Below are 144,179 nucleotides of genomic sequence, written 5' to 3' on the forward strand. Positions count from 1 at the left end.
TAGTCCACCGAGTCTCTAATTGATGGGCTTGTCTTGTTGACAAATCAAGCAAGTTTGCACATATGTATCTACATCGTCGCGCATCTGCGGCCAATAGAACGCGTGTTCTAACAATGCCAAGGTCCTCTATTGCCTTGGGTGATCGACCCAGGTACTATCGTGGCACTCGTACATCAAGCGCCTCCTTAAGGTATCATGCCGCAGAATATATAGATGGTCGCCCGCAGCGCGGAGCAAATCGTCCTTCAGCCAAAATCTTCACGTCTTTTCTTCCTTCACCAATGCGATCAATTGTTGCGCCATCGGGTTACTTTTTGAAGCTTCTCGTACCTGTTCAAGAAGATCGCTCGTCAGTTGGCTCACACTGTCGTCCCAAGCAAGCAAAGCTGCAAGTTTCGCCTTCCGACTCAAGGCGTCGACAGCGACATTGGTCCTGCCGGACTTGTACTTGAGAACCATATCAAATTCTGCCAAGAAATCCTGCCAGCGCGCTTGCCTTGGACTCAGCTTCTTCTGAGTCTGAAAGTAGCTTGTCGCAACATTGTCAATGTGCACAACAAATTGCGACCCCAAAAGATAATGTTTCTATGTGCAGAGAGAGTGCACGATCGCCAACATCTCATGCTCGTACACAGTGTATCGACGCTCAGCGTCGTTCAACTTCTTGCTTTCAAATGTGATGGGATGTCTTTTTTGGAGCAACAACCCTCTGATAGCAAAGTCAGACACGTTAGTCTGCATTTCAAATGGTTGCCGACAGTCAGGCAACTTCAGCACTGGCTCCTCTGTTAGGGCATGATTCAAACCATCAAAAGCCTTCTGGCAGACATCAGACCATAGCCATGGTCTGTCTTTCTTTAGTAGATCTGTGAGTGCAGTAGCAATCTGCGAGTATCCCTTGATGAAGCGTCGATAATAATTTGCAAGCCCCAAGAATGAGCATAACTCAGGAACCTTAGAAGGCAACTCCCATGCTTGAATAGCCTCAATCTTCTTGTGGTCTATTTTCAGAGTGTCTCCCATAATATGGCCAAGAAAGTGAACTTCCTTCTGGCCGAATAGGCATTTTTTTTCGCTTGACATACAACTCACGGTCTTTCAAAGTCTGAAACACAATCTGAAGGTACTGAACATGCTTCTCGATAGAATCACTGTACACCACTATGTCATCTAGGTACACAATGATAAACTTATCAAGGTGCGAGTAGAAGATCTTATTCATTAGGGTCGAAAAGGTAGCGGGCGTGTTTGTCAAGCCGAAGGGCAGGACAAGGAATTTTAATGCCCAATACCGTGTTACGCAGGTAGTTTTTGGCTCATCCCCTTCCGCAACTCTGACCTGCCCGTAGCCAGATCTCAAATCCAACTTAGAGAAGACATTTGCCTTTCCAAGCTGATCAAACAAGTCCGCGATCAAAAGAAGCGGATACTTGTTCTTCATTATCATTTTGTTTAGTGCCCTATAGTTGATGCATAAACTCTTCGACCCATCGTGTTTTGCCTGAAACAACATGGGCACTCCAAAGGGAGCTTTGGATGGTTGGATGATCCCTGCTCTGAGCATCTCATCCAATTGTTTGTGTAATTCCTGCAGCTCAGGAATTGCCATGCGGTAAGGAGTCATTGCGGGTGGTCGTGCACTCGACACTAGTTCAATCTGATGGTTACGCCTCAAAGGTAGCTTCTTTGGTAGTTCAACGGGTATAACATCGCCGAACTTCTTTAATACTGGCGTTAAGGCCTCTAGGACATCTGCGACTTCTTCTACCTCGCCCATAGTGCATATTATGACAAGAAAAGTCTCGTCACCGCTTTTCATGTCTCTTTTCAACTGGAGCGCATACACCAAGCACTCACAGGGCTTCACTGGTATCGTAGTAACCATGCAGGGCTGATTCTCACTCTCAAAGCTGACAACATTAAGGTGGGGGCATCAACACTGCCTTGTTGCTTCTTAAGAACTTCATTTCGAAGATGACTTTGAAATCATCCATAGGCGCGACTGATAGCGTGATCCTTCTCGACCAGATGTGAATCTACATCAATGCATCACGAAAAATACCATAGATGACCTTGGCCTCCGAATTGACCACTTTTATGCGGCTCTCTTTTCTTTCCCACTACAATCCCAATCGTTCTGACTCTTCACATGAGATAAAATTATACGTGGCACATGTGTTTACCAATGCCTTTGTGAGTCTTCCGTTGAGCTGAAGTTTCAAGTACATCAGTTCTTTATATATAGTTGGTTCTGCAGCAGCTGTCACCTTCACTGCATTTATCATCTGCATTGCGCCAACTGTTGTCGCCTCTGCAGATTGACACTCCTCCTCACCCTAAACAACATTCGCAGCTCGGGGTGTATGGTTATCTTCATTCTCTTGACCGTTAGGACATGTATCCTGCCAATGATCTCTGTGGCAGATACGACAGTCGCGGCGATGATAGTTGTTACCCTGAAAGTTATTCTAATTCTGATTATTATTTTGGTCATCCTGTCGACCCTGATTCTGCTGGTTTCCACGACCAGTATTCTGCTACTGGTCATTCCTTCGATTGTCCCTTCGATTGTTGCGGTCATTTCCCTGTTGTCTGTCTTGAATCGCCGCATCATTCCTGTCAAGCTCGACAAGTTTTCCTATAATCACAAATGCCTTAGCTAGCGTTGCAGGGTCATGCCGAATGAGTTTTGTGTTTGCCCACCCTTGCAAACCGTTGTCGAAATAGAACAACCGATCATGATCATTCATTCTCTCGACTTCTAGCATTAGAGAATGCCTTGACATAGTCATGCACTGATCATGTATGTTTCAATGCCATCAACCTTTTATGGGTCATTTTCTCTTGATTTTGGCAAAAAGTAGTCTCGTAATTTCTTTTGGAGGTCCTCCCACGAGACTATCTCAACCAACCCACATCGAACATCACCCAAGCGACGTCTCCACCAAAGAGTCTCTTCATCTGCAAAGTACATTGTTCTAGTCCGCATCCTATCTGTGCCCTCCTCTATTCTCGCAGCTTCCAAAAACTGGCCAATCTCGTAGATAAAGTTCTCGAGATCATTTGAGTCCCGCGTGCCTTTATACTTTGCGGGTTCAGGTAGCCTGTAACATGGTCTATCCACGTATATCGCAGCACCGTCAGTTGGGACAATCCTCAACTGCCACTCAAACTGATCATTCTTCTGTCGAACATCCAATTCAGCAGCCATGATGTTGAACCGACCCAACAAATCATCAAATCATCAAATCTGGTGGAAATTCCTCCATCGAGTAGTTAAGTTTAGTGACAAGACTTTCTACTGAGTCTTCCACTCCCTCTACTGTTGTTTTGATCTCTGTATTAAGATCCTTAAAAGCAATACAAGTCTCATTAACCAACTTCTCCATGTTGGTCATTGTCTCAGTCAGCTCGACAACATCACGCGAGATGGCTGACACTCGATCATTGGTCATGAAATCTTCTTAAAGAAGAACCATACTGCCTGAAGGAGTCATGACATTATTCTTCAGTGTCATTGTCAATTCTAATGTCGACAAGGTTCTAGTACCAACTTGTCACGGACTTAGAAGCGAAGCCCCCTACGACGTAGCTTCAGGTAATCGCAAACACCAAAAACAGGCATTTTAAGCGCACAAGTAATGCACAACACATGCGCACAAGCGAAAGCAAGAGTACACGCATACACAATCACAAAGAAAGTAAAGAGGCAATGATGCAAAAAGCTTCTTTACCGATACTTGAAAGCAAAGTACATCAAAGAGAGGAAAAGAGGGTCCAAATACACGGAGTTCTTAAGCCATAAGGCCTCGTGGGACACTCGAGAGTGCCAAAGAACAAAAAGGTGAAAAAACATGGCGATCCGAAACACTTGCAATGGTGACTGATATACAAGTTTAAGGTACGAGTTCACAAATTGTTTCAAAGCTAGGATACAAACATACAGTTTTTAGTCAATTAATTAGAATTATTTTTAAATAAACACAGTATAATAAACTACTGTGGCCACTTTTTTTCTTTTACATGGAGAAACCACCCCATATGATCAGCTGGCTCTGTCTGCCGTACTTATGATCACTGTCGTGGCAGCGTAAACCTCAGTGGGCTTACCCCTTATTCCCAAGGAATCATACTGTGGCCGCTTACAAAACTCAAACTGGGTTTTCCATCAGGACATATAAGGCGCAAGAGATAGGATGGGTGATGGCCTTCGGATCGTCCAATTTCAACTGGCAACATCAAAGAGGCTGTAGTTAACCCCAAGGGGTTTGGTGTAGTGGAAGAGGCCTTGGCCACTAGACAGGTAGTCACGGTTTCACTCCCATGAGCATCAGACCCTTGCAATAATAAGGGCGAAGGATAAGCCCTTACTCAGCAAAAGTTTGATGACTCCCTAAGGGAAGGGGTGTGCCACAGGTTTACACCAGCGACCGTAAGTACAGTGAACTTAATCAGCACTACTAGGTTTCTAATTTCTTTGGTGATTTCCTGTCCATGAAAAACAAAGAGGTTGTAGTTGCTATCTCTGATGTCCATCTCCCTTCTGAATGCATTTCATACCTGACTTCCAAATATGCAAAGGATATGGCTTCTCTCAAGAACTGAATTTGCCATATCCAGGATTTGGCGTTTCATTGTCAACTTGAATCTCCCACACAAAACCTTAATCGAATAATTCTAACTAAATTTCAAATTAACCAGTCTTTAGATCCCAAATGCCCAGTTGGCCAATTTATTTCATATAATGCACCACTTTATTTTTTTTTTTGACAAATAAACCAACAGTAGTCGGCATTTTCCACACGGAATCCCCTGAGATAAATAATCTCTTATGTGCAGTTCCAAATATTTAAGCCTCTCTATCTTTCTTTTTTTTTGAAAGGCAAGCTAGGGTAGGCAGAACCCCACCACCAGTTAGACAACATACCATTGGGTTTTGAACTCGCAACGTCCCAACACATGGTAACGTGCACTGACAGCTCCTACCAAACAAACGGAGCCCGTTGGTAAGTCTATCTTATTGGTAAAACTAAATGCTTAGAATTCAACATAACCCCTTTATCTTATTGCAGAACGGAAGAATTCTTTACCATACAAATAAATTGTCATCTTTTTCTCTTTTTGTTCCCATGGATATGAATCTTCCCAATATAATAATACCATTTAGTTCTTACCTATGATTTTTTACTGACGCATGGATAACCTATAGATAAGTTAATGCAAACCCTCCCTTAAAAGGAGGAAGAGGATGCAACACCAACAAAATGGAATATCAGACTTTTCCCCCTGTTGCATATGCATACACAAAGAATTACAGAAAATAGATGCATAGAAAGCATCACAATTTAAACCAGAATGATAGTTTGAAAACAGGTAGAACCACGGTTATCAGAGCAAATAATGGGAGAGAGGAGCAATGCGCAAAGCAAAAAGAAAGAAGCTCTGTTCCAGAGACACCATGATGCTGAAGCAATTGGCATTTTAAAAGCATCAAGGGAAGCAAATAGGAAATGGCAGTGGAAGCGAGTAAGCAGTATCTGAAATGTGTTTTATTTAAATGCAATTTTTCAGTTTTTTTCTTGCCATAAATAACTCACATACATAGGTTTTGCAGGAAAACAAGAACTTTTGAAAGAGGTACTTTTTTCTCCCTAACAAGATGAGCACAATTTCAATTTTCTTGCCATCTTTTTAGAAGTGCCCTTTTCCTCTAGCTTCAGAAGCAAACAGTTTTTTGTTTCTAAGGCACACTAGAAAGCACATTTTCTGAGGCCTTGGGAAGCTCCTAGTAACTATAGATAAAATTCTATTTTTACAATATTTGTTCTTGGCTGGATAGGAAAGCAAGATCAAGGCAGCCAAAGAACAGATAATGGAGTTTACATAGCCTCAAACCCATCAAAAGTTCACTCTTCATTTCCTCACATTGCAATGCCACAACAGACAACAACAACAAAAAAGGATGGAGGACCCTAGAAAGCCAAGTAACCTTTTCTACTATCCAGCAGCAGTAAAAGAATCTATCTATTTAAGAGCAGACAGGGCCGACCTGATCCTTCTTTTCCTCAACCTATGAGCAATTGCAAATGCTAGTTCTAGAGACTGAGAAGCATTAAGTCTGGGATCACAATGGGTATGGTATCTGAAATTTAAGTCATCATAAGTTATGGTTTTTGATCCTCCAATACACTCAGTGACATTCTGTCCAGTCATTTCCAAATGCACTCCTCCAAGTTGACTGCCCTCTTGCTCATGCACATCAAAGAAAGCTCTAAGCTCAGCCTACACAGGAAAACAACAAAACCATTAGACTTTATCCATGGAGAGAAGAAACAGAATGACTGACGGAGCTTTTAAACAACAACAACTGCTAGATTCACTCTGATTAACATGATTCTTACTCTGATTGCATCAAAGGAACGTGTTTTCAAGCCACATGGTGCCTTAATTGTGTTTCCATGCATTGGATCACTGACCCAGGTCACAATGAGTCCTGCCTGTTGCACAGCTCGTATCAGATGTGGGAGAATAACACACATATTTTCAGCCCCCATCCGAGTGATTATGGTTAGCCTTCCTGGCTTGTTATGAGGGTTTAGAATCTCACAGAGTTTCACAAGATCCTTTGGGTCCATCTTATCACTTACCTGTACATCACATAGGAAGCGAACTGGTTAGATCATTTAGGAAAAGAAAATTTGGGGGAAGGTATAATGAAATCGAGCAAAAATCCTGACCAGTACTGCTGAAGTAGCAAACCTTCAAACTGGTAATGCGTTCTAAGAACCAAGGGTCCACAAAGAATAACAAAAGGGTTTTTGTATAATAATAGATTTTAACAGTCCACTATAAGCACATGAAAATTGGAATATAAAGATCATAACTAAAAGCAAATTGAGAAAAAAGGGAAAAAAGAAAGTGCAGGTTCAAGTTACAGATTATGATAATAAGAATCACCTTTATACCAAGAGGATTGGCTACACCACGCAGAAATTCCACGTGAGCCCCATCTAACTGCCTTGTCCTCTCCCCTACCCAAAGGAAATGAGCTGAACAATCATAGAAAAGTCCAGATGTGGAATCCTTCCTCGTCAATGCTTGCTCATAAGGCAGGAGAAGACACTCATGGGAAGTCCAGAACTCTGTAGTGGTCATTATGGGATGTTCCATGGTGAGACCAGCAGCTGCCATGAATCCCAAAGCATCATCCACTCTCTGGGCAAGCTCCATATATCTGGTGTAGATAGGACCATAGATCAGTTCCCAAAAATGCCAAACACCAGCTTTTATAAGGAGATTAGAATAAAATTAAAGTTTATTTAATTTCACTTAATTTCAAGACATGTTCACAAATTCTAAGTGGAATTATCCAGTATGATAACCGTAAGCATGACTATCAGATACCTTTCACCTTGCTCACTATGTTCAGTGAAGTCCAAGTTCCACTGGGTGACTCTCTGCATAGCAGCATATCCTCCAGTAGCAAATACTCGGAGAAGATTCACAGTGGCAGCAGACTGGGTATAGGCACTGATCAACCTTTGAGGATCTGGAGCTCTAGATTTCTCATCAAAGGCATCTCCATTGATATTATCTCCCTGGTAACTAGGAAGAGTCACCCCGTCCCTGGTCTCAGTCGACTCTGATCTGGGCTTAGCAAACTGACCAGCCATTCTTCCGACCTGTCATACAATAAATAAACTCAGTTAACACATCAATCCAAAGTCCAAGATTCCCTACAAATGAGCTGAATCAATCTAGCAAAAGTCAAACACTTATAGACCCAAGCAAATATAAATGCACACCACCAACTCCAAAAGCAATATGTAGAAAGCTTGAAATCACGGAGTGTGGTACCATTTGTGATAAGCAAGGAGACATCCAAGTCATCAATAGAGCTATCAAGTTTCAAACAGAAAAAAGGATTGCGGTTAAGTTCAGCATCCCGCTACAAGACATTAGCAGAAGAGCCGCTTATGCATAAAAGAAAAAGGGAAAGAGCAAATACACAACAGGGAGATATAGGTCCCAGTGGAAAAAGAAGGTAGACAATTTCAATCAAGGACGGGCCTTCCAAACGGAACAAGTCATTACAATCTGTAGATAAGCATCAAATGACGCTAGACTTTACTAGTTTAAGATCACACAATACAAAGAACTACTGGCAAAAATGGGTGCATTATGCAACCAAATTCCAAAAACATAGGAACCTGAACGCATACTAGCAAGTTAAGAAGATTCACCAGAAAACATGAATAGAGAATAGTGAGAGACCAAGACCAAATAAGTAAAAAGACCAAGATGAAATACCATTACGAAACAAAGCATCAAATGAATTGACTACTAGAATGCCCATGCATATTCATGAACAGTAGCAGCGAAGAAACCCAGGCCCTATGCAGAAAATCCAACCAAACTATTCCACATCTACAAATCTTCAAGAAATGTTGAAGGACATAAATGCAGAGGCCGATTTGGCACACTCGTCAATACCAAGTAAATCAAATTCAACCCATAACAAATACATAGACATCACAAAAACCTCTTCAACTCGAAAAGAAATGAAAATTTCAGAAACTAACAGAATAATAAAACGAGCACGCATAACCATATAAAGCACAGAAATTGAAAAGGAAAAAAGAACCACAGCCCCCATGAAAGTTGAAACCAAAATTTTACACTCGAACATCCGACTTTCATAGAAGAATACAGAAGCTCCATCAGAACCCAAAACAAAGAAACCCTCCAAAACATTCACAAACAAATCAGATGACACATAAACACATAAAAAATACGAAGAAAAGAAGAAACCCATCTCGATTTCAAAACCAGAGAGCAAGAAAAACAGAAAATGATCGAACCTTGATGATAGGCATCTGGCCTCCGAACATAAGGACGACCCCCATCTGCAGGATGACCCGGAACGTGTCTCGGATGTTATCGGCATTGAACTCCTTGAAGCTCTCGGCACAATCCCCTCCCTGAAGCAGGAACGCCCTCCCGACGGCAGCTTCCGCACTTCCCCGGAGAAGACGAGAGGCGGGAAGCTCTCGATTCGCTTGAGGGCGCCATCGAGCTCCTCATTGCTGGGGTACTGCGGGATCTGGAGTGCCTTCTTCGACTTCCAGCTATCTATCGCCCACCTCCCTCCCTTCGCTTCACCCAAATCGGCCGTCCCGGGCTTCAATGGCTCCGCCGAACGAACGGCGCGAACCTGAACGCCGTATTTCGGGTGGATTCTAGGATTTTGAGCCACGAGAGGGGTTTTGGGGAGGCACCCATTTGCAGAAATCGCCATTTTTGAGGGGTTTGCAGCTCAGAGGCAGCTCTCTTCTTACCATTTTGAGGATGACATTGCCATTCACTTTCACGAAAATCTGTGAGGGTGGCACTGGACCAAGGGAGCGCAAACGGTCCGGATCATGGTAAATTCATATTCAGATCCGAATATTGTAAAGCAAGTTCGAATCCCAACTGGACTCGTTTGCAGTAAAACTGAATCCGGATCTTATTTTTAACTTATGATAGGTGTGATCAACGAAGGGTTCAAAAGAAGGGTTTTACATGTAAAAAGTGCAAGGGGATCGAGTTTGCTCTATATATGGACATTGCTCCAACAGGAAATCCTGAAAAAGATCTTGTATATGATTCTCAAGTTCCAATTACGTAAGTCCGAATCCGGTTCAATAATATTCTGATCTTATTTTGAGGCCCATATCCAAAGATAATATGTTAAGAATTGAAGGTCGGATTGGATCCAATCCATTTTTTAGTAGGGAATTTTCGGTGTTCAGTGACTTTTTTTTTTAAAGGCAAACTGGGATTAGTCCGACCCCTACCTTCATATCTCTTAAGTCTCGTGTGCCCGGAGATTCAAACCTGGGCCTTCAGCTTGGCACAGGACCACTCTTACCACATGGGATACCACCTCGGTGGTACGGTGCCCCCGAGAGTTACATGAACAGGACTGTCATAGGGATATCTAACAAGGTATCCTTTTTATCAATTTCCTCTTCTGGGAGTTCACATCGAGTAAGACCCGATTTATTATTGATAGGGTCCAAATCAAATGCGAAAATTTTCATGCTTAAAAATTATTAAATAACGGTGATTTAGGTTCAAATCTCATGAGGGGCAAGCCAAAATGTGGTGACTCCATGTGACAAAGAGGTAAGCCGACGGAGTTTTATGCTGCAAGAACAATGACCATAAGTATGGCAGAGCCAACGTGACTAGGTCTTTGATCTAGGGATAGCAGTGGACCGGGGGAAAGCGGGGCCCACCCCGCCTTGCCCCGTTTGGACCGGGGATGAAGGGTATGAAACGGGGCCCGTCCCCCCCCCCCCCCCATCCCTGTCACTTTTCCCCGCCTCATCCCCGTTTGAACCGGGGATGGAGGACATGAAACGGGGATGAAGGCGAGGGCAGAGGTTAAAATCGATCCCCGGCGGGGATGGAGGTTCTAATCTTGAGGCGGGGTGGGGGTGGAGACCTTGTCCCCCGCCCCGCCCCTACTTTGATCCTTAGGGTGGTTTCTTTGTGTAAATATTAAAAAAAAATTAAATAAATGAGTTCACCCGAGCGGCAGTGGGCCTTGGAAGAAGGAGCAGACTCTTTCATCCTAAGTTTGACTTCCACAAGGTGTTTGTGTGGGTGCCTTTAATTGACGGCTTCGGTGTCAGTGATCCTACTCGAGGTTTATCTTAGAACGGACAGGGTAATTAAGTGACCCGGTTCTCAGCCAGAGTTCTTAATCAAAAAAATAAAACAAATGAAAAAAAAAAAGACTCTAAGCAGTTTGTTTTTTTAATAGTGCATATATTTAGGTAAATTGAACTTGATTTATAAAATTAAAGGTTTACCCTCTTTCTCAAAAAATTAAAATTAAATTAAAGCTTTATACTGATCTTATCATGTTGGTTGTATGGCTGCCTTATTCTAGGGTTGGGCAATGAGCAGGTTTTTTGTTTTGACCGAACTGGCCTCTCAATGGGCTGAAGCCTTGTCAAATGGCTGAAACCATGAGCCTAGGCTTGTGCCCAGGGTTATTTCGAGCTGGGCAATGGTCTGGGCTAGGCTGGGGTAAAAATGATGGACCAGACCCACGGGGACTCAGTGGTTGGTAGGAGCTGTCAGTGCAAGTCTCTTTGTGGTAGGACGTTGCAGGTTCAAACCCCAATGTGGGGGTCTGCCTAACCCCAGCTTGCCTTTCAAAAAAAAATGACATGCCATACTTGGCGTGAACAGGTCAGTCCACAAGCATTCCTCAACTCTTGCTCAATTTATTTTGAATAGGTAGAACAAGACCTGATCTCAAGTGAGTCCAGCCTACTTTTAGGCTCTGTTTGGGAGCCGTGATGAATTCTATGGAGTTGGCAACAACATTTTTATGATAACTTTTTTGAAATCCACATCTTCCCTTCCAACACTGATCTCATTTCCCGTTCTCCTCCCAAACAGAGATTCCAATTAATGGAGATGCTTGAGATTTGGCGAATCCCTCATCACTGCTCCCAACTACAGCTTCCCAAACAGATCCTTAGTCAATGGGCCCAAAGTATTGGATGTGCCTAGAGGATATTAACAGTAATCCTCTTTGAGGCATGGGCATCGAGTAGGATACCTGATCAGTGATTGAGTGCTCGACCAAGATAGGCTGGGTTCGCGTGCAAATGAAAAAACATGTCATAGCAGACCAGCTTACCCAATGTGATAGCAGTTATCTCTAAAGGAGCCCAACCTGAACTAGGGATGCAAATGGTTCGGATCCGGAACAGCCAAATACATATAAATTCGGTTCGAAACAGGATTCAAACGGCTAAAAATTGCAAAACCTCCATCCTGGATCCTATCCATTTGCATCCCTAACCAGGAACTTACCTGGAAAATCCCAAACCTGATATGGGCAGGGTTGGGTTTTTACTGGATGGGGCTGCAATCGGGTCTGGCTAGCTCTAACCGATATCAGGTCTTCCCCATATGTACTGGCAGGAACTCGGGTTGGCAAACGGGCCACGACAATCCACCCTGGAATACGGTTTCTTTTTTGAAAGGCAAGCTGGGGTTAGGCGGACCCCTACCAGAGGGATTCGATCCTGGGCCTTCAGCTTGACACAGGACCCCGCTTATCACATGAGATACCACCTCGGTGGTCCCAATACGGTTTCTTGTATGGGCCAGGCCCGGTAAGTTCGACCTGTCAACAGTTCGAGTCAAAATTATTCCTAAGCCAAAAGGATCCGGCCATGAACTGCAGAAGGCCCCCCCCAGCTTATTATTTATAAAGGTGGGCAATTTACCAGTAGAAACATATTCGGTTCTCGCCATTTTGTTTGGATTCCGCCATCCATTCTTGCATATGGGCGTGTCAATCGTGTCCTATTTGTATGTTTATGTATCAGTAGTGTCTTAATTAGGGGAGTCTGGGAGACAATGTTTCGGATTTGACCCAGACCCGACAAACCTTATAGGATCGGGGTTTGGTGATAAAGGAGGTCCATCTATAATCTGGGTCGGACCCAAAAGATTCAATTAGTATACGAAGCCAGGTATGGTTTGTGAAATTTCACACTAGATCTGGAACCGATCTAAGTTTCTGATTAAGATTCGTGAGTAGGGGTGTCAACGGAACGGGTTTACACAGACCCAACCTGCACCAAACCCTATAAGATTCGGGTATGGTGATAAATAAGAAGACCGGAGTCCGGACCCGAAGATCCGATTAATACATGGATCCGGAGTTTTTATCGGGTCCGGGTATGGTTTCCCTTGTAGTGGGTCTGATTAGACCTGGGTCCAAATCTGATATCATACAAAAAAATCAAGGCCAAGTCTAGTTCCACCTGGGTCCAAACCTGACCCATTGACACCCCTATTTGTGAGTTTTCAATGTAAATATATATATATATATATATATATATATATATATATATATATATATATATATATATATATATATATATATATATATATAGAGAGAGAGAGAGAGAGAGAGAGAGAGAGAGAGATTAAAACCTATAAAATGGGTGTAGTGCTAAATGAAGCATGCTACTGAATTTTTGTTTTTTGTTTTTTGAAATTTTGATCATAAGGATGTGATCTATATTGTTTTTACATGAATGAGTTTGAGATACATGGATAGGTTTTTATAAGGTTTCAAACAATGTTGTGAGAGGCTTACGCCTCAGTACCTGAAGCGTACGCCTCAGAGGCGAAGCACAAGCTCAAGGTATTGAGGCGCTGTATGAGGTATTTGTAGGCTTGAAGCTCACACTTCACATGGGTGAAGCACATGCCTCACATCGAGGCACACTTCACTTCTAAGGCATGCGCTTCAAGGTCGGACCACCACTGCGAGGTCATCCTGTCGGCGAAGACGTTGATGAGGCTGGCGAGGTCGAGCGTCTGCGAGAACACCTGAATCCGCCACAACAATGTCTGGTTGATGAGTTCTAGAGGGACCAACAATTGGGATAGGAGGATGTTCGGGTGGGGGCTGCACCGGTTCTTCTGGTACAGAGGGCTGCCTGTTGATGGGTTCATTGGGAGAAGCATTGTTGTTGTTGGTGGTTCTTGGAGTTGCAGCTCTTCAAGGAAGAATGGGGGTGGTGATGATCCTTTTGCAGGTGGTGGTGGGGCTAAGGGTCTTGAGGATGAGGTGGGTTTTGGTAGCCATTTTTTTTATGGTTTTGGTTGGTGGTGGTGTGAGGGGTTTTGGTTCAGGAGAGTTGTATAATTGGCAAATGGGGTGGGGCTGTTTGGATGGTGGGGATTAGGGTTTTGAGGTTTGCTTGGGGTATGGGTGAAAGGGGTTTTGGGGGGGTTTTGGTGTTTGGGGTTTTGACTCTTTGAGTGGTGGTTGGGGACTTGGGGGAGTATCAAGTTTGCGAATCAGGTAGTGAACTCTAGACATTTTGAGGGAACTCAGAGTTGGCTCAGTTGCCAAAGAAATTGCATTGTTTCAAGACTTTAAGCAATAGGATTTAAACTTGTTGGAATGTAAAATACATTTAAGATACAATCTTTATTATTCAAGTAGCATGTAAGAGCCGAATTGAGTTCAACACCTGTTGTTCGTGTTCGGCTCACCAAACCCATTTTACTAGTTCAAACAAACTCTTTAAGAACTGAACATAAGCCCAACCACCCGCCACTAGATGTGTTAATGGAAGTAGCTTCCTTCAGCTTTCATTTGGTGGCACTTGATCTTTACCACGAATTGCTGGATAAATGAGTATACATGTGTGTGCATGTTGAAATTACACAACATTCCATTAGGTTTTGATCTCTCAACATATTAACACATGGTAACGTGAACTAACAACTTCTACCATACAAGCGGAGCCCTCGTTGTATTCAATATGATTTCATGATTGTAGATGAACTTGTTTTATCTTGCACTGTGAGTCTAACTTAATTGTGGTTTATGTGTGCATGCATATAAGAAAATGAATAATACGAGTTAATTATAGGAAAGTAGTATTTATTTTATACTGTCGTTTATTAGTAGTTTTTATTTAAATTTTTTATTATTTTATTAATATTATATACTTTATTATTTTGATCATGAAGCTTACGCTTCAACGCCTCGAGGCTTACATCTCGCTTCATAACAAGCTCAATGCCTCGCTTCGCCTTATCTTATTTAACAACCTTGGATGCGTGCAGGCATGCATTTTTCCTCTTTGGTATATATAAATGGATACATGGACATGAATGCATGAACGGTGATAGACATAGATAGATGAATGGCATGAGTGTGTGGATGTGGATCATGGAATGGATCCATGTATTCTCTATGACTGGATGATGGACATTGATGACATTGATGCATGATAATAACTATGAGTGAGAAATTTAATAAGTCAGCCAGATTTAATTTTTAGCTTTGGAATCTGCCCCTACTAACACTCACGTCTACTCATTTAGTTGTCAGAGGTTACCAACAATTGAAAATCATCAAAATTAATGCCGCCTCCCTTCCTCGGTTTACTTTTTTTGAGATTAAAGATGACAAGCCATGCAAATTCTAACCTTTTTTAAACCGTTATGGTATAGGTGGTGGAGTATGTGCTCCGGAGGCACTTCATCACTACTAATATATATATATATATATATATATATATATATATATATATATATATATATATATATATATATATATATATATATATATATATGTGTGTGTGTGTGTGTGTGTGCACTCACTTCTGTGATTGTACATTTGTACTATACCACCATAGCTTATAAGCTGTAAAAGCAAAATCAAGCCCTTAGATCATGCTTAGCATATTCTATTCAGGAAAATTTTCAAAAACTCAACTAAAATTTGGGCATTAATAAAAAATACACCTAAGTTTTAGAAATTTTTTAAAAGGCACCTAAACGTTTGCACCATCCATTTAGCCTATGTTATCACTAACCCAATATGAGTTAATAGAGTTAATTTATTAGTTCAAAGACTCCTTTGCTGTTTTTTAGGTGCATTTTTTAAAACTTGATGTTGAAGGTAAAATGGTAATTTTGTATTATATTTAACAGCAACAATAACAATAGTAAACTCTTAGGCCTTTTTAATTAACCATGATATTTTTTAAGTGCATTTTTAAAATTTTCCAAACTTATGTTCCTTTTTTATTAATTCTCAAACTTTAGGTTTCTTTTTGAAAAAAATTCTTCTATTTATTATTTTCATGTGTTGAAGTTGACTCACGATGTTCAATACCATTTTTAAGCTACCCTTATTTTCATGAATGCTAAACTATAGATTTTCACTATCTCAACAAAAAAAGCTTTTGGTGTACTAAACATGATAAAACCTTCTAACATACTAAATAAATCATGCTAAACACATCTTAATGGTTAGATTTACCATTTGGTGATCATGGTACAAAACCATCATTAGAGATGGCAGGGGACACGGAGAAAACGGGGCCCACCCCGACTCACCCCGTTTGGACCGGTGATAGAGGACATGAAACGGGGATGAAGGCGGGAATGAAGATTAAAATAAAAAACCGTGTGGGGATGGAGGCGGGGATGAACTTACACTTCACCCGCCCAACCCCGTCCCTAATGCCCATTAGTAAAATAACTAAAATACCTTTAGGGATGACAGTGGACCGAAGAGAAATGGGGCTCCGCCTCACCTCATCTCGTTTGGATCGGGGATAGAGGACATGAAATGGGGATGGAGGTTAAAATCAAAACCTGTGCAGGTCTCGTTTGGACCGGGGATAGAGGACATGAAATGGGGATGGAGGTTAAAATCAAAACCTGTGCAGGGATGAAGGGCAGAATTTTGAGATGGGGTGAGGGTGACCTTGTCCCCCGCCTCTGCCCCGATCCACTGTCATCCCTAACCATTATATATATATATATATATATATATATATATATATATATATATATATATATATATATATATATATATATATATATATATAGTCACTAGAACATGAGAACTGAAAATATGAGAACTAATGTGTGACCACAATTTTTATGAATTTTTTATTCTTTTCTCTTGAATTAATCTAACCATACGAATGTGATCTACATGCTTGGTTTTATAAGAATAGATTCTTGAATCATCTGATTTGATGCATAAATGAGATTTTTTTAAGGTTTTAAAATTAATAGCTCATATTCTTCATAAATATTCAAGCATTCAAAAATCAAAATTTTTCATAAAAAAATACTTGAATGGTTGATTCCTAGCAAATTCATCATGTGAAACACATCCAGATGGTTGGATTTGCGAAAAAAAGTGTTGGAAATGCCCATATTTTCACTTCTCATATTTTGGTTCTCATATTCTAGTGATTATATATATATATATATATATATATATATATATATATATATATATATATATATATATATATATATATATATATATATATATATATATATATATATATGGTTCATGTAATCTTTGTAAAACCCAGGTTTGATTTTTCTTAGGGTGGACCTAATTGAGCCCAACTCTGGACCAGGTACCAGCACCTCAAAGTCAGATCAGGGTTCAGACCTACCTGGGTGCAAACCATGTCCGACCCAATGATACTAGTCTTAATGCACAGATCCACCTGGCTGGCATCCGCTAAATTGACAATGTAGGAGTTTTTTTTTCAAGAGATATATATTTTAGGAGGGCAGTCGTTTGAAAAGTTACGTGGATAACGTTTTGGATAAGAGCATGCAGGGTGTAACAGATATTTTCGTAGAACAATTGGTAGGGAAAAAACAGAATCTTAAATTTTATCAATATTTTTAGAATGTTTTGTTATTTTAAAGAGTTACCAAGGAAAGAACTTCTTGTAATATAACTACCCGTGCTTCTCTTTTTTACATAACGTGTGAACAACAACAGCCTCTGCCAAGTTTAAACCCAATCCAAGTTGTGAATTTCACTGGACCTGATCAAAATTCTTGAATGGTCTTTTGAGCAATACTTCAAGAGGGCAGCTCTTTCTCAGAACAAGGACCCAAGCTTGAGTGGTCTGAGCTCACTCAATTGCTTGAGGGTCAGATCTTGGTGTGAGACCCATGCCAAATCTTATCTGCAGTCAACAGATTCAAGGGTGTCCAATGCAATCAACCGCACCCTTATAGTGTGTTTGAGAGCTTCCAATCTCATGTAGTTAATTAGTATACCTGAATCTCAAATCCAAGGTTTTCTGGTCTGACACCAGAAAACCATGCATTTGGAGTATTTTGGGGATATGAGATCCTACATTTGCATGAAGATCAGATTTGTCATGGACCCCATGCTAGATCTGACCTCAAACATTGAATCTTAGGACCTTCGGAAAACATTCCAACAAAGACGTGTTCGGGCCGAGTACTTGTTAAGAACATAACTCTCAACTGATTAGAGTTCCGATTTTTCGGTAACATCAAAGAGTTTTGTACATCAAAGTGTTTTAGGTAACCTTGTAAAGTTATCTGTAACGTGTTTTATGTTTTTCTGTTCTCTACATGTATATATACCTATGCATGTTGTATGAAATTTAATGAAACAAGTTTTCCTCTATTCTCTCTCTCCACTGTGTGCCGAGATTCACATGGTATCAAAGCCTTAGATACCTGGACAGCAGTGAGGGTTGTGTGCCCTTGTTCTTCATTAGCTCGGGTGCATTCAGGCTCTTATCCGGTTTCAACATTGGTGTTTTCTGCATTGCCCATTCTCTTTGTTGCTTCTGCTTCATTATTGCGAGGAGCGACATCACCAAGCCTGAGTTTTTCTCATTATGTCAATGGCACAAGAAGAAAGAAGTTTGAAGGATATGTCTCTCAAGACAGAATCAGGTCAAGATACTTCTAGTCATTTCCTCATTCATCACTCTGATAATCATGGCAATGTTCTGGTCTCTCAATAGTTGACCGGGGATAACTATGACACATGGAGTAGAGTCATGATTATGGCACTTAGTGCAAAAAATAAACTTAGTTTTATTGACGGCTCTATTATCGAACCTGAAAAAGGAACGGTCAATCACCCATCTTGGGTCTGCATTAATAACATGATATTATCTTGAATTTTGAATTCGGTAAGGAGATTGTCAATAGTGTAATCTAGTCCACCACGACTCACGAGGTGTGAAAAGATTTCAGAAAAGGTACACTTAAAGTCTAACACCACGGATTTATCAGACCCAAACCTTTATTTGTCGCTTGCAACAAGAAACAATGTCAGTTGCTACTTATTTCACCAAAATAAAATATCTATGGGACGAACTTAGTTCGTACTCTCAAGTGCCAAAGTGCAAATGTGGCTCAATAAAAACATTTTTTGATCAAATACAGAGGAAATTGGTTATTCAATTCTTGATAGAGCTAAATGATTCCTATAATGCAATAAGAGAACAGATCCTCTTACTCGAACCTTTGCCCAATGTGACTAAGGTATATGCACTGGTGCTTCAAAAACAACAACAACGTGAAGGCAGATTCACGATGCTGGTTAATTGCCAGTCAGGCATGACCTTAGTCGTACCCTATGGTAATATCCCCAGTCATGAACCGTCAAATGGGGTCAGACGAGAACCGGCAACCCGATTTCAAAAATTCAGAAGTAGCCGACAAAACTGATCCGTGTGTAATTATTGCAATGGTGTCGATCATCTCAAAGAAAAGTGTTTCACGCTGATAGGCTATCCTACAGGTCATCGGCTATATGACCCAAATTTTAAACCTAGCACTGTTGCAACATCTTTTTGCAATGATCTCTAGGCCACTTCAATGGATACGCATAGCGTTACTGGTAAGGGTGATGGGTTAAGTAATATTGCTCATGCATTCACTATGGATGAGTATCATAAAATCCTATCACTTGTAAAAAATTAGCTCATGTTGGTCAACTTTGTAGGTATGACTTCTCCAATCACGGTTTCCTCTAATCATGTTTGGGTAATTGACTCTAGTGTCAGTCAACATATAGAAACCAAATCCCTTGATTTTCATAATCTGGCTCCATGAAATATACTCGTTTTATTACCTAACGATAAACATATTCTTGTGTCACATCAAAGTTCAATTTCTCTTCCCTAGTTTAGCATAGATTATGTTCTCTGTATTCCTTCATTCAAAATGAATCTACTATCAGTGAGTCAATTGACTAAATCTCTGAATTGTTTAATAACTTTCTATCCTAATTCTTGTGTTATTCAGGATATGAAATCAAAGACGATGATTGGACAAGGTGAAAAAAGAAACAGATTGTACTTCCTACAACCAAACAAAAATATCCAAGCCTACCTTACCCCTGAAACCGGTCATGTACTATAGAATGAATAATTCAGACATCCTTATCTTCAAGAATAAAATTAGTAAAATCACATTTGAATTTTGCTTTTGAATTTGATGAATCTCATTATTGTGATACCTATCATAAAGCCAAACAAACTAGATTGAAGTTTCATTTAAGTGAGATTAATACAGAGAGTGCTTTTGATATGATTCATTGTGATATATGGGGTCCCTATTCGAAGTTCATTTTTTCTGGTGCACACTAGAAGAACAACATGGGTTTTCCTTATAAGACACAAGTATGAAACTTTTGTCATTATAAAAGATTTTTTTAATCTTGTCAAGACCCAATTCCTTAAACAAATCATGGTCCTTCGTTCTGATAATGGGTCTGAATTTTTTCCCCATAAGATTCAAGATCTTATCAAACATAATGGTGTGGTACATCAACATAGTTGTGTTTACACTCCCCAACAGAATGGGGTAGTTGAAGTAAACATCGACATCTTGAAGTGGCCCGGGCTCTCCGTTTTCAATCAAATTTATCTATATGGTTTTAGGGTGAGTGTGTTCTAGCCGCAACCTATCTAATCAATCGAACACCAACACCTAAACTTGAGAAAAAAACTCTTTTTGAAAAACTGTTTCATAAAAAACCAAGTTACAAACACCATCGTGTGTTTGGTTCATTATGTTATGCAACGACACAAACCAAAATAAAAGCAAATTTGACTTGAGAGCCCGACATTGTGTATTTCTTGGATATTCAGAAGTACAAAAGGCATATAAGGTGTACGATTTAGAAAACCGTCAAAGTTTTACCAGTAGAGATGCAATTTTTCATGAAAACATATTTTCTTATAAATCTATTAAAGAAAAAGAGGATGAAATTGTGTTGTCTAAGCCTATAGATCATGCCGAAGATCAAGGAATCGTTACCATATCACATCCTTTACAGGATCTAGTACCTGAAGTACCAACCCATGAAACTCCAGATTCTTCCATGGAGCTTCAATAAAAAATCATGAATGAATATTTTAATAGCATTGAACTCTTTTCTTCCATACCTTCTTTCAAGAGTGGCCTTAGAAGATCATCTCGTCCGAGAAAACCCAATACGTGGTTAAAGGAATTCTATTGCTCATTGATTTCTTCACCAAGCCCGAACACATCTTCAATACAAGGGTCCAAGCTAAATACTCGGTTTCTATTGTCAATGTTTATCTCCTTCAAAAAAAATTTAAGTAAACATTTTTCTTTTCTAACCTCTATTGTTTCTACTCTTTTGAAGAAGCGGTTCAGTATAAAGTTTGGCAGGATGCCATGCACTCAGAAATATGTGCTTTGCAAGAGAATAATACTTGGATCATCACCGCTTTACCTGACAACGTGAAACCTATCGGTTGTAAGTGGATGTATAAAGTGAAACATAAATCTGACGGGTCGATCGAACAATATAAGGCGTAATTGGTGGCCAAAGGATACTCACAAGAAGGCCTTTACTATAATGAGACTTTTGTCCCGGCTGCGAAGATGGTCACAGTAAGAACTTTACTCATAGTTGCAGCTGCGCGCAATTGGGTACTTTGTCAAATGGATATTCAAAATGCATTTCTTCATAGAGATTTGCATGAGGAAGTATATATGGAGATCCCTCCGAGATATGCCCAACAGGGGGAGAATCATGTGTGTAAACTACATAAATCCTTATATGGTTTAAAACAGTCATCGTGGAACTGATACCACAAACTTTCTAATGCTCTTGAAAGTTTTGGGTTCAAACAGTCTCATGCAGATCATTCACTATTTATTTATGTTAAACGTCATATCTTTGTGGCAGTTTTAATGTACATGGATGATCTAGTCATTGCTGGCAACAATTCAAGAGAAATTGATAAGCTGAAGTTACATCTTTCACAGTTATTCCACATAAAAATTTAGAAGTTCTTAAAGTATTTTTTGAACATTGAGGTCACCCGCTCAAGTAAAGGAATCTATTTATCTCAATAGAAGTATGCCTTGGATATCATAACCGAGATGAACCTTCTTGGTGCCAAACCGGTTTCTTTTTCTATGGAGCAAAAACACAAGCTAAGTTTAGAACAAGGAGACCTTGTACATGTTCCTCATCACTATCATTGTCTAGTTGGACGATTAATATATTTAAGTGTTACACGACTGGATATCCAATTTGCAGTGCATGTCCTGAGTCAGATCATGCAACAACCTTGACTCTCATATTTTCAAGTTGCCCTTCGAGTAGTTTGATATTTGAAGCTACAACCCGAACAAGGAATATTGCTGCAAAGCAACGATCCTCTCCAACTTACCACATTTTGTGATTTAGATTGGGCAGCATGTCCCCAAATGCAGCGCTCAGTAACTGGGTATTGCATATTTTTGGACCTCTCTCCTATCTCTTGAAAAATAAAGAAGCAAGCTATGGTTTCTTATTCGTCAGCCGAGTCGGAATACCGAGTGATGGCAAATGTTGTATGTGAGGTTGTATGGCTTAAGTTATTATTAACTGACTTATATGTCGAGCACACACAGTCGGTCACTGTATTTTGTGATAATCAAGTGGCTTTGCCTATCGCTGTAAATTCAATATTTCATGAGCATACAAAACACATAGAATTGACTATCATGTTGTGCAGGAAAAATCGGCATAAGGTGTTTTTCGAACCTGTTATCTTCACAGTCAAGATCAAGTGGCAGACCTCTTTACCAAGGCATTGAGAAATGAAGCATTTTTTTATCTTCTCGACAAACTCGGTGTGTGCAATCTCCACGCACCAGTTTGAGGGGGAGTGTTAAGAAAAGAACTCTCATCCAGTTAGAGTTTCAATTTTCCGGTAACATCAAAGAGTTTTGTACATCAAAGTGTTTTAGATAACCTTGTTCAGTTATCAGTAACGTGTTTTACGTTTTTCTGTTCTCCACATATATATAACCATGCATGCTTTATGAAATTTAATGAAACAAGTTTTCCTCTATTCTCTCTCCAGTGGGACGAGTTTCACACTACTCACCCCTTCGTTTATAGGGGGGCAGCCATAGAGCATGTTTGCAATGCTCTGGATCACAGTAACACCTTTTGAAGGTTAGTGAAACATGAGAAAAAAAACTTGTGATTGTAATTGTTAACTGTGATTGTTTTTACCTTGAATCCTATGAAAGTTGGTCACAAGATCAGGGGCGACATGTTGTATCACAATGATTGTTTTTACCTTGAATCCCGAATCCGCCAGTCGTGCCCTGGGAAGGGGCTCCATCAGCAGCCAGGCTCAGCCGCAGGGGAAGAGAAGGGGTGGGAAGCAGAGGAAGGGGGAAAGGGAAAGAGAGAGAGAGGGAGGGGAAGGGGCTCCATTAGCGCTGTGGTCTGATACGAGGAAAAGAGGGAGTGGGAAGCGGAGACAGGGAGGGGAAAGGAGAAGAGAGCGAGGGAGGGGAAGGGTCGGGCAGGGGGAAAGGGCTCGTTCAATTTATATATCCGTCCGATTTCATTTAAAATCGGACAGCCAGAATGCATTAGATGAGAGCGTCCAACACTGCTCTCTCTCTCTCTCTCTCTCTCTCTCTCTCTCTCTCTCTCTCTATATATATATATATATATATATATATAGAGAGAGAGAGAGAGAGAGAGACGCTGGCTGAAACCACCCACACCGGTAAGAGTTTCTGGAAAAAGTACGAGCTACCGGAAAGAGCAGGGACAACACAACTGCAAAATGGGAACAGGGTTTTTGCCCAGAAGCAAAAGGGGCTTCACGCCCTTTCGTTACTAATCCGACGTCTGTTTCAAATTCTTGTGAAAATATCACGACTTTTAGTAAGAATCGGTAATATAGCAACACTTTGAAAAATACACGATAAACAGCCGTTTTTAACTCTCAACCAATTTATCGATTTTTTTGGTGGTTTTTTCAAAGAAAAAAAACGGCGATACTCAAACAATAAGAAACCAGGAGACCGCCAGATTCTTCAGCAATTTTAATCACCCAATAAAGAATGGCTTCCACAAATTACAATAGTGTTGGGAACTTGGCATCTAGAAAATCCCTGAGGGTCCGAGCTGCTCTCTGACCTCCCATGAGTTCCGCAAGCCTCTCTACCGGAAGAATAGCAACATCAGCCAGACTATTGCATCCATCCATAATAACCCTATAATTGGAATCAGTGACACCTGGGAGACGCCTTAGAAACTCCACCGCAGATGTGTTGTAATTTTCTGCTCTGAAAGAAGCAATAGAACAGGTAAACAACAAGCTTCGGATCAGAATCAGCAATGTCATGATCCTCGCAATTTAATTCTACAGGATTGGCGTCCTTGCAAACTACCCAACTAGTCTACCATTGTCTTTGTGTATCTAGCATAACATATTAGGAGCACAAATTGTATATGTAGCTAGCTTGAGAGAACTTTTAAGGTTTGCCCACCGTTCACATGCAGCTTACCTTACATCATCTAGGACTACACCATCTGAGGGGACACCTACTCGCATGGCAGTAGTTTCATCAGGTTCATCTTGGTTTGCCTTGAGAGAAGCAAAAATTTCAGCAGTTGCATGTAAGCTGCGAGACCAAACAAGCCGAAGGCGCGGGAAATGCAGGACTAGTAAGGAGAGCTTAGAAATTATACTGGTAGGCATAACATCCTCACCAATATCACTTGCTGACTGCACATGCAAAAGCAGATCAAACAGATAATGAGATTAGCGAAGATATGCAGACTAGAACATCCATGTGATTATACACACAAAAAAAGGTGCAACCATACAAATCTGCACATATAACATATTCAGCATAATCCAGTTGCAAGATCAATCAATCGACAAAATAACATTTAAAGCAACTTCCCATGGTTCCCCAAGCATCTCAAAGGCCCCATTCACACATATAGCTTAAAGTTGCCTTTCCAAGAAAATCAAGAACAGCGCCTAATGATGAATAAACTGACAACTGAAAAACTCTCCCTAGTCACCGAGTAACAACAGAAACAATCGATCAGAAGAAAAAGTCATCAGATGAGATCTAGATGCGGGGATAAACAACACCCAAGTCCACTAAAATTACAAGAATTGAAAGAGAACCTGGTAAGTCAACCTTCTCGTCCCTCTTATTATTTTTATTATTTCAGCCATAGAAAGCAAACCCATCACCAAGCATAAGAGTGCATTCCTCTTGCTTTTCGCAGCATGTTTGAGTACAATGGAACTCATAAAAGGAAGCTCAAGTTTCACAGAAACAAACTGTTTGGAAAGAATTGGAGAAGGTCAAAGCTAGCCACAGTTAAATTTAAGGGAAGAATTCAAATCAGTTTGTCCAATTTTGCCATTCAAAACACTGCCCATAGAAATGGAAGGGCATAAGCATAGCTACCGAGAAGCAAAATGGATACGGGAAGCAATGCACAAAGTGGAAGCAGGAAAGCAAAACTTAAAAAGTAGCATGAAGCGTGAAGCGAGAATTATTTTGGAAGCAATTGTGGAAGTGTGAGAAGCAAAAAAAGGAAATGTGAAGGAAACAAGGGGGAAACAATGGGGAAGCAAATGGGAAGCGAAAAAAATAAATAATATGAAAAAGACAAAAAACAAGAGGGAAGTGAGGGAGAAACAAGGGGGAAGTGACTGGGAAACAAAGAGGAAATGAGAGAGAAATGAAGATGAAGCGAATGTAAAGCTATAAGAAAGCGAGGGGGGAAGCGGAGTTTCCCCACGCTTCACCCTCTTTGGAGGAAGTGTGGCACTTCTCCACTTCTAAGGGCACTCCTGGTAACTATGGCCATAAGTATGCCATGAAAAGCACGGATGCACATTCACACACCAACAGGCACATGCATGCACATGCACAAGCACAAGCACATACACACAAATACATGTACACACATACAAATACACATGGAAGATTCAAAATGGATCTGGGACCTAGCATCCCTTAGACCCAGCCCAGATCAAAACCCCTGTTTACTCCTTGGTGGCTTATCAATAACATCACCAGGACAAAGTGTGAAAGAGCAGATGCAGTAAGAGTATCAAATAAACAAAGTGTATATCTGAATAAATCAAGGATATTTCACCATTCATGGTCAAGAAGATACATTACAAGCACACACCTGAAAAGAGAAGCTTTTATCCTGGGAGAACTCAATAAGCAGCACAGGTATTCGATAATACCGGACCATTGTTTCCACTTGATTGTAAAGGCGACCAGATGTGAAGCTTGAGAAAAGGTCAGATATACTTTTTCTTTCTACACATATTAGCGGTGAAAGTACATAATCCCCGACCTCCAGAATGACAGGCACAATCTTCATTCCTTTCTGATGGAGAACATTAGGAAGGCTGCTCATGAATTCCCTCATGTCCACTATGACCTGTAAAGCAAGTACAAATACTGCATAAATTTGGCAACTAAATGGATGATGATGGATTCACTTTGCCAGCCAAAAGCAGTAAACCTGCATTTCTTTCTCCGGCACCACTCTACTACCCGCCTTTCTAGTCATTGCATTCTGAGAAGCCAATGATTGTGGTTCACTAGGGGCAGACAATCCAAGACATCTTCCATCCTGAGAAAGCATCAAATGTACATGAGATAAAGGAAAAGTTTTCTGAAGCTCAAATAAACAACGTTTCAGAACCAGAAAATTTTTGAGTTCTCAATGAGCAGTCCCTCCCTCGCCCAGCCACCAGATGAGTAGATGACCATTTGACAAGGTGGCAGCTGTTCTCCCCCTTCCCCATCCTTCATGTATATGTTTCTCAACCACCATCTGATGGGGACCAAAATGTTAATGAGATGGAGAGTGAGGAGAGAACATTGAGAATGATTACGAGAAGGTTGATCCAGATAAAGAAGAAAGATCTTTCAATCAAGGGTTGGGGTTGGGGTTGGTTAGCTTATTGAGAAAACAGACTTGAAATGCCACCCAAATGACATTACAACCCAGCTGACCTGGCTTAATGGCACTAAACAATGCCAGCTGCACGTTCATGCATTCATGCTCATAATCAAAATGCAACCTATGAGAAGAATTAAGCAGCCCCAGTGCAAGTGGATGTGGATATCTTTGTGAAAATATCTTCAAGAATATCAAGTCCAAAGATGACTTGATTAGCCCACAAGAATCATAAAGAGAATAGGTGCACAAGGGCACAATGAAACACTCACAAAGGAGCACAAATGCATAAAAAAATTATCTTTTATTAAGAGAATAAGCACTCCAAAGCTTGAACATATAATGGGGAAACACCCCTTATTTATAGACTACAAGGGACCCAAGGAGGGGCTCCCATATAGACGTTGGAGCCCCTCCAACGGTCCGTCCAACGTCTATAATGTGAACCCCTCCCAACAATATAATAAAGAAATAAAAAAAAGAAAAAGAAAAGAAAAAAAGAAGAAAAAGAAAAAGCATATTCAAGTGAATATATGTGTTACGTGTGAAAAAACAAATTTACCCCTAGAGGGTATATATATATATATATATATATATATATATATATATATATATATATATATATATATATATATATATATATATATATATATATATATATATATATATATATGAGATACAATTTAACACCCCCCTCAAACTTACAGTGTAATGACCGAAAGTTTGCTAAGAAAAAAATTGAATCTAAGATAACAGAGCGCCTTAGTAAAGAAATTGGCCAGTTGATATTCTGATGTTAAGTAAGGTAGATCTATAACTTTCTTCAGATATTCTTCTCTAACATAGTGGCAGTCCATCTCGATATGCTTCGTGCGCTCATGAAAGGTGTTATTTTTGACAATATAGATTACACTCTTTCTGTCACAACACAACTTCGTGGGCTCTTGAATATAAACCCCCATGTCCTCCAACAACTGGCGAATCCAAACAATCTCCATGGTTGTAGTTGTCATGGCTCAGTATTCGGCTTCAGTAGATAACAGGGACACCTTTTGTTGCTTCTTGCATCTTCAAGAAATTAATGATTCACCTAAGAACATGCAAAAAACAGTGGTAGAGTGACAGTTATTTGGATAACCTCGTCAATCAGAATCAATATAAGCAATTCAATTTAACTCAGAAGATAAAGATAGAAATACTCCATTATTCAAAGAACCTTCTATATATCGGATGATTCGGAGAATTGCACTCATATCAACTGATATAGGCGTATGCTGGAATTGACTTGCAACATAAACGACATGTGAAATATTAGGTCCAGTGATGCTAAGATACATTAAAGAACCAACAAATTGCCTGTAAAGAGTGAAATCTTTTAGAATAACCCTATCATCGATTTTTAACTTTGTTCCTACCACTTCAGGAGTTTCACAAACTTTATCATCTGTAATTCCTGACCTGTCAATAATCTCAAACGCTAGTTTAGTCTGAGATAAAAAATAACCCTAGTGAGAGAACCTAAAAAATATGTCAGAAATCTCAAGTCTGACATTTTAAATTTATCTTTTAATATAGACTTTATACTCTTAATCCCTTTGGTATCGTCACCTGTAATTAGCATATCATCAACATATAATAATAAAATCACAATTTCTGCATTAGATTTCTTGACAAACAAGGCAATATCAGTAAAACATAAAGTAAATCAATTTTCTATCATTAAATTATTAAACTGATCATATCAAGCTTTGAGAACTTGTTTCAAACCATAAAGAGCTTTTCGTAGACGAAGAACTTTACCTTTAGGAATATTCGTACCTGGAAGAGCATCCATATAGACTTCATTTAGGTCACCATTTAAAAAGACATTTTTGACATCCATTTGATATGTGTTTTATTTTTTAATTGAAGCAATAGTAATAAGACACCTAACTGCAACCATATGCGTAACGAAGGCAAAAGTTTCATCGTAGTCTATACCATATTCTTGACTATACCCTTTGGCAACTAGACGAGCTTTATACCTTTCGAGAGACCCATCACTCCTGGTTTTAACCTTAAAAACTCATCTACATCCTATTGACTTCTTTCCACTGGGTAGATCTTGACATTCTCAAGTTTTAGCCTTTCTAAGAGCTCTAAGTTCATTATCCATGGCTTCCTTCCATTCTACAATTTTCTAGTCTACTTCAAAGTTTTTAGGTTCCACATATGAATGGATGACACTAAGGCAGGTTCTATACTTTAGGTTTCACATATGAATGGATGACACTAAGGCAGGTTCTATACTTAGGTGAGAAGCAATTCTTCTAGCTTTTTCGGTTCTTCGAGGGTTTACACTATTTGTGGAAGTAGGCTAACTAGATTCACTATATTTCTTAATTGCACTTCTAAAAGTGTTTTTATCTCTATGTGTATAGGTGATAGGGTCACTAGATGTTCTTTCTTCGATAGGTTGATCAATAGATTGATAAGAAGAGTTGTTATTATCTTCTATATTTTCATCATCACTAAGATTATATATGAGGTCATCGTCACTAGAAACATCACAAAAAGGAATAATCCACATTATCTTTATAAAGTTCACATTTTTCAAAACCACTAACATTTTCTAAAAAAATTATGTTCTTAGAAACATATAATTTATCAGTCTTAATATCATAGCATCTAAAACCTTTTTGAGTTTCAAAATATCCAAGAAATGCACAAAGAATAGCTTTTGGTGAGAATTTATCATTTTTATCGGTAAAAACAAACCAAGGTATCCAAAGACTCTCAACCTATTGTAGTCGGGTTCTTTTTTATAAAGAAGGTGAGATTTTATTTAAATTTTCTGAAGCAAGACGATTTATAAGATAAACAGATGCAAGAGCTGCTTCGGCCCAAAATCTTTTAGGAATGTTTTGAGAAATAAGCAAAGTTCTAGTGGTTTCAATAATATGCCTATGTTTTCTTTCGGCTAGACCATTTTATTGAGGCATTTTGGGACAAGATTTTTTATGAATAATTCCATAGTTTTCAAGATAATTTTTAAATTTATTTGAAAGATATTCACCTCCAGAATCGGTCCTAAGAATTTTTAAGTTACCATTAAATTGATTTGTAATCATCATGTGATATGTTTTAAATGATGCAAAAACCTTATGTTTATGCTTAATAAAATATATCCAACAACATCTAGAATAGTCATCAACAAAAATAACATAATATGCAAATCCTCCTTTAGATATAACGAGTGTCGTTCCCTATACATCCGAATGCACAAGTTCAAATGGTTTGATTGTGAACATAGATCTTTGTTTAAAAGACAAGCTTTTCATTTTTCCAAGAATGCAATCATTACAAGTGAAGTCACTTTTACAAAGATCTTTAACAAAATATAAATAAGAAAGCTTGATGACATTAGAATGCCCAAGTCTTTTATGCCAAACATTTATATCTTTATGTTGGACAATATTACAAAAAGAATGTTTTGAAATTTGTAGAAACTCAATGTAGTACAGATTTTCTTTTCTAGAGCCTTCCCCAAACAACTTCCCAGACCGATGATCCTGTACCCAATATTTATTTGATGAGAACTTAACATCACATCTACAGTCCGAGAGTTGAGAGACCAAAAGCAAATTTAAATTTAATTTTGATATAAATCTAACTTTGAAAATAAAAAAATATTGTTTTCAAAGTTACCAACTCCTTTGATTTAAAGAGAAGAGTCATTTACGGTTGAAACAAAAGAAGGTAAAACATTTTTTTTATATTAAGAAAGTGCAAAAATATTGGGAATCATATGAAAGGAGGCACCCGAATCCAAAAGCCAAGGAATCTTACCGGGAGGAGAAGAAAATGATATAGCGACACCGGAAATGGATCATTTGAAGCTATGTCACATGGGTGCGGGCGCGGGTGCGGGGATTCGATACTTCCAAAAAACCCGGGTGCGGGGGTGCGGCAGGGGCAAAAATGTAAATATATATATATATATATATATATATATATATATATATATATATATATATAAAGGGGAGAGAGAAAATCCTTTACGAAAACAAGGATTTGAAATGGCAGGAGCTGTCAGCAGAGAAAATCCTTTACGAAAAAAAGGATTTGAAAAGGCAGGAGCCGTCAGCAGCTGTCAGCAGAATTTTTTTTTTAAATTTCGCAGCCCATCAGCAGTTGTCAGCAGAATTTTTTTTTAAAAAAATTCGCAGCCCATTTCATAGGGCAAATTTAAAAAAACAACTACTACGCCTTCATCCCAAAACAATTGGGGTCGGCGATATGAACCAACAAAGAAAATCATTCTGGGTCTTCCACATGAATCCTTCTCCTCCATTCATTTTTATCCAATGCCATGTCATCGGTGAGGTTCAAAGCATTCATATCCTTTCCTATCACCTCCATCCATGTCTTCCTAGGCCTACCCCGATCTCTTTTAACTAATATATTTTCTCATTTCTCCATCCTTCTAACTGGAGCATCATTAGACCTTCGTCGAATATGTCCAAACCACCGTAAATGATTCTCTCTCATCTTATTTTCAATGGGTGCAACGCCTACCTTCTTACGTATCTCCTCGTTCCGAATCTTATCTTTTATTGTATTTCCACACATCCATCTCAGCATACGCATCTCAGCTACACTCATTTTTTGAATATGATGTCTCTTGGCAGCCCAACATTCCGTACCATATAGTAAAGCGGGCCTAATAGTCGTCATATAAAACTTTCCCTTCAACCGCAATGGCATTCTACGATCGCACAACACTCCAGTTGCACTTTTCCATTTCATCCACCCAACCTTTATCCTATGATTTACATCTCCATCAATTTCTCCATACTTTTGAATGATAGATCCCAAATATGGACCTAAATGATCTTGGGTGCGGTCAACGCACCCAGGATCGGGTTGACCGCACCCGCACCCATGTCGAGTCGCGTCGACGCGGGTGCGGCACCCTGCTAGCCGAATCCCTGTGACATAGCTTTGAAGAGAGGTTGAAGAGCCTCCATAACTTGGCTTAATGATAACACTCCATTGTTGGAAGTAGATGGATTCTCCTCCTTACGTGATTGAAACGTGGTAGACATATCCACCTTCTTTTTCCACTTTGGACAAACCGGCTTAATATGTTTCGGTTCTTTACAAAAATAACATAATTTTTTCATATTCTCTTGATTCCATCTTCCATTTTGGTCTCCTTCTTTCCTTACTCCTTGATTTTGATTTTAAAATTCATTGAAATGAGGAGGCTTATAGGTTTTCAAATTATTTCCCGACCTAGAGTCGTCGTAAACTCTTTCGTTCTCATCTTTGGTTGAAGGCATAGTTAAAACACTTTGATTGGTTTTACTCATTCCAATTCAAGTTTCTTCCCTACTAAGCTTAGTAAGAACATCTTCAAGAGGTGGATAAGTGAGAGAAGATAAAAGAGAAGATCTTATTTGATCGAATTCAAGTCTAAGCCTATTCAAGAAATTAAAAAATCGATCTTCTTCTAATTGTTTGTGTCGTAGTTCAATGGCTTTTCCACTCCATTTTGGTTCAAGAATAACAAGCTCATCCCAAATAGATAATAATTCGACGAAATATTCTCCAATGGTCATTTCGCCTTGTTGAAGGGCCAACGCCCTTTTTTTATAGGTATACGCCTTTTTAAACTTCAAAATGTTGGCATTAATTCTAGTCTCAACCGAAGAAAAAATCCATGAAAGAATTTTGTATTTTTCCATCTCTCATTCTTTATATTTTTTGTTATATTCTTCAAAAGCTTTTACTATTTTCTCTCCATCAACGACTTTTATTTTCCCATTTTCAACTATAGTAATTTTTGGCTCGGGTTCCAAAATCGTACCTTTGATGTAGCCCCAGAGCCCTTTTCCCTTAATGTGAGCTTTCATATTATCGGCCCAAACATGATAGTTTGACCCGTTGAGTTTGAATCTGAGATGAAAATGAGTCTTTTTCCGCCATTGAGAAACTTTTACGAGAAACAAAAGAGACTTTACAATTAGAACATTTACCACAACGAGTCTTCTTTTTGCTATTTCTTGAAGCATATCAAACAGAAAGAATCTTGCAAGAGACAAGAGAATGCACGATTTTCGAGACACCGATCACGATGGCTATAGCATACACTTACCACTTCTCATAAACCAAGCTCTAATACCATGCGAAAATATCTTCAAGAATATAAAGTCCAAAGATGACTTGATTAGCCCACAAGAATTCCAAAGAGAATAGGTGCATAAAGGCACAATGAAATACTCACAAAGGAGCACAAATGCACAAAGGCATAAAAAAAAAGTTATCTTTTATTGAGAGAGTAAGCACTCCAAAGCTTGAACATACAATGGGGAAACACCCCTTATTTATAGACTACATGGGACCCAAGGAGGGGCTCTCATATAGACGTTGGAGGGGTCCAACGTCTATAATGTTCAAGTGAATATGCGTGTTATATGTGAAAAGACAGAATTACCCCTAGAGGGTATTACAAAGAATATATATATAGATATATAGATACATAGACCTATATATAAAATATATGTGTATATGTATTTCTCTCTCTATATATATGAGATACAATTTAACAATCTTACTAAACTAAATTGAAATTTCCACTAAGATTAAGGAAGATAAAAGAATATGCATGGGGGATATATATTCTACATAGTGGATAGTATATAGTATCTAGTTAGAAACACCAAGGTTGTAAGTATCGTAACGTAGTATCGGCCGGGCCTAAAATAAGATATGTATCATATCGTATCGTAAAAAATCATAAACTTTGAAAAAAAATTAAAAAATCTTAAAAATCAGAAAAAATAGCAAAAACTCTAAAAATTCATCACACACGAAACAACGATGAAATGCACAAAATGCAACCATAAAATCACATATGAATCACTTATGTTTCTATGAGCTACATGAGACATCATCAATCATCAACTATCTCAAGAACAACGCAAAATATTAATAGCTTGCAATTAAGAACATGCCACAAGATTCATACTTTCATATTACAAAAACAAAAAAACAAAATAACCAAGCTTATGAATACTTAACGGTTACATAACCAAGTTTTTAGAAGTATACTAGGAGCAATATTATGAGGTGTTTTAAACTCAAAAATGCAAAATTACTTTTCGGCCCTTTTTAAAGTGCGTCGACATTGCATCGTATGATACGTCTTGTATCATATGATACGGTGTGATATAGGCATGTATCATACGATGTGTACGATACACACTCATATCATGATATCATATCATTTTTCTAAAAAGTAACGATACATATCATACGATATGGACAACACTCAGAAACACTATAATTTTTTCACTTTTTTTATCGGACCCTGCAGAAATGATCTACATAGTTTGTTTACCAGGAAACTGCTTATGGATCACAAGATTCTGATGTATGTGCAGGTTTGCCTTAAAAGTCAAGGGACCAAAATGTACCAAAATTTCAAGGTAAAAAAAAAACGTTCATGCTGGAAAAACGTAATCTGAGGTGTGATCCCTAGCAAACCATGTTGAAGGTATACCTTGGGTCAGATTGCATCTAGGACTTTCAAACTTCATAGTATGCAGTACAGTTTACTATACAATATATATATATATATATATATATATCACTGTCACCGATATTTTGAAAATATTGTGATATTATCAGCTATTTCAAGGTAGCTGATAATATCGGGAATATATCATGATATTTTCAAAATATCGTCAGAATCAAAATATCATGATAATAGCATGGTAATATTGCGATATTTTTTGAGAATTTTTTTATATAATTTGAGCTTGCATTTCTTATTTTTTTGTTTCTTTTATATTTTAAAACCTTTAAAACATGTTCCTTTATATTTTTGAAAGAAAAATAATGCAAAAATTATTATTTTCTTAGCTTTTTTTGCTGTTATTGATATTTTTTCAATTTTTTAAACTTCCAAGATTTTTCCAAGATTTATCAACTTTTGAAAATCTCTCCGAGAAATACCCTTGACGAGAAATTACCTTTAACGATACAAGTGACTATATATATATATATATATATATATATATATATATATATATATATATATATATATAAAATGCGTGCAAGTGTATGTATGGAAATGTAAAAAAACAAAAAAGTGGCATGCCCAACTGGTCTATTAATCAAAATAGTTTGTTAAGGAAGAATTCTTATCCCACCCAAGACACATAGGCAAGACCCCATCATCATCATCAACAACAACAACTACGCCTTCATCCCAAAAAAATGGGGTCGGCGATATGAACCAAAAAAGAAAATCATTTCGGGTCTTCCACATGAATCCTTCTCCTCCAATCATTTCTATCCAATGCCATGTCCTCGGTGAGGTTCAAAGCATTCATATCCTTTCTTATCATCTCCATCCAAGTCTTCTTAGGCCTACCCCAACCTCTTTTAACTAATATATTATTTCATTTTTCCATCCTTCTAACTAGAGCATCATTAGGCCTTCGCCGAATATGTCCAAACCACCGTAAACGATTCTCTCTCATCTTATTTTCAATGGATGCAACGCCTACCTTCTTACGTATCACCCGGTTTCGAATCTTATCTTTTATTGTATTTTCACACATCCATCTAAGCATACGCATCTTAGCTACACTCATTTTTTTGAATATGATGTCTCTTGGCAAGACCCCATCATCAACAAACCTAAATTGGATCGCTAAGTTCCTTTCTTCTTGCCATGGCCATGAGAAAGAAAAGAACATACTGTATTTCGCTCTCTGTCCTTTGTACTTTTTAATGACCTGTATTTGCACTAAACTCTTCCAAGATACAAGCTCATGACACACAAATGCAGGAAAAAAGACTCCTTTTGACTGAAACACTATTCTAAACAAAGAGCGGTTTATGTGGGGATGGTGATTTTGTGTAAATTAAAATAAAAAAAGATAAAGAGAATGATTAGGTGAACATAGAATAAAAATCAAGTTTTATATATATATATATATATGTGTGTGTGTGTGTGTGTGTTAATATTAACAGATAAACATGAGAATTCACATACTACAAACCAACATTGTCAAAGAAGGAAGCAAAATCAAGAAGTGGTGCTTGAAGCAAAAGAAAAAAGCAAGGATCATTTTAAGCCTATGTGAAGAAGGTAGTGAGATGCGTCTAGGAAGCATTTAACAAGTGAATAAGGAAGTTTTTCTAGCATTCAAAATTAAAAAGAGTTCGAGTTGTCACACTTTATGACATTACTATTACATCCAAGTATATGTATACTTTCAGTATTTTTTATTAAACATTTATAACATTAGCTGATTATCGTGTATACAAAGACAAACACGCTTAGCAGGACAAATATATGAATCATAGAGAAGAACAAAAGTGCACAAGTTTTTATGATGAGGAGACATTTTTGAACACTTGTTTTCTTAATGTTTTAAATGAGTTACCCTAAGGAGCTTTGAGGTTAATAAAAAATACATTTTAATCCTTTTTTTAGAAAAGACTGGCATTTCTAATTTATCTCTCAATCCAATTTAAATAGGTCGTCTATGGTTTCCTTCTTATAGGAATGACAATTCCTAATCAATGTAAAATTGTTATCCTTTAATAGAAATGCAATTCTTATGTTGAAAATTACAATATCCCTTATAAATGTGCTGCCCATGAGAGCTTCAGAAGCACCTAACTTCTAGATTCTAAAACAACTTCCTAGACAGTGAACTTGAGAGAGAGAGAGAGAGACCTGATCAACTGGGAACATCATCAAAGATTTTTGCCTAATAAGAGATTCAAATGCTCCATTTTCTCTATGCATGCTTGCCTCAAATTTCTGCACTTCAGTGGATTCATCATAGAACAGAAAATAAACTTTCAACCTCTTTGAAGGGTTCTCTGCTTTATAGATTTCGATTTCCCTAACAAATGTCATGTCTGGATGGTAGAGGACAATAACCGAGGGCCTCAGAACATCAAGTATATGCTGATCACTCTCCAGAGCATAGAAATGGACCAGTGGTAAAGGTACAGAGCACTTGCTTCCATCTGAATCTACATGACTCCAGTTCTCAAAAGCCAGCTTTTCCATATGCCCACTTGTTTCAGGGTTTGTCTGCATTTTATCTATGCCTACATGATCATATTTGCCTTGATCTTTGTTTTCTGTCTCGGAGACCTCAGCTTGATCCTCTCTATGTTCAATTTCTTCTTGAACCTTGTTTTCTGGTCCAGAACCCTCAGATTGCCTTTCTTTGTTATGTTTAACACTCTGAGGCTTGGCGCCTTTTGTTTTTCTACCTGTTCTTCCTCCTCTTCCCCGTCCACGCACAGCCTTGCCTACCTCAGGTGGTAAATCATACCCAGCAACAATTTCTTCCTTGGCTCGTTTCCCTACTTCAGCAGCAGCTGCCAGAAGAACATCATGCTCTAACTTATATGCGCTACTAGTTTCAGTACTTTTTGTTGGCCCAGTTGGAACAGTCCCGTTTAATATGCCAAACCCTGTGGGTTCTTTCTTCTTTTTCTTGTTGCACTGTGTCTGTAATCCATGCAACTCTATCCTTCCCAGTAAATACTTCTCCCATTCTTCCTGCATAACCTACAAATAAAATATAAGTTGAAAAAGTCACAGTTAGCAAAAAGTTAGCACATGAACTATTTATTTCAATATGGTAAAGAACAAACACTCAACAGCAGCTGGGAAAACCGGGCACACAGAAACAGCAGTTTAAAGTTAAATAACTACATTGTAGTTAGAGGAACACTCAGAAAATTTCATATTGCACAACCAACAATTTAAAGTTTGCTATTAGTTCCACAAACCACACACTGAAATAACAAACACGCGAGCAGCTAACCAGTAAGTTAACAATGGGTTGCCAGGTATAGGAGTTAACGTCGCTTGCACATTCAGAGGATTTTAAAAGCTCATTACTTAAAACAAAAGCTTGAAACCTGAAACTTAAAAGTGAGTACAAGAAAGTATTTTCAGGAAAAGCAAGATGAATGGTTCTCCATGGCAAGGGGCTTAATCCCTCACATGGTGCGGTAATCATGCAAGGCTCATGAAAACTCAAATAATTTTATATACAGCAAACATAGTGACATCATAGAAATAAAAGGAGAAACTTTAAGAAAAAAGTCAAAAGAAGATGAAATCGAATAAGACCCAACATGACCAAGAGATTATGTAGTGAAGTAGGAGTACTGTAGCTCATAGCCACAGGAATTTTCCCAATCTCAGACACTTCCACATAGAGAAAACCATCTGTACATAATCTCATTTCCTGAATGAAATACATCACATAGTAGTGTAGTACAAAGATTTCCTTTTGACTATACATGATATTTGTCACATGCTTCTCTTTCTCAACCTAGATACTTTTAAGAATTTCATTGACTCTGACTTTCTTCAAGAACCCATGATTCCACGTTATGCCTCTCATATTACTTCCAGAAGTCCATTCCACATTAGCAGCTATAAGACTAAAGTTGAACAAACAGGATTCAGTCCTTCAGTCTGGATCAAAGGCTGTTTGATCCACATGAATCACTTAGGACTCATAGAGACTGATATGCAATCTGGTATAATCAAACAAACCCAGTTAAGCCTTTAATTTCAAGAAAACCCAAATATCTTTGACAAAGATAAATGCTTTCCCTCTTTAGTTTTCCAGATTGAGAGCCATCTTCAAGTTCTCAATATATTAGAAAAGAAAGCTGAGTTGGTTCCAATCATACGCACAAGGCACAAGCCTCTTGAGGCAAGGGGCAATCAAAAGAAAACGCCTGGGCATAGTTAGGTATAAGCCTTATGGTTAGTCAGTAGTCACAACATAACTATTAAGCTTGGATGTCAAAGAGTTTAAGCCTTTCTTTTGAACCATAAGCTAAGTCTTGAGATGCCGCTTTCCACCTTGATGTTTTAACATGATGACAAACATACTTCATTTATTAACATTATTTATTGTTTCAACTAAGGATAACTGCAGTTTCTAGTACATGTGGAAAATTTTACATTTTGACCCCATTAAACCTGAATGATCAAGGAACTTGATCCACTTGTTTTCTTTATGAAATCTCCATTCTTCAATTAGACAAACAAACTCACCCAATCTACCTTTTATATTGGCTAGTGTCCCCTTCTAGTTCTATCAATTGAACGTTTGAAAGTAAGTTTGCCTTTCAAACATTTAGATATACTGATTGGCCCAAACCTCCACTTGTGCTCCCAACACAAGTTTACTGAGCTTTATCATAGAACAAAAAGCATCCCATCCATCTGTTAAATTATGTAATCAAACTTGTAATTTCGTATATATATTTTGTATATATAAGGTAATACATATACATATATATAATATATGTATATGTATTTACCAATTATATATATAAAATATATATAGTCATAGTTTGATTATATATATTATTTTCAAGAATATGTTTTTTTTTGTATTTTCTTTTTTCTTTTTCTTTTTGTATTTTTGTTTTTTGCATTTAATGCATTGTACATGCATTGGGAGGGGCCCAACCCACTAGTCGTTGGACCCCTCCAACGGTCACATTTGTGACCGTTGGAGGGGCTCCAACGACTAGGTGGAGCCCCTCCCAAGGCCTCCTCCAAGCCCTATTTATATGGGCAGCTCCTCTTATATTTTTTTAAGGGATTTGGGATTGTAGCCCAACCTCTTTAGTGTTTATGAAACTTATGGGTGCAAGTGCACATTTGGGATTCGGTGTGTTGTGTTTGTTGTGCACAAGTGTTCTTGGGTGTGTATGTTCACACATTTATTCTTAAGGTTGTTGTGTTATCGGCTAAAGTATCTTGTTGAAGATACTTTTACATGGTATCAGAGCCAGGTTGAAGAAGAAGAATTGCGACTCGCCTTCTTTTGCATTCCTCGGGAAGCGTGCCTTCAAGTTTTTTGAAATCAAAGAGGATCATCTTCTTCGAGCAATATTTTAGGAGCTTCTTTTGTCAAGAAAGACGCAAAAAGTAATTAAGGTACATACTATCTCTTGCATTCTTTCTTCTCTAATGGGCGAAAAAGACTCCCATTTCCCTCTTGGGTTTAAGCTTAATGGCTCAAACTATCATGTTTGGGCCGGTAATATGGAAGCCCATATTAAAGGAAAGGGACTTTGGGGTTACGTTTATGGATCCATACCGGAACCGGAACCCAAAATTACCATTGTTGAAGGAGGTGATATTAAGATTCTTGAAGGGGATGAAAGACAAAAGGCCCTTGAAGAGTATTCTAAGAAACATGATGATTGGGAAATGAAGAACTTCAAGATATTATCTTGGATTTTCTCATCCGTTGAGACCAAGATAAATGCCAACATCATCAAATTTAAAAGGGCTTCCGAAGCTTGGGTATATCTTAAGAAAATGTACACCTCAAGAGATCTATCCCACAAGTACTTTCTTCAAAAGAGGGCTTTGACTCTCCAACAAAATGACATGACCATTCGGGAGTACTTTGCCGAATTATCCTCTATTTGGGACGAGCTCGCAATCCTTGAACCTAAATGGAGTGGTGAGGCTATCGAATTAAGGCACAAACAACTTGAAGAAGACCGGTTCTTCAATTTTTTAAATGGCCTTAGACCCGAATTTGAACAAGTTCGGTCCTCTCTTCTCTCCGCCTTCACATCCCCCTCACTCGAAGATGTTATCACCAAGCTAAGTGGTGAAGAAACCCGTATGGGGATTGGCAAAAATAACCCTAGCATTCTTGTTACTTCTTCTACTCAAGAAGATGGTGAAATGGCTAATGTCGTGTCAAGACCGAGAAATAACATGAGGACCTATATACCTCCTCATTTCAAGAATCAAGGTCAAGGAGGAAATGATCGGTATGGCAAAAGAGACTATAGCAAAGTAACTTGCTATCATTGTAAAGAACCCAGACATATCAAACCCTTGTGTCCTAAATGGAAGAAATTGATTGCAACGACTATGGCATCTCAAGTTGAAGAACGACCCCCTTTATCAAGTGAGTCTCTTTCTCTTCAACAAATCGTGGAAGCCCTACAACCTCTTCTCAAGGGAGGTACTTCCGGAGCCGCTTTGTCATCCTCTTCCCCCGGTAAGACATCTTGGCTTTTAGATTTCGGGGCATCCTTTCACATGACCCCTAGTTATTGCACTCTTTCAAATTTTTCTAAAAGTGCTTTTCCATCCTTTGTATCAACCGCGGACGGTACATCTCTTGAGATTAAAGGAATAGGTAATTTTGAAAAACAAGACTTCTTTGTTCCAAAAATTCGTTTTATCCCAAACCTTAACCTAAATCTTCTTTCTGTTTCCCAACTCTCGGACCATGGTTGCGATATAAAATTTTCTTCTAATAAATGTTGGATACAGGATCGCCAGTCCGGGAGATTGATTGGGGAAGGCTCTAGAAGAGGAGACCTCTACTACGTAGATTTTCTTCAAGTTCCCAAGAGTCAATTTTGCAACGTCGTCCAAAACAAAGACATTCATGTATGGCATAAGAGATTGGGTCATCCCAATATTGTTAAAATCCCGTACTTGCCTTTTGTTAAACATCTTTGTAAAAGTGACTTTTTGTGTAATGAATGCATTCTTGGAAAAATGAAATGTTTGCCCTTTCCTCAAAGATCCATGTTTACGACAAAACCATTTGAAATTGTCCATTCCGATGTATGGGGACCGGCTCCGGTAATGTCTAAAGGAGGTTTTTCATATTATGTAATCTTTGTGGATGACTATACTAGGTTTTGTTGGATCTATTTCCTTAAACATAAACATGAAGTTTTTTCAATCTTTAAAAATTTTCACATGATGATTTCAAATCAATTCAATGGATGTTTAAAAATTTTTAGGTCTGACTCTGGAGGAGAATACCTCTCAAATGAATTTAAGGGTTATCTTGAAAATTTTGGAATTCTTCACCAAAAATCATGTCCAAAAACCCCTCAACAAAATGGGTTAGCCGAACGAAAACACAGGCACATCATTGAAACAACTAGGACTTTGCTCATTTCTCAAAACATTCCAAAAAATCTTTGGGCTGAGGCAGCTCTTACCTCTGTCTATCTCATAAACCGACTTCCTTCGAAAAATTTAAACAAAATTTCTCCCTTTGAAAAACTGTATGATAAGGAACCTGATTATAGCAGGTTAAGGGTCTTTGGGTGTAAGTGTTTTGTTCTTACTGATAAGAATGACAAACTTTCTCCAAAGGCCATTCCTTGTGCATTTCTTGGCTATTCTGAAACCCAAAAGGGGTTTCGTTGTTATGATATCAAAAGTGATAAGTTGTATGTTTCCAGGAACGTAAGTTTTTTGGAAAATGTTAGTGGATTTGAAAGTTATGACCCCCATAATGAAAATATGGATTACTCTTTTTTATTTGATTTACTGAATAAGGACGATGATACTAGTGATAATGAGTCAGATCAAGGTAACCCAAATGAACTTGAAACCGAGGAAAACATCTCCTTGTCTCCTTCGTCACATCAACCTATTGAATTACCTAGAGACCCTATCACCTACTCTCATAGAGATCAAAACAATTTTAGGAGTGCTCTTGACAGATATAATGATGCCAGTTCCAGTGCCTCTCAGAATGAAGTGATTCCTCGTAGAACTGAGAGAAGTAGAAGGCCTCCTTCTAGGTTCATTTCATATGACTCTTTCTCACCAAGATATAGAGCTTGCCTTAGTGCCATCCACTCTTATATAGAACCTAGAAATTTTGAAGAAGCACGTAAATGCCCTGAATGGATTAATGCCATGGACAATGAACTTGAGGCTATGAGAAGAGCCAAAACCTGGGAATTCCAAAATCTTCCTAAAGGCAAGAAAACAATAGGGTGCAGATGGGTTTTCAAAGTAAAAACTAAAAGTGATGGATCCCTTGAAAGGTATAAAGCTCGCTTGGTTGCAAAAGGATATAGTCAAGAATATGGTATTGACTATGAATAAACTTTTGCTCCTGTAGCTCGTATGGTCACTGTTCGATGTCTTATAACCGTTGCCTCTATTAACAAATGGAACATCTATCAAATGGATGTGAAAAATGCCTTTTTAAATGGCGATTTAAGCGAAGAAGTCTACATGGATGCTCCTCCTGGAATGGAGACTCCTAAGGGAAAGGTGCTTCGTCTTCAGAAAGCACTCTATGGCCTAAAACAAGCTCCCAAGGCTTGGTATGATAGATTTAACTCTGTTATGATTGAGAATGGTTTTTCCTCTTGTTTTACTGACACTGCTCTATTTGTTAGAAAATCCAATGCAGGGATTGTTATTTTACTTCTGTATGTTGATGACATGCTCATCACTGGGAGTGATTCTAACGGGGTTAAAAGTATAAAATCTATCTTAAAAGATAAATTTGAAATGTCTGACTTGGGTTTTTTAACTTATTTTTTGGGAATTGAAGTGGCATACTCTCTTCGAGGATATTTCTTATCTCAAACTAAGCTTGCTTATGAGATCATTGACAGGTCAGGTATTACAGATGAGAAGCTGTGTGAAACTCCTGCGGTAGTAGGAGCAAAGATGAAAATTGATGATGGAGTTCCCCTATTGGATCCTACACCTTACAAACAGCTTGTAGGGTCCCTGATGTATCTGAGTATTACCAGACCAGATATATCCCATGCAGTCCATACTGCAAGTCAATTTCAGCATGCGCCTACATCCGTTCACATGAGTGCCATCTTACGGGTCGTAAGATACATAAAGGGTACTCTAAATAAGGGAGTTTTTCTGTCCTCTTCCTCTGATTTAAAATTGATTGCTTATACTGACTCAGATTGGGGAGGTGACCCAAATAACCGTCACTCCACCACTAGTTTTTGTGTGTTCTTAGGAGACTCCCTAATTTCGTGGAGATGCAAGAAGCAACAAAAAGTGTCGCTCTCCTCAACTGAAGCTGAATATCGTGCCATGGCCACTACTACCATGGAGATTGTTTGGATTCACCAACTGCTAGAAGACATGGGGATCAAAATTGAAGGACCCACCAAGCTATGCTGCGACAACAAAAGTGCAATCTACATTGCAAAGAACCACACCTTTCATGAGCGGACAAAACACATCGAAATGGACTGTCACTATGTTCGTGAAGCATATCTCCGAGGAGTTATCGACCTTCCTTATGTTACGTCCGAATATCAGTTGGCCGACTTCTTTACTAAAGCCCTGTGCGCTCCGCGGTTCAACTTCCTTCTTGGCAAACTATCGGTCATCCTGCCCTAAGTTTGAGGGGGGGTGTTAAATTATGTAATCAAACTTGTAATTTCATATATATATTTTGTATATATAAGGTAATACATATACATATATATAATATATGTATATGTATTTACCAATTATATATATAAAATATATATAGTCATAGTAAGGGTAGTTTAGGAATTTTACACATATTCTTTTTCAAGAATATGTTTTTTTTTTGTATTTTCTTTTTTCTTTTTCTTTTTGTATTTTTGTTTTTTGCATTTAATGCATTGTACATGCATTGGGAGGGGCCCAACCCACTAGTCATTGGACCCCTCCAACGGTCACATTTGTGACCGTTGGAGGGGCTCCAACGACTAGGTGGAGCCCCTCCCAAGGCCTCCTCCAAGCCCTATTTATATGGGCAGCTCCTCTTGTATTTTTTTAAGGGATTTGGGATTGTAGCCCAACCTCTTTAGTGTTTATGAAACTTATGGGTGCAAGTGCACATTTGTGATTCGGTGTGTTGTGTTTGTTGTGCACAAGTGTTCTTGGGTGTGTATGTTCACACATTTATTCTTAAGGTTGTTGTGTTATCGGCTAAAGTATCTTGTTGAAGATACTTTTACACCATCAACCTCCACCTTCCTATCCAAACCATATTCTAAAGGCCATTGGAACCCTTAATATGTAACACCATCAAAGTGAAAATTGGAATTTGCACAAGAATGTGATTACCATCTCAAATCCAATTCAAAACTATGACTGGGTCCAAACGAGCCTAGCTAGATATGGCATTGGAGTTGATTAAGGAATGACATCCACCTAGTGTGAATGTGAATCGGAAGCAGTTCTTCATAATAAAAGATAAGATAGCCCACTTTTAGTGGATGTGAGACTTATACGGTCAAATTGATCCAATTGAATCCTAGACACAGAGAGTCAATCTGAAATTTAACTTGAACCAGCCCATGGACGTGGTTAGAAGATAACCCAGTGTAGATGGTTTCCCTATGGCTCCAGTACCTGATGACTAATTACTCTCACCGGATTGTGTTTTCCCTTCATATCCTTACTACAAGTTAGTTATTGTCACCATCTTCTAGCAATCGGTTCATGAACATTAACACTGCTTTATGCCCAACTCCAATGCAAATCACATAAATGCCTTTGAAGACAATGGTTATGACATGTAATAACTAAGAGCCAAATCAAAGTATGGGAGGAAAACAGAATGAAACCTATATTATTTCCAAGTAATCAACAAGTTAAACCTTCGCATAGCCTTCCAGTTTCCAACCCGTAAAATGCAGTTAATACAACCATAGTACCATATAGATCAATCAGTATTCATGATTTCACAGGGGAGACCATGTAATGTTATATGTGATTGGATTTTGTGTTATAAAAACATGAGTCTCGCCTCACTTTTCTGCAATTAAGGTCAAGCCAATCAATAGGCAGCGAGTTGTATTCCAAAAAGCAGTGAGACTTTGTATTTTGCATACCTAGAATAATAAGCTTAATGATATTTCATGAAGCAACAATCCAGAACCAAACGTCCAATACCTGTCGGGCACCCTTCGCAATGCAATCCTGCAGCTGTATGCAAGAGTATTCATCTTTACAAGCCACCAATACTGGGCTAACATTTACATCTTCAGACATAGATTCTGCTTTTCCTGACAACTCTTGGTTTTTTCTTTCGTTTTCTATTTCTTCAAGCACCCCCTGCCAATGAAAATAAAGTGCAAATTGAATGCATGATCATACTGTGGAAATGGTGGATGTGAAAAAAAGGCTGTTTGCATTGACTAAGCTACGCGATTCAGTGAAAATTAGACTCCACAATGTCAAACTATGTCACAAGGATACTCCATTTTTACTCATGTACCGTATCCTCTCATCTATTATGAAATCAAAAACTTCACCAACTTAGCTGCATCCCTTATATACAGCCATATCCATGAATCTATGTCACATGGGTGCGGGGATTCGGCACTTCCAAAAAACCCAGGTGTGGGGGTGCGGCAGGGGCAAAAATGTAATATATATATATATATATCATGTATAGTCTATATGTATGAATGTATGGTAGCTGTTAAGGTCCCATGACATTTATGCCCAACTTACTTTTTACCATTTTTTTATCTTATATGGTTGTCCCCAAAGATGAAAGTGATGAGTTGTGGAGCCTGATTCATTGTTTTTGCCCTTGCAGGAAGGGGGGTCCGGGGGCTCCCCCCGGCGCGGGTCAATCCATTTCATAGGGCAAAAATTTTTTTTTTTTAAAAAAATCCAAAAAAAAAATGGACAAAAATGACCCTGGGTGCGGTCAACGCACCCAGGGTCGGGTTGGCCGCACCCGCGTCGAGTCGCGTCAACGCGGGTGCGGCACCCTGCTAGCCGAATCCCTGTGACATAGCCATGAATCGTAGAAGTCAGACATATATCACTGAAAAATATTACGAAAGATCTATGAGAAGGTGAATGATGAAATATTCACTTCAGCAAATTAAAATATACAAACATGATATGGTATACAAAATACATATAATACATAGCTCAAGAGCTACCATCAAAGGCAAATGCATTTCGGCAATCATAACAGGTAAGCTTGTTACTATATTTACAAAAAGACATAGTAAAAGTATTGTGATGTCTACTATCAAGTTGAGGATAACTACGGTTGATTTGGCAAAATAACAAAAGTGACTATTCAATTCACAAATGAAACTGACAGACGGCTATTCAATCAATGAATTAGAAGATAAACAGTCTGACATTAAGTTTATTGTTTTGAATTTTAGTCCCTGTGCAGTTGAATTATTTGATTAGAAACCAGTATCACAAGTCAAGTGTCAGCTTGTTTCTTTCATTTCAATAATCTTGAGAAGATCACAAAACGGACTAGTTAAAAGCTTGCAAGGTAGAAGTAGAACCATCATTGTGGTTCCAACTGACATAGTATTTTAACATGCAGATGATTCCATTTAACGCACCCATGTAGGGTTCTTTTACCCATATTTACTCGTTTCACATAGACCTTTCAATAGCATTATCTTCTGTTAGAATACTGTTATTTCTTTACAGCAGTAGTCCTGAAGCAAAATTCTTACACCATCTATTGGAGACTGATACTCTAGTAAGATGGAAGATAGGAAACATTTAAAATGCCCTCACACTCAGATTCTAGACAAAGCCGACAGATAGCACAATTTTGATTGCATATTTTTTTCCTCAGAATGTTCTCGACAAATTTCTGATACATGTCCAGGCTGACTAAAAAATATGTAACGGTAAATAAAGGCAACTTGGCTACTTTAATGCATGGGTAGATTAGTTTTAACCACCTCAGAATACGGTTGAATCATTGTTGTGAGTTATCAAATAAAAAAGATGTTTTCTGGATCTCTAAGAACATGTTATTATCTCAATTCTCAAGTACTTCATCCACAGGCAGAAATAACATTGACTTTTTGAATATGAAGAAACAATGTCACCTAACATTGCTCTAGATTACAAAGTCCGCGAACAGGTTACAAAAGAAAAGAAAATCCCTGAGACAATTCATCCTCAAGCTTGGATGCCATATACACGCGAGTCAAACAAGGAAAAGAGAAACAAAAACAAAACACTGAAAAACAGCATCCATAATCGGACTAGGCAAAAGGCACTCACTCACTCACACGTAATACTTTCCATTTTGGCGCTTCCTCCAACACAGCTTCCAACACCACGCCAGACTCCACTGCCGGTAGTTTTCCTTTCCCATCTGACATGGTTGTTTCATTAGCCGTTAAACCAGCATAAGTAGATAACAGAGGACAAAGTAACAAACACTATCCGACGAACAATTGTCACGCAATTGAATCTAATAATTATAGACAGCCCAGCTACCGCCAGATTCATAAGTCAGATTATAGATTGGACAAACACATCAATTTTAATTTATTTAGTGCAAATTTCACTTCGTGACCTATTGAAACGCAAATAATAATAATAATAATAATAATAATAATAATACCAACAAAGAGAAAGCCAAAAGGCAAAGAATAGTCGAGAAATTGAGATTACCCCTGTTCTTATCAGATTCTGATTCTTCTTCTATCCTCTTACCAAGTCCACCTTTCACTCGGCTTGCGGCAACCACTGCCAAATCACCTTCGCTCCCCTTCGCTAACCGATAGACCCTTTTCTTCGCCAATTCAAAAACTTTTTGGCTCGATGCTGCAAACATCCAAACGGAGCGAACTCCTTCCGAAACTCTAAGAGTATCCAGATACCTGAGAAAAGCGACAGAATCGTACCGGACAAGATAATCCGCCAACTTCCTCAGGGTCTGGAGATCATAAACGAGCTGCTTCGTTTTCTTCCCTATGGTATGCCAAATCGGATTCAGCTGCGATCGCACAATCTCATCAAACGACTTGAACAGACCATTCTCCACCGTGAGATCATCCACATCCACCTTGTTCGTCTTCTTCAACTCCTTCAAGCATGCATCCATCACCTCGAGCAAGGCTGTCTGGATCCCCTTCAGATGGCCTGAGAGGGGAACCCTAAGATCGATGACCTGCGGCGTATCCTTCTCCAGGTCGTCCGAGACGAAAACCTGGAATCTCGGCCACAGGAACAGCTTCCTGATGAACAACGCCTTCATGATCCTCTCCGTCTTCGCGAACCCGGACACCATAGCCTGCGGCTTGTCGGAGAAAGCCCTAACGTAACCCGACCGATTGAACGACCTATAAACCCTAACAATGAACGCCTCGGTGCAGGTCTCCGTGAGCTTGTGCGCATTGAGGATAACGATCCCGGCGACGCTCGACATGGGGACCCTGGAATTGAGCATATCGACGATAAGAACCCTGGTAGTGATGAAGAAGACCCCGCCCTCGGAGTAGAGCTTGTGGCGGTGCTGCGACGAGAAATCGAACGCGATTTCAGTGAAGTTAGGGCTAGGGGAGTTGAGGATGAGCTCGTTCTTGATGGCGGATTTCTGTGAGTCGGAGGCAGAGAGGACAAAGAGGGATCCCTGAGATGGGGAGTGGAGGAGGAGAAGGGATGAGACAATCTTGTGCAGGCCGAGGCCGGAGGCGAGGATGACGAGCCCACCATTGTCGTCCTCCAAGAGCTCCGAGACGATGTGTTCGTGGAACGGAAGCATACTCCTCTTCTTCTTCCTCCTCCTCGTTCCTTTTCTGCTTCGTCGTTGTCGTCTCTCTAGGGTTCGAAAATGGAGGGAGACGGTATTTATAGTGGGTTCACTGGTTTTGGCGGTAAGGGCGTTTCTGAGAGGCTCTAAGGGTACTTTAGACATTTTATAGATTCGTTTGCGGTTCGGTCCGGGTTGGTTGTGGGTTATGAATTTGGATAAAGAAAGCAAGATGCATTTGGGTTCCAACTAGGGGTGTCAATGGGTCGGGTTTGGCCTGACCCATACCAATCCCTATAGGATTGGGGTTTGGTGATAAATAAGAAGGTCCCATTATAGAGTCGGATTTGATTTGTGAAATTTCGAAATAAGCCCGACCTAAGTTTCAATTAAAATCGGTGCTTTTTCAATGTAAATAAAAGGAAACAATTATTATTTTATAGAGTATGCTCATGTAATTATTATAGAACCTGAGTATGGTTCTTTTATATGGTGAACCCTATCGGACCCGAGTTCAGACCTGGTACCCGTTCAAATCAATCTCGATCCGAACCATATCTGACCCGTTGACACCCCTGGTTCCAACAGTATTATGAAATTATCAGAATGTGTAGAATCATCTTTCGTCTACCACGCACATGATGATGGTGAGGGTGATGCCAGGGGATTTTTGGATCTGGGCAGCAAGCAAGTGAATTCGATCCAGCCCTCTTTTACTAGTTAATCGGTGCGTGTTCTTTGCTCTTTATGGCTCAAATCCAGGATAATATGGACTTGTGGTTGGATCCAATGTCGTCAAAATCCGTTCACAAGGTGAATCGGTTTCACAAAAAAAAAAAAACACAGACACATGATGTGTCATTAAAAAATAAAAGTTGTTAACAAAATTTTAAAAATATTTTTAACCTTTTAAAAAATAGAGAAATTTTTAAAAACGCACCTAAAGTTTTTTTTTTAAATATCCTAAAGTGTACTTTCTTAAGTTTGCAGTTAAATATAATGAAAATTACCATTTTACCCTCAACATTATGTTTTCAAAAGAACACTTAACTTTTTATTAATATTCAAGAAAGACACCAAAGCTTTCAAAATGTATAAAAAAGGCAGCTAAGTTTTTCCAACATAACAACATTCTTTTGCTTTAGTTGGATTTCCTAAACTGCTATAAGCACAAGTTTTTTCTTTATTGATACAAACATAATCTGAAATAATTTTAGCTAGAACGCCCTGGTTTGGTCCCTATTTGTTTCCTAGATGACACTGCTGATGGGTGTATACCGAAACCATATGGTAGAAGAGGATAGGTCATTGGACAAAATCCAAACACAAGTTGTACTATATATAACTTCCCGTTATTATTCACCATAGGAACATCAAGTTTGAACAATGATGGTTCAAATGGATTTCTACTCAAGGTAGGACCAATAATTGGATTACTTTGCCACCACATTTTAACGGCAACTGGATGCAAATTAAAAAATTATGTATTGGTCAATTTGAAAGATTTTTTTTCAATCACTCATCTCGATTTCTTGAATTTTCAGATGCAGCTTTAAGAAATTCATGTCATACTTATGAGTATATCGGTTAAAAGGGTTATTTCTTGACCTCAATTTCTTGAGTTTTCATGCAGCATTCAAAGTAGTTGAAGCTGTTTATAGGCTGTTTGAATTATATTCCTTTCGGCTTACCTCAAAGCAACCCGGTACCCTGCCCACCCAAAAAGAAAAGGTGGAAGAACATCAATGGATAAAAACAGTCCGGTTTGTATTTCCCCTAATGTCTAACAAAGATCACAGAAACTCCACAATTTAAATTACTACTATTGACAGGCAAAATATACAGTTCCTCAGTCACACACACACACACACACACAGAGAGAGAGAGAGACTTTTGATGGATGGTGCAGGGCTATGTTGGAAAAGATTTATTGTAGAGTCTTTGGGGATAGAAGGAAGTTACAGCAAATAGGTAAGATCTATGGGTGGGTGGGAATATTTGGAAGTAAAAAGGCGAGGAAAGAAGGAAAACAAGGAGTGAAGGAGGCTTGAAGGGTTAATTAATAAATTTACCCTCTTAACTCATATGGAGTTAGTGTTAGAAGTTTGTTTTTTATTAACAGTGCAGATTGCAAAAGTTAGGTGTATTTTTTTATTAATGACCAAACTTTAGTTGCCATTTTGAAAATTTCCTTAAAATATTAAAAAATGAATTGAATTGACCCTGAGGCCCCTTTGAATCATCTTTGGGCTGATTCAGACCAATTTTGACAACAATGGTTGGATCATGAGAATCGCCTGACCAATGGTACTGTCAGCCTCTCTCTCTCTCTCTCTCTCTCTATCTATCTATATATATATATATATATATATATATATATATATATATATATAGTCTAGTGGGACTATTTGTCTGTGAAATCAAACGCACCCTCTACATAATTTTTCTCTGAAAAACAAAATGATAAAAATTTGGCATAGATAGGCTAATGCTGAACAAGCCTTGTATGGTATTGAGATCTGCATGGACAAGCCATCAGTAGTTTCAATTTAACTGTTGAATCAGCAATTACCACTGGCTCGGGTCTGAGAATTTGTCCACTTCCATTGCTTCTAGAACAATTGTTGAGGCAAGGGGTCCAGTAGAGGAATGGAAGAGTTTAAAGTCCTCCAGGTCAGAGACAGACAAGCTTGTGAACAACTTACATGAAACCACAGTAGAGATCAGCTTTGTACTCAGCCAACAGCAATAAACAAGAAAGCAGGAGAAAGCCAAGATCTTTTAAAGCAGCTCGACTAAAAATTCCAAGCAACACAAGCCATTGACAGGAATGGACAAGAATCGCAGAAGATAATACAAAAGAACAAGAGAAAACCACCAAGACCAGCAATGGTAGTTTCCGAGTATCTAAACACCAATTCAGAAAGTGAATATCATGACCTAACTGTTCACCATACCAAGTTAATACTGGAGTTTAGTTGGTTCTCAGAACTAGCATGATCCGGGGGTAGTAATAAGGGAATTTGATCTAAACAAGCTTGCACCATAACTTTGTTACCTCAAATCAAAAGATATGAAAGACACGAATTGCCTTCCCTCTCATACTATGAAAAAACTAGAAATTTAACCTCGTTCTACAGCCCATGAATGATGAAAAATTTACATGAGAAGTTGAAATGTAATCAGGGTATGCATTTTGTTCCCTCTATGCACTATGTGAGAAGAAAGAAATGCAAGCCGGTACGTATTTTGCTCCCTTCCCATGAACTAAGTGAGAATAAAGAACAGCAATGAAGCCATATGTATGTGATCAAGCAAGAACACGTGACTTGAGGCTAATACAACTGGAGAACCAATAACTTGCGCTTATAGCAATCACAAACCAGTGGCGTCAATTCCCAAGCCGGTGATGATATCTGGATCACTGGCTCCTGTCAAGCCTTCTGACTCTCAAGTTGATTGGATTCTCCAAAACTAAAACCTGAATGTTATTCCATACATCTTTTTTTGTTGGTAGCTGGGCAATTTTCTCAGCGATCTCCATATCTTCAGGCAAAATGGAACCAAAAACGGTGTAAACTTTTCTCCACTCATCATGATTTGCTAGACTTATGAAGAACTCAGGGCCTGAACCAATCCATGCAACCGACCCTCTCCTTAAACTTGGGCAATATTCTTTAGGTATTCCACTAAATGGTAGGCCTCCAGCCCCAAGTGTCCCTTGAATCACAGCAAACGGAGGCCCAAGTGGGGTCTGTACAAGTAATATGGCAACATTTTTGTCAGATGAATGCCCATGATAACACAACAATTTGATGCATATGGAATGTTGAGTAAGGTTGTGATATGATGCCAGACATCACAGTAGCATTCACCAACCCTAAAGACAAACTTAAAAACAGATGACCAGAAACATGTTGGAAAATCACAAATATAGGAGGGAGAGAGGTTAGGGTTAGAGGAAGCTCAATATCAAAATGAGAGAACAAGTATTTTATTCAATGCTTGTCATGAAAGAGAGTCCTTTACAAATAAAGGGGTTGACCCCTTGACACCTCAAAAAGTAAAAGGCTAAAATGTCTAGTATATGCACAGACATATGCATCATACCATGCATGCATGCTCATGTACCCATGCATTTCAACACAACCTGAGTTCCTCATTAGAGTACCAAACATAATTTTATGCAATAAACCCAAAAATACCATAAACATAAGCCTCACAGTCTATTCTCGAGGTGATCCAACCTAAACCTGAACTCAAAATACCAAGAAAGTCCCTTTGGGAAACTCAAGAGTCTACTCTTGGCTCATAGGGGTCGACTCTTTTCAAAAAGGGTAGACTCTCAACATTCAAGGGTTGACTCTTTTTTAGAAAGAGTAGACTCTCTGAACACGAGGGTCGACTCTCAGCTAGCTTTACATAAAGAACAACAAAGGGGGTCGACTTTTTGAACACGAGGGTTGACTCCTGTGCTACAAAATAGACAAACCGAAGGTGGTGATAAATAAGAGGGAGTCGACTCCTGCCTCGCAGAGGTCGACTCCTGGGTTTGGACAGAGTTGAAAACAATCCGAAAACTCCATAAACACAATGGTTCAAACATGGGTTCGTGCTCAAATTCTATTATTTTGCACCAGGAATCAAAACTACACAATGTAAACATTGTAAAGCTTCAGAAAGACATGATAAACATACTTCAAGTCATATATTAAGCAAAAACATAAAGTTTCTCATAAATCTCTCATTTTCTAACATGGTTCCTCAAAAATACATGCATACATAACATCAACATGTTGTATACTTCCTAAAAATAAGAGGAGTAATATATTGTACCTTCCTGGAACATGCAAGAACACTTAAAAATAGAAATCCAGAAACTATTCAAGTTCAGCCCCAATTCATGGGAACTCCCCAAGGCACTAATGCTCCTCTTGTCACAATCTTAGCAAGGCTTGAGAAAAGAAGGTCATGGAGGTGAGTGACAAGGTGGAAGAGGAGGATTCAGTTACAGGGTTTGTGAAGGAGGAAAAGGTGGCAAGAGAGGAGAAGAAATTTTATGTGTAATGGGTTCTTAAACTAGCTTAATGAACCCCTTATATAGGTTAAGCCATGCTTAGTCGATGGGGGCTGAGTTGTCCCTTTTTAATGACAGTTGACCCCACTATAATGACCAAGATGCCCTTCACAACTTTTGGGATGAAGGCGTAGTTGTTGTTGTTGTTTGCCGCTTTTTGCAGACCTAATTACAAGACTGCCATAACCCTTAAAAACCAATATCTTTTTTAGAAATTCCTTATTTATCCTTAGGACAATAATACCCTAATCTTTATCAGTAATATCGGGTATGACCCTTGCCCAAAAAAAGTTCATATCTTTTTCAAAAATGATGACAATGCCCCCGAATCTAGTGTGTCAAAAGTTTTTACAGCCGACGGCACATCGCTTGAAATAAAAGGAGTAAGATGTTTTGAAAATTTTCAAAAATCCAAAAAATTTGTTATTCCAGAAGTTAGATATATCCCTAAACTAAATTTGAATCTCTTATCTGTTTTGCAAATATCTGACTATGGATGTAATATCTTTTTCTCTTCTCATGGTTGTTGGGTACAAGATCGTTAGTCAGAGAATCTGATTGGGGAAGGCCATAGAGAATGAAGACTCTATTACATAGACTTTTTGAAATTGCCCAAGAATGCATTTTGTTATAATGTTCAGAAATTAGAATTGGATTTATGGCACAAAAGACTTGGCCATCCTCATATGTCTAAAATTCAATATTTTCCAAGTTTGGGAAAATTTTGTAATTCTGAAAATTTTTCTTATAAAGACTGCATTCTTGGAAAAATGAAAAGATTACCTTTTCTTAGTAGAACTTTTGTTTCTTCACGACCACTTTTAATCTATTCGGATGTTTAGGGCCCTGCACCAGTTATTTTCAAAGGTGGTTTTGCATATTATGTCATTTTTGTTAATGACTTTTCTAGACATAATTGGATTTATTTTTTTAAACATAAATCTGAAGTTTTTGCCAACTTTCAAATATTTCATAAAATGGTTAAAAATAAGTTTCAAAATGATATTTTTATTTTTCGCACTGATTCAGGGGAAGAGTTTATATCCAAATAATTCAAAGACTATCTCAATTTATATGGCATTACACATCAAAGATCATGTTCACACACTCTACAACAAAATGACCTAGCTAAACGTAAACATCGGCACATTATGGAAACTACTAGGACCTTGCTAATTGTAAATCAGGTTCCAAAAAGTTTTCGGGTTGAAGTCATCCTAACTGTCACTTACCTCATCAATAAGATGACATCTTCCTTATTAAAGAATATAACTTCAATAGAAACACTTTTTAAGTTAGCTCTAGATTATTCTAGGTTAAAAGTGTTTGGATGCAAGTGTTTGTTTTCACCAACAAAAATGACAAACTTTTCTCTCATGCAATCTCATGTGCCTTCTTAGGATATGTTGATAATAAAAAAGGCTACAGGTGTTTCGACTTTCAAAATGAAAATTATGTGTCGATAAATGTATCTTTTTTATAAAAAGAAAGCATCTTTGAATTCGAAAAATCCAAGGATGTCACTGAATATTCTTTTCAAATTGATCTTACTTCAAAATCCAATGAATGTGACCTTGACAATGATCAAAGTCCTATTGTTATTGAAAATGATGATGATGATAGAGAGCAAATTTATAGAGATGTTAGCCTACAATATTCAAAACGTAAAGAGCAAAATCTTCCATGTGCTTTAGAAAAATACTCTGAAGTTCCACCTAGAAGGATGTCTAGAATTTCTAGACCTCCTGAAAAAATTGTGTCTTACGAATTTTTTTCACCCACTTATAGGGTAGCCATTGCATTAATACAATCATATGCTGAACCATCATCCTATTCGCAAGCTAAAAATCATATAGAATGGATAAAAAACATGAAAAACGAATTGGATGCATTAGAAAAGGCCAACACCTGGACTATCTAAGATATTCCTCCGGGTAAGAAACCTATAGGTTGTAGATGAGTAAAGTCAAAGCCAAAAGCGATGGAACCTTGAAAAGATATAAGGCCCGATCAGTGGCAAAAAGATATGCTCAAGAGTATGGTATCGATTATGAAGAAACAATCACTCATGTAGCCCGTATGACCACTGTTAGAACTTTAATAGCCTTGGCCTCAATTAGAAAATGACATATCTTTCAATTAGATGTTAAAAATGCTTTCCTAATTGAGAATCTCATCAAAGTATACATAGAAAGCCCACCTAGTATTAGTATTCCTAAGGATAAAGCTCTTCGTCTAAAAAAGGTTTTCTATGGTCTTAAATAGGCTCCAAAAGCCTGATATGACAGATTTAGTTATGTTATGATGATATTGAATTTCAACCTTATTTAACTGACACTACTTTGTTTATTAAGAAATCTGATGCAAGAATCATTCTTCTTCTTCTCTATGTGGATGATATGATCATCACTGACGGTGACAAACAGGGAGTTGCAAATATTAAAACTCTTCTTAAAATTCACTTTGAAATGACTTTGGTTTACTAAGATATATTTTAGGCATTGAAGTTGCTTATTCCCCTCGTGGGTACTTGATATCTCAATATAAATTTGCTTTTGATATTGTTTCCAGGACTGGAATTACAGATGATAAGAAAGTAGACACTCCAGAAGTTGTTAATGTTAAAATGAAGATTGATGATGGAGAACTTCTTGATAATATTACTCTTTACCGACATCTTATTAGAGTCATTTCTTATATTTTCATTACTAGGCCAAATATAGTGCATGCTATGTCACATGGGTGCGGGTGCGGGGATTCGGCACTTCCAAAAAACCCGGGTGCGGGGGTGTGGCAGGGGCAAAAATGTAAATATATATATATCATGTATAGTGTATATGTATGAATGTATGGTAGCTGTTAAGGTCCATGACATTTATGCATGTTAGCACGTTCACCACAATTTTATGCCCCTAACAAATTTAAAAATTGATATGGTGATTAGGTGTATTAATTGTCACAATTATGGACATTTTAGTAATTTTTATTAGGAAAACATATTAATAATTGTGTATTTTGAATGCACAGCTAATAAGTGTGTAACTTATTTTTACACAAAATTGCAAAAATAGCTATTGGTGTCCATTAATGCATGGAACCGCCAAGTCATTTTTAAACTTCAAGGGTGTATTTTATGGTCATGTGTTAACACCTGCAGATGGCTATGGAAGTCAACACACTTATTAACTTCCTAGACTGATCCCTCTTCATGAGAAGCCTTTTGTTTTATGTTTGCAGAGGCATTGATTTTTTTTAGATGTATATCTGAATGTGTGTGCCCAACTTGCTTTTTACCATTTTTTTATCTTATATGGTTGTCCCCAAAGATGAAAGTTATGAGTTGTGGAGCCTGATTCATTGTTTTTGCCCTTGTAGGAAAGGGGTCCGGGGGCTCCCCCCGGCGCGGGTCCCGCTGCGCGGTCAGCGGGCGGGGGGGGCGCCCTTGGCGGGGGGTATAAAGGGGCAGCCCCCCCCCCAAGATTTTTTTTTAAATTCTGCAGCCCATTTCATAGGGCAATTTAAAAAAAAAAAATCCAAAAAATGGACCAAAATGATCTTGGGTGCGGTCAACGCACCCAGGGTCGGGTTGACCGCACCCGGTGCCACACCCGCACCCGCGTCGAGTTGCGTCGATGCGGGTGCGGCACCCTGCTAGCCGAATCCTTGTTACATAGAGTGCATGTTGTTCATACTGCGAGACAATTCCAGCATGCTCCCACCTCTGTGCATATCGAAGCAATCTTGCGAATTATTAGATATTTAAAGTCTTCTCTTTCAAGAGGACTCTTCATGTCTGCTTCATCATCTTTAAATTTAATTGCATATATTGATGTTGACTGGGGAGGTGATTGAAAGAATTTATCCACCGACGTTCGGTTGATGCTAAGGAGGGAGAAGATGCCTTTGAGAAAGAGGGAGGTTGCAACAACAAGTGGTACGATCCTCAACAACAAGGATCGTGCCCTACATGTTATATTTATATTAAAATTAGATTGGGACTGGATATTACATTATGTTACATCAGATCCAAACCCAATACAAACAATACAATGACTTTGGGATAAATACATGGATTTTGGGTCCAGACCCAAACCCGTAATGGGTACAATGATCCAGTCAGTCTTAATATCCTCCCGTGCATGGTCATGAAACATGGACAACTTGCTCTTCAAGAACCAAAATTGTATGCTGGTAAGACCTTTGGTGAACAAATCCACCACCTGATCAGTCGTTCGAATATAAGCAGGTTTAACTTCCCTGTCTTCTACTTTTTGTCGAATAAAATGTTGATCAATCTCTATATGCTTTGTATGACTGTGATGAATGAGATTGAAGAAAATCTGGATGGCACTGATTATCACACAAAAGAGTAGTGGGTAGAATGGTTTCTCCTAATTCTACTAAAAGATGTCTGAGCCATGTAACCTCTATTGTAGCTGCTGTCATAGACCGATACTCAGCCTCAGTACTGGATCGTGCAACTGCACGTTGTTTCTTGCTACTCCATGCTATTACGTTTCCATCAATAAAAACACAATAGCCAGACATAGACCTTCTGTCATCTGGATCTCCAGCCCAATCAGCATCTGCATACACAATTAGTCTATGTTGCTCTCCTTTAGTCTTAGATTGATGATAAACTAAGCCATCCCCAAGTGTTCCCTTTAAGTATCGAAGAATTCTCTTGACAACATTCATGTGTTCTGTGTGTGGATCATGCATGAATTGCGAGACTTGATTCACTGCATACGCAATATCTGGTCTAGTGAAAGTGAGATATTGAAGCATACCCACGAGGTTGTGATATTGTCTGGGATCTCCATATGCCTCCCCATCTAGAGCACTGAGTTTATGATTCAATGCACTAGGAGTGGACAAAAGTTTACAATCCTTCATACCTGCCTTATCCAATAAATCCAAGGTATATTTGTGTTGAGTTAATGAAAGATATGTATCCCGCCGGTCTACTTCAACCCCCAAGAAATAACGCAGAACCCCCAAATCTTTCATCTTAAACTTTCAACTCAAGAGAGCCTTTGTAGCTTCTATATGTTCATCAGAATTCCCAGTGATAATAATATCATCTACATATATGAGAAGTAAAATACTGACCTGACGATCTCGAAAGATGAATAAGGAATGATCGAGGTAAGATCGAATGAATCCATGTCGTTGAACTTCGACAGAGAAGCTATCAAACCAAGAACGAGAGGCCTACTTTAGTCCATAGATGACTTTTCCTAATTTACAAACATAAGTGTTGGGGTTGTGTTCTGCATAACTAGGGGGTTGCTCCATATACACTTCTTCTTTCAGACTACCATGCAAAAATGTATTTTTGACATCAAGCTGACTGAGAGTCCAACCATACTGAACCGACAAAGATAAAATTAATCGAATTGTTCCCATCTTGACTACAGGGCTAAAGGTCTCATCATAGTCTTGCCCGTATTCCTTAGTAAAGCCTTTGGCTACAAGTCTTGCCTTGTAGCGTTCAATGGATCCATCAGGTTTATACTTGATCTTACAAACCTATTTAGAACCTACAACATTTTTGTCTGAGGGTCTAGGGACAATCTCCCAAGTTCCACATTCACGCAAGGCTTCCATCTCCTCATTCATGGCCTCAATCCACTTGATTGACATGTATGCATCCGAGAAACTGACGGGTTGATCTTGCTTTTTAATCTGAGAAATAAATAATTGCATATCTGTAGAGAAGTTGTTATAACTGACACATCTCTCAATAGGATGGCGAATTCTTCCAATTCGTCTGGGCTGCACATCAATTGGCTGATCATTATTCGTGTTTCGTCGTACATAGACGATTCCTTGAAATTTTGCGGCATCTGAAGTAGACATGCTAGGAACCTGCGCATTTCTCAATTCTTCCATCTGAGGTTCAACGTCGGTCTCACTCGGTTCAACAGGTGACGTGTGACACAGGGGGACATCATACGTCTCTATCTGGTTAAGCAACTTAGTGGCAAGCCATGGTTGATACCACTCAAAGGCCTCGTTGTGTCCATCTACACTTCCTGAGTCCTCAACAATGGTTTCATCAAACACAACATTTCGTGAGACTCTGATGTGATGAGTGATGGGGTCATAGCATCGATACCCTTTGTATTGGTCAGCATATCCCACAAACTTGCACATACATGCTTTGTCCTGAAACATATTTCGTTGAGAGCTATCAACATGGACGTAACATATATAACCAAACACTCGTAATTCATTATAATCGGGTTGAATCCCGAAAAGAGCAAAATAAGGAGATTGGTTCTCTAGGAATGTCATGGGTAGACGATTTATGATATACACAACTGAGTGGAAGGCCTCCGTCCACAAACTCACGGGAACGTGAGTGTCATGCAACATACTCAAGGCACTTTCCAAAATATGTCGATGTTTTCTTTCCGCCACACCATTTTGTTGTGGTGTATGTGGGCAAGATATACGGCGGCTTATTCTATTATCTTGGAGAAATTCAGTAAATTCCTTTGATAAATACTTACCTCCTCCATCACATTGGAAATGCTGAATTTTAGACGAAAATTGATTATAGAATGAAGCGAAAAATGAACGAAAGAGTTTGAACACTTCAGATTTATGTTTCATAAAATAAATCCAAATATATCTGAAATAGCTATCAATAAAGGTTACGTAATAGCAACCATCAAATAAAGAAGATTGTGGGGCAGGACCCCAAACATCAGAATACACAATTTCAAAAGGCACTGAAGCTCTTTGATTTATTGAATTAAAATGAAGAACATGACTCTTACATAGTTGACAACTGGAACAAAGTGAAGTATCAGACTCAACACTTAGACTAGACTCTGGAACAAGTCCACTCGACACAAGTTTCTTAATGAAGGAACCATTACAATGACCCAAACAACGATGCCAAATCTCTGGCTTATTACACTGAGATAAACTAAAACAATCTTTGGACGACACTGGCTGAATGACGGATGAATTTGATGAAGCACCACAAACAAAAGAAGAAAAAAGTTCCTTGAGGATATACATGTTTTCTTGTCGTTCTCTTTCAATGAGCGTCTTCTTCGTGAGAAGATCCTTGACACATACAGAAGAATGAGTGAATTCAACGGAAGAATTAGTATCATCAACAAGTTTAGAGACAAAGACAATATTCTTGATAATACTTGGAGAATGATAGACATTGGACAAATTTAGAGAAGAATTAGGGAGTGAAAGGTTAACATTTCCAGTATGAAATATAGAGTGAAGAGTATCATCTCCAGTTTTAATATGAAATTTTTCACGATAAGGAACATGTTTTAAAATCTTACCGACATCACCTCTCACATGTGCTGCAGCCCCAGAATCAATGTACCAGGTTCTTTGCTCATTCTACTTGAAGCTTAAACTTATAAGAGCAGATATCAAAAGATTCTTCACATTATTCTTTTCATCATCCTTCTAGTCTTCTCCTATTCTTCCTCTGTGAGAGGATCCTGCACCATTAAATCTTCCATTGTTCTGTGGATTGTACCAAAAATTAGCTTTGATGTGCCCCCTTTTGTTGCATTGAAAACATGTCGGTATGTTTCTGGAGCTTTGATTCCCTGGGAAAGAATTAGGTGACATGTTGGGCGTGGGCAACAATCCTCGTCCTCCTTGACTATTCCTTCCCTGTCCACGTCCACTTCGAAAGCCTCCACGTCCTCGTCCTGACATCATCCCTGTAACCAATACATCATGGTGGCTGGAGTGCATCTCTTCTCGAATGGTAACTTCATACTGCAATAACTTCGCGCAAAGATCTTCAAAACTTGGTAAAGAAGGAAGACATAGGAGGGATGTGACCAACACGTGATAATCAGATCCAAGACCATTTAGTGCCTATTAAACTTTTTCTTTGTCAGGAATTTCACAACCCACCATGGCTAGTTGATCAATGATGGTCTTGACTTTGTTCATGTACTCTGTGACTGACAGGTTTTCCATTTTTAAGAGCTGAAATTATTTATTTAAATATAGGGTTCTGGCCTCTGAAATTTGTGAATAGGTTTGTGCCAACCTCTGCCATAACTCCATAGCGGAGCATTCGTCAGGAATGCTCACTAATACCTCTTGGGAAAGAGTAGAGGTAATATATGCCACAACCGCCTGATCCCTTCTCCTCCATGCTATGAATTCTGGATTACGAACCAATTTGTTGGAAACCTCCCCTTTATCATCTCTCTCCTCTTGCAAAACAAACTTTGGTGATGTAGGGACAGATCCATCAAGATATCCAGAGAGATCCAAACTCCTAATAAAAGGCAATAGTTGCCTCTTCCAAGTTAAGTAATTCGAGTTGGTGAGTTTTTCGGAAATCAGTTGACCAAGGAAGCTAGATGGAAGAGAAGGAGAATCCATGAAAAGAATAAGAATAAATGGAATTGAAGAGAAGAACGAGAAATATATCAACAAGACAGTCCAACAAGTTAGAGAAACAATCAGAGTTCACGACTTTTTTTTTTATATATTCGGGTCACTGTTTCTCTAATACCTTTAGTGGACTGCATGATTTGTACTGGTCAGAGTCTCGTCAGATTTCTCGTAGACTCCAAAGATGTAAAGTCAGGTCTGACGAAATTTGGGTATACAGGTTTGAAACCCAATAAGTTCTATAAGATGAGAGTTCTGAAGTGAATAGTCAGATCTGATGTTAATGTGAGACAGATGGTGCAAGACACGAACAGATCTGATGCACTAATCAGATCCAGAATCAACGATGAAGGTGGGTAAAAAAAAAAATTGCAATAGGAAGAGAAGAGAAACAGATCTAGAACGAATTTCGACGTCAGCGATAGGAAGAGAAACAAATCTGAAACGAAATCAGATCTGAAATCCAAAGATTGAATTGAAATAAAGATCAGTTTTGAAATTAAAGATGGAGGAAACAGAGAGAAAAGATAGAGAAAATAGAAGACAATTTTTTTTTGTTTTACTAACCTGGAACATAAGACAAATCTCTCGAGACACTTTCTGGAATCGGATTCACGCCCTTGAATTGAAGTCAGATGCGATCCCGCTCTGATACCATGAAAGAATTTATCCACCGACGTTCAGTTGATGCTAAGGAGGGAGAAGATGCTTGTGAGAAAGAGGGAGACTGCAGCAACAAGTGGTACGATCCTCAACAACAAGGATCGTGCCCTATATGTTATATTTATATTGAAATTAGATTGGGTCTGGATATTACATTATGTTACATCAGATCCAGACCCAATACAAACAATACAATGACTTTGGGATAAATACATGGATTTCGGGTCCAGGCCCAAACCCGTAATGGGTACAATGATCCAGTCAGTCTTAATAGTGATCCCAATAATAGGCACTCAGCCACTGTTTTTTTTGTGTTTTTAAGTGAATCTTTGATTTTATGGAGATGCAAGAAGCAGCAGAAGGTCTCTCTTTCCTCCACCGAAGTTGAATACAGAGCCATGACAACTACCACTAGGTCAAGTTGTTTGGCTCAGACGTTTGCTAATAGATATGGGAGCTGAAGCAAACCAAGCTTCAAAAATGTGCTGTAACAACAAAAGTGTCATCTACATTGCAAGCAATCGAACGTTTCATGAGCGCACCAAACACATTGAGATGGATTGTCACTATGTCAGAGATGAATACTTACATGGAACCATTGATCTGCCCTATGTTACATCAGAAAATTAATTAGCAGACTTCTTCACCAAGCCTCTCGCTGCTCTCAGATTTCACTTCTTCTTAGACAAACTTTCACTCATTATACCGTAAGTTTGAGGGGGAGTGTTAAAATGTAACTTATATATGTAGCATATATATAATAATAATATAATATATTATTATTATATATAACATTTTCTTTTATTATTAATTTTTTCTTTATTTCTTCTTTTTTGTATTTTGAACTAGATTAATAAACTAGTCAAGTTCCTAGTTGGAACTTGACCTAGTTATAGTCGTTGGACCCTAGTCCAACAGCTATAATTAGAGCCGTTGGACTAGGGTCCAACGACTCTATGGGAGAGCTCAAAATGAGCTCTCCCTCCTCTCTTCCATTCTTTATAAATAGGGGTGATCCCCTTCAACAAATGTATTCAATGCTTCTTAAGCATTTTTTGTTATTAATAAATTATTATTTATTTCAAGTGTTCTTCCATTTATACCCTTTCAAGGGCCATGCTTGTAGAGTCTCCAATAAACACATATTTGTGAGTTGTTTGCGCATTTGTGGAAGACCACTATTTCATTACACCAACATGGTCTACATTATTCAACTAATTAAAGATCTTTAATAAAAGGATAAAATTCTGTTGGTCTAGAACACTATGGATTCTAATATGGAAAGCAGGGAAACATGACATGAACCTCGTGAAGTGATATATGTGGGTTACCCTACACTCATAGAATCTTCAATGTAAGGTTAATTGTTGAGAATACACTCAATAGAACTTATATTATACCACTATAAGGTTTAAGGTAAGACGAAGGACAATTTCTTTGGATATTTAGCCTTCTTGAACTCATAGGGTGCACTTGAAAAGAGGGGCTCAATTTCACATGTTCAAATAAATCAAAGCCCATAGAGACTATGCAGTTTTGCAAAATTAAAAGTACAAATAAAAATTATACAGGTTAAGCGAAGGGTATTACCATACCAGACTAACAGAACCAAACATGGAGAAGAAAGGTCATCACCGAAAAATAAGCACACACTGCATCTCTCAGTAAAAGAGAAAAAGTCTATAATTCAAGCAATGGGGTTCTAAATTGCAACCAGAAAGAATGTATTTACCCCCGATATATGGTTTCCTTCAGAATCCCATGATTCACCCCGGCCCTCTGAACGGTAAATTTGACAGCCAGCACAATGGTGTAGTTTGAGAAGCTCAGTAATGTACAACACAGAATTTGGAGAACATTCAGGAAAAAGCTGTGCAAAAATTCATGTTCATCAATTAACAGAAGGAAACATAAATATAAGAAGAAAAATTTACAAGTATAAAGAAATGGCTAAGTAAATAAACAAGTCACCCAATTATGTTGCAGAAGATGGGTTGAAGAAAATCAAAAGTACTAAATTCTTATTTATGACCACCTTTTTAACATGAGAGAAAATAGAACAAAACCATAATCTAATCCATTGAAGTAGGTCACAACCCAATTGATTTGGTCAGCATGACAGATGTGAAGCAGAAACAGAGGCTAATTCAGTTCAAAAGCATCAATCTCTTACCTGTGTCGCACAGATACCTTAGTTTTACTCCATATCATATCCCTTTATATACTAGTCATATTTGGAACTTCATAAAATTGACCACATCCAGGTATCCACAGACGTATCCATGTTTCTTATTTTGATAACATAACTTGCCATGCAAACTCTATGACCATGATGATTTAATTTATATATAGGAACCTAACCAGTCCGGTGGCTCAGCTATATGAGCAAGCTCTTGCTAAGCGATCATAAGACCAAATTATACACAGATTTAAGATGTCCAGTAGCTACCATACCGCCAACATATAAGAGCAAGCTAGCACTTGTTATTAAAGCAGTTACAAACATCTGTTAGACACTCGGGATTAGATGTGAATGACCAACGGGCCTCCTATGGTTGTCCAAGAGTTGCCAGTCGAGGAAGCGGGAGCGGGAAGCGGGAAGCGAGGCACATCTAAAATTTTAGAAAGCGGGAAGCACGAGACGACTTAGGAGCGAACCGGGAAGCGTCTCGAAAGCGACCCGGAAGCGACCTAAGAAGCGAAGAAGGAAGCGACATAGGATTCGAACGAGAAGCGAAAGGGAAGCGAATAAGAATCGAAAGGGAAGCGAAAATGTGGTTTTGATTAACATTTCAAGAGCTTAGAAAATGGTTTTGATTAACCTTTCTGCTATTGATGCTTAGAAAATTCTAGAGGGATGAATGAAGAAGATGGGTTTTGGTAAACGTGGTTTAAAAAAAGACTTGGTCCCAAGTTTGAACTATAGACAACTTAACCAAGGTCCATCAACTTGTAACACTATTAAGTATGAATTACATAAGTAGGTATTATCTTTGGCATTCCCAACCATTCAAATTATGAAATCAAATTCTTGTTGACAGGCCTTTACATTGAAAACCAAATAAGTTACCCCGTGGCATGTGTTTCAAAATTTAAATAGCTCATGTTTCCACAAACTGCTGAGACAATGAGATTACATTTATCTCAATATCACATGGATATGGCCATATATAGGGGATATAAACATTTTATGCATTTGGTCAAAATTAATATTCACAATGTTGTACAATAGTATTGTCCGGCTGCCACACCGAGTTTCACTTGGCCGAAATTGGAGTCAAGATTAACTATATAATTTCCACTATAAAATGTAAAACTACATTAAATATTCTTGTTATCAGTTACATGAAATAAAAAGGACAAGAGAGGGGGGAATCTTCTGAGAATGTCAGCAATAAAAATTAACTAAAATGGCATGATTTTCTTGTCCAATATGAGGAGCAATATAAATCATGTATGTGTGTCTTGTTACCTATTCCAACAAAAAAATGACCATTAAAAGGTTATGAGCAAAAAATATGAAGTACGACATGGACCTAGGAAGTATAATAAAAAAACTTTGTTGATGAAATATTTAATTCTGTGGTGAAAATAGGAATAGGAGAAGAGAACTGCCTGTCTTAGCAGGGTCATAAGATCTCCACCAACACAATATTCCAACACAATATTCTAATACCAGCCATAAATGTGCCGAAGTTTCATACCGATTACTGCTGACAGGCCAGCAAGGCCATTAGCAAGGTGGGAACTCAATCCCACCTAACCGATTACTGTTGGCAGTGTAATGAAATAAGCGGAAGAAACCAAGAATGCTAAAGCATTCACTATGTCCCACACGGACAAATGCAACAAGCACAAGAGAGAAAATCCACTAAGGGATATACAAAGGGCCTTATAAAAAGGCTACACACATGAAAAATAATATCACTATTATTGAAGAGGAGCTCTCAAGAGCAATACAACATACATGGGGGGTTCCCCCTATTTATAAGAAGAGGAGACCAAAGGGGCTCCCAATAGAGTCGTTGGGAGCCCCCAACGGTCACATATGTGACCGTTGGGGGCCCCAACGACTCCATTGTGGGGCCCCTTTTCGATATCCAAAAAATACAAAAATAAAAATAAAAAGAAAAATAAAAAATAGTGAAATACGAGAAACAAAATAAGTACCCCTATGGGGTACTTTGTGAAATGACCATAATACCCCTATCGGGTATTATGGTATTATTACATATGTTTTAACACCCCCCCTCAAACTTTACGGGGGAATGACCGAAAGTTTGCCAAGGAGGAACATGAAGCGAGGAGCAGGCAGGGCTTTGGTGAAGAAATCAGCAAGTTGATATTCTGAAGTGACATATGGCAGTGTTACTGTCCCACAAAGATATTCATCATGTACATAATGACAATCCATTTCAATATGTTTCGTCCTCTCATGGAAAGTGTGGTTGCTGGCAATGTAGATAGCACTTTTGTTGTCGCAACAAAGCTTCGAAGCCCCGGTAATTTTGACTCCCATATCTTGAAGAAGACTTTGAAGTCACACCAGCTCCATTGTAGTGGTTGCCATAGCCCTGTATTCTGCTTCAGTAGAAGACAATGAGACTTTCTGCTGTTTCTTGCACCTCCAAGCAATTAGCGAATCTCCTAGGAACACACAAAAGCCAGTAGTTGAGATTCGATCATTTGGGTTTCCTCCCCAGTCAGCATCAGTATAAGCTAGTAAATCTAAGGAAGAGATTGAGGATAGGAATAGCCCTTTAGTCAAAGTATTTTTAATATATCGAATGATCCGGAGCACAGCACTCATATGCACAGATGTAGGAGCATGCTGAAATTGGCTTGCAGAGTGCACAGCATGAGCAATATCGGGCCTGGTGATAGTCAGATAGGTGAGGGAGCCTATGAGTTGCCTGTAGGGCGTAGGATCGTCCAGCAGAACTCCATCCTCCAGTCGTAGTTTAGCATTGATAACCTCGGGAGTCTCCACCTTTTTATCATCTGAAATCCCAGATTTGTAGCATATGTCTGCAGCAAGCTTCATCTGTGACAGTATATACCCTCGAGGAGAGTATGCAACTTCTATACCAAGAAAGTACCTGAGAAAACCCAGATCAGACATATCAAAATTATGTTTTAACATATTTTTAACTTTAAGAATACCGCTTTCATCATTGCCAGTGATGATCATATCATCAACATAAAGCAGAAGGATGATGATACTATTACCTGCATTTTTAACAAAAAGAGCAGTGTCAGTATAACATGAGCGAAATCCCAATTGTAACATGATAGCACTAAATCTATCATATCAAGCCTTAGGGGCTTGTTTAAGACCATATAAGGCTTTTAATAACCGAAGGGTTTGACCTTGGTTAACACTGATTCCCGGCGGAGGATCCATATATACTTCTTCATTCAACTGACCATTAAGAAAGGCATTTTTAACATCTAATTGGAATATAGGCCATTTCTTAGATGATGCTACCGCAATTAAAGTTCTAACGCTTGTCATGCGAGCCACGGGAGCAAAAGTCTCCTCATAATCGATGCCATATTCTTGTGAGTATCCCTTAGCAACTAATCTAGCTTTATAGCGCTCTAGGGAACCATCACTTTTTGTTTTGACTTTGTAGACCCATCGACATCCTATAGCTTTCTTATTTGGAGGAAGGTGAACTATTTCCCAAGTTTTAGCTTTATTTAAAGCATCTAGTTCAACTTTCATTGCTTCAACCCAATGAGGTATACTTTTTGCTTGATTATAATGGGAGGGTTCATAGTAAGAATGCAAGGCTATTAGACAAGCTCTATATTTAGGTGAAAGAGTTTCATATGAGACAAACCTATTAGGTGGAATTGATTCTCTAGAAGAACGCCTAAGGGAGGTTTCTTCTAGGGGTTCATTAAGCCGCAAGAATTTTTCTAAAGCACTAATAGGTTGGGCTTCCTCACGCCGAGTGTATACTTGGAGATTGTCACCATTAGTTGGTGATACATCATCATCATGAGAATCATGAGTATTTTCTAAAATTTCCGGATGACTCAAAGAGTCATCATTTGAATCTTCTAAAAGATCATTGATAAACATATAATCAATTTCATTTGATTTTTCCAATATGTCAAATCCATTTTCATCTTCTAAAAAGGTTACATCTTTGGAGACAAATAACTTATTGTTTTTATGATCAAAGCATCTATAGCCTTTTTGATTTTCACCGTATCCTAAAAATACACATTCTATTGCTTTAGGTGACAATTTATCTCTTTTATGTAAAAGAACAAAGCATTTACACCCAAAAATCCGAAGACGATTGTAGTCGGGTGTCATATTAAAAAGTTTTTCATAAGGAGAGATATTATTCAATTTTGAAGATGGCATCCTATTGATTAAATAGGTGGAGGTTAACACGGCTTCGGCCCAAAAAATTTTAGGAATATTTTTAGAAATGAGTAAGGATCTAATGGTTTCCAAAATATGCCTATGTTTTCTTTCCGCTAGACCGTTTTGTTGAGGAGTTCTTGGGCAAGATTTTTGATGACAAATGCCATGTTGTTTTAGATATGCTTGAAAATCATTTGATAAGTATTCTCCACCCGAATCGGATCTAAGAATGGATATTTGACTTTGAAATTGATTTTGAATTTTTGCATGGAATTCTTTAAAGAAGTTAAAAACTTCCGATTTAAAGTTAAGAAAATAAATCCATACATATCTAGTATAATCATCAATAAAAGTAACATAATATGAATAACCACCTTTAGATAGAACCGGAGATGGCCCCCAAACATCGGAATGCACCAATTCAAAAGGTCTTGTTGTCACAAAGGATCTAATAGGAAAAGGAGTAGACTTCATTTTGCCAAAAATGCAATCTTTGCAATTGATATCTTTTTCTTTACAAAACTTGTGTCCAAAAGGAAAAAGATACATTTTAGAGTAACTTGGATGTCCAAGCCTTTTATGTCAAGTTTCAATATTTTTGTCTTGGACATAAGTACAAAATGAGGTATTTGGAAGCATTAAATTATCCATAAAATAAAGGTCTCCCTTCCTATGGCCTTGCCCAATCCGCTTCCCGGACCGGAGATCCTGCACAAAGCACCCTTGGGATGAAAAAGATATTTCACATCCATGGTCGGCTATTTGAGAAACGGAAAAGAGGTTAAGATTTAATTTTGGAACTATTCTAACTTTTGGAACAAGGAAATTTTGAACATTTTTAGAATCAAGAGTTCCAACACCATTTATTTTGAGAAAAATTCCATCGGCCGTAGAGACACAAGACATTTTTGAATTGGTGTGCACATTGGTTAATGCATTTTCATGAGGGGTCATGTGAAAAGAAGCTCCGGAATCTAAAATCCAAGAGTACGTACCGGGAGGTGATGATGAGGCAATGGCGGCACCGGAGGTGGAAGAAGTGACCTTTAAGATTTGTTGAAGAGCCAAAGAGATTTGTCCAAGAGTGTCTTTGAGATCCCCGTTCTTGCCGTCATCTTCTTTGGTGGTGGATTCTTCAACGGAAGCCACCTTTGGCTTGAATGCCCCATTTAGCTTTGGGCAAACGGGTTTAATATGTCCCGGCTCATAACAATGGTGACACATAATCATTTTTCTTCCACCACTCCCTTGCTTACCAAAATGAGGTGGTTTGTATGTTTTAACATGATTGCCGGGTTTAGATACGGCAAGAACTTCCTCTATGCTTTTACCCATGCTATGCCTAGTCTCTTCTTGAGTAATCTTGGCAATAGCTTCTTCTAAGGGAGGAAACGTGGATCTATGGAGAAGTGAGGATCTCACTTGTTCAAATTCGGGACGAAGCCCAAATAAAAATTGAAACAATCTATCTTGTTCCATTTGTTTTTGTCTTAGAACCACATCCTCCATAGATACCCATTTAGGCTCTAAAAGAGCCAATTCATCCCACAAAGGATTTAGAGCACTATAGTAATCTTGTATGCTCATGTCACCTTGTTTTGTGGTTCTTACTTCTTCTTGCAAGAAATAAGCTCTTGCAAGATCCTTTTGGGTAAACATACCCTTCATAAAAAACCAAGCTTCATTTGCCCAGCGGAATTTTGCAATATTTGCACATACCTTAAGTTCGACATTATTCATAAACCATGCAAGGATTTTTGCATGGTTGCTCTCCCAATCTTCCATTTGATGATTATAATCTTCAATGGCCTTGAGACGAGCATCGCCTTCAAGTGCTTTCTCTTGATCTCCTTCCATCTTTGTGAGCTTAAGTTGGGGTTCCGAAACGGTTCCCATTACATAACCCCAAAGCTTCTTGCCTTTGAAATTATTCTCCATTGCGGATGCCCACATCATGTAATTTTTTCCATTGAGTTTGAATGATAGATCGATCTTGACTTCCATTGCTACACAAGGAAGATGTGAGAAAGAAAGGAAGTAGAGAGAGACAAGATTTTACCTTTAGAAGATCTTATGGCTCTGATACCATGTAATGAAATAAGCAGAAGAAACCAAGAATGCTAAAGCATTCACTATGTCCCACACGGACAAATGCAACAAGCACAAGAGAGAAAATCCACTAAGGGATATACAAAGGGCCTTATAAAAAGGCTACACACATGAAAAATAATATCACTATTATTGAAGAGGAGCTCTCAAGAGCAATACAACATACATGGGGGGTTCCCCCTATTTATAAGAAGAGGAGACCAAAGGGGCTCCCAATAGAGTCGTTGGGAGCCCCCAACGGTCACATATGTGACCGTTGGGGGCCCCAACGGTCACATATGTGACCGTTGGGGGCCCCAACGACTCCATTGTGGGGCCCCTTTTCGATATCCAAAAAATACAAAAATAAAAATAAAAAGAAAAATAAAAAATAGTGAAATACGAGAAACAAAATAAGTACCCCTATGGGGTACTTTGTGAAATGACCATAATACCCCTATCGGGTATTATGGTATTATTACATATGTTTTAACAGGCAGGCCAGCAGAGCAAGGTGGGAACTCAATCCCACCTGACCGATTAGCTGTTGGCATGCCAGCATGGCCATTAGCAAGGTGGGAATGAGCTTCCCAAAAAGCCAGACTGGAGTCAGCATGAATGAAGGGGAAAACATCGGCGAGTCTGATAGAAAACCCATGTCGACCCCTTTTCACCGAGGACCCAGTAGAGAGAGTGAGAGAGCGTGAGAGAGAGGAGAAAGAAGAAATAGAATAAGAGAAGAGAAGTGAGCGTACCTGAATGGATTCATCGCCAAAAGTAGGGAGGAGGTCGCCGGAGGAGGTCGCTGGAACTCAAAACTCGCCGAAAACTCGAGAGAGAGAGAGAGAGAGAGAGAGACTCGGATGCGTGAAAAAACAAAACCCTAAGCCCTCAAGGTTTTGTTTTTTCACAGGTTTTGTAAAATGTTGATTTTACCCTTAGTAAAGCACACGTGTAAAAAAAAATATTTAAGGGCAAACTAGTCATAACCTTGAAAAGCATCCCCTTTAAAGGGAAGCGCGTCTCCCTTTAAAGGGGGACGCGAACATGCACTTCCCCACGCGCTTCCTTAATGAAACATGCTCTCGGGGAAGCACGCTTCCCCTATCCCATGGATGCTTCCGGTAACTCTGGGTTGTCCACCCAATAAGATATTTCTACCATTCTGCTTCTGGTTAATGGACACGCCTTCATATTCTTCAATTTTGACATCTTTAGCCTTCAGCAAAATTGGTGGGATCACATCAATGCTAGGACTTCTCTCTGATGAGAGTGCATCACTAATCAAGTCTATTTTAGCAATCTTGTTGGAAAAAAATTTGTTGAACAAGATAATATATGTTTAACACTCCCAAGAAGGCAATACATAAAACTCTCAAGCAAGGTTGTAGTGTATCATAACCCGTATTGGTTGGGCCCAAAATAAGATACCTATCGTATCATAAAAAACAGTAAATAAAAAAAAACTCTAAAAAATTAGAAAAAAAAAGCAAAAATTCTAAAAAAGTCATCACACAAAAAAATGATGAAATGCACAAAATGCAACCATAAAATCACATATGAAGCATTTATGTCTCTATGAGCTACATAAGACATCATCAATCATCAACTATCTCACAAAAACAATGCAAAATATTAATAGGGTTTTTTTACCTTAACCCACTTCCATGAGTGGAAAAATGGTGAAAATGCACTCTTTCTTGATGAAATCGCAAACGCCCTCTCCTTTGTACACGGATCGACCCCTAAATTGCTCTGACGGCACCTAGGGTGCGTGGATACCTCTCTAATGGCCTCTACACAAATGAAAGAGTCGGCCCTCAAGAGTTGTTTAAAACTCAAATAATTATTTTTCAGCCCTTTTAAAGTGCACCGACACTGTATCATATGATACAGGCTCGTATCATACAATATGTATGATACAGATACGATACGCACTCGTATCGCGATACGAGAAGTTGAAGTGGATTCATGGATAACAGAAAAATATAAATGCAGCATAAAATCAAGTATGAAATAACAAATAAGTCATCCATCTTAAGAGAGAATATCAGTTCAATAAGAATGATAAGAATTATTTATAATGTGTTGGTGAATAATGATTCTTCTCCACCACAATTGAAAACTTTTAATAGTAGAGGAACCATAAAGTTGGACACAGAAAAAAAACAGATGGATGTCAAAGTAACTAAACCTTGAAGGAACATTCCCGAAGTAATCAAAGGTAAGGCAAGAGATCCTGACATATTATCAAAAGATATTTTAAGTGTCCAAACTTGTTGCTATAGTAGCATATATATTATATGAAACAGAGGAATCAAAGAAAAGAACTATGATTTTGACAAATTTGTTGAGTTTGGAAAACAGAAATAATTAAAATAGCCCCACAGCTGTCTTGCGTAAAGTTATGGCAGGTTTCTTCCCAAACTATCCTCCATGTTTCTTGTAACTCTAATAAATACCCCTGCTTTGTATGAATGCGAGCATGAACTGTTCAGCTTCACTTTCAGAGTCTCAGACTGTACTCCCACTCACCATACAATCATCTAAAAGAAACCACGGTTCCCACCTTAGGGTGCAAGTAGGGAAATAGAAGACATTTGAGATGGCCAAAGTTAGCACAATGAAGTGCCAGCCTCTGTTAAATTGAAAATGTAATTACCTATTCACAGTGATTATATTACTGTCAAGTAGAAGAAAATGGCCTCAAACATAGGTAGGGGCGCCTAAATATGATCGGATAAGTCAGATTTATTTCCTCATCATGGAGACACCATAATTTTAAGTATTTCAACACACAAATAGGTAACACACTCAATGTTTCAATTGAATTTGCCAGTGAACACAAATGGACAAATCGCTCAAAGAGTTATACTCAAAGATCTTACTGCCTGATTGTGGCATGGTAGTAAAAGACAATTTCATGGGCTACAAATATTTTTAGAACCAACGGAATCAATATCCTGCAAAAATCAAGGAAATAATATTGCTAACAAATACTAACAGTGCCCTTTACTCATTTTTCTAGATTATGAATTCCGCTTTTCATTTATATTCATAAAGCAAAATTCCTCCATGAAATAGGATCTCAGCACCGCAAACTGGGCATGGAGTTAATATTTTCAATTACAAACAATCCTCAGAATTGAGGACTCTCTGATGATAAGGACTCCTCTGACTTACCTGTGCAATCCTACGACTTGCACTAGGGTGGAGATATGAGAGATTTGGACCAAACATAGTGATATTATGAAGAGTGGAACTGACAAAAAATCACATTACAAGCAACAATTCCTTAGAAGCATGTGCAAATAAAGTAGCGAAAAGTAACATCCCAAGTACCAGATTCCAAATTTAGGAAACATGATACGCCACTATAAGCAAAAAAGGAAGAATGAGACACCAAATAACACCAAACAGGGAGTAAGTAAATTCCAAAATAATGAACAATAGATACAACTGTGCAAACATTAAAAAAGGAATCTCAAGGAGAATGAGTAATCTTACCAATCCGAAAACAATTACTTACTTTGATATGAAGATTGCCATATTGTGTCTCGAGATAGACAATTCCCTTTCAGAGCAGGAAAAAGAAAATGTCAAATTACAAGCTATTCTAAGAATACATTAATGTGTGAAGACCAATGAAGCAAACTGCATACGTGGAATATGAACAAAGAAGATTGTATAAGATGACCACAATAACAAAATCAACCATGCTTAGCAGCTGCAAGGCCGTCCTGACATCCTCTTGCAGACAACTCAAGTTTGATCATGGTATTCTCCATAACTTCAAATTAACCATTTCTGGTCAAAGATAATTGACAAAATGAAGCTTCTTCTCACTCATGAAAAAGAGAGACATACTAATATTAGTGTTACAAAAAAGGTAAAAAAAGAAATAGACTTCTCTGCACCATGATATGCTTGTTAAAATATATGTAATTCATATATATATATATATATATATTTATATATATATTTATATATATAATACCCGATAGGGGTATTTTTGTCATTTCACAAGTACCCGATAGGGGTACTTGTTTTTCTTATTTTATTTTTCTCTTTATTTTTTGTAAATCATATTTTTTTATTTTTTGTTTTTTTGCTCACACAAAAGGGGCCCCACCATGTAGTCGATGGGGCCCCCAACGACTACATGGGGAGCCCCCTATGTGGCTCTCCTTTTAAGGCCTCTTGGCCCTTCCCCTCTCCTTCTCTTGTGTATAAATAGGGGTGAACCCCTCTTGTATTTCTCACTCTTGAGAGCTCTCTCTCTTTCAATAAGAGACATTTATATTTTTATGTTGTGTTGTCTTTTGTGGGTTTGGGTATTAGCCCTTGTTGTTTGTTCATTAGTGGATGTTGTAAGTGCCTAGTGCACTCTTTGCTTTTCCGCATATTTCATTACATGGTATCAGAGCCTTGTGTATGCTGTTCTTCTTAATATAGCTAGTTGTGTAGCTATATTTTTTTTCTTGTTATATCTCTCTTCTTTTCATCCTCTTGTAAGTGATTATTATGGAAGGAGAACAAAAGATTGATCTCTCCTTCAAGCTCAATGGCTCCAACTACATGATGTGGGCCGCCGCCATGGAAAACAACCTCAAGGGGAAAAAGCTTTGGGGATACGTTATGGGCACTATTCCGGAACCGCAACTTCAACTAACTAAGATGGAAGGTGATCAAGAGAAAGCTCTTGAAGGAGATGCCCGCATGAAGGCCATTGAAGATCACCAATCTAAAATAGAAGATTGGGAAAGTAAGCATGCCAAGATTCTTGCTTGGTTCATGAACAATGTGGAGCTCAAGATTTGCGCCAACATTGCCAAATTTCGGATGGCAAATGAAGCATGGTTCTTCATGAAAGGTATGTTTACCCAAAAAGACTTTGCTCGTCAATTCTTTCTTCAAGAAAAAATCCGGACTATCAAGCAAGGAGAAATGAGTGTTAGGGACTACTTTAGCACTCTTAGCCCTCTATGGGATGAGCTATCTTTACTAGAACCAAAATGGGTTTCTAGTATAGATGTGGAATTAAGGAGAGAACAAATGGAAAAAGAACACTTTTTCCAATTTTTACATGAGCTTAGGCCCGAATATGAGCAAGTTAGATCCTCCCTCTTACATAGATCAAAGTCTCTTCCCTTGGAAGATGCCATAGCCGAAATATGCCAAGAAGAAACCCGTCTTGGCATGATTAAAGGAGGAGATGATGTCTTGGCCGTATCAAAACCCGGCAACCACATGAAAACTTACAAACCTCCACATTTTGGAAGACAAAATAACTATAATGGCAATTATAGAAAAGTCATTTGCCATCTTTGTCAAGAACCGGGTCATATAAGACCTAATTTCCCTAAGTTGAATGAAGCACCGAAAAATAAGGTTGCTTCCGTTGAATAAGCTACTCAAAAGAAAGAGGAAGCAATCAAAGGAAAGGACTTTTTTTTTCTTGCTCAACTATCGGAAGCACTACAAACTCTACTCAAGATTCCATCAACTTCGGGTGCCGCCGTAGCTTCCTCCTCTCCTCCAGGTATGTCGTCTTGGATCCTTGACTCTGGAGCTTCCTTTCATATGACCCCTCTTGAAAATGAGCTTTCCGATTTATGTAATAATTATAAAAACTCCTATGTTTCAACTGCCGATGGTACATCTTTACAAGTAAAAAGTTTTGGAACCTTAAACTTTTCAAAAGATTTCTTTGTGCCAAACGTGAGAGTTGTACCTCAACTTAATTTAAATCTCCTCTCTGTTGCTCAAATATGTGATCATGGATGTAAAATCTCCTTCTCAACTAAGGATTGCTCTATACAGGATCTCCGGTCCGGGAAGCTGATTGGGCAAGGCCATAGGAGGGGAGATCTCTATTACATGAGCAACTTGAAACTCCCCACTAACTCTTTTTGTAACCATGTCCAAGATAAAAATATTGATATTTGGCATCAAAGACTTGGACATCCAAGTTTCTCAAAAATGTACTCCTTTCCATTTGGAAAGAAATTTTGTAATGAGAAACATTTTGTTTGCAAGAATTGTATTTTTGGCAAAATGAAATCTACTCCTTTTCCAAACCGAACCTTTGTGTCCAAAAGACCTTTTGAGTTAGTCCATTCGGATGTTTGGGGTCCTTCTCCCGTCATGTCTAAAGGAGGGTACTCCTATTACGTCACTTTCATCGATGACTACACTAGGTATGTATGGATCTACTTTCTCAATTTAAAATCCGAAGTCTTTGACTTTTTCAAAAAATTTCATATGATAGTTAAAAATCAGTTTTCAAGTAATATCTCTACTCTTAGATCCGATTCGGGTGGAGAATATTTATCAAATGAATTTCAAAACTATTTAGAAGTAAATGAAATTTGTCATCAAAGATCGTGTCCTAGGACTCCCCAACAAAATGGCTTGGCCGAAAGAAAGCATAGACACATCATGGAAACCACTAGGACACTCCTTATTTCCAAAGAAATTCCAAAGAATTTTTGGGCCGAAGCGGCCTTAACCTCAACTTACTTAATAAATAGAATGATATCTTCATCCTTACAAAATACATCTCCATACGAAAAACTATTTGAAAGAACACCCGACTTCAATAGATTAAGAGTCTTTGGATGTAAATGTTTTGTCCTTACTCATAAACGGGACAAATTATCTCCTAAAGCTATTGAATGTGTTTTCTTGGGTTATGGAGAAAATCAAAAGGGTTTTAGATGTTTTGACTTGAAAAATAACAAACTCTATGTATCCAAAGATGTAACATTTTTGAAAAATGAAAATGGTTTTGTGAAAACTAAAGATATTGACGAAAGTGAATATACTTTTTTATTTGATCTTCTATCTCAAGAAGATGAGACTCCTCAAGAAGAGGAAATCTCTAATGTGTCTTTGAATGACCTAGAGGAAATTCCTCTTGATAATGTTATAGATGAGAATAATAGACCAATCCAAACATATGTTAGGCGTGGTCAACAATCTCAGATGAGCGCCTTAGAAAAATACTCTCAAGGATCCAACATAGAAGAAACCTCTTTAAGGAGATCCAGTCGGATCTCCAATCCTCCTAATAGGTTTGTTTCCTATGAGTCCCTAACTCCAAGATATAGAGCATGTCTAATTGTGTTGCATTCATTTCATGAACCCTCACACTATAATGAGGCCAAAGATATTCCCCAATGGGTTGAAGCCATGAACTTAGAGCTTAGCGCCCTTGAAAAAGCAAAAACTTGGGAAATAACTTCGTTACCCACTGGAAGGAAATCAATAGGATGTAGATGGGTCTTCAAAATTAAAACCAAGAGTGATGGTTCATTAGAACGTTATAAAGCACAATTAGTAGCTAAAGGATATGCTCAGGAATATGGAATAGATTATGAAGAAACCTTCGCACCTGTTGCTAGAATGACTAGTGTTAGGACTCTTATTGCTATTGCGTCAGTGAAAAAATGGCCTATCTATCAACTCGATGTTAAGAATGCATTTCTAAATGGCGAATTAAATGAAGAAGTTTACATAGATCCCCCACCTGGAGTATGTATTGGTAAAAATAAGATTCTCAAACTTAAAAAAGGCATTATATGGTTTAAAACAAGCCCCAAAGGCTTGGCATGATAGATTTAGTAATGTAATGACAAGTTTGAATTTTCGTTCATGTTATACTGACACTGCTTTGTTTGTGAAAAGTGCAGGGTCTTCAGTAGTTATTTTACTACTTTATGTTGATGATATGATCATCACAGGAAGTGATGAGCAAGGCATTAATGATATTAAAAAGGTTTTGAAAGAAAATTTTGATATGTCTGACCTTGGTTTCTTAAGATATTTTTTAGGAATTGAAGCGGCGTACTCTCCTCGAGGGTACATTCTCTCTCAGATGAAACTTGTTGCTGACATCTGTTCCAAATCTGGTATCTCCGATGATAAGAAGACAGAAACCCCAGAAGTCATCAATGCAAAATTAAGGTTGGAAGATGGAACACCTCTCGAGGATCCTACTCCCTACCGGCAACTTGTTGGGTCTCTAACCTACTTATCCATCACACGGCCAGACATTGCTCATGTCGTCCACTCTGTCAGTCAGTTTCAACATGCACCTACAACCGTGCACATGAGTGCAGTCTTAAGGATTGTCAGATATATCAAAAATACCATAACTAAGGGAGTTTTTCTTTCTTCTGCCTCGTCACTTGATTTAATTGCTTATACTGATGCAGATTGGGGAGGAAATCCCAATGACCGAGTCTCAACTACCGGATTTTGTGTTTTCTTAGGTGACTCTATGATTTCGTGGAGATGCAAGAAGCAACACAAAGTATCCTTGTCCTCGACGGAAGCAGAATATCGTGCTATGGACACTACAACCATGGAACTTGTGTGGCTAAGAAGCCTCCTCAGTGATATGGGCATTGTCATCTCTACTCCTTCAAAAATGTGTTGCGACAACAAAAGCGCAATCTATATTGCAAGCAATCACACCTTCCATGAGCGTACTAAGCATATTGAGATGGACTGCCATTACGTTCGTGATGAATACCTAAGAGGAACTATAGCACTACCTTACGTCACATCAGAGTATCAGTTGGCGGACTTCTTCACTAAGGCTCTTGCGGCTCCTCGGTTTTTGTTTCTTCTTAACAAGCTTTCGGTTATATCCCCGTAAAGCTTGAGGGAGGGTGTTAAAATATATATAATTCATATATATATATATAATACCCGATAGGGGTATTTTTGTCATTTCACAAGTACCCGACAGGGGTACTTGTTTTTCTTATTTTATTTTTCTCTTTATTTTTTGTAAATCATATTTTTTTATTTTTTGTTTTTTTGCTCACACAAAAGGGGCCCCACCATGTAGTCGATGGGGCCCCCCAACGGTCACATTTGTGACCGTTGGGGGCTCCCAACGACTACATGGGGAGCCCCCTATGTGGCTCTTCTTTTAAGGCCTCTTGGCCCTTCCCCTCTCCTTCTCTTGTGTATAAATAGGGGTGAACCCCTCTTGTATTTCTCACTCTTGAGAGCTCTCTCTCTTTCAATAAGAGACATTTATATTTTTATGTTGTGTTGTCTTTTGTGGGTTTGGGTATTAGCCCTTGTTGTTTGTTCATTAGTGGATGTTGTAAGTGCCTAGTGCACTCTTTGCTTTTCCGCATATTTCATTACAATGCTATATAAATCAAACCTGACTTATTAATCATCAAATACAACTAATTTTGCATTGGATCATCAGAATATTGGTCAGTTATGTTATTGGAGTTTTATATTGCAGTCAATAAATCTTCTAGTAATTGCTAAAAGAGTACACCACTCTCATATTTATTTATTTGCTATAGGCATAGTATTCTCTATGGATGTTGTAAGCAACAATAAGTTCATGCATTGACATCTTTTTGGGCTTAAGGCTTGTATTTAGCATGATTTAAGGGCCCTAAGACAAATTATGCGATCAAATGAACTAGGGCTTATTATTATCATCATCTTTCCAAGACTTGCAACTCCCAGGATCCCTATAGTTGGAAGTTGAACCACTCAAAGATTGCTTGTTCAATTGTTCTTCCTTGACCTTGCTGTCAGTGTTTTCATTCATCAGAAGTTCTCCTTTTGTGATTTTCATGATCTTCTAATCCATATTATCCTCTTTCTAAATTACGGTTTCTCTAATGAACTTGCAACTTGTTTACCACTAATCCCCGCTTCTCTTGTGAATAAAAAGTTCTTTAGTTTCCCTTTTCCAACTTTAGTCAACTCATTTGTTAACAGTCTAAAAAAGTCTATGTTTAAGACTCAGATAATTGACTCAAACCTCCGCGAATGTGGTAGTTCAATAGCATAGGAAACTGAATTACATGAATAAGCTATTTAATGTAATATTCACAAAGCAAAAATGCAGGTTCTGCAGTGTGATCTTCATTGCCAATGGGATGATATGGTAAACCCTATCCAAATCTTAGATAATCCTTTTAGGATCAACTCCAGTATAAAATTAAGATGGTTTCATCAAAAGCTGAGTCAGCTAAGTTCTCATTTAACTAGGTTCCCCAGATTGTGCAAAAGCCTGTGCCTAACTCCTCTCTTTTTTATGCATGAGCCCAAATGTTTGACACTGGAAAATACTCATTAATACAGATTGTTAATAATTAATGAAAAAGTTAGTTTTTAGAGCACGGCAAGTACAGTTAATAGAGAAAAGGATGTACTTTATATTTTTTACATAATACTGGATGATATAAAATCAATGAGATCACTCTGAAAAGAAACCATACCTCTCCTTTCCCATAGACGATCCCAGAAGTCCAGATAACTTTTTGTTCTGCCAATTGCTTATCTGGGTCCAATATATCTTTTTGCTTCTTCAACCAACACTAGAAGGAGAAAAAAGATTGAGCACCAGTTAACAATTTCAATTTAACAGATGCATGAAGTATGTTTCCAATCAAATCTAAAGAAGATCAGTTAGAGTGACATTAAGGCCTTAACATAAGAAAAAAGTTTGCGAAGCTTGATACCTTGCAAAATACACTTTACTAGTCCATTAGCTCCATGAAATGTTACAAACTAAAAACTGAATATCATCGACTCAGAAATAAGCTGTGCAGACGAAGAACAGCCATGCATCACTGATGAAACATAGATTGCATTTCTAAGTTGATGTAACAGATTCCATACAAATGCACTTATACATATTCTTACTCTACAAGAACGATAGACTATCGTCCATATGCAAACAAAAGTAAGGGGCATGTCAGTATAAAAATAAAAGATATTTAGGTGGATGAGCCTCTCAGATAAAGAAACTCACCATCTGAGCAGAGAAACTGCATCTAGTTCCTCTTGTTCAGACAGCAAGAAGGTGAAAAGGATGCATGTCCGCGCAGAAGCTTGCTTCTGTTAAAAGATTAAAAGATGAGCATAGTGGCACTTCTCTATGAGCTAGCGTGGTTCTTGACATTATCATGTAACCGAGTACAAATATCACTCTGTCAAGAAGAAACCACACCACAAAACCATGAAACCCAGTTTCAATTCCCATTTCTAGGCATAACCAGAAATAAAAAATGCAAAAACATATGAAGAAGCAACTCAAACATTTCCCAATTAGTCACCACTTTCAATTATAGGTTGAATTCTAAGCAATCATATATAAACTCCCTAAGCATGTTCACAAACAAGTGAAAACAAAGAATCTGAAATTTTGCATTTGTAACTCATAAAAACAATCACAGATAAAAAAAAACTTACTTCCCCAATTTACAAGTCACCATTATAAATAATCATATATAAACTTCCTAACCATGTTCACAAACAAGTGAAACCAAAGAATCTGAAAATTTGCATGTTACAAGTCATAAGAACAATCACAGAAATAAAGAAAAAACTTACCTCCCCAAACTTCTCCCCACATTTCTCCCTATCCCCACAAAACACCCAAGAGTTGCACAAGCAAGGCCCGTCTCCGCTGCACATGGCCTTGCACGCCCCACAGCACTGCTCCGAGCTATTGAACCTAAAATCCGTTCCCCACTTCACAGTAGGACCCCACAACTCCAAATTCTCAACCCCCTTGCAGCATCCAGACCCAGAATCGCCGGCGCCGGCCGCTGATTCACCGGCCGTGGAGCGATTGCCGTCGAATTGCGAGGGTGCAGGAGATCTCAGAGCAGACAATGGGATGTAAACCAGGAAGAACGAGACCAAGGAGATCAAAAGCAAGGCCGGTAAGCCCAAACGCATATTGCCATCGTTGTCAAGGTGTCTTCTGCCCATCTCAATGACACCTTCTCTTGATCCTCCCTGCTGAGTTCCTCAGAAATCAATGGGAAATCATGATTTTGGCGGACACCCAATTGAGTTTTGGGGATTCTGAGATTGCCCAAGTGCACCAGAGTTGGGGAGATTGTCTCGGATTGGAGAAGGATGGTTCCTGGGTCTCCTATGTTAAATCACCACTAACAGAAAGGTGGCAGGGGAAAAATTGCTCAGAAAACAAATTCAGAAGGATCGAACCGTGGGCGTTGAAATCTTGCACTAAATTGTCCCCCAAAAAAAAACAGCATTAATTGCACATTCCAGAAATGAAAAAGATTCCAATTTTCGGTTGATTCATTCAACAAGAACTTCCGAGTTTTTGTATGATTCGGTTCGTTTTTTCGAGTCTAATCGTGTCTCGACTCTCGATGCCCAATGGGTACGTGCCCGGTCTCAGACGTGAAAAGATCAGGTGCAAGTGCAATATGATTGCACAAATATTTGTCCATTGAGTCACCCTCCATCTTGGGGACAGGCCTGTCTCATTAAAAAAAATGGGTTAAAGTTTAATGCCCTGGATTTGAATAATCATACAGAATCGTATAGCTGGCATTGAATTGTAAGTAATTTAAATATAGACTTATTGCCTCTAAAATAATAGTGATTTCTTTTTTTATTCAACCCCTTGAAGCTAAAACTATAGCCCAAACGTGCACCACCACCAATCTTTTGAGGAAAGAACAATGAAGATTTTGGAAAAAGAGAGGATGGATCAGCAAGAGAAGATTGAAGAGTAAGGTCAGAAGGAAGCAAAAGGAAATTTTTGTTAGTCAAAAAGGTGGTAGAAATAGATTCATCAAAAAAAGGTTTAGAAAGAGGGAAATGATGAAACCATAGTGACAAAAGTTTAAAATGGCAAGTTAACGTCAAGATTTTTCTCGTGAGAATTTGAAAATTTTTATTTATCTCGAGTTTTTTAGAAAAAAAATATTGGTTAAAAATTAATTAATTAGTATTTAATTAATATGGGGTCAAAATAAAATTTTAAAAAATGATGTGGGTTTAAGGTCTTGTACAAAATTGAAACTTCTAAATAAAACCATTTAAAACTTCAAAATATGGGTTTAATTTACATTGGAGACCTTTCTTATTCTCAACTCATTTAAAGCTTTTAATTTTCAAGATAGATTTTAGGAAACTGTTTTCTATTATCAACACTTTCCAAAGTTGTCTTGTTGAGAAACTGGTTTTATGTTTTTAATGGATGAGAGAAAGTTTTATTACCATTAAAAAGAGAGAGATGCATTAAAAGATAGTTTAATGATAATTTACTTACTTGAAAATAATGTTGTTCAATGCATTTTAAATGAATTTAAAGCAAGTACGGGCCTCTTTTTTTATTTTAAATCTCGTGATAAAAACATAATCCTTATAAAAACGTGATATTTAGGTTTTGTCAAAAATATCGTGATGTTTTGAAAATATCACGGGAGTTTTAAGTTTATAACACAGATAATATATCACGTTTTTTCATAATATTTTTAAAATATCACCGATATTTGTAATGGATGAAACTAATATGCTGAATCTCTCTGAAGATGATATCATGCTTTAGATGTAATTTACTAAATATTGTAACCCTCATTTGACTGTAAAACATAGGAAGGAAATTAAAATAAATAACATGAAACACATTCATTTGTCCCATAAACACCAAATAGTTAAAGGATCACATTAACAAAGTATCTAGCTGCCCCTTCATTCGCCCCATAATTAGTTCCTTGTAAAAACTCCCTTACAAATAGGTAGGGATGGCAGTGGACCGGGGGACAACGGCCCCCCGCCTCACCTCGTTTGGACCAGGAATGAAGGGCATGAAACGGGGATGAAGGCTAAAATCTATCCCCGTGCGGGGATGGACTTATGCTTTCCCCCGCCCCGTCCCCTTCCCAATTCCTGCCTTGCCCTGCCCCACCCCGCCCCGTCCCCAATCCTTCAAAAGATGACTAGAGACCGCGAGGGGAAACGGGGCCCTGCCCCGCCTCACCCCCGTTTGGACCAGGGATGGAGGACATAAAACGATGATGGAGGCAGGGATGGAGGTTTGGATTTTGAGACAGGGCGGGGGTGGAGACCTTGTCCCCCGCCCCCACCCTGGTCCACTGCCATCCCTACAAATAGGGGTGTCAACAGGCCTGGTTTACCCAGACCTGACCCGAACGAAACCCTATAGGGTCCAGGTATGGTGATAAATAAAAAGACCTGATTAAGACCTGGTATGGATCCAAGGTCCAATTAATACATGGACCCGTGTATAGTTTGTGAAATTTTATACCAGTCCCTACCCGAGTTTTGATTAAGACTCACAAAATTTTAATGTAGAAATCATAAAAAATATGGTTTTACCGGGTATAATCTGAGTTTGGTTCATGTAGTTTTTATTGGGTCCGAATATGTTTTTACTTATAGTAGACCCAATTAGAATCGGATCCAAACCCAATACCATACCCGAAAATCTGTTCCAAGTCTGGTTCCACTTGGGTCCGAACCAAACCCGAGCCCTTGACACCCCTACTTACAAATGACAGTACCCGTTTCTTCCTCGGCTCTCGTCCAATCAAAAAGACCACACATGAATGAATGTGCCTTGCGTTTGATACTTCTCAAGATTTTGGTTGTTTTTTTTTTCTTGCAGCTAACCTCACAGATGTGATCTATATGTTTTCTTAGAGTGAATCTGCTCTTAGATCATCCAATTATAATAAGTATGAGAGATTTTTATAAGGCTTAAAAAATCAACGGATTAGACTATGGGATACTTTTTTTGGTTGGTAAATTTGTGTTTTTTTCGTTAATTTTTTTTTTTAAGTCGTTCCCCACTACTTTGGATATGTTGAATCTATCTATGAGGTCTGAGTCGTCTGACTAAATTAAAATAACGTGAACCATAGAAAATCAAAAGCATTTATACTTACAAACATTTGTAACAAAACATTACCACACACACACACACACATATATATATATATATATATATATATAATGAGTAGAGTGTAACTAGTTAGTCAGGGGTTTGTTGGATGATCTTTTTTCATTTATTCTCAAATACGATCAAACAGGTGTTTTTTTTTTTCTAGAGAGTCCAAGGGAAATGCCTCCATCACACCTCCAATTGGTAAAACTCTTGGCGTCCCCCCTGCCCACTGAAGAGCTTCAACCTTGTGGCAAGAGATGCCACCCATGGTTTTTGAACTTGTGACATACGGTCAGATTCAAATTGGTGACTTTTGAATCATCTGATTCAAACACATGAACAATTTTTATTAAGGTTTGGTGATCATCAATATAAAAATTTCATAAATATTCAGCATGTAAGAAACCATATTTTATCAAAAAACATGTCCATTTTTTTTACCTAGCAAATCAACTATACCAAACACATCTGCGGGGTTAGATTTGCAAAAACATCTCGAAGCCCCCCGCCCTTACCCACCTCTCTCTCTCTCTCTCTCTCTCTCTCTCTCTCTCTCTCTCTCTCTCTCTATATATATATATATATATATATATATATATATATATATATATATATATATATATATATATATATATATATAAACTAAAGATTAAACTCATAATTAATAAGATAACAAAAGACTAGTCATTAAAACAATGGAACCTGAAAATATGAAACGTCATGCATTGTATCCAACACGTTATATTGTGTCAAGTATCGTGTCACCCTACTGTGTCATGTCTCTACATATACGACCCATTTGGGCTTGTCCATTTAACATGGCTTCTAGCTATGTGAATCTTGTTGGGCAAGGCCTAAGACTCAGACTAGGTTGTTCGGTTCAGTTAGGAGTCAAGGGGTCAGTTTTACCTGGACCCGACCCAAACCAAACCCTATAGCGTCCGGGTATGGTGACAAATAAGAAGACCAGATTAAGACCTGGATCTGGACCCAAAGTTTCGATTAATACATGGACCTAGGTATGGTTTATGAAATTTTATACCAAACCTGAGCCCAACCTGAGTTTCAATTAAGACCCACAATTTTTCAATATAAAAATGAAAAAAATTACTATTTTACTGAGTATGGTCTGGTTTGGTTCTTGTAGTTCTTATCGGGTCTAGATAAGGTTTCTACCCAATTAGACACTACAAGGATGAGAGTCAATAGCGGCAACTCTTTTCCAACAAGACAAAATCTTGCCACTGCTTTTTTCTTAGAGAAAGTTGGGGTTAGGTAGACCCCTATCAGTTATACAACCATACCCTTTGGGGTTTGAACTTGTAACGTCCCAACACAAGGTGACGTGCACTAATTGCTCCGGCTAGACAAGCGGAGCCCCCATTGATAAAGTAATAACAACGAGATTTTTATTCCTGCTAATTGAAAGGTAATAGCATTGACATAAATATCTCGCAGTTATTACTCTACTATGACCATGAATCTCATTGTTATTATCTTATCAATAACGACAAGCTAAATATTTCCTGGAATACCTTGCCCCTGCACATGTCTCACCGTTATAGGTTTTACTCTATAATAACGATAATTATGTTGCTATTATAAAGTTTATAAATAATGACAAGATTACCTAGCCATTAGATATTGCGGTTAAAACACTTTACGACAATATTCAAGAACCAAAAGATCTCACTGTCATAAATCAATAAGGACAACCGTTATATCGCAGTTATAGGGTTCATAAAAGGGGTTCGACGTGCCCTTTTCATATTTCTCTCTCTATGATCTCTCTCTAACCCTCTGCCCACCGGACCACCGTTAAACCGTTGACTGCCTCCATCAGATGCTAGATTCTAACCACTCTCTACAGAGCTGCCACCATCCATCCCCTCCCGTCGGTTTGCTCCCTGCCTCATCTCAATCCCTCTCTCTCTCTCTCTCTCTCTCTAATCTCTATGTCTAACCCTCTACCCACCAGGTCACTGTCGACCATTCTCTCCCTTCGATCTACTCCCACCTCACCCGAATCCCTTTGTCTATCTCTCTAACCCTCCACTCGTTGAAATCCGTTTATAGGTATTTTTTGTGTTTTTTATCAATCAACATTAAATACGGTTTCATGATTTGATGCTTGATTTTAATTAGAATTTTAGGATTTTATTTTTATAATTAGTATATCTATGAGCGATGTTTGTTAAGATTTAGAAATTTGATTTGTTTTTTTAATGACATAAATGTTGAGCTATGATTTTAGTTTTTGTATGTTTTTTAATTACTATTAAACATGAATTCGTGAATAATGAATGCTTGATTTTACTTAGAATATGATGGGGTTTTATCAATTATCACAAATACATAATTTATGATGTATATAGGAATTAGGGTATATTGTGTTCTTTTTATTATCATTAGGCATGTAATGAATGTTTGATTTTCATTAGAATATTAATGGATTTTTAATGAGCATAAAATGCATAATTTTTTTTGGATTCAGGGTATTGGTTTTGATTCTTGCAAATAACATGAGTTTTTAATTAGGGTTTTGTTTTTTTGTGTGTATATTTTTTTAATTAATATTAAGCATGAATAATGAATAATGAATAATGAATGTTTGATTTTACTTAGAATATTAATGTTTTTTTTATCAATTATCATAAATATACAATTTATGATGTTCGTAGGAATTAGGGTTTATTATGTTTTTCATATTATCATTAGGCATGAATGTTTGATTTTAATTAAAACATTAAGGGATTTTTAATTAGCACAAATGCATGATTTTTTAAAGATTTAGGGTATTGATTTGGATTCTTGCAGATAACATGAGTGTTTAATTAGGGTTTTAGGGTATTAAGTTTTTTTTGTGTTTTTTCTAATTACTATTAAACATAAATTCATGAATAACGAATGCTTGATTTTACTTAGAATACTAATGGTTTTTTACTAATTATCATAAATGCATAATTTTTAGATTTTTATCTAGTAATTGATCTTCTTTGGTTAATCACGGGTGTTGAAGAAAAATTCAACGAATAGAGTTGTAATATCCAAGATTTTTTTAGAATATTTTTAATACATTAAGAAATTTACAATTAAAAAACTGTGTACACTGGTGAATTTGTGATCTATTGTTTATTTAAACATTAAATTAGGAATTTATGAAGTTTCAAATAAAGTATTTGGATATGAACCCCAAGGAAGATCCAAATCGATCAATCCATGTAATTAAGATTGGATCCTGTTGGTGCACCGAATCCAAGGTTAAACCATTGAGTTTGGACCTAAGAGGGGGTCTGAACTCAAACAAATATGTATTGCTTTATGAGACTTCGATCTGCATCGTTTGGATCTTCGAATGAGTTTGGGTAAGATTTAGATCCGTATTAGGGTTTAAACTGGATATAAGAAAGATTTGGATCCATTTGGAAACCCAAATGGATCCCACTAAGAGGAATTGAATTTTTAGATCCATTTGGGAGGCCCAAATGGGTCCACTAAGAAAGTAAAACATTGAATCTAGTTGGAGACCCAAATGGATTCCACTAAGCAAAATAAATATTTGGATCCATTTGAAAGATTCAAATGTATCATACTAAAGGAAACAAGTGTGTGGATCCGTTTGAAGTCCCAAACAGTTCCCATTAAAAAAAAAAGATTTGAGTCCGTTTAGGGCCTAAATGAATCCAACGTGTGTATATATATATTATATTAATATAAAAATATATATGTGTATAAAATATATATGAAGTTAGGTTTGGATTTGATGAGACTCGAATAGGTCTCACCAAATCCAACCCAAGGACCTAAAACATTTGGATTGGGTTGGTATCTAATCGGACTCAACCCAATCCAAACCCAATTCTTCTTCCTTTTTATTTCAAACCGTAGGGGGAATGCCATCATTCTCCTAAGTTTAATTTTTTTTTTTCGTTTCTTCTCTCTTCCGACGAACCAGAGCCACCACCAACCCTTTACCAACTGTGCCACTCCACCCAAGTCACCACTTCCAATTCCCTTCTTCCTCTTTCGGTGTGCACCATCTCCCCATCGGACTTCCCCTGCTTCTCTCACGTGAACGAGGTGGTCGGACGGCCACCCACGGTGGCCCAATGCCGCTGGCCCTCTCCCCCCTTTCTTCGGCCAGTTGAAACGACCGGAGGACGTGAGCGGTGGCGCCCGGCCTCTCCTTTCCCGTCTCTTGTTTTCACGAACGACGGTGGGACGAGGGTCATGTCCGCCCCTGCCGTCCGTCGTCCGCTGTGCGTCTGTACCGTCTGTCGCGCCTCATGGGATGGGAGGGAGGGGCGGCCACTTCCCTGCCACCCGCATAACTCCCCTCTCCCTTATAAAAGGGGCTCATCCCCCCCCCCCCCCCCCTTCTCTGCCCCACGATCCTTGCTCCCTCTTTCTCACAGTCTCTCGGTTCTCTCAGTCTTCGATTCCTCTCTCACAGCTCACACAGTCTCTCTCTCTCTCTCTCTCTCTCTCTCTCTCTCTCTTAGTCTCTTTGTTACCTCTCTCTTAGTCTCTCCGTCCTCTCTCTCTCTTTCTGGTAACAGCGGCACCACTCGGGTGCCGCCCCTCTCTTCCCTGTTATTTTCTTAGGACATGGACCCAAGTAGAGCCGTACTCGGCTCAACCGAGTGGCACTCGGCAGTGCCGCCCAGATTCGTGTACCTCCGATGGGAATTCTGTCGAGTTCGACCACCTTTTTCCGTCATCACCACCTTCACCGCGGCCTCTTCCTGCTCCCTGGAGACCCACACTAACCCCAGGTTAAGGTCCTTACACCAGTTTTTGGCTAATTATATAATATATATATATAAATATACTTATTTTTGTATATATATATATATATATATATTACGATAGAAAATGCAAGAAGAAATATGTACTAACTTTTCAAATAAATTATGAGCTTTTAGAGGCTTTTGAAATATTTATAAGCTTTTAAAAAACTTATGAACTTTTAAAAAAATTTATGAGCTCTTGTATAATTATGAGCTTCCCTAGACTTTACGAACTTTAAAGAAGTATGCATAACAATTTCTTAAGATTAAATTTCAGATATTTATAATTCATGTATAATTGTATTACAATGTTAGTGCATTTGATGATATGCTTTTAGAACTAACATGTAATATGCATCTAGTGAATTGTTTAAACTCAAATAGTAGAGCTATGAGTCACAAGAGCCCTACTAGCTAAAATAGCATATTAAAATATTAAATAACTGTGACGCATGATGTATGCATGGCTCCTTATAGAGCTTAGGGTTCATGAAACCGGTCAAGACAAGTGAAATATGATCTTATGTCTTTTCTTTTTGACACATGAAATAACACATAATTTTGCATGTATGTTGACTTATATTAGAGTTAGGGGTTCAAGGAACCTCTATAATGCCATTGGGCATGTGGTGTGGACATGTGATATAATATAGACATGCATGTACTTATGTTGGCTCATACATGAGCTTGGGTTAATACAAACCTATGAGGTGCGAAAGGGGCATTGTACCATGAGAAATACATAATTACACACACTTACAATGTTATGTTTGCCTTCACAGGCGAAGTACTCGTATGGGTTAAAAGCGCCCGAGCAATATTTAAATGAGTTAGGTATCTACGAATGAATAATGATTACCCTGAAAGGGTACTAAGATTATTGAACCCTGAATTGCTTAATGATACAAGAAACATAAAATGACAAAATCTCATAATAAAAACCCTGTAACCTATTCAAATTTGTGATCTACCTAGAGAGGTAGGTGGTACATGATTCAAGTGTCAATATTATCCCAATGATCTCCGGTCACTCGAAGGTTAGGAGATCGGGGCTATCAACGTGTTCTAGGTGATAGATTATCAACTATTACAGCTAGTCCAAAATGCATCATATACCGAATGTTACACTATAATGGGTTTTTTTCTCGATCACAGACCACTCGATTTGGGTTCTGCTTAGTCAGGCACCCGAGTGAATTACAACTCATGAATAATATACCCCCAAAATGTCTTTACTGTTGAAGTGGTCATTCTTCCATGTATCTAAGATGACTGTAATCAAGAGAAACACAAACCTTCTTATTCACACAGTCTTGAAATGAAAATTGCCCTCATAATGCACGATTATATTCTGAATAAAGTTGTATGTTACTTAACAATTGTTAATTTTGAAACATGTCATACTCTTTTCTGTTAAACTATTTCATGCCTTGATAAATTATATTAGAATTGTATCATGCCTTGATGAATTGTGACATCTTATATAAAAATGTATATTTTAATGTTATGTAATTACCTGAGATTGATATATACCTACTAGGCTTTTACGAGTCTGACCCTTTAAAGGGATTTCAGGTGATTGATATGCTGACAGTGGATAGAGAGATGCAGGGACAACGATGAGAATCAAGACCTCTGGGGATCCAAGGATAAACTTAAGATTTTGTTTCATTTTGATCATAAGTGCTTGTGTAATTACATCTGTCCTTTTATCCATCTTACTGCATTTTATGAATGACTATTTTTAGAAATATCAATCATTTTTATTTTCATAAATGATTCAAGAATGGTTCTCTGATTTTACGTTGTTGATTCATACTTGTAACCCGCTCAAAAGTCTCTCAACCCTGCAAAAAAAAATATTGTTTTTTACTATTCAAAATTAAAAGAAAATTTTTAAATTTTTGCTAAAATTTTAAGTTAAGATTTTGGGCATTACAAGAGCAAAACATATGGTCCTACATACCAATGGACCATTTCAGACCTTCAGAGGTATCATACAAGGGTAAGTATCTTATTCTATAAGTTTATTTTTTTTCATATAGTATAGTGCTAATCTAATAAAGTTTTAATTTGTTATTTGCAGACTGAAATAGATGAGCAAGAACCGAATGCGAGTGTATTCTACAAAGAGACGCCTACCCATTCAAATACCAAGACATTCATTTGCAGTAAAATAGAAGATACCTTTGTAAGTAACTCACACCATGTTTATGTGAATATTAGAAGTGTACATGTTTGTTGATGGCTTGGAGAGGATGTAGGAGGTTTGTACTTAAAGTGTGTTTATTGCAGGCTTGGAGAGGATATCATTTCTAAACTCTCATTGTTTACTTATTTATGTGAATATTAAAAGTATATATGTTTGTTGCAGGCTTGGAGAGGATGTTGGGGATGTAGTGGATTTGTATTTGAAGTGTATTTGTTGCAAGCTTGGAGATGATACAATTTCTAAACTCTCTTTGTTTACTTGTTTATGTGAATATTAGAAGTGTATATATTTATTGCAGACTTGAAGAGGATATAGGGAGTTTGTATTTGAAGTGTGTTTGTTGCAAGCTTGAAGATGATACAATTTTTAAAGCCTCTTTGTTTACTTGTTTATATGAATATTAGAAATGTATATATTTGTTGCAGGCTTGAAGATGATATAGGGGGTGTAGTGGGTTTGTATTTGAAGTGTGTTTGTTGCAAGTTTGAAGATGATACAATTTTTAAACTCTCTTTGTTTACTTGTTTATTTGAATATTAGAAGTGTACATGTTTGTTGAAGATTTGGAGAAGATGTAAGAGGTTTGTATTTGAAGTGTGTTGTAGGCTTGGAGATGATACAATTTTTAAACTCTCTTTGTTTACTTGTTTATGTGAATATTAGAAGTATATATGTTTGTTGCAGGCTTGAAGAGGATATAGGGAGTGTAGAGGGTTTGTATTTGAAGTGCGTTTCTAAACTCTTTTTGTTTGCTTGTTTTTGTTGAATATAAAAAAAAAATTGAAACAAATTTTCTGTTTTGTTTTTTGCTTGCATTTTTATGGCCTATAACAACGAGATCCCGATCTCGTCATTATAGGCGAGATTCTTGTTTTGCCAACCTATAATAGTGAGTAAAATCACCCCGTTATAGCCTATAACAACAAATTAATTCGCCATGTTATAACCTATAACGATGAGTTAATTTGCCCCATAGTCTATAACAGTGAGCTATCTTGCAATTATAGGCTATAAAGGCAAAAATATCTCACTGTTAAAACAACCTAATTGTTAAAGATTGTTATGCCATTATTGTTGTTCTCAGTTTCGACGAGAATCATCACTGGTGTTGGTTCACCCTTTAACAGTGAGATATAAATGTAACTGTTATTACTCAATAAAGGCCAATTCTTTTCAGTGATTTACCAACGAGAATTAGGTCAATATAAGTAAGATATGTCGCCGCTATTTACCTACATCTTTATAGTGAGACCTAGGTCCAGACTCGAAAATCTGGTCCAAGTATGGTTTCACCTGAGTCCAAACTAAACCCGACCCATTGACACCCTAAGTTAGGACATCAATGTTGGTCAAACTAAGTTGATGCTTGACTTTTCCATTGGTCAAGTGAGCTCGGCTTGCCTAGTGGATAGGAGTAAGCTCCCATTTGAATTTCATCTCCTAGGCCAACAAGGCGTTGTTTGGGAGCCGGTGTTGAAAGTAAAAACAGGGATTTTCGAAATCCTTTTTCATTTATGCCAATTGATTTGGCATAGTTGGAAGGGGAAAGGAGATTAGAGCGGTGTTGTGATGCTTCACTCATTAAAATTTTTAGAGTTCAATAACATCCTTCCAATAATGTTGTTGTGAACTCTACTCTCATCTCCTCTGACCAATCACCTTCCATATCTTCATTCTTGTATCCCTCCTAACTAGGGGTGTCAACGGGTTAGGTTTACTCGAATCCGATCTGTACCAAACCCTATAGGGTCCAGGTATGGTGATAAATAAGAAGACCCCATTAAAACACATATTCAAACTTGAAGGTCCGATTAATACATGGATCCGGGTATAGTTTGTGAAATTTTATACTAGACCTGCACCCGACCTGTGAGTTTTGATTAAGACTCATAATTTTTCAATATAAAAATGATAAAAAATAGTATTTTACTAGGTATGGTCTGAGTCTGGTTCATGTAGTTCTTATCGGGTCTGAGTATGGTTTTTCTTATGATGGGTTTAATTAGACCCGGGTCTGGACCCAATACCATACCAAAAAGTTGGGGCCAGGTATGATTCCATGACCTGATAACACCCCTACACCCAACTCTGACTCCCAAACAAAGACTAGGTTGGCTCCAATGAGCTAATGTTAAGATGAAGTAATTTACGAAAAGCGACCTAACTTATCAACTACTTATAAAGAGCTTCTTAACATTTTGTTAGTTCAACTTGCAAGCTTACTTTTACGTCGAGTCCTAGTTGGTTTAAAGTAATTAACTTTAGTTATAAGTAATAAGTAGCTCTTATATAATCCTCTCTTAAACCGTCTTAAATGACTTTAAATGAACAAAGTTTTTAGTGTTTGCTTAATCTGATTTTTTTCTATATATCTTGGTAGAAAACTTGTAGTAGATTAGGCATTTTGCATATTTAGAGTGATTGAACATTGATGGCTCATATTGCACCAAAACTTGGTGAAGTAGAAATCAAGATTTCTCGTCGAAATGATTTTATCCAAAACATGTCTTTACTAAATAGGTAATGATCAATACATTTGCATGTTAGGATTATGTTTAAAACAAGCGCAACTATGTTTGAGAAGTGTTTAGAATAGTTTAAAATATAAATGGTTTAAGAGCTATGCATGACTGCTTAGTTATAGATTCAAAATATATGGATAAATAGAATATGCCTAGCTTTTATGTTCAAAGGTAAGACCGTTGTGTTTTCTGAGTCCTTGCCCAGGATCATACTAGGTCAAATATAATATTAATACGATTAGGGAATGCAAACAATCACAATAAAAACAACAAAGAAGCAAATAATCATAAGACAAAAGGGTTTTACATGGTTTGACAAAATGACCTATATTCATGAAGAGAAAACTGAGAGTCTTTATTAATATAATCAATCACTGATACAAGAGAGAACAAATAAAGTCACAAATAGGAACAACCACACATGTCGTTAGATCCACCAAGAGGATCTATGCGTGCAGCCCAAACCTTTCTTTCTATCATCAATAAGAAGTTGCTACATTCTCTCACACACTTCTCTCAAAATCTAAGAGAAGCCTCAAGTACAGGAGAACCACTCAAAAGAGCAAAATTACTTTCTTTATACACCAAAAGAGAGATAGTATATCTTAAGCCATGAAGTAACTCTTCACCTTTTCCATGAGGCTTAACTCTCTATTTATAATTCCTAAAGGTAGTTATTATCTATCAAGGAACCTCACGGTTTCTATTTCCCATATCATATAGGATTCAAAATAACAGTCTAGAAGATAATTTTTTGTATGGCAAGGTGAGTGAACTTATTCAAGCCACAATCAACAAAGACAACCTAAGTCACACCCGAACAACACTGTCTCATATTCAAGTTTTGAGATATGTTGTTTGATCAAGTTTACGGCTTGAAAAAATTATAAAAAATAATCGTATTGTCTTTGCAAAATGACACATTAATCGAAATACCTAGCAATTTGACAAATTTTTTGGTATATCCAAATTTTAGATTCTCAAATTTTTAGGACATTTTTACCTCTCTGCTGCTATAGCATCACAACTTTTTACTTGCGAATGTCCCCAAAATATGCAAACCTTCGTAAAAAAAAAACACAGGCATGAAGACATTCACAAATACAATATGACATTCGCAACTCATGGTTGTGAAGGTCATATTGTATTTGCGAATGTCCTCTTGCTTAGGCCATTTTTTTTTGTTATTTTTTTAGGTAGGACATTTGCAAATACAGTATGACCTTCACAAGTCATAGCTGCGAATGTCCTTCAAAATATGCAGCATGCGCTAAAAGGCAAAGAGCCTTTAGTGGTACTTTTAAAACATCACTAAAGGCTTTAGCATCGCTAAAGAGTTTTTTAACCTTTAACGGTGCTTTTGTAAATACTAGACACAAGGCCTTTTGCTTGACATTTTGCAAATCATGAGTTGTGAAGGTCTCACATAAGGGGCACATGCAAGAAGACATTTGCAAATGTGGAAGTATTTAGTAAAAGAAGGTTCATACATTTTGGGTTGTACTGTATTTGTAAATGCCCTTCTACTTGTGCCTTTTTTTATGGTACATTTTTGGAACATTCGCAAGAGTTGCGATGGTAATGCTATATTTGCAGAGGAGTAATAATATCCTAAAAAAGTCAAGAATCAAAATCTTAAATATGCGAAGAATGTTGTCAAATTACTAGGTATTTCAAAAAATATCATTTTGCAAGGATAATACGGTCATTTTTTAATATGTTTTATCAGGCCGCTAAGTGGGTATCTATATTCAAATCCCATGAGTGTCACACATTATTTAAGCGGAAGGGTGGCTACTCCGTGAGGGTGAAGGGTAAGCCCTGAGAGTTTTAGGCTGCTAGAACAACAACTATAAGTATGGCAGGCAAAACCGGCACAACTAGGTCTCTCCTTGGTCAGTTTATTTGGGTATATATATATATATATATATCATGTGACATGTCATGAGCCGTGTCATATGCGTGTCCTTCTTGACTTAGGCCTAGTTGTTACCAATCTTCTCCTGCAAAAAAAAAAGACAAAACACTGAAAATTCATACCTGTTTGTTCACAGAGGTGGCAAGATCTGGTAGTGACGACTTGTGAATGTCACCAAGTCGACCCGACATCACAAGTTGAAAACCCATGGGTAACGTCTCTTACTACAAGGTCAAAGCTGAGTGTAATCACCAGTGGGCAGGGTACTAATCCGTTGGTGATTTTGGAGTAAGTGTGTGTGTGTGTTAGAGAGAGAGAGAGAGAGAGAGAGAGAGATGTGTCATGTTTCAAATGTGAATTTGGCCATCTGATTTGATCTTTTGTGTTATCAATTTTAAAGGAATGTTTTGCTGACTTTCTATATCTGCATTTATATCTACCACCTTGTAGTTGCATGCTTGCAGCTCTGTCTTAAAAGTTAAAACTTATTGCCTCTCATCTGAGCTCATGTGCCTTGGATGAGACGCTGACAGTGACCAACTGCTGAGCTTGTGAATTTAATGCCCTTCATATACATAGTGACAAAAGTTTAAAACAGTAAAATAACGGCAGCGATATCGACTCGCACAACAATGTTTTGGAAAATATTTTTAATTTGTATCAACAAAAATTTATTTTTGATATTGTAATACTTAAGATGCATTTTTATTAAAATATTATTAATATCCGTGCATGTTTGTTTTTCGCTAAGTAATGCATTGGTTTTCTTTTCTAAAAAAAAAACGTGCATGTTTGTGCCCGTGTCAGCGTGTCTAATTGTGACAGCAGAGCATGCAGACAAAATGAGCGTTCCTGAGACATGAAGTCTCCTTATGCTCCTTTTTATAATCATAAAACAACCAAGGTGCTGTAGTCATTTGAAAAATAACAGTGGTAATGCAGGCTACCGTGATGGACGGCCAGTAGAGTTGCGCAGTTACCTGTGCAACTAAGAGCTGGGCAGCTATCACTTTTCTATATATATCAGAAATCAATGATGGGGTGAACGGGTGGCCGACCTCACTATTTATTTCATATAGGGGAGCAATAGTGAAGCTTAGACGGGTAGATCTGGCAAATGGCTTGGTTCTCCTCCCTGTTAGGAAAACTACTAGCAAGAAACAACCAAAAAGAAACAAAGAACAAGAACGATTAAACAAAACACAAGAAAAACACAGATATACGTGGAAAAAACTCTCCTCAAATCCAAGAGAGAGTAAACTACCACGGCCGCCCAGAGAGAAATCTTATTACTCTTTTCCAACAGTTACTAGATGGAGAAAAAAATGAGAATATAAACAAGGCAAGGGCAACAACCCTAACCCTAACCAAAACGGGTCTGATCCACTGGACCCGCGCCAGGGGAGCCCCCGGACCCCCCTTCCTACAAGGGCAAAAACAATGAATCAGGCTCCACAACTCATCAAGGCCATGAGCAGCCCGACCCGTTGTCCACCCGTTCATTTTAGCTTGCTAGTTCAAGCCTTGGGAAACTTGCCTAAATTGGTCTGGACCTATTTGGCCCATATGACCAAACCAGGCTGAGGCATGAACTTGGTCATATGCCTGATCTAGGATCTTGTTATTGTCCGTATGACTGATCAGCTTAATCATTTTCACCATAGTTTGTGAAGCTTTGATGTGTTCCAGGAGCATTCTTTAGGTTGTCGCCTTTTGGCCTTTGGATCTTGAGGCGCAAAAAAAATTGATGATTACAGAAACTTACAGTCCTGTATCAGGATGGTATGTTAAGCCCATAGCATATAGGCATAACAAAGTGATTTGCTATATTTTACAGTCAACAACAAAGTGTCTCACTATGATCTGTTTCTCTGATGGGCAGCTAAGGGAATAGACTTGGAAACGTCTATCACCTCATCTAATCACAACTAAAATCAAACAATTATAATCAAGCTTGAAGAACACAATTAATAGTTCTGGTGGCATGTGAGAGCCATACGACAAGCATCTTAGAGATATTAACAGTTTCCAAAACTGTTATCTGAACAAAGTAAATACATAACTATACAGTAAGCACATGCTGAACAAATGTTTATTTGATAATAAATGCCCGCAGACTCATGACACATGCACATGCAGGCACACGCTTGACTGAATAAACCACAAGATTACTTGTGAGGTTTACCAAAGTTAATGCATCGGGTGTAAGACAATGTCATATACATAACAGAGATGACACTACAAGAGGACCCCATTGCCTATGGCAGCCCCATTCATATCAGCCAGATCAACAACAGTAAATCCCAACACAATACATGAATTATTCACGCAGTCCCTCCAGATGTTAATGTTACTTGAGCTCCATTACTGGTTTTCAACCTTCCTTGAAAGTAGTCTCTGCTTCATCTTCAACAACCATAATCGTCTGATTCAGATTGCACCAGCATAATCTCTACTAGTTTCAAGAAAATCATCATCGAGTTCAGCATCAAGATCGTCAGGATCCATAGCTCCTTCAACTGTAACCTTAGCACCTTGAACAGTAGATCGAGCTTCTTCTAGAATCTTCATTATTTCTTCAACACTCTGCTGAGGATGATTCTTATCTTCATCCTCAAAGTTTTTTTCCTCCCCTTCAATCAATTCCTTTGGTAAGTTCTTTAAAAACCACTTATGGTTCTTTATCTCTGGGACTGTGATCCTCTACATAAGGCATGTCACAGAAACAGAAATGTTCAAGTCATTTAGTTTAAACTTTAGCAGAGATGTTAGAGAAAAACCTACCTTTGATGGGTCAGCAACAAATATTCGGGAAAGAAGTTGCCTGCAATCTGCAGATACACGCACGTAATCTGGAATTGAGTATTGCACGTTCATTATTCGCTGTCAAGATCATGCCACTAAATTAGTCACACCTTCCTGAACTGTTAAAAATTCCATGGCTGCTAACAGCAAAAATTTGCAAGGGCGATAAGGTACTAACTCCAATAGTTTTGCGAAAATTTCTTGCATCTTCCGGATCCTCAAAAGGATATGACCCAACTAACATCACATAGAGTGTCACCCCACAAGACCAAACATCAGCAATCTACAAGTTTCAGTGACAACATGAGTCCAACCAAAACGAACGGCTATGGATTCAAAGACAGTATGATACTATAGTGCCCCTTTAATAGCCAATAGGCTAGGTCCCAAGTCAACACAACCAAACAAATCAGTACACATACAAAGTAAAATGGGAAGAACAAAATAATGGAACTTGATCATCCACCAAACTAGTCTTATTTCAAATAGAGCACTGAATTCAGTTTCATTGATGAGCTCAATTGAGTCCCTGCTCTAAGCATCAAAATCAACCCAGTATCTACATCAGTCTTTTTGATCAGTAAGGCAGAGCAGGATCCACTCTTTAGGAATACGAGTTAAAGCAATAACAAGAATATATCCACTGGAACAAAAAACTTGGAGATAAAACCATTGAAGATATATATTTCTATGAAAAAGAACTACCTTTCCATCATATTCCTTTCGAGATAATATCTCTGGTGCAATATATGCTGGTGTTCCTACCGTTGATTTGGGCTTAGAATGCAATAACAAAGACTGCACACAAGCAAAACAAAGGTCTTACAAATAAATCAAAGGCTACAAAAATCAAATATCCAAACAGCGGAAAATTACTTTGGAGTAACCAAAATCACAAATTTTAAGCCGAGGTGCTGCACTTCCATCCAGAAGAGTGTTTTCAAGTTTTAGGTCCCTGTGACAAATTTCCTGCCATATGACAAATGTATGTAGGCATATTCTCATAAAAAAATAAGCAAAGCTACATGAAGAAATAATAACCATCAAAATAAAAATTGACAAGAAGTGGCTAAATATACCATTGAGTGGCAGTAGCTGACTCCTGATATGAGTTGTTGAAAGAAATATCTTGCCTGTTTCAGAGCAAAAGTAACAGAAGATGGATTTACAGTCTTACAAACAAAGAAGTGAATACAACTGATGGGTATTTATTAATGGGTACTAATTAGTCCAGCAAGACCTCATCCTCACTGAATCTACCAGCATTGCATATCCTCTCAAAAAGCTCGCCTCCAGCAGCATATTCCATGACAATGGCTAAATGAGTGGGTGTTGACATCACCTGCATATGTCAGTTCCACTGTCAGCTCTTCCAATTCAGAGTGACTAAAATCTGTTCTAGAAATAGAATAGCACAAACTTAGGTGTAAATAAGTCTGGTTCTGTCAGGACTCTAGGTTTATTCAAGCAAATCACAAGGTTAATTTACTTGGGAGAGAGAGAGAGGTGATTGAAACTTAACCAAAAGCTCCAGTCAGAATTTCAAGTGGTTCCAGCTCTAATCCATCCTTCAAAACTTGGTAACATTCAAGAAACAGGCCAAATCGATAAGGTCACGAGTAAAAAAGGCTCACAAAAAAGGAAGTTGAAACCAGTGCGTCTGCCAAGGGGAATGAACAAAAGTTGGGATTTAAGTGATTCCTGCCATTTTGTCACTGGTTGTCAAATGACTTGTACAAGTACACCCATAATATGGCAAACTCTTCAACTTCTAATATGCCAATGTATCATCTCTATACTTTGTCTCTAGAATACCGCATGCATCATAGATCAAAAATTGCATAATGATCTTATATGTTCAAATGAAATTATAAATTTCCTTACAAGTAAAAAATTGCTTGGACGCTAGTATTCTGAGATCAAAACTACATTACACAGGTAGTGATTAACGGCCCAAGTCCAGAGAGAGAGAGAGAGAGAGAGAGAGAGAGAGAGAGAGTTGTTGATATTAAGAAGTAACATCATATGTGCATGGTATATAGATTTACAAAAAAACATGCTCCACTATATTTGTAATCTAGAAATTTTCAGCCAGTTACCTCCTGCCTTTCTCTAAGACCTTTGGGCCCATGCTAATATAGGCTATTGGGTGATTTTTGGTAATTGAATGTAGAGGTAAGATCTAAATCATTTGATGCCAACGCTGTCTTGTCAATTGCACAAGTGTATATTTTAGAGGATGTAGACCTAACCATAGTGTTTAAAAAAAGCAAAAAAAAACATGACTGCACTTAAACAAAATTCTGAACAAGTTAGTTTGAAGTTACCAAAAAAGCTTATTCCACAAAAATATGCATGCATGGTATTCAAAGTGGTATATCCTGTTATTGATGGCTTAGCATGCTCTGGTAATTTCTGTTCAGAAAGATTGACTAAAAGGAATAAAAAATGATGTATAATATAACTCAATTAATGGATGACAATGTTTTTGCAGCTCCAAATCCCTCCTTTTAGGGTGCATTGAAACAATTGGTTCAGATTTCTGACTTGGAAACAAGAGGAGATAAACTCCTTTGAATTCATTAAGAATAATGTCTCTAGTTCTTTCTTGTTGCTTCTTCAGCCCTTTTATAATTCTTTCTTTTTCCACTCCAGCAAACTCGAGTATAATTAATTGTAATACAATGAATACAAAGGCTGCCATTCAGGGCCACCAGAACAATCATGACTTTTACATTAAACAAACTCAGACTTCATGAAATTTCAAAAAACAAACAGTTATGAATATCAGTGCATTCCAAACTGACAATAGAATGGAATAAAACACCAATGACAGGACATGTGAAATTGTTGCTTCCTGGGATATCCACTAAAATTTACACACTAAATGGATCAAGGTGCCAAACTAAAAGCATCTCATACAGTGACCTCCACAGAATGGCTTGGAACCATACATTCCACTACAAACTCCAAATTTGGGCAAGTTGGGACAAGATGAAATGGAATCTGATGATGACATGTACAAATCCACTTGAAACTCAATCCGGTAGAATACAAGTCAATTCAGTAAGCATGTTCAGCTGAACTTTTCGAGTTCAGCAAACCTTAGCATCATTTTGGTCCTTGGCTCAGACCAAATCAAGTTGGCCACATTGCCAATCCTCAGTCTCCAGTTCATACAAATCAAAGAACGCAATAGTAATTTGCATGGTTTACACCTTATGACACAAAGGACTAGACTAGCAATCGCCTACCCTGTGCTTTTTTTTACAGTAGAGAGCTCCCCATAAAATGAAGAACAGAGACACATGAAATGATGCTTAAGTTTCCATAATGAAAGTCTTCTAAAATTTCTTCAAATCATCGAGTAGATATGCACTTCTCTTCTAGGACTTCCATCTAAATATAATTGAAAGAGCTTTTACCTCCTTAAACCTAATAATGTTTGGATGCCTCAATGATCTGTGATTAATGATCTCCCTCTGCACATTCTCATCAATCTGGAAAGCGAAACAGAAAACAAAATAAATAAAACCCTTGTAAATAAATTAAACTACTGAATCAACCAAAACTCAAGATCAAAGAACATTAAGAATGATAGTAACTGAAATTGGCACTTTGGTTGCTAAAGATTACCAAACACGCGGACAGCCAACTCATAAAGTCACATATTTACTTCTTCTTTTTCCGAAGAGAGAAAGCTGGGGTTAGGCAAGACCCCTACCTGTTTATAACTCGCATATTTTCTTACCAAAAGAAACTAACAGACATTTTGTGCAAAAAAAAATGAAGAGAGATCAAAATCAATTTGTAAAGACCCAGATCATAAATTGACATAATAACTTTAAAAAAAACTGAATTTTTAAGATTCTCAAAGAATACCCAGATCAAACAGAACATCAAAAAAATCAAACTTTTTCTTCCCTTACAGATTTACAGATAGAAAATCATATAAAAATTTAATAAACAAAAACATTGCCGTTGTGACAATCCAATTCAAAAATAAAAGGAAGAAACTATGCTTTAAAAAAAATAAAAGGATAAAACAAAAGGAATAGACCATTATTTCACAAACCAAAAACTTAAAGAAACGACCATTGCTTCAGAGAACCAACCTTCTCCCCCCTCTCTATGTATTTGACAGCAACGAGTTCCTTGGTCTTCTTGTCCCTCACAAGCCTCGCTACCCCAAAATGGCCCGCCCCCAGATCCTTTAGAGGCTCGTACCTGTCCTCCATCTCTCTAGAGAGAAAGAACTGATGAATCAAGGATTGGTATAACGAGAGAGAGACCGTTGGTGATTGCTATAGAATTTCAGAAATGGTAGTTATGAAGAGAGAGAGAGTTGATGAAACAAGGAATTATTCCAAATGAGAGAAACCGTCTGTGACTGCTATAGAACGGAGAAATGTTAAATTTTTTTAGAGAGAGAGAGAGAACTCTAGCTGCCTTGGAGACCAAATATTTGGAAAAAAAAATTAACATATGTCATCAGGACGAATAAAAAAGAGAGTGCATATTACAAACCCACCCTTGTTTAGTACAGAATTACAACAATGGCCTCTTGCCATTTTAAAATTTTGCCCATATTATTAAAAAAGTGAAATTAGGGCTACAATATCTTCCACCTAGGGCTCACACCACAAGGGCTCTGTACCAATGATTAAAATCGGTTCACTAGGCGAATCGGTTAAAAAAAATCGAATCGAGCTGAATGGATCAACTTTTTAGCATCAAATGACACTTGCCATTAAAAAAAATTAAAAATTAAAAAATAAAAATTAAAAATTTTAATCCTCTTAAAAAAATATTAAAAAAAAAAATTTTGAATCGACCTTGAATCGTCTTTGGGCCGATTCCATCTGAATCAGCTGAAACACACTAATTTTAACAAGATTGCTACGTAGGTGGGTTGAATTAAAGCATTCAAGTTGAAAGACATCACAAGTTCGATACCCAAGGTGTGCATCTCTTGCTATAATGGGCAGGGAAAACTATCCCCGGTGGATAGGGAGAAGTAGCCACAGTCAATGTGGCATCTCCGAAATCTGAACTAATGTTGTTAAAAATAGAACTGAATCGGTCGATTCTAATTGAATCGACACTTCATCAATTTATTGAAAATCACTCTGAACCGCCTTTTTAAATATTTTATGATAATTACGATATTTATTTGCTAAGTATATTTTTAAGCAATGAATTCATATATTAAAATTATATTGAACTCTTAAGTCATCGTTTATTTTATTTGTGTTTTCCCTTATTTTAAAATAAAAATCAAGATATTTTTTGGGTTTTTTGTATTCTTATGATTTTTTATTTTTTATTTTAAAAAACCAAAAAGTTGAAAATAGGCTGATTAAAAAGTGCTTCGGATAAAATGACATGATGGTAACTTAAATCACCACGGTGGTTATCCATGTGGTCAGCAGGTCCTCTAACAAGCTTAAGGACTAGGATCAAATCCCCATTACAATGTGGCTGCCGTTGCTTTATCACAGTTGGAGCACATCATAGTGACAAAGGTTTTTATCGGCAATGTTTCGTTTTTAAAAAACTCAGTCAGAAATTGAAAAAATCCATAAATCTTGTATTTTTTTCAGGCAAAATCTCGGCAATAAAAAAATAATTAAAAATATAAAAAGTATTTTTATAAGAAAATATTAATAAAAATATTTAAAAATAAAAATACATGATTTTTTCGCAATAAATAGCCATTTAAAACATAAGTATCACATTTAAATCATGGTATTTATGTTTTTTTCATAAATCTCGTGATATTTTGTAAATCTTGAAAGAAATTGCCGATTTAAACTTTCAGGCAATTTCTCGCGATATTATTGAGAGATTTTCATAAATCTCACGATATTTGTCACACTGGAGCACACAAGGCTGAGGGGTCTTGTCCTCAACCCGGAATTTTACCTTGTAGGGATGTTCACTTCTCTAAATATACAATAACATTTGCGTGATGCTTGTCCCAACTGCTCATTTTCAATTGAAAAAGAAGTTGGGCATTGGTTCTCTTTTAATACTTTTTTTTTTGGTATATTACTTTTAAGTGCACCTAAATGTGGACCGATCAACAGTTAGTATTGGTCCACATTTTCACTTGGATGTAGACTGATCCTAGCCATCCAGATGCTTGGGTTGGACGGATAGGATTGACACTGGATGTCTTCCATCCTATGTAAAAGGATGGAATCCTTTGGCTCAAAGGCACCCTACATGTTGTAGGTAAAACAACTTTAAAATTTTGTTTAATACATATACCAAGAGTTTCCTTTTTCTAACAGGCATGGGCACAATGTGTCTCCTTGTGGTGGGAGGTTGAAGGTTCAAATCCCAGTGGTACGTTGAATAATATCTGGTGGGGGTCTGCCTAATCCCAGCTTGCCTTTAAAAAAAATGTTGTCAGTTTCATATCGCCCCTTGAATCATTTGGCCAACGACTCAGGTGAATCGGGCGATACTAATTGGGGCCTGAATGGATCCGAATTAGCCAACTTTTAACCACAGGAGGACATCTGTCACAAAAAGTATTAAAATAATATTTTTTACTTTTTTCATTTATTTGGAAAATAGCTGGTTCAAGTCATTTGTGTGTCCATTTTCTACCGGTACATTATGTATCAGACGATTGAGGCCGATACTGACAACATTTTAAAATTATATCCCAACATTTTTTTCTTTAGGCTAAATAAAACCCCTTATCACCGACAGCATATTGGCAGTTTTTTTTTTTGTTTTTTGAAGGCAAGCTCGGGTTAGGCAGGCCCCAACAGTTATTATTCAGCTCCTACCAACAAGGCAGAGCCCCTGTTGGCAGGTTTTCAGCTGGTAAAAACCTTTGAATTATATGGTTTCAAACCATGGTCATGGGGCTTGGCATAGTGGGATGGGACCTAGGCTACTAGGTAAGTGGTCTAGGTTCAAATCTCATGGGCATGGATCACCTTTGTAACCCACTAGTATATTTGATATACTTTAAGTCGATACCTTTTAATGTGTGCAAATAACCATATACAATTAATTTCTAATGCATGCATTCATTCTCATTTCATAATTAAACATATATTGCATTCAATCGTAAGTATGCTGATTACATACATACACATCAATTTACATAAGTATTTATACGTATAACTCAACTGCATATGCACAAATCACAACATTCGTATTTATGCCTCAAATATAAATGTACAAATCACAATGCAACAACATTCGTACGTATGCCTTAACTGCATATGCACAAATCATAATGTATCGATAATCGTATGTATGCCTCAACTATAAATATATGTATTGTATCTCAACGATATTCAATATTTGCAAACCACCCAAATCGCAGCTACCATGTGAATATCCATTCACTTGAATCTTTTTGACTATATGAATTTTATCCATGGCGATACACCAACCGAACTAAGCACTAGGGGGGGCACCTGAGCATAAGTGAGAGTGTATATTGGTTGACTAGATCATAATTCGCAAAGAGAACGAGTCATAAAAAAAGCTCAACCTCAAAAATTGAGTGCAACAGAGATATACACTCCAGGCACACGCGCATAAACAAACATTCACATATGTATGTCATAATTGCATACGTATCAATACACATCATAAACATTCAATGTGTATGTCTCATTGGCATACACTCACACATCATACACTTAATGCCCATCGTAACATATAGTCAATTAACAATATATGTCAGTTTTATTTTTTTATATTAAGAGTTTAACCTGCAAAACAACACACTTAAAAGTGTTTCAGATAAACCCAGTTCTACAATTATACATCTCGTCGACCAAACATAACTCTGGTTAGTTCAATAAAATATTCTAACTAATTTACGAACCCAAAAAAATTGGTTTCGGGTTCTGAAAGCATCTACAGGTAGTTACTTACGCACCCATTGCGTAATTAGGAACCCGTTAAGCGTAGGGGTATTGTACCATGAGCTTTGATAATGATTTGGGAATTATACCTCTAAAGATGTGTCCTTCATTCGAGGATTCTTGAATTTTCTAAATATACATGTATTTTGGTGTAGGATCCACTATGCGAGAGGGCGAAGGCAATAACAAGGTGATTGTGGTGCGGATCACGACAATGGTGGAATCTCTAAAGCAGCATGCATGGATCTCGATGCAACATGTGATGCGACTAGGATGTGGTACGATGGGAGAGATAGTGGTGGTATGAAAATAACAACAACAGTTGTTGTTCAACATCAACGAGGCCCACCCAGCCCAGTGATAGTGCTGACGATGGCGTGCCTGAACACAACCTCTTCTTTTCCTTCTTTTTTTCATTTTCTTCTTTCTCTTTTCTTCATGGGTGATAGCCGATGAAGGGAGACATAGGAGAGGCCAAACATGGGAGAGAGAAGATTGGCTGCAGGTGAGGGAGAGAGTAGACCGGAGGGAGGTGAAGGACTAGGATCAAATCCCCCTTTGCGCATGGGAGTTGTTGCTTTATCATAGTTGGAGCACTTAAGGCCGAGCATTCTTGTCCTCAATCCTGAGTTTTACCTTGTGGGAAGATGCATAGGCCCATTAAGTGACTTGGTTCTCAGTGAGGGTTTTCTTTCATCATAGAAAAACACATACACACACACAATAGGAACCTAACTTTCTAATTTCATTCGGGTGGTGTTATTGTTCAATAACATAAAAAGCCAAAATGCTTTCACATCTTTTTTCTGTATTCAATGAGAAAACATAAAGGGCATGTTTGGAAGAGTGAAAGATGTAGAAAAAGTAATGCAAAATGGAAAATCTGTATGGATTTTTTGACCCTTCCAAATGAGAGAGACCTTTTCGCTGAGAGTTTTTCTAAAAAGTATACTTTTTGATAGGAAACATTCCTTCGTGGGGGTGGTGAAAAAATATTTCCTACCAAGAGAAAATTTATTTTTACACTACCCATCACCCATCTCACCACCACCCACTATCTCACCATCACCGCCACCACCACCCTCTTCCTCATCTTTCCCATTTTTTAACATTTTTTCACTATGTTTTTCTCATGTTACACAAACAAGCAAAAAAATTTTTTTTGGAGAACTTCTGATATCAAAAACTCTCATAGGCAAAACTTTTTTTTCCTACGAAAGTTTTTTCCTCCTCTTCCAAACGTTGGCATGTTTGGAAGTGAGAAAGATGTAAAAAAGTGATACAAAATGGCAAATCTGTACAGATTTTCTAACTCTTCCAAATGAAAGAGACTTTTTCTGAGAGTGCTTTTTTAAAAAGTACAATTTTTTATAGGAAACATTCCTCCATGGAGGGTGGGGTGGAGGAATGTTTCCTATCAAGAGAAAATTTAATTTTACACTCCCCACCACCTATAGCACCACCTAAGGCGAAGCTTGGGGGGGGGACTGAGCTGTAGCCTAGTCCTGCCTCAGAAGTCGGGTCGGACCCGACCCGGATCCAAAACTCAGTAGGGTTTTAAATGGGGGTTCTTTTTAAGAAATGCATAGCTCCTCTCTGTAATGCAGGACCTGAGCCTCCTTCGTTGGAGGCCCTGCTCGACCCCGGTGGAACCTCACCCCTCAGGTACTCTCTCTCTCTCTCTCTTGTGGTTTGGATATCTTTGGTTACTCCTTTTTAGCTCAAAAATAGGGTCAGTTATCGTAGCTCCTCCTCTCATTCTCATCTCTCTCTCTCTCTCTCTCTCTCTCTCTCTCTCTCTCTCTCTCTCTCTCCCTCTCTCTCTCTCTCTCTCTCTCTCTCTCTCTCATCAACGCCATCACCCCCACAGGCCCTGCTCTGCTACACCATGCTGCTCTATGCTACACCACCCGGTAGAGACTCAAAGTGTTTGTTTAAATGCCTCTGAGAGACGTGGTTACATGGTGTGCCATAGGTCATGGCAAGTTAGGGGTGTGGATTGGGCAACATAAACTTTTGATTCTGCAAATGTCTTATGATTTGTTACTGACATGAGAGAGAGAGAGAGATGAATCGAATTCAAACCAGCATAATTTTCCTGGTATACAGAAAAAATTTTGGATGAAAGTTTTTAACATAGCAGCATCTTTTGTTTGTTTCCAAAATATATTGAGGTTATCTCGTATAAATTAGTGGAAAAGGATGTAGTCATTATTAAAAAGTGTTATTTTTTAAGCATCTGTTTTGGTTTATGTTTGTATGTGAAGACATGGATCGGATTCATCATGTTTAAGGAGTGTATATCTCTTAAATTCTTAACTGTTTTTTTATTACTTTTGATGATTTCATATTATTTTTGAAATATTTAATTTTGATTTTTGTTTCATTTGGGAATTTTGACATCTAGGAGCTCAACAATTGCTTTTCTTCTCCCCCCCCCCCTCCCCAAACCCCTTCTCATTTGAAATTTGTTGGGCTTAACATTCCCAATTTTAAGATTTTGATTTTTCCACAAACTTTGTAGCCTTTTTGGGTTCTGCTTGAGTGTGAAAACTTAGGTTAGTTTGTATGGTGTGGAAATAATATTGTTTCTGCTGCAACAGAGCCATTTTTATGGGCTGAGAGAGGCTCCACATGGGACAGTTTGCTTAGGTGCCAAACCTTCTAGATATAGTTGAATTTCAAATCCCACAACCTTATTGATCAAATTATAGTGGAAGTGAAATAGAACTCAGCCTCTCAGAACAATTTCATATATTTTGAAAAGAAAGGTTCATGGTAGATTATTTTTAGAATTTACACAACATTTTTCATGTGTGAATTTTGATATTTTTGTAATGTTTTATTGAACAAACTAATCGTACACAACATGCAGTCTGCTTAGCAATAATTGTCAGCCACTAATCAATTACAAGGTTGTTATATGCCACACTATATATTGTGCATTGTGAGATTTTTTAGTGTATGAAGTAAAACTGGTTGCTCTTCTAGAAATTTATTGTCTAATATCTTTGATTTAACGACCACAATATTACACTTTGATTTTGTAAATTACCCACTGCCATTCTTCTGTTTAAGTGGTGCTTTCTTGATTTTCTTTGAACAGGAAGATATACTAATTCTCTAAAATAAATAATCTTGAATATTGTTTTTCTGGACATTACAATATCTTAATGGTCCACCTCTAACCCTAGTCTTTCTAGTAATTGATTGGCTTTTCATTATTGATGGGAATCTGTCAATCTAGTTTTGGTTTGATTTGTACTTCGGAATTATAGTTATTTGCCCTATTAAACTAGTGCTCTATGTGACAAATATCCTAGTTGTGATATTTCATTGACATTACCATTGTCATTCATTTATTATACAGTGTTTATTTGATCAATGCGAACATTTTCCATGCAATGAATCAAAATCCTATAATTTGTTACTGACATGAGAGAGAGAGAGGTGAATAGAATTCAAACCAACATACTTTTCCAAGTTTTTAAGTGCAAACAAATGTTATCACTTTTTTCTAAAAATTTGTAAAGCAAGCATGATTTCTTTCTCAAGAATAATTCAAAAAAAAATAGAAAAGCTTTTATGTTTCTGCATGCCTAGCACTTATAATTGTTGCATTAAAAATTCCTTAAATGTCATAAAATGTCATACACTTACTGATTGCTCATGTAGTATCTTATTTATTTGTAGAATTTGAAATGGAAAGAGGATAATCTTTGAGCACTAAGAAAAGAAAAAACTTGTTATCATTTTTTTCAAAGTTAGACAACTGTTCAGATGGAGAAGTCGACGAAACTCCAAGTCCTACTCCAACCATTCCTACTATGAAAAAACTTGTTATCATTTTTTATGTTGTGGGTAACCGTCGGGGTTCATTTTAGTTGGTACTTTTGTATTTTGATTTATTTTGTCATAAATAAAATTTATGCATTGTTATTAACTTCAAACTATCGCACCAGCGTTATATATTGCCATTAGATAATGTTTAAGAACTTTCCGTTGAGGTTGAGAAAGACTGCAACAGATAGTTTGATTTGTCTATATGAAATATATTTTTATTAATAATTGTAGCCATTTTTTATTTTATCTCAAAAAAAAAAAATTTGGGGCGCTGCCCCGAACCCCCAACTATCACACAATTTTTTTTCTATACCCATGTTTGCCCCCCCCCCCCCCCCACACACACACACACACACACACATGAATCCTAGCTATGCCCTTGAACACCACCACCACTCCCACCCATTATCTCACCATCACCACCACCACCACCTTCTTCATCCACTCTCTCATTTTTTTTACATTTTCCCCTGTTTTTCTCATGCTACACAAACAACCAAAAAACTTTCTTTTAAAAAACTTCTCATAGCCAAAACTTTCTTTTTCTATGAGAGTTTTTCTCTCTTTTAAACTTCTTTTTTCTATGTTCACTTATCTAAATATACAATAACATTTGTGTATTGCTGGGTTTGGATCATGCTTTGTCCCAACAGCTCATTTTCAATTGAAAAAAGATGTTGGGCATAGGCTCTCTTTCAATACTTGTTTTTTGGTATATTCTTCTCTTCACGGTTACTTTGAAGTGAACTAAGGTTTTGTGGAAAGAAGGAAGCGTGCTAAATGTGGACCGATCAACAGTTAGGATTGGTCCACATTTTCACTTGGACATAGACTGATCCTAGCCATCCAGATGCTTCAGCTTAATAGATAAGATTGACATAGGATGAAATCCATCCATTGTTTTCCATCATACGTCAAAGGATGGGACCCTTTTGGTTCAAAGGCACCCTACATGTTGGTAGGTAAACAACCTTAAATTTTTGTTAATACAGATACCAAGAGTTTCCTTTTTTCTAGCAGACATGGATACTGTAGAAGCTAAGGCCCCCGCCACCGCGTCTCAGTCAATAGCAAACATGGCGGTCCGGAACAGACACACTGTGGAGTTAAAAATGTTCAGTTTGATATCGCCCCTTGAATAGTAGGTGTAGGGATGGCAGTGGACCGGGGGACAACTGGGCTCCGCCCCACCTCACCCCGTTTAGACCGGGGATAAAGGGCATGAAATGGGGATGGAGGCGGGGATGAAGGTTAAAATCTATCCCTGTGCGGGGATGGACTTACGCTTTTTCCCGCCCCGTCCCCAATCCTTTAAGGGATGACTATAAACTAAGGAGAAACGGGCCCCGCCCCCATTTGAACCTGGGATGGACGTGGGGGTGGAGGTTAAAATTTATTCCCGTGCAGGGAGAAGGCGGGGATGGAGGTTCGGATTTTGAAATGGGACGGGAGTGGAGACCTTGTCCTCCGCCCCGGCCCTCGCCCCAGTCCCCTGCCATCCCTAAGTAGGTGAATCGGCAATACTAATTCGGGTGTGGATCGATCTGAATCGGCCAACTTTTAACCACAGTGTGGGCACTTTCCCACCCTGGCCCGTATGTAGCTCCACCACTGGGTTACCCCTATTAGATGAGCGAGCTGGTCGTTTTAATACCTAACAAAAAATGAAAGTGGAGGTTCGCCCCCACAATGGGATGATGGTTGGTTTGTTGTGAATTGCAATTTTTGCACCATATCACAAATCTTCAATTTCAAAAATTTCTTTCCCAAGTTAATTCTTTTAATTTTTTGAGAGAACTTTGTGAAAATGTCAGCAAATATGAAATATCAAAATGATGTAAATATATGACAAAAAATGTACATAGAAATATTTTTTATTGATTAATATCAGCTTAATAATTTGATAGTTTTAAGAGCAACAACATTTTTGAAATTATCGCAGGACTGTTCAGGATTACATCAGTGTGTTTTTAAAGTACCGGTGACATTGGTTGAGTAGGTGCAAACAGTGTAGTGGGGATAAAGACAAAACGCACGCAAAAAAGGGGTAATCCTAGTTTTGTAAATTTAAGACATAACAGGGGTAGACTGGTAGACTGCTGAGGATGATGTAGGGGAGGGTGGGGAACGCTTGGAAGGCACGTGTGGGAAAGGCGACCGTTACGTCACGCGCGGAACTTGCGGTGGACTGGGGCTTTCCTCGCCGCGTAAAAGCTGTAACGACCCCGAATTTTTCGGCGATCACTTTTCAAAAGAACGCCCAAGGGGAGGAATATTCTGTGGCTCCTTTTTTACATCGTGAATTCCTCGGCGACTCACACAGATGAAAGTCAATGAGTCGGACTACGATGAGGGTAAGGGTATCAACGGGTCCGGTTCCGGTTTACCCGAACCAAACCCCATAGGGTCCGGGCATGGTGATAAATAATAAGACCCAGGTTTAAACCCCAAGGTCCGATTAATACATGGATTCGGGTATAGTTTGTGAATTTTTATACCAAACTTGGACCGAACCCAACCTGAGTTCTGATTAAGACCCACTATTTTTCAATGTAAAAATGACAAAAAATATTATTTTACCAGGTCTCGTTCATGTACTTCTTATCACGTCTTTCTTATCACATCTGGGTATGGTTTTTCTTATAGTGGACCCGATTAGACCCAGGCCCGAACCCTATACCATACCCAAAAATTGAACCCAAGTCTGGTTCTGCCTGAGTCCGAACCAAACCTGAGCCATTGACACACCTAATTAGGGGTCAACATCGAATCGGCTGCTAGCTGGGTAGCGGTGGACGGGGGCTTCCCTCGCTGCGTAAAAGCGGGAAAGACCCTGAATTTTTCGGCGATCACTTTTCAAAAGAAAGCCCAAGGGGAGGAATATTCTGTGGCTCCTTTTTTTCATCGTGAATTCCTCGGTGACTCAGACAGGCGAAACTCAATCAGTCGGACTATGAGGAGGGCTCTGTCACAAATATCGCGAGATTTATAAAAATCTAACGATAATATCGTGATAAATTGCCTGAAAGTTTTAAACGGTATTTTTTCACGAGATTTCCAAACCGTAACAAATATCACGATATTTACGGTTTTAGCAGATATTTATATGAAAACTCTTGAGATTTTTATTTTTAAATGTGTTTTGCTTATATTTTCTTATATAAATTAAATTTTTTATATTTTTTAATTTATTTTTTATTGCCAAGATTTTGCCAAAAAAATGAAAGATTTATGAAAATTTTCAAAATCTCTTGAGTTTTTTGACTACCGAGATTTTGCCAATTTTAACTTTTGTCAGTATGGATGAGGGTAAGGGTGTTAACAGGGTCAGGTTTACCCGAGCCAAACCCCAATAGGGTCCAGGCACGGTGATAAATAATAAGACCCAGGTTTGAACCCCCAGGTCGGATTAATACATGGATTCATGTATAGTTTGTGAAATTTTAAGACCCACAAATTTTTAATGTAAAAATGACAAAAAATATTATTTTATCAGGTCTAGTTCATGTAGTTCCTATCAGGTCTGGTTATGGTTTTTCTTATAGTGGACCCAATTAGACCCAGGCCCAGGCCCAATACCATACCCAAAAATCAGGCCCAAGTCTGGTTCAAACCAAGTCCGAACCAAACCCGACCCGTTGACACCCCAAATTAGGGGTTGACATTGAATCGGTCTGCCCACTGCTAGCTGGGTAGCGGCCCCACTCGGCTTGGGCTGAACATTGACGGCACAACCCGAATAGTCAGTTCGGGCCAGACCCAATAACTAATCTGATTGACCTCGGGCACATGTACCAGCCCAAGTTCTTATGGGTTCAAAACTTATTAAAAAAAGGTAAACCCTAACTCTCTTAGGTGGGTTGAGTGAACTGAACGAACAAAGTTTAAACCCGATTCAATTCGATTTTGTAGTTGATTCATTAGTGATTTTTTTCAATATGCACCTCAAACTAAATCCATTTTTATCATATATATATATATATATATATATATAAAAATCAATTTTACTTTTGCAAGTCAAACTGACCTTTTAAAAAAGTTCTGAAAATAACTCACCTCTGTTTTAAAATGTGAGAAAATTATGTAGAATAAGACTCACCTATCGGTACGAGATTCAACCGTTCTTTGCGCCATAACCAGGAGTAATCGAACCAAAGATCAATCATGTGCTTTGCTTTGCTCAACTATCTAAATCGTTATTTTATTCCTAAATGCACGAAGAAGCAGGCATGTGCTATGACTTAGAAAAATACAGATTAAAAATATGATGTATGCATGTCGAAACTTGTTGTAAATACTTTTAAAAAGAGAAGTAATTCTAAGAAAATTGAATTTTGAAGAAGGAAAATCCTGATGCTTTTGAGAAAATCATTTTTTGAAGAAAACCCAGGTAACTTTGAAAAAATTGATTTTTCTGAGATTGAATTCCGAAATAGATCAAAAGGGATGGGCGTGTGGCCCTATGAACTCATTCATGATGTAATCTAAACCTATATGATGCATGGATGCGGTTTGTGAAAATATTTTTTGAAGAATTTGAGAAAATCATTGGTAAAAGGATTTCTGTGGCTTATAGAATTTAAATAAGATAGGTTCATCACATATCCCTGACTATAGCCGCGAATATGATTTGAATATATCTTATTTGATTCTAAAAAAAAAATACTTGAAAAAGCTTTTGAAAATATGCAATGTTTTCTGAAGATAGCCTATGAGTGTAGGTTGTTTGTAACTTAAAAAAATATATTAAATCTGAGTTTCATTCGTATTTTGACTATGGCCATAAATATGAATTTCACTGAGTTTATTAACTCCCTAGAAGCGAATGCTCATGCCATTCATGTTGACCATTATGAATTTAAAGTATGCATGAATGACAAGCAGTAGCAGTGATATATCAAAATCAAACTATATGTAAATGCATCCTAAGCTAAGCAGGAAGGAAATTTTCTTATTCCAATATTACAATTAAAATTTACATCAATAATTGAACAATAAACTAAAAAAAAAAATACAATCTTGTGCTTTCTTACAAAATTAGCAAACTTGTTAGTAGAAAAATATCAGCTTTTCTGGATTTATCCAATAATATCTAAAAATTAAGGGATTTATCCAGATATAAGTTTTTTCCCATGCTTCCATAAAATAAAATAAAATAAATAGAATAAAGGATGATGCATGACTAAATAAATAATAAAAATAAATAAATTAGAAATTTAGAATTAAGAAAAAATGAACAAAATACCCTTGAAAATTGAAGTTATTTGAAAACTGGGTTAAAAATAAGATCTTTATAATACGCTTAATCCGAGAATCAAACAGATTCAAAACGATGCCAAATCGGGTGGAGAGCACCCTAATAAGATTATGAAGATGATCGAATCCTAAAAATATAAAACTTTTCATGAAAAAGATGAAATAATAGAAAAAAATTGATTTTTGCCCATATTTTGGTTGAATCAGGACTTTGCGGGCATCCTGCTTTTATGAAAATATATTAAATGACTTCCAAAAATCATAAAAAATGACATGAACACTTCTTATAACCTTGAAAATAATATGCAATCGAAAAATACATTTTTATGATCATGCAAGAAATAAATATTTAATGAAAGATAAAAAAGGCTAAATAGCATGCTTTCTTGTAACTGTCACAGCGCCAGATCAGAACGATATATCAAACAGAGATAAAAATTTATAAAATTTAATAGAGACGAACTAGATAGATCAATAAAAATAACCCTTTTTACAGATCGAGAATACAATCTCCGGTTAGAGAGATATGATTCTGACAAGTTGCGCTCGATTCTAACCAACGTATAACGGTTCAAGAAAAGTAAGTTTTGATTTTGGGTTAAAGAAAAATAGCAAACAGACTTCAAAACACACCAAAATCACACTGGAGAAATTAGACACGTCGATGAATATGACACTTTTTACGGATAAAAGAGATCATCTCCGGTTAGGGATAAATCTCTTCAAAAAAATGACCCAGGGCATGAACAATGCTTAACGGTTCTAGAGAAATAAGTTTTGATTTTGGAAGAAAAAAAATAATAAATGATCGTAAAATTTTTTAAGATTTTTATAGAATAAACTGGACACATAGACAAGCATGCTGCTTTTTATGGATTTGAAATACAATCTTCGGTTAGGGAGATATGACCCCCAAAATATGCTCTTGATACCATAAAAAATTTAGTTTTAAACAATAAATATAAGCTGGTAAAATAATAGCATAAACACACGGCCAGAATCCAAGACTGTGGAATCTAAAACCCTAGAATGAAAGAAATCTAATTAGGCATGATAAAATCAATAAAACGTGTAACTAAGGCTATGAATCATGATTAAGCGTATGAAATAATGAAAATATGCATGAGCATGATGAAACTAAAATAAAAACATAGGGAGGCATGATTAATAACTTGATTTAGCCATTAAAAGAGGGATTTGATCCATAAATGGATCAAATCTTGTCTTTTTTTAAGTATATATGAAATAAACTTGATTCTAAGCATTATTAATGGATAAAAAATTTGTAAAATACATTAAGAAATCAGTAGATCATATTCTTGAAGCTCTCACACAGTTTTTTGAATGGAAAAAGAAAGATAAAAGACATGCATAAGGGGCGGCAATGGTGGGTTCAATAAAAAATACATAAAAAATAATAAAAGAGGAAGAAGATGGTGCTCACCTTGGGCTGCAGTGGAGGAAGAGGAGGAGCTGCTGGAGCAATGAGAACTTGAGGGGGAAAGAGCATGAAAAAGTATGAGGGTTGACCCCCTTATAGGTCCCCTTTTATAGATTTTTTTGGCTTTGGGTTTAGATAGTTCCGATCTAGCCGAAACTCTCTTAATTAAAAGAGATAAGCCCCAAAAGGGGGGGGGGGGGTCTATAAAGAGTCCCAATGGGCTTTGGTTTGACCTTTCGAACTATAACTTGATTAAAACTCTAATGAAAATCTAAACTAACTTAAAGACTTTCAAATATGGCGCCACCTAATGTGGGCCCCATTTGGTTTTCCAAAACAATTTTAAAAAGATAAAATAAAGGGGTTTAAAAACAAGATTTGCAAGAAGCTTTTAAAAGACACCTAGATCCACTATTTTTTTATATTTTTGAAATAGATAAAACCTGAAAATGAAATGAAATTGAATAAAGATGGAAAAAATAGAGTTTGGCGCCCCCTGCAGGGTGGGCCCCACTTGAAGAAATTTGGTGAAAAATGAAAATTGATTTAGAAATCAAGTTTAAAACGAATCCAGATCATTTTTCTAAGGAAAATGCTTTGAAATAAGGGAATACAAAGCCCTGAGGGTTGGCCAAATGGCAAAAATTGGTTCTAAAACCCAGGTTTTTGAAATTGATTTCGAAAGAAAGATTTTAAAATCAAATATGGATCTGATATTTTGAAAACAAGAGTGCTGGATCTCAAAAATGATATGCAATGATATGAAATACGATAAAATGACATGCAAAATGCATACACTGGATGAGAGATTTGAAGTCCCAAACCCCTGGCAGAGGCAAGGAATTTAAAATTTTCGTTTGAGGATAGAATTGATAATTGGATATCAGTTCCTGTATTGGATCTGATCTGAATGTGAATTGGATCTCGAATATAGCTAAAATTTCAAAAAGAGAATTGATCCAAACTCAGATTGGCAGTTGTACCAACTTAAAAAATGATAGAATTGATGCTTCGAATAAAATAACCTGAGAAATGATTTTGCCCCTGCAGGGCAAAGAGTGACACTGAAAAATATGGTTTGAACTGAATCGAACTAGATTCTAGGGTTTCTAAACTCAGATGAACTAAAAAGACACTGATTCAACTAAGCTCCTAGATTGGATGATCGAGAAATGACACAATTCTCAAAAAAATGGTGAGAAATAAACACTAAAATAAAGTGAATTACGGGAATATACTGGGTTTGAGCTAAAATAAATGTGAGTTATACTGAGATGAACTAAATTTTGAGCTCAAATACTAGCTAGACTGACTGAGATTTAGCTCAATTTCAGCTGAAATGAGCTAAAATAGGTTAAAGTAAACTCCAAGACTATGGAAATGGAATCTGAACTGGAATTGGATCGCTTGAACTCTTGATGAGCTCAAGTTAGATTCAGGAAAATAAAGTCGATTGAAATTAACTGACCTAGAGACAATTGGCTTGAATTAAAGCTAGAAATAAGCTCATTTCTTGATAAATAAACTAATTTTAGCTAAAATGGTTAGAAATAAACATGATTCGCTCATCGTGAGCTCAAGAAAGATAGAAATGACAGACATTCTAACTATTTTAAACTTAAAATGAGCTTGACTGGGTCTAACTGGTTGGGGTCTAAGGTGGCCTAGGGGTAAAATGATAATTTTACTGATGAAAAAGGGGTGAAATGACACCTATGCTAGGACTGACCTAGGGTTAGACTCCTACATTGATCTATAGGGTTGACTGACATCTGTGAGGGTGGTGTCCATAATGGACCTGAAAAATTTGAGGTGTTTACAGTCATCCAGTTTGGATTGTCTGCATAGGCATCGCTTCTTTGTTTAGCTACCTTTGCCATTGATTTTTGTAGAGTGTGGAGAGGACGATGACCACCTGGGAAGTGAGGTTATGACTTAAGAGAACCTAAAAACATATTTTAAAAGTGTTCAAAAGGCCATTGAGAGGGACTTAATCCAGTCTTCTGAAAGTGTTTCTCATGAAATTTCTAAGCTGGAATATGAGAGGGCTTGGTAGGAAGTGGGTGCGATGCCACATCGCAGAGTCCCTTGTTCGATATCAACCCGATGTGGTGTTCTTGTAACTTCTTAACTTTCAAAACTAGAAGGGATTTTTTTTAACTTAGCAAAAGACTTCTCAAAACTAACCCCAAGACTTAGGCACGCCATAAGTTAGAATCAAACTATTGCAATTCAAATATAACAAAAATTCAAATCATTCATTTCATAAATGAAGTTCAAGGTTTACAATCCAAAAAGACAATAGAAGAGTCCAGTCCAGTCCATCCCATACGCTAGAAGTTCCCATGTTGTGGCACTCATCCATCTACATGCACAGATCTGGAAAGTGTAAAGTATTTGCACAAATTTGCAATTTCTTACTAGGTCTAAAAAATAATCAAAACCCAATGCTAATGATTAACAACATAACCCTAACATTAGCCTGAGATGATGTAAGAGAAATATGAATTACGCATAACCATATGCATGAATAACCACCTAATGCACACATATACTTTATGTGTCCATAAGTAAACAAACTTATGCATATCTCTATATGTAAGTAAACATACAATTCATGTATACTTCAATATACCCAAGAAATTCAAACACATAATCATAAATACATTACTGATGCGTACACTTATATGCATATGTCATTCGAATATACACTTATGCTCGCATGCAATTCATGCATATAGATATCATGTCATTTCATTCAAGAATGCCACTAGGCTCATAAACAAATCATGCATACAATCTTGCATATGTTTTATTCAAGTATACAACCTTACTCGCAAGCAACCCATGCAAACCATCATTAGGTTCACAACCAACTCAAATGAGGAGAGAGATGGTTTCATAAAAAAGGAGAAAAAATAAAGAAAAAGAGAAGGAGAAGGGGTTTTCACATCTAACCCGACGAGAATGACTTTTGTCTATGTTCTCTCATTTATCACGTGGTTGGTGCTGCGGAGTTTCATATTTGACCCACTTGGTTAACCTTAATAGTATGAGCCAATATTACCTTATCTTTTAGAGTGCGACTACTGCAAGACTTTTACCTTATTGTACATAATGCAACTACTGTAGAACTTGAACCTGACCGAAATCCAATACACTACAACAGAACTTTTATTTGATCATATGTAGTGCAGCTACAGTAGGACTTAAACATGACCAAAATTAAATGCACTACGATAAGACTTTCACCTGATCGTATGCAGTGTAACTACGATAGGACTTGCACCTGACCAAAATTCAATGCACTATGTCAGAACTTTTACCTGATCATATGTAGTGTAGCTACAGTAGGACTTGAACCTGACCGAAATTTAATGCACAACCATATCTTATAATAACCCTTTTATCAAAGCATGTCATTTAACAAAGAATACACATGGCAAGACAATATCACAACCACAATTGCACTCTGGTCATTAACCACAACTTTTTACACTATCTAATTATGCAACTCATGCATATCACAAATTATTCACAAAACTTGCGAATATCAAACGCGAATAGTGAAACTTTGCATTCGAGAAAATGTTGAGTCAATGCCCATAACTTTCATATTCGAAAGTGCACAAAGATACATGTACCTCATTTATGACCCATCATTTGCCATATTCGCAAATGTCAAACAAGAATGATCACTTTGCATTCACAGGGATCATATGGGATCAATACCCCTAAATTCATAGCAAACATTTCAATACATTCACATGTATACATCCACCTATTTCTACGCAATTATCATAAGCAAATATCTTTTAATGCATGCAATATGTCATATGCAGTTAAATTCAAATGCATGTATCCCTTTATTTCATCCCAATTAGTACATCATCACACACATTATATTTATACATACATATGCCAGTTACAAATATAGACATCACATCACAAAATCAAGTGTATGCCTCTATTGCATACATGCATAAATAAGCAATCATTCGTGTATCATTCTGGCACATGCACACAATTAATAACACAAGTGTTTGCATGTATAACTCAATTGCATACGCTCACATAACATCACACAAACATTCGTACGTATGACATAATTGCAAACATACGTGTCACATATCACTAACATTTTTAGTATTCTTACCTGCAAAACATGCAGTTTATATACAATTTTTATCTTTTAATGTTTAACATTCATCTTGCAAAACAAAATATCTCTTAAAATTTTGGATTACTCGATTCTACAATTATAATTTTTTGTCTACCAATTTCCCAACTTTGGTTAGTTTAATAAAATAATTCTACATTGTGAACCCTAAGAAGCTTCTTTTGTGGTCTACATATCTCGTTGGAAGTCAAGGCAGAGCTTGCCCTATGTTCATATGCGATTATCCTAAAGATGTTGTAAAGACCAGATGAACCATACTTCTATAGTCGAGTCCTTTAATTAAAGATTTTTTTCAAACTTGGCACAAACTCCAGTGGCATTTCGACCACACGAGGAACACACAACAACAACAACTGCAGTGGTTGTGGTGCGGGTATAGCACGACAATGGTGTGAGTGCGATGAGGCTACGTGAGCGGAACTGCTCGTCATCAACGGGACCCACATGGCCCAGCAAGACGACAACATTGGCTCTAGAGATATGGTAGTTGTGGTTACACACGGGTGCAATGGGGCTGCGCATGGGGGTGGTAGCATTGGGGCCCACTTTCCCCTCTACTTCTTCCTCTCTTCCTCTTTTCCTCTTCTCCTTCACAGACAAACCGCAGGGAGGAAGAGAAAGACAAAATAGAGGAGGGAGAGGAGTAGGTGGTGGATGGATGAGGCAACAAGCGGTGACAGCTAGTAGAGGAGGCCAGTGAGGTGGTGGTCGACAAAGGGTGGTAGGCGTCAAGTGGCCTTAGATGGGAGGAGGCCCCTAGCGAACAGGTGCATGGCCCTCGGTGAATAGCGGTGGTTGCCGATCGACAGGGGGTGGTTTGGCGAACAATGAAGGTTGGTAGTGGCTGACGATTGGCAGTAGCCAACAAATAGGGGGTGTTGGTCCTTAATGAATAGGGGTGGTCGTTGATCGATAGGGGGTGGTCCAACGAACGATGAGGGTCGGTGGTGGCCAATGATTGGAGGCAGCTGACAAACAAGGGTGGTGGTGGCCCTCGACAAGCAGGGGTGGTCACTGATCGACATGAGGGCGATTCGACGAATGGAAAGGGTCGATGGTGGCTGGTCGACGTGATGGTGGTGGTTCAACCCCTTGAAAGAGAGCGACAAAGGGAGGGAGTTATAAAGAAACAAGAGAAAAAAGAGATGAGAGAGAGAATAATGATAAAGGAGAGACTGAGAGTGGAAGAGATAAGGGAGTGCCAGCAAGAGAGAGAGAGAGAGAGAGAGAGAGAGAGAGAGAGAGAGAGAGAGAGAGAGAGAGAGAGAGAGAGAGAGAGAGAGAGAGAGAAGTGGGTGTAAAGGGGGAAGGGAGGAGTTGAAAGAAGAAAGGTAGCAAGAAGGAGGAGGTGAGTGAGAAGAGAGAGAAGAGGGAAAGAAGAGAGAGAGAGGGCACCACATGGCATCTCCCCATGGAGCGAGAGATTGCATCCATGGAGAGTTCCCAAACTGCCCCTCTCTGGCAACTATCTTGATTTGCCCAAAGATCTCAAAAAATCTTTGTAGTTGTCCTTTTGAGTTTTGGGTTTCCTAGATCTCTATCCAACCCACTTCATTAAATGGATTTTTTGGAGTCCATGATGATCTAAAACCAGTTTGAACCGATAATTTGAAGCCTATACTGCTCTGCCTCTTGATTTATACCAGATCTCCTAGGTTTGGATCACTGCTAGATCCGAACTTGCACAAATCTTTTGTACATAAACCCAATAATTCATATTAAAAATTATGGGTATTATAGCCTCACCCCCTTAAGAAAAATTTGCCTTCAAAATTTCATTACAAAACAAACTAAAAAGTTGAGGATACCTCGTTGACAGGTTGACTAAATTTATACATTTTCTCACGTGCAAGACAACTTATTTTTTTGAGCAGTTGGATCGCCTCTTTATTTAAGAAATGGTAAGATTGCATGGTGTTAGATTCAATCGTCTCTTGCAGAGAATCAAAATTTATCTCCAAGTTTTGATAGAGTTTTCAAGAGGCAATGAGGACGCAGTTGAGGATGAATACAACTTTTCATCCTCCAATTGATGGACAAATAGAAAGTACCATCCACACACTGAAAGATATGTTGCTAGCGTGCACACTAGAATATCATGATTCATGGCACAAGATTTTGTCATTGATAGAGTTTGCGTATAATAACAGTTTTCAAACTAATAATGGTATGGCTCTCTACGAAGCTCTATACGAAAAACGTTGTAGGACACCTCTGTGCTGGGATGATGTACAAGAGAAAAAGCCGTTAGGGTCAGAATTAGTTCAAATAAGTCAGATTCATTAGAGAGAAACTACTGACAGTTCAGAGTCACCAAAAAATTTATGAAGATCAAAATCGACAAGAGTTGGATTTCGAGAAGGATGAATATGTTTTCTTGAAAATATCAACTTTCGATGGAGTAATGAGATTTGGAAAGAAGAAAAAATTGAGCCCAAGGTATATCGAACCCTTTAAGATTTTGCAAAGAGTAGGCTCTACTACTTATAGTTTGGCGTTAGCCCCATCATTGTCAAGGATGCATAATGTATTCCATGTATTTATGTTACGTAAAGATATGTCAGAGCTCCTTGCATATATTGGATACGGTCGAGTTAATGTTGGTCATTCAAAAGAAATTGAGTATTAGTGAAGAGTCAATAGAGATTCTAGATACAAAAGAACAAAAATTAAGAAAGAAAGTCAAGCAACTAGTGTTAGTCAGATGAAAATATTACAATAAGAATGAGGTCACCTGGGAACAAGAGGCAGACATCCGTGCTCAATTTTCACATCTGTTTTAAGGTAAGATTCGCGATGAATCTTATTTTAAGGGAGTATAATTGTAAAACGTGAGAGTCGCTTTTCCTTCCCACTTTTTCATACGTGGGAAGGGGAAGCGACCTCAATATTTATAGGGGTTAATGGAAAAAACTCCTCCTTTCCCCACGCATGGAAAAGTAGGGAGAGGGGAGGCCCTTATTATGAGAGAAGAGGTGAGAGAGACCTCATAGGCCTCTATATAAACCAATGAGCCTCTCTCAAACCCTCCATTTTTCTAAGAGAGGCAGAGGTGCGAAATAGAAGAAGGGAAAGAGTGGGAGAGCGTGTGGGAGCTCGAGGCGCATCGTCCGATCATAGGAGTTAGACCGACAGATAAACCACCCCTTACCTTATTGTGTTTTCATTAAAAATATATAATCAACAACCATGGTTACCAAAAACTATCGAAATGAGAGAAAGGGTGTCGTCGACAACCACCTGGTTGCCGACGTCACATGCCATGAGAAAGGAGAGGGGGTGGGTAAGAATAGAGGGTGGACCGCTGTTCTTGCCACCAACCATAAAGAGGAAAAGGAACGAGGGAGAGAGGGTGTTCCTCTGTCTCCACTCGACACCACCATTGTGAAAAGGAGGATCAAGGCAAGGGGGGTGTCCCTGCCTCAGCCACTGGCAAACAAGTGGTTATCAGTGGCATTCAACCAAGAGAGAGGGAATGAAAGGACACAAACAAAGGTTGAGGCCTTGTCTCAGCCTGCACACAGACCGACTCACACTACAAGAAAAATGTTAATTAGCGACGGAAATTTGAGACGGATTTTTTCCGTCGCAAATTAGTGACAGATTAGCTAGAGAAAACTTTCTTCATGAATCCGTCGCTAAGTAGCGACGGATTAGTGATGAAACTTTACTCTAGCTAATCCGTCGCTAATTTGCGACGGATTAACGACAACAATTGTTTCGTCGCTAATTCTCAATACAAGAAAAACATTTTAGCGAGGGAATTTTTCTGTCGCTAATTAGCGATGAAAAAATTCCCTCTCTAAATCCCTCGCTAATTTTCGATTTAAACCCAGCGCGAAATTTTTCCTCTCTCCCCGTTCGAAATTTAAATCGATCGCGCTCGATTTAAACCGACTTCTTCGGAGGACGGCGACGTCGGAGAGCGCGTTGGAGAGCATGTACATGAGAGTGGAGGACAGCGACGCCGGAGGACGGTCAACGATCGCTGGAGGACGTCAGCGCCGGTTCACGGAGGACGACGACGCTGGTTCACAGAGGACGGCGACGCTGGTTCACGAAGGATGACGGCGACGCCGCTTCACGGAAGATGACAGCGCCGGTTCATGGAGGACGGCGACGTCGGAGAGCACTGGTTCACGGAGGACGGCGACGCCGGAGGATGGTCGGCGATCGCTAGAGGACGACGACGCCGGTTCACGGAGGACGGCGACGCTGGTTCACGGAGGATGATGGCGACGCCGGTTCACGGAAGATGACGGTGTCAGTTTATGGAGGACGACGACGCTGGAGAGCATCGATTCACGGAGGACGGTTCACGAAGGACGGCGACGCCGGTTCACGGAGGACGACGACACCGGTTCACGGAGGACGGCGATGCCGGAGAGCACCGGTTCACGGAGGACGATACAAGTCCGGCGACGAGGCAGAGCGATCATTCTGTGCAATGTCTGTCGGGTGCGGTATAAGTCCAGCTTATTGCTGCCAAAATACCGCCCGACAGAGATCATTTTTTTAATTTTTTTTTTTTTAAATTTAGCGACGGATTAGCGACGGATAATGTCCGTCGCTAATCTGTCGCAAATTAGCGATGACATTAACGACATATAGGTTTTTCCGCTAATTAGCGAGCAAAAATTCGCGATGGCCTCTATCCATCGCTAAACATGTTAGCGACAGATTAGCAATGGATATAAGCCGTCGCTAATCCACGATTTTCTTGTAGTGTCAGTCTGGGTTCACCAAGACCAAGTTTGGTAAAGTAAGGAGCAATGCTCTTTGTCTCAACTTGCATACAAGTCCAGACTGATTCTAGTCAAGTATAGAGCGAGCCAACATACAAGCCGACTCAGTCTGGGTGAACCTAGACCGAGTCTGGTCAAGTATGGAGTGAGACAGAGAGTGACTACTCTATGCCTCGGCATGCATTCAGACTGACTTGGTTTGGGTTTAGCCAGAATGAGACTGATCAAGTATGAAGCGAGAAAGGGAGTGATTGCTCTCTGTCTTGACCTGCAAATAGACTGACTCGATCTAAGTTCACCCAGACCAAGTCTGGCCAAATATGAAGCAAGATAGAGAGCTAATTTACATACAGAATGAGTCTAGTCAAATTTGGGGCAAGATAGATAATAGTCGCTCTCTGTCTCAATCTACAATCATACCAACTCGACCTAGGTGAAACTAAATAGAGTCTAGATGAGACAGCGAGCATTCACTCTCTATCTCAGTTCGCAGATGGACGAACTCGGTTTGGGTGAAATCAGATTGAGTCTGGTCAAGTTAGAGGCGAGATAGAGAATAGACACCCTCTTTCTAGACATGTTTTCTTTGATTAGGCTGACTTAGTATGCATAGAACCAGACCAAGTCTAGTCAAGAATATATATATATATATATATATATATATATATATATATATATATATATATATATATATATATATATATATATATATATATATATATATATATATATATATATATGAAAAACCGAGATAGTGACTCTCTCGGTTTTATGTCACAAATTGATCTAAATAGACCGGATATGGGTTTGGGTTCAGTTGAGACCAAACCTAGACAAAATCAAGCATGAGGTCCAGTTTAAACCAAACCCAGACTGAATCAACATTTGGGTCCATTTGGTAACAAACCCAGAGTCAACTGGGTCTAGTTTAATTGGTACCAAACTGAATCTGAATTAAGTTTAACTAAACATACAAAATCTAGATCTTTGTCTCATATCTAATTTAGATCCAAACCAGATTGGATTTGGATCCAATCTGGTTAATTAGAGAGAGAATAAGAGATTGAAATCAGTTAGGTTCAATTTTAACTAAACCCAGACCAAGCTAGGTCTAGTGAATCCAAAAATAGAAAAACAATTTGAGAGGGTAGGGTTACGGTTTGGACTCTCAACCTATAAATTAAAAGGAACTATCCCTAACCATTAGACCAACATAGTTTAGTTGGAAACAAATTATACATATACCTATTTTTGGATTTTATTTATAGGATGTGGATCTGAGTCAGATCCGATCCAGAATTGAGAATACAATCCAAAGGGTTGGTTGGATCTCTCACAATTTTATTATCCGGATTCAGACCCGCTTGAGAGGTAAAATGTCCATTTTACCTTAGTTTTTCCTTTTTTTGTCTATTTCGGTAAAACGAGTCTAACTTTTTACCCCGAACTAACAATCAAGTGAGGTTTAGTGTGTTAGAATCGGGACGCAAAGAGGAATTTGTCTGTCTTATTTTTATGGTCAAACACTTAGCACGAAAAATGAGGTCTGACAAACCTTCTTCAGGAGTAGTAGTTTGAAAATTTTGCAAATTAAAGGAAATATCAAATCAGTAAGTTAAGTTTGTCTTTGTGTATTAAACAGATCTAACAGTTTCTACAAGAAACGCGATTGCAGGGTAAGGTGTCAGTTCTTGCATTCGAGGTAAAAGAACATTTGGAAATAACTCCCTAGATAATAAAATATAGTCTTTCTATTTAAATGCATATTGTTATGGATAGGTGTTGTGATTCCTTACATTTTGGAAGCATGCGTATGTAGATTTGCTTTATTGTTTTGATTAGTTTGACTGAATGCATGCTTCAGAATCTGTATTTTATATTTTTAAAAAGATGCATGTGAATTATGGTTCATATTATATGTTATTCTATCAATTTGTGAGTTCATAGAAATATTAGTACATGATTCATGTTATGAATGTACTTATCATGGAAACAAAGATAATGGTTTGATACATGTAATATGGTGTAGAAAAAAGGAATGTGAGACATTAAGAAAGAAAGGTAGAGTTTCAAATTCATCATAATATAGCTTATTTTGAGATTGTTATGCTTATGCCTTGATAGGGGTATTTTAATGTTGTTGCATGATTAAATTATATTCTATCTCTATGATGGATTATGATCCATATACTTAATATTATGTCTATGTGATTACATGCTGAAAACTAGTTAGTGAATGTATACTTAAAATGGTATAATACACAAACACAGGGAAAGAAAAAAAATAATGCATCTAAGGTAACAACATAGAGAAAGATAATAATTCTACCAGGAAAGACATGGTCTAGGGTTTTGTTAGAGGTATGTGTACCTCATTTATGCCTAGGATCTTGAGAAATTCCTAGATAACCCTTATAGGTTAAAACATTGCCTATTGGACATATACAAGAAGTACCATGAACTACAAACCTTGGAGGCAAGTATAACTTATCAAGCTCTTCGGCTAGCTATCGACATGCATAATAGGCTCTCTGACTAGAATATGTTGAGCAATGCTGCAACGATTGAAAGTCCATAGTCTTGACCGGTTTGGAATATGTTGTTTGTGGAGTGGTTCATATGTCTTGCCAACACTATAAACTCTAAAATTGTTTATATGGGTTGTTATGCTGAGAAGGTTATTTTCGGAATAGCCGATTAGTGTAGATGACGACATTGAGAAATGTCTACCTTAGAAATAAGTAATGGTTTTTGAAAATGTTAAGAAAAAGAAAATAGAGGGATAAAATATGTAAACAATATGTGCTAATAGTTAGAGAAGTAAACTCAAACTATGAGCTTAAAGGTCACTATAGTTGTAAGGGTCATGTGTCGTATATTTATAAATGAAACCTTACTGAGTTTTAGACTTACTCTTGCTTGCTAATTATAACTATAAGATCGAAAAACGCTGCAAAAAGGAGGATGTGATTTGTAGACTCGGCTACTGGTAAAAGACTCAACTATTGGTGATCTTGAAGTACTTAGAGAGTACTTTGTCTTTATTTCTTTATTTTCTATTTTGGACATGTAATCTGAACACCTTAGTTTTGATGAACATAGATGGTTAGTATATTGATGTTAGATGAATGAACTTTATAGTTATTTAGACCTTATTATGATATGTAAAAAAAAAAAAAAATTAAGATTAGGTTTTGAGGTTATTTTTAGTATTTTTTCTATGGGAATTGGAATCCACAAACCCAGACTCTAGAAGTCTAGGTTCGGGTCGTTACAATATTTTTGGGAACTCTAGCTCGCAACATCACGTTTGGGCAAACCAATATTTTAGCAACACGTTGAAACCATAATTCTATTCCAATGCAAGGCTCCCAAACATAGCCTGAAACACACCCTGAAAATCTTTTAACTAGTCCAACTCCCACGGAACCTAACAAACTACACTCTAAATGGCCTTCGTTTTGACTAAGAATGGAGTAAACCAAAACAAACCCTTAACCCGATCCAATCCATCATCCATGGCAGCCTGTGCATTGCATTAAATTCCTGACACTACATGTGGATCCATTTCAACATGGTCTTAAACGGGTATGGTCTAAATCCGATCCGTCAGCAGCACCGACCCACTTGTTTGTGGTGATTATTGCCATACATCTTTCACATAAAAAGTCTTACCACTTCTGGTGGAAGATCATGATGCAATAAATGCACATGTAGTCATGGAGAGAGCAATAGTCAATATCGATTATTTTTAGCAATTTCAAAGTTTGACTTGTGTGAGATAATTGCAAAGCATATTGAATTGGAAACCATATGTAAATCCAATTTAGGGCACAGAAAAAGTCAAAATCCAATTGTTGCATTATTTGTTAACGGATCGGGTTTGTTGGATCTCTAACTGAATCCACATCCGTTTAATTGGTTTTGGTGAAGGCAGTAACATTTGAGGAGTCCGGATAGAGTGCAATCATATGGCACAAAATTTGTGCATTAAGCACCTGATTGCCCTCCATCGGTCTTGGCCCCCACAACGGGCATGCCCGGTCCCCAAGATGAAGGGTGATTAGGTGCTTAATGCACAAATGTTTGTGCAATCATATTGCACCTGATCTTTTCGCACATTTGAGTGGTAGTCGATACAGTCTCAGTTTTTAGAATTTTCAATTTCTCATGTTTTTTTCATCAGAAATATAAATATCTTTTAAACGTGATACTTATGTTTTTATTGGCTATTTATAATCGAAAAATGTGTATTTTTTACTCGAGTCTAACCCGATCACCATAAGAGAAACCATACATGGACCCGATAAAAACTACATAAACCATACTCTAGCCATACCTGGTAAAATAATATTTTTTTGTCATTTTTACATTAAAAAATTGCAGGATCTTAAACAGAACTTGGGTCGGGCTCGAGTCTGGTATAGAATTTCACAAACTATACCAGAATTCATGTATTAATCAGATGTTTGGGTCCGAACGCGAGTCTTAATTAGGTCTTATTTGTTACCATACCCGGACCTTATAGAGTTTTGCACGGGTCGTGTCAGGACCCGACCCGTTGACACCCCTAATGGTTGGTAACGAGCATAGAGGATTCGATCAATATTCTCCGACATACTACCAAACAGAGCACATACAAAAGGCATATCAGAATAGCTAACCGGACCCGGATTGATAATTGACATTTCCATTTTTTCAACTGAATTCGAACCCATGACGTCGGATTCAGTGGTAGCGTGCATCCAACCCGAATTGCACCGTCATTATTCTTGCGACATATAATAAGGCTTCGCATGCTAACGTGTACAACGTGGCAACGCGATTGCACAAGAACAGTGATTACGTACCTTCGATGAGGGCATCGTCTTTGTCATCAATCTTTGAAAATCAACGGTATTGATTTTGTTGTGGGACCCAAACCCCTTCCACACCGACTCAAAAAAGAGAGTTTGACGTGAGTATCCAGGGTAGCATGCTGACGCGCGCACTGCATGCATCATATATATATATATATATATATATATATATATATATATATATATATAGAGAGAGAGAGAGAGAGAGAGAGAGAGAGAGAGAGAGAGAGAATGCCCATCTTGATCGAACCTTAATATTAAGAATTTTCAGATCAGGGATATGTAGCTTCTCGCCCCCTGCATGGTATATATGTTTTTAATGGTTATTTATCGTGCATAAAAAATGCATACTTTTATTTTAAATAATTATTATATTTCGTCATAGATTTTATTTTTTAAAAATTCAAATTGTTTATTATTGCTGATATATTTCACACAAAAAGAAATTTTAAAATTTTCTGTTTCTCACAAGTTTTTGACTACCAATATTTTATCCTTTTACACCTATCAGATGAGCGAAGCCCGTGTAGGCCAGCCAAGAGATTAATGGACTTGGACCTGCCCAAATATGTAAGGATCCAGAGTTGGCCAGATTACAGCAATCCGATCCAGATTGAATTCCTTGGGTATGGTTCATCCTAAAAATGGTTTAGACGGATCCGATCCATTTACCGTGATACTTCGCTTGGGCAATGGAAGTGCTGACGTCGATGGATCGGGTATCAAGTTTGACTACAAAAGTCAAAAAGATGCCCCCTCTAGACTTTTAAAAACGGGTACTTTTTTGTTTTTCGTTATTTTCGTCCTTTACCAAACACAACAATCACATCATAAGAGGATTTTTCAGTTTTCAACAAAGACACAAGAAAACTAATAAAATTGAAACTATAAGCCTACTGATTTAAGCTCAAACTGCTTCCTTTAAATACATTGCTTCAAAGTTGTAAAACAAAAACATGAATGAAAAATATATATATTTTTATGAGAAACTTTTCAATATAAAATTGATAAAAAAATATTGTTTTTATCAGGTATGGTCTGAGTTCTTATCTGGGTATGGTTTTTCTTATAATGAACCCGATTAGACCCGAGTCCGGACTCAATATCATACCCAAAAAACAGCTTTAAGTCTGGTTATACTTGGGTCCGAACCAAACCCGACCCGTTGACACCCCTACTGAAGATTCTAACCGATATTTTAAATTTTTTATTAGTACCGATATTTTCTTTCTGTGCGTCGTCTACATATTTTTTTCATAATTTTAATAAACATAATAAGGCCTGAAAAACTAGGTAGGACAGGTTCACAACCGTCCACTGGTCATACTTAGAAGGACATTTCAGTCATTTTGTAACCACACGGCTCCTTGTAGAAATGGGGTGTACGAATTCCAAAATGGCGCCTCTGACTGGTGATAGAATTCGCTCCTTTTCCGTTATTTAAATTTTTTTTCCGGGAACGGGAAACCCGATCTCCGACCTATTCATTGGTTCCCTTCAAGTGCCTTCCAGATATCTCTCTCTTTCTTTCTCTCGGGAGCGAAAGGAGGAACGGAACTACTGATCGGAATCCTCCGTCTCACCGGAAAGTCTCCCGTCGCGGGAGCTCTTCGCCTCACTCCTCGCCGGTAAGCGGTTTCCCTGCGGCTTCTGGCTCGGGATTAGGGTTTCTATTCTTGTTCTTTTTTGCGGAATTGATTCCGTGTTCGGGAAGATTCCCTGCGTTAGTAGGAGATTTTTGTGATACATTTTTCCGCGTTCGTCTCTCTCTCTTGAAGTTCCAGCGTGAGGATTTTATATTTTATCGACATTTTTTTGGGTTGTTGCGAGTTTTCTGGTTCGAGGGACGGATTCTTCGGTTTCGAGTCCTTATTGATCGTCATTTTGATGTGTGGATCTGAATATACGTGTATCGTATCGGACATTTCGTGTTTTGGTCTTATAGATTCTTTCTGGTTGATTTGATTGGAATTGTGTTTTAGTAATCCTCTTTGATTTTTTTTTATGGATGAAAATTCGATTTATTGAGATTGTTTTGCTGGATCTTTGATTAATTTTCGTAGTATTTTGGATGATTTTATTTTCTAATTCCGAAGGTTGAGTGTCTATGGCTCTTGTGCACGTAAAGTTTGGTTTTTAGGTTTAGAAGTTTTTTTCAACTACCTGCGTTTGTTGGCCTTTTCTGACGGCGTTTTTAGTTGATTTTCTTCTTTAATTTGGAAATTTCATTTTTTATGTCTTTTTTTTTTTGGTTTTTAGGTGGAGATGTTTTTGAGGCACCTTCACATGATCTACGTATATTGGCCTCTCTGAGTGGTTTGGGGTTTAAAACTTTAAATCACTCGTTGGCAGATTTTGCCAAATGGGCTGCTTCCAATCAAAGGTTAAAAGGCAATTTCCAGGATATGAGGACCCTACGGTTCTGGCGGCACAAACGGCTTGTAAGTTGCCAATAGATCATTAATACTTGAAGTGGCATGATTTGGTTGAATTGTTGATTATATGACTTATTTATCTGGTTTTCATTGGAAAACAGCCTTCTTGAATCGCCCGTTACTGATGTGTCATGGCATTTGTTTCTCATTCATTACAATTAGTTTCATACTTAGTATTGGAAGTGGGTTTTAAAATTGGTGGATTCTGAATATAGCTCTTGCTGTTGAGTTGGGAGAGTATGAGTTAAATGCACTTTTTAGTTCATATTGGGGAATGCCTGAGTCGGATATTTGTGGTTGAAAAAAAAAAGTTTCAGTGCTAAATCTCATTTGATGTTTGCTGAACTGGTGGTCTTAGGGATCGAATATTGTAAATGGGGTGGTAGAGAGGAAATATCTTAACCAAAGGGTCTTGGGTTTGTGACCCGAGTTTGCCTATTGGGAGAAAAAAAGGTTTAGGCCTTTGATTTGTTATTTATTTGGTTGCATCTCTTTCTTTGTCATTTTTTCATGGGTCTTCTTCCTGGATATGACTGAGAATTTGTTTTCCTTCATTGTTTGTTGTTCACAGTCAGTGTCAGTGAAGTGGAGGCTCTATTTGAGCTGTTTAAGACATTAAGTAGTTCTGTTATTGATGATGGGCTGATAGACAAGGTAAACCTATGAGTTCTTATCTACCGTTCAGTTCTGGAGAGCGTTTGTTCCTTTGTTGCACCTTTTAGTGCTCATGTTTTTGGATTGTTTTGAATGGTATAAGTGTTATACACGCTGTTCTCATTTACACAACAATTAGCTGAATTTCATGTCTTATTTTCATTTAATAATAATTCAGTTCATATTTATTCATTGCTTCAAGCAGAACCAAAAAAAGGAAAAAGAAAAAGAAATATTTGCTCTTATCATGGCATTTTACTGTGATAGAAAATTTTAACATGCAAGGAACTGAGAAAATGAGACATTTTTCATGTCATTGTAGCATTTTTTTAGTGTTATATCATCGTTGTAAATGAGATGATTTAACTCGAGGAAGTACTTGTCTACTATTCAGTTTTGTTAGCATCTTTTAACTACATTGTCAACTATTCAGTTTTATTTACATATTTTAACAATTTGGTCACTTTGTCCTATTGTGGGGTGCCACCATGACTGCTGTAGGATATATTGCTGTTCTATAATGGCCATAACGTGCAACTCGTGGGACTTGAGCTATTCACTTTTAGGATGTATTGCATCTGTGATCTTGAATGTTTAAATGCTCAACTTATCTGCAATGAACAAGCATTTTTCATATGAGGGAAGCAGTTTGACCAATCTTTAATTGCTTTATTGTGCTGGGAAAGAGCCTTCAAGAACAAGATTTTATATGGAATAAAAGGTGCAGGGGACTTGAGGATGTCAGATGATGACTATGCACTTCCCGAGTATGTGGTCGGTATAATTTGCTCCTGTCAGGTAGTGTGACAAGTCAAAGGAGCATGCTGCGGAGTCCTCAGCAAAAGGCATCTAGTGCCATATCAACGTCCACGTCCCATTCTGGTCTGCCTAACTGTAGGAAAATGGGTATGACGAATGACTGGCATCACTCTTTTTTTTTTTGGAATAAAAAGGAAGGCATCACAGGCTGTCACATGGGTGCGGGGGGGGGGGGGGGGGGGGGCAAGATTTTTTTTTAAAATTCCGCAGCCCATTTCATAGGGCAATTTAAAAAAAAATCCAAAAAATGGACCGAAATGACTCTGGGTGCGGTCAACGCACCCAGGGTCGGGTTGACCGCACCCGCGTCGAGTCTCATCGACGCGGGTGCAGCACCCTGCTAGCCGAATCCCTGTTACATAGATCACAGGTAATGAATACCTGCTTTTCAGAGATTTGGACAAAACCTTTTTGTTGTCTGATAACAAGAGCTGAAAGACAGTTTGCATACATGAATTCTCTTAGGTTTTGGCTGAACGCTGTTGGATTCAGTGGGATGGGAGTTCCTATGATGAGAATAATTATCTTTGGCGATTATGATTTTGTTGAATAGCATGGAGAAAGAAAAAAAATTCTTTTTCCTTAACCCTTCTTGAAAATGAAGATACGTGGAGGAAGAGGGGACAAAAACATGTGGTTATTTATCTTTTTCCAGTGGTAGAAGATTGAGGTGGTGGGGTGAATGGGGCTGGAAGAGGGTGTTACATTCAAGAAAGACAAACCATTAACTGGTATTCTTTCTGTTATCTTCTAAGCTCCCCCATTTACCATAATTATGGAGATGACACTCCAAAATCATATGCAGAAAACCAATGCATAAAACACTTTGTTCTATCTAACTTGCAAGGGTACTAATTCTACATCATGCTTGTGATTAGTCTTGTTTCTAATGTACGGTCATACATTAAAATTCACATGCCTTATATGTATATCCATACGAATGGAGGTAGAAGCATAATGGTGAGTCATATAAATTCACAATAAAGAAAAAAAGGCTAATTCACATAATTGAAGCCTACTCATTTTCAAGAAGAAAAATTAAATGCACGGTTATATACATAATAATTTAGTGGATCATTTCCTTTAAAAGCACAAATGTATTCCTATGTTTTGGGCCTTTGGCAATGGTGCTCCCTTGTTCTCTGTCGTTCACCAGCTTTCCTCCCACCCCTTTTGTCTCTCTCTCTCTCTCTCTCTCTCTATATATATATATATATATATGCTCCCAATGAAAAGATATGATTTTTGGGCTTTATTTATGAAGATTTTGGGCCCTTGATTTTCAAGCCCAATAAAACCTAGCACATGTCCACATGTCAGATAGATCACGTCTACTGTCAGGAAAAAAGGAAAAAAAGCAAAATAAACCTCAAAAATCACATGGTTGGTTTGCATATTATCATCACCCTATATATGTGTGTGCATTGGGGGAGGGGGTTCCTTGTGCTCCTTTTCACTCTGTCCCACACCTATTCACTCTGTCTGCAGATGTGTGTGCATGAGTGTGTTGTGTGCAGCTAATGTACATGTGCTCTTTATTGTTTATTAGATTTTCTCTTGCTTTGCTTAGGAAAAATCTGTCATTGATTAGCATGCTCAACCATGTTCTCTTTAATCTATTGGTATTTGGTAGTCCAAAGTAGCCATGAATAATTAGCTTAACACTGTTTGTCTCTGTCTCCCTTTCTCTTTTCTTCTGTTTGTGAGGGGTGGTTTATTGCCAGTCATTTTTTCATTCACCTAATGTTTTTTTCTGGTGATCCTTCTTAAGTTATAGAGGTTAATGCTAATATTCTTTTTCTTGAGAAATTTAAATGTCTTCAACAATGTCGTTGTTTTTTATGTTCATGTAGGAAGAACTTCATCTAGCGCTGTTTAAGAACAATAAGAAGGAGAATCTATTTGTAAATCGGGTACAGTAACCTCAGATCTCTTCCTGAGTTTCCTTATTCAGTTTGAAACAGAATCAATTTATTCTAAAAAAGTGATCATGTTTCATCAGCAACAATTTGCTCATTTTTTTGTTAGTAGTGCAAGAGTGGAACTTTCATGCTTATGTGCACGTACATGTGTGTTTTCATTCATGGATTGTTCGTTGCTCAACGTGATATGATCATATGCTAAAAATAGTGGCCTGTTGGATCTTCAATTGCCATATTAGAAATACCAAGCTGCATCTTTTTTACCATAGAATTTCATCGCATGGCTCTCTTTGAAACCTGGGGTTCCTTCTTTGGTCTTCATGCTTGTGTTTCTCTATTATAATAATGTGACTTATGATCTCTATATACACAATATTTTTGGACAGATCTTTGGTCTATTTGATGTGAAGCAAAACGGGCTCATAGATTTTGGTGACTTTGTTCGTACACTGAGTGTCTTTCACCCAAATGCACCAGAACAGGATAAGATAGACTGTAAGTTGATAGTTATGCTGTGCATAACTGGATTTGTGTTCATAATTTTTGTAAGTTCAATTGTTCTGTGAATGTGTCTGAAATCTCTTCTTCTTCTTAGATCCATTGCTCAATTTGTTTTTGTCATATTGCAGTTTCATTTAGACTTTACGATTTAGGTGGTACTGGCTTCATTGAGCGGCAAGAGGTAAAAATGAAAGTTTGGAACTTGTATTTGGATGTATCTGTTTTGGAAAACAGTAGCTTAACTGATATATCTTGTTCATAATTCTTGATTATATGATCTTGCAACGTTCTTTTAATTAATTTAGGACAAAAAAAATCATGGATACTTCATCTTGATTGACAAAATATGTTGCAATCTTAAAACTTAATTGCAGAAGCTAGCCAAAAAAAGAAAAAAGAAAAAAGAAAAACACAAACAAACATTCATGTTGATTGCAGGTTGTACCTAACTGGATATAATAAGTTCCTTTTGTTCTTCCTGTTCATCATTGTGCTGGTAATGTATGCATTAGTCGTCCTATATAAATCCCTGCAGTTGGGTCAGCCTTACCAAGTCAATTAGTTATGAAGAAAAATGGTTGGGGGCTTAAGGAATAGGACCAACTGAACTAATCTATAGCATGCAATCCAGAAAAAAAAAGTTCTTAAATGAAATAGTGGGTGAAACTAGAGAAATCAAGAAAATACAAGAGACATCCATCTGCAGTAAGGAAAAAAAAGAAATCTATCGAAAAGGCATTTTTTTCTCGAGTATGCTAGAGCAAATTTTGAGGAAAATAAAGAACTGTGGATGTGCATTTTTTTTGTGTGCTTCTGTATTTAGTTATCTCTGTAAATAACCAAATTCAGAATGAACATGCTCTGTCCTTATCTCTCGTCAGTGAAAGTTGCTTTACTTGGTGGCCACTGTTGGATATTTACATGATCCACCTGCTTTTGCAGGTCAAGCAAATGTTAATTGCCCTTCTAGGTGAATCAGAGATGAGATTGTCTGATGAGACAATTGAGACAATACTTGATAAGGTAAATCTCATATTGAAAAATTATCATTTACTCCTTATCATTGCACAATTATGGTTGTTAATGTGTTGAATTACTGTCTATATCTCTTGATATGGTATGGATATCATTCAGATCTACATGATTTTCCATGTTAGAGGCTTAAAATCCCATTAGAACTACAAAACCTGACTCATATCAGAACCCTTGGTTCTCCTACAGCTGTCACAGGGACACGCCATTTTGGCAGTGTGTCCCCCATGACACTAGTGGACATGTGGACACTGACACTGACACTGACACTGACACTGACACTGACACTGACACACCTAACTAATATTTTAATGATTCTTAGTATTATTTCAATTTAAAAACCAATTTTTAATGTTAATGTATAAAAAAATAGTTTTTTATTGATTGAAAATTTCAAAATTTGTGTCATTGTGTCGTGTTTTAAAAAAAAATGAACTTGCATGTTGAATCCGTGTCACGCTCATGTCCACATGTCTTTGTGGCATAGCCCTACAGTGACTACAACATGGATCTGGAGTTCCATTTGGAATAAGATCCAGATCCAACTGGATCATGCCTATTGGCCGTGCAAATATTCCATGTAAACTGTCAAATAGTGAGCTGGATCCCAAGGGCTATAGGATTAACTAAGTTTTCACCTTCTGTAAATATTTAGATTTGCCTTCTGAGGTTTTCCCTGCAAATTTATATTTGGCAATTAAATAATTTATTGGTGACTCTAAATTGACAGACATTTCTGGAAGCTGATGTCAACCGGGATGGGAAAATTGATAAATGTGAATGGCAGAACTTCGTTTCTCGGAATCCATCACTGATGAAAATAATGAATCTGCCTTACCTTAAGTAAGTGGCATCATTAGTGAACAGATGTGTGTTTTCTCGATTAGCATGCTTGTCTCTCTGCATTGCACATCTGTGCATTCTGCTCATCCCCTTAGTCCGCTGTTGGATTGGGATACTAAACCCAACAGCACTCTTGAGAATAATTGTTTGCTTTTCACTCTGTGACATAGATCATGACTACTGATAGGTTTCTTCCAAAAGTAAGGTAGATAAAAGTGTGCAAATTTTTTCAGACTTTCCATTGGAAAGATTTGTGCGTTGGTGTCTGGTCTATATTTCTGTTGCATATTGTAGTAATGCTGGTATCCTAGATGTCTTCATTTCTTTCCTTGTTACTTTCGATGTTTCAGCCCTGCTAGGCAAGGTGGGGAATATACCCTGTTAAGTATGGTTTATTTGCTTAACTGGTAAATATCTTTTTGTTGGCATCTGGTTAAGGAGAATCTTTTGGAGGTCACGAGGCATATGTTAAGATTTGTTGTTATTACCTTCTCTCTGGGTATCAATTGTCAAAGTGCCCCAAAGGGGCTTGGTGCAGTGAGATGGGGCCCAGGCTGCTAGGCAGGCTGTCTAGGTTCAAATCCCATGGGCGTCATCCCTTGCGCAAGCCGAAGCATGGTGATGCCCTGGGGGCAAGTCATAAGCCCACTGAGTTTTACGCTGCCAGCACAGTGATCGTAAGTATGGCAGGCTGAGCCAGCGCGGCTAGGTCTCTGATCCTTGGAGTGGTTTCTCCGTGTAAATATAATTTTTTTTTTTGTCAATGTTTGGTTTATGAGTCATGTTATCTAGTTTTAGATCAAATGGCAAGTTAGCATTGTTTTTTTTTTTTTTACCAACGGGGCTCTGCTTGTGTGGCAGGAGCAGTTAGTGCACGTCACCTTGTGTTGAGACTATGCAAGTTCGAATCCCTATGGTATAGTTGTATAACTGGTAGGGGTCTGCCTAACCCCAGCTTTCACTGTGGAAAAAAGTTCTACACTTTTTTTTTAGGGATAATTTTCAAATGCCCTCCGAACTTAATCAGATTTGAACCCTCCAATATTTCTGGGTTTTCTTGTTATGCTAGTAAAAAACTAAGAATTTTAACTGCTTATCCAAAAAACAAAAAACAAGAACTTTAATGCTTAGGTATTCTTGGAAATGAACTTTGAAGGCGCTGGTTGTGCTTGTTCAGTAGTCTTTGGTCCAGTAATTTCACTTTTCTTCTTTTCAATCTTGGAGTATCTTCATTCGATTTGCTGATATACTGTTGTGCCTCTTGCAGGGACGTAACCACAGCATTTCCAAGTTTCGTGTTCAATTCTGAAGTTGACGAAATTGCAACATGAGCTTTTCATACTCAAGCTATGCGTACATACCCTTGCAAAATGTTGTCCTGATTTTTTTTTTAATCCCCTTTTTTCCTCTTCAACAAAAGGGGGCATATAGCTTTAGAAGAAGAAATGATCCAGTTCATTGGCTCACGAAGATTTTGTGATGTTAAAAACGCAAGTGATCATGGTCTATATCAATATTGTGAAGGGCTTAATAATTCACGAGTTGATTTTGTAAATATTGTGGGAATTCGAATTTGTTGAGTTGATGGTCCTTCACGGGCTTAAGAGCTTCTTCTTCAATCTCCGCAAGTCACAGTCTTCTCCTCCCCTTGTATTTCTTTATGCACTGGTCTAGGTTTGCTGGACCTGACCCATACCAAACCCTATAGGGTCAAGTTTTGGTGATAAAAAAGGGGTTCCGATTAAAAACTGGGTAGGGTCCGATTAATATAAAAAAAGTTGGATCAGACTGATTTGTGAAATTTTATACCAAACCTGGGTCTGACCATAGTTCTTATTAAGACTGTGATTTTTCAATATAAAAAAGAAAAATATTATTTTACCGGGTATGGATCTGGTTTATGTAATCTTTATAGGACCCAGGTATGATTTTTCTTATAGTGGACCTGGTACCAGCACTTAAAAAACAAATCTGGGTTTGGACTCACTTGAGTTTGAACCAGATCCAATCTTATATCGTGATTTTATCATGATATTTTAAAGGATGATATAATACCCAGAAAATGTGATATTTTCAAAATTTCTCCTAGTTTGTGTATATCACATTTTTTTTTGGGATATTAATTCCATAAAATCGCCAATGATGCGTACTGTGCTTATATTTCTCTACATTTTTAGTTATATATTAAAGCTATACACGCTGATATTTTCTTGGGAAAAGACGGATTTTTCAACATATTTTTGAGATTTTGCCTTATGTGTGGCCGAGAACAAGCGGCAAGTCTTCTACTAACGGGTCAGGGCTAACCTCATAAAGCCTCATGCCAACCCGATAATAATATTTGTACCCACCAAAGTAGCTCTGATTGAACGGTTTGTTTCTATTTATAACGTCCCGATTGGTTACTGGACTCAAACTTGGTTTATGTGCCCCATTTACCAAACCCGCCTCTGATCAAGGTATGATTCAAATTTGAGAACTCGCCATGTAAATCAATCGCCGTTTTGGTTTAAAGACTTGGGCCACGACCCGGTGTTGGTGCCTCATAGTCGGTTGCAGGCCAGGGTTTAGACGAGCCTGGTTCAGTCCCAACCTATTGTTTTTTTTTAGTTTTACAGGAAAAAACCACCCCCAAGATCCAAAACCTAACCGCGCTGGTTCTGCCTGTCATACTTACAATTGCTGTCTTGGCAGTGTAAAACTCCATGAGCCATGCTTCAGCTTGCGCAAGAAGTGATCCTCATGGGATTTGAACATAGACCACCTGCCTTGCCTAGGCCCCATCACACTACGCGGAACCCCTTTGGGGCCAACCCATTGATTTGAAAGGACAAATTATGGAACCAAAAGGACCTATGCCTTAAAACCTTGTCTGATCCCAGCGACTAGGACCCATCCGGAATACGTTGTCAATGCGGACCCAGGAGCCGAGGCCCAAAACATACATGAGCCCCAGGCCCAAGCCCACTTTCTTCAGCAAGCGGCCCAAAGAAAGTTGGACTTAGCCCGCTTTGACCCACATTGAGTCCAGGGGTATCTTAGTCAGGTAGGAGAGGCTCGTCTCGTTCCTTGCCATAAAAATCCGTCGCGATATTTCCGTGATTGGAGCTATCTAGGGTTTTTGCCAATTGCCCTCTCTCTCTCTCTCCTAGGTTTCCCCTCTG

At 37.9% G+C, this 144,179-nt stretch overlaps 5 protein-coding genes and 1 pseudogene across 8 annotated transcripts in view; 2 read left to right on the forward strand and 4 right to left on the reverse strand.

The window, feature by feature from the left end:
• Positions 1-5,762: 5,762 nt before the first annotated feature.
• LOC149819102 (phospho-2-dehydro-3-deoxyheptonate aldolase 1, chloroplastic-like) lies at positions 5,763-9,298 on the reverse strand (annotated as a pseudogene). Its single transcript, XR_016427450.1, has 5 exons — positions 8,862-9,298; positions 7,405-7,682; positions 6,958-7,234; positions 6,402-6,647; positions 5,763-6,282 (listed from the first exon to the last, which is right to left on the reverse strand). The product of XR_016427450.1 is annotated as a phospho-2-dehydro-3-deoxyheptonate aldolase 1, chloroplastic-like (transcript).
• Positions 9,299-23,546: 14,248 nt separating this feature from the next.
• Positions 23,547-49,045, reverse strand: UVH1 (Restriction endonuclease, type II-like superfamily protein). Its single transcript, XM_089984588.1, has 8 exons — positions 47,916-49,045; positions 47,528-47,613; positions 45,408-45,569; positions 36,390-37,241; positions 26,210-26,320; positions 25,865-26,125; positions 24,208-24,428; positions 23,547-23,985 (listed from the first exon to the last, which is right to left on the reverse strand). The coding sequence occupies exons 1-8, from the start codon at positions 49,006-49,008 to the stop codon at positions 23,775-23,777; spliced, it is 2,997 nt and encodes a 998-aa protein (XP_089840714.1). The 5' UTR covers positions 49,009-49,045; the 3' UTR covers positions 23,547-23,774.
• Positions 49,046-52,070: 3,025 nt separating this feature from the next.
• On the reverse strand, positions 52,071-83,615 carry LOC149819104 (peptidyl-prolyl cis-trans isomerase). The gene is made up of 5 exons (XM_089984272.1): positions 82,998-83,615; positions 81,881-81,979; positions 75,142-75,186; positions 64,872-65,009; positions 52,071-52,750 (listed from the first exon to the last, which is right to left on the reverse strand). Exons 1-5 carry the CDS (start codon positions 83,379-83,381, stop codon positions 52,418-52,420), a joined length of 999 nt encoding a protein of 332 aa, XP_089840398.1. The 5' UTR covers positions 83,382-83,615; the 3' UTR covers positions 52,071-52,417.
• Positions 83,616-99,863: 16,248 nt separating this feature from the next.
• LOC149819105 (serine/threonine-protein kinase SAPK3-like) lies at positions 99,864-104,917 on the reverse strand. Of its 2 annotated transcripts, XM_089986515.1 has the most exons (9): positions 104,700-104,917; positions 104,010-104,084; positions 101,825-101,926; positions 101,664-101,717; positions 101,461-101,553; positions 101,290-101,382; positions 100,763-100,867; positions 100,564-100,662; positions 99,864-100,482 (listed from the first exon to the last, which is right to left on the reverse strand). In XM_089986515.1, exons 1-9 carry the CDS (start codon positions 104,820-104,822, stop codon positions 100,210-100,212), a joined length of 1,017 nt encoding a protein of 338 aa, XP_089842641.1. In that variant the 5' UTR covers positions 104,823-104,917; the 3' UTR covers positions 99,864-100,209. The 2 variants fall into 2 exon arrangements, with proteins under 2 accessions (XP_089842641.1, XP_089842642.1); XM_089986516.1 differs by lacking the exon at positions 101,461-101,553.
• Positions 104,918-134,239: 29,322 nt separating this feature from the next.
• LOC149819106 (calcineurin B-like protein 1) lies at positions 134,240-142,634 on the forward strand. Its single transcript, XM_089984568.1, has 9 exons — positions 134,240-134,437; positions 135,069-135,250; positions 135,816-135,898; positions 138,571-138,630; positions 139,026-139,134; positions 139,269-139,321; positions 140,083-140,163; positions 140,903-141,015; positions 142,283-142,634. The coding sequence occupies exons 2-9, from the start codon at positions 135,172-135,174 to the stop codon at positions 142,344-142,346; spliced, it is 642 nt and encodes a 213-aa protein (XP_089840694.1). The 5' UTR covers positions 134,240-134,437; positions 135,069-135,171; the 3' UTR covers positions 142,347-142,634.
• Positions 142,635-144,121: 1,487 nt separating this feature from the next.
• Positions 144,122-144,179, forward strand: part of LOC149819107 (uncharacterized) — a 9,775-nt gene continuing 9,717 nt past the window's right edge. The window contains exon 1 of one of the 2 annotated variants that reach the window (XM_089986027.1): positions 144,122-144,179. This exon is cut by the window's right edge and continues 227 nt beyond it. The gene's annotated coding sequence lies outside the window, so the exon portion shown is untranslated. The other variant, XR_016427442.1, reaches the window with a different exon arrangement.

The sequence above is a fragment of the Nuphar pumila genome, chromosome 13 (genome assembly GCF_984573655.1).
Source record: "Nuphar pumila chromosome 13, dmNupPumi1.hap1.1, whole genome shotgun sequence".
Classification (NCBI taxonomy): Eukaryota; Viridiplantae; Streptophyta; class Magnoliopsida; order Nymphaeales; family Nymphaeaceae; genus Nuphar; species Nuphar pumila.

What these genes read in the sequence shown, in the direction of transcription:
- LOC149819105 (XM_089986515.1), bottom strand. Translation starts at nt 104,822, where the DNA reads ATGGAGGACAGGTACGAGCCTCTAAAGGATCTGGGGGCGGGCCATTTT. An exon ending in ACATAGAGAGGGGGGAGAAG is followed by an intron (nt 104,085 to 104,699) that starts GTTGGTTCTCTG and finishes TTCGCTTTCCAG; the next exon opens with ATTGATGAGAATGTGCAGAG. An exon ending in ATTTTCGCAAAACTATTGGA is followed by an intron (nt 100,663 to 100,762) that starts GTTAGTACCTTA and finishes TGATCTTGACAG; the next exon opens with CGAATAATGAACGTGCAATA.
- LOC149819106 (XM_089984568.1), top strand. Translation starts at nt 135,172, where the DNA reads ATGGGCTGCTTCCAATCAAAGGTTAAAAGGCAATTTCCAGGATATGAG. An exon ending in ATGATGGGCTGATAGACAAG is followed by an intron (nt 135,899 to 138,570) that starts GTAAACCTATGA and finishes ATGTTCATGTAG; the next exon opens with GAAGAACTTCATCTAGCGCT. An exon ending in GCTTCATTGAGCGGCAAGAG is followed by an intron (nt 139,322 to 140,082) that starts GTAAAAATGAAA and finishes CTGCTTTTGCAG; the next exon opens with GTCAAGCAAATGTTAATTGC.
- LOC149819104 (XM_089984272.1), bottom strand. Translation starts at nt 83,381, where the DNA reads ATGGGCAGAAGACACCTTGACAACGATGGCAATATGCGTTTGGGCTTA. An exon ending in GTGGGGAGAAGTTTGGGGAG is followed by an intron (nt 81,980 to 82,997) that starts GTAAGTTTTTTC and finishes TTCTCCTTCTAG; the next exon opens with TGTTGGTTGAAGAAGCAAAA. An exon ending in TCGTCTATGGGAAAGGAGAG is followed by an intron (nt 75,187 to 81,880) that starts GTATGGTTTCTT and finishes CTGCTCTGAAAG; the next exon opens with GGAATTGTCTATCTCGAGAC.
- UVH1 (XM_089984588.1), bottom strand. Translation starts at nt 49,008, where the DNA reads ATGCTTCCGTTCCACGAACACATCGTCTCGGAGCTCTTGGAGGACGAC. An exon ending in TTGCGAAGGGTGCCCGACAG is followed by an intron (nt 37,242 to 45,407) that starts GTATTGGACGTT and finishes TTTTATTTGTAG; the next exon opens with GTTATGCAGGAAGAATGGGA. An exon ending in GTAGTCCTAGATGATGTAAG is followed by an intron (nt 23,986 to 24,207) that starts GTAAGCTGCATG and finishes TGCTTCTTTCAG; the next exon opens with AGCAGAAAATTACAACACAT.